The sequence below is a fragment of the Gobio gobio genome (assembly GCF_949357685.1).
Source record: "Gobio gobio genome assembly, chromosome: 19".
Lineage (NCBI taxonomy): Eukaryota > Metazoa > Chordata > Actinopteri > Cypriniformes > Gobionidae > Gobio > Gobio gobio.
The window spans coordinates 23188843-23290206 of NC_137112.1; the positions used below are offsets into that span (position 1 = coordinate 23188843).

The following is a 101364-nucleotide window of genomic DNA, read 5'->3' on the forward strand; positions in this document are numbered from 1 at the left end:
CCGATACTGGCCAAAGGAGACCTATGATGAAGGATCTAGTGCCTTTTAGATAAAATAACTGTTCTTTGGCCTTTTTTTGTTGTTACACCCTTGTGATCAGAATCTTATTTAGTTGGATTGCTGTCAGTTCGATTTAAGCGCCTCAGATATCAAAGGCTCCATGATCTCCTTGATGTCCAAGAGCCTCTGCAGTGAGTCTCTTGCGACCACCAGGCTGAAGAGAGTCTTTACTATCATTTCACTCGGTTCACAGACCAACCAACATTAAAACAAGCAAATACAAACATTTTTGGTTTGATCAAACCATTCAAGGCAATGTAAAAGTCCTACATCTAAGTAAAATGTTTTTTTCTTGGTGATATCATGTAGCATGTCTGATTTAAAACAACAGTTTCAATTTGAAATGGAAAATGGTCTAGGCCTACAAGCTTTAAATGTCCTGTCCAGAAGGACTATGGGACAAGAAGAGCTTTGGCATCAGGTATCATCATTAATAATTACCTGTTTGTCACACTCAGGAAATTACTTTTTCCCCAGCGCCGTAGGAGACGCACCTGCTTAAAGCTAAATAATAGATGGGGGGCCGCAACAGAAACTGAGACTCATTGTCTCCAGGGTAGCCAAATAATTCATCACATGATCTGGCCAGGTAAATAATAGGCCAGAGCAATCAGTTAGGCCTTAACATGACAGTAAGTTTACATTACAGTGGTGTACAAGAAAAGCTTTATAAAGTTATTTATTTTTATAGAAACAGTTGTGTGCTTACAGAAACATTGCACCAAAGGTAAAGGGATAGTTCAACCAAAAATTATTTTGTCAAAATTCTGTCATCATTTACTCAAGTTTTTCCAAACCTGCATGAATTTCTTTCTTGGGTGAGTAAATGATGACATTTTCCTTTTTGGGTGAACTATCCCTTTAAGTGTTACATATTATTTCATGTCAGTGGTGTACAGGAAACACATTATAAAGTTATTTATAGGTTTACAGAAACATTGCATAGCATTTTTTCAGTAAACATTAATACCTTTATACAGCTTTTCCTGTACACCACTGTAAATAACTTTGACACCGTTTCTGTATTGACATTATTTATTTTTACATGTTTACATTAGTGATGTACAGGACATTTTTACAGAAACACTATGAAAATTATTTACATTTATCTACACAGATACATTAGTCATTTGATATATCCCCCAACAGCATTTGTTTTGTCTAGTCTTTAATCCTATGCCCATGCTCGTAACAAAGGACCATTCTGATAGTTTATAAGGAGGCAAGCAACAGTGTATAACTGGTTGATGGTCCCGGTGATGGAGAGAGGGATGACTTTATCAAACAGCTTGTGTTGCTTCACCCTGCAGATGAGGCGTTCAATGTGAACCCTCAGCTGAGCAATGGATTGAGTCTCCCTCACCTCATTAGCTGGCAACTCTTCCTGCTTTAACAGGCAAGCAGGTCTGTAAACTTTGCATGGTACACAGTCATCTACAAAAAGACCTTTGTTGACCATAATGGCCATTCCAGGTTTCAGGAGAGACACAATCCCAGATTTCTTCAGAAGTTCCTTGTCACTGACAGATCCTGCACACAAGGATGACACAAAAGTGACTGCACCATGCGGTGCCATGCCAATTAACCCCTTGAAGGAGCAATGGGAGCCGTCACCTTGATACAGGAGAGAGGGTGGTGTTTGGCAACGCAGCTCTGTGCATTCAATCACTACTTGTGTGTCTGGGTAGTCCTGGAATTCCTTTGGCATTTGAGCCTTGACCGCCTCCTCAGACATCCAGATGCGCACAGATCCAAGAATGGTGTACAGAAAATTGGCCCATGTTGTAATTATTTGACCCACGGTGGACTGATGGATGTTAAATCTGTGGCCCAGATCCCTCTCTGCTAGCCCAACCGAGAGATGGACCATGAAGAGAAAAAACTCATCTATGGGCTGCAGGGACTGACACTGTTAAAATAACAAAATTGGAGAAGTTTTTATAATGTTTATGTAAACAGTATATAGAGAAAGTAACATTACTATCATTCCAACTTCTTTCTACCCCCCCCCCCCCACACACACACATACCCACATAACACATGTATGTAATTTATAGCATAATAAATGATAGATTATAAATTATAATTACATAATTATTTATAAATGCACTGTCTGATTCTCCATCTTCACTCTTTGTTGCAGCTGCCCTTGCTCTGGTCAAACGAACCATGTTGTGGGATGCAGGCTCTATCAGTCTCCAGAACGCCATCAAGTGGTTGTAAGTCGCAAACCTACATTTAGATGTGGGATATGTTTGAGATAATATACACCAACAAATGTAATGCACAACCTAGAGTTGTAGCTTACTTTTTTTTATGAACTATAAATCCAATTAATTACTAGCTAGTGCTCTTTTAATTCTTTCAAATAAATAATATAAAAAATTGCATACATTTTTCTTGAATTGACTAGTACTGAAAGGGAGAAGTTTACATTAAAACATGAATTTTAACATTACACTTTAAATTTTGATGTTAAATTATTCTATAGTCTACAGCAATTACATCAAAAGTAACTGTAAATTACAGAAAAAAAATTAAGATGAATCCCTTACTTAAATTGTTTTTAAGGGATAAGTACATTACAGTGATTAATTAATTCATTACACCCAACCCAAAAAAGCATGTCATGAAAGTGTACTCTTTTAGAAAAGTTAAGTGGCTGTGGCATATTGTAGTATTATTATTATTATTATATTATCTGCAAGTACAGGTTTTTTTTTTAATTCCTTTAAGATGTGAAGTAGCCTACACTGCACATTTACAATTAAACGAACTTCTTTTTCATAAGGGAATAAAAATTTGCATCCCATAAGATCCCAGTCAGAAGAGTAGTTTTAGGTGACCAATGCTACAATGTGTAAATTATATTGTTTGCGTTTTAGATCTTACCTAGTGTAAAACCTTATGTCATCATCAGATGCAGCAAATCGCCCCAAGCAAAATCTTTGAAGGACAGACAACTCTGCCACCTGTCTCCTCAGGCACTCCACCTCCTTTCGGAGATCCTCGGTCTGATCCAAAGCCAGATCAACAACCTGGACTGGCGATGAGCAATAATCATGATCCTGATGCGGGTAGTCCGTAGGCATCCGATCTTCTTTCAAATGAGTGGAAACTTTTCTCTTCTTCCATAACTCGGCGCGCTTTGGCTTTGGTGCTGGAGTGGAAGAGTCGTCCCGCGGGAACACCGTGGGCACAGCGCCCTTCTTCAGCAGTCGGCGGGCTGCAGGAGTTGATGGCTCGATCAAATCATCACTCTTGAAGTGACGACTGCAGACTCTTGTATTAGGACTAACGTTAAAATCCTCACGCCCGACACCGCGAAGCCACTTTTTCCGTGTTTCGTCATCCAAAGGGAAACTATGGAAACTAATCACAGAATTAAACCTTGATGACATTTTACAGAACGGGACACAACAATATCGAGATGATGCACCTTCACGCCGGAGGTATTTAAAGGTTTGTGAACTCATTACTAAAACGTTATATTTTAATATAATATACTAAACGTTTATGTTAATAATATGTCTAATGTAATGGTATATAGCCTACATTTGTTTGTGATCGATAGTTAACTGAAATATGTCAGAAAGAGTTAACTACTACTACCATAGTTTGCTATCAGTGAATACTATACCGGAAGCTCGTGTAGACACTGAAAATTTCGCGGAAATACGTAGTCAGGCTATGTGGCAAGCCGAGTTAGCATTTAATGTCCCTGGCTCTAGTAGTAAGCCAAAATTGCAAAATTAAAGTAACCCATCAGGTTGGGTTCACAGTAACCCAATGTCAGATCATATTGATTAAAAGCTGGGCTAATTTTACCTCATAAATAGTTATTAGCCTATTTCCTTTATTTTTCCTTGTAGCAAATGTTATTTATATATATATATATATATATATATATATATATATATATATATATATATATATATATATATATAGTGTGTAATGTTTTAATATAAGGGTCTAAATAAATATATAAATAGCATTTACTGCAAGAAAATATATATATATATGGCAAGTACATTTATTGCGAGGGAGTTGGGAAGTTTTTGATTAAATAGGCCACATGAATACAAAAAAATGATGTGCACAGAAAAATTATACTATCATCTATACAAAAAAATACTTTTTTATATGCATAATCTTAAATTAGGATTACAGATATCTCTAATTATCATTCTGACTTCTCAAATTATAAATATGACTAATCAAAATACAATTGAGACTATCTAATATATATCCATGAATAAAATCAAACCAAAGTTTTATATTCTAAGTCTGCTTGCCATCGTGCATAGACGATTAGGTGACACCATGTGTTAGCTGTTGGACATTACAAATAAAACACATCTGAAATGTACTAATTCAGTTTATCTAGTTAAAAAAAAAACATCAAATCACACACACACACACACACACACACACACACAGGCAATTTTTTTGAACGGGTGCTACAGAGGTTAAAAGGTTTGTAGCACAGGCCACACAATTGTAGCACAAGTATAAAACATTTGTTACCATCTCTGAAAGCAACCACAAGTATTATTTTATAGTTTTCATATATTTTTAAGGCTATGTCAATTAGCATTGCATTACAAATATACTTTATTCACATGAAAATACCCAATATGTCTAGAAGAACACCGATAAACCATATATTGCTATAATTGTAGTTAGTATTTTTATTTTATTTAAAGCAAGTGGTTAGCAGTACCAATGAAGATTTGTTGTCTGGATCTGAAGAACACGTGAACTCTATATTCATTCCTCAGAGAAACTGAAAAAATGATCCCTACTCTGAACCAAACTGGAGAATGTTTTAAGTGATAAAGTGAACTGCAGAACCACCTGCCCATGCTGTTACAAAAACTATATCCCACTTGGGAACAGCAGGACTGAGCAGCCAACCAAGGAGCAATAAGCTCTTTAAATGAGGTTTACTGAGAATAACACATACAGGAAGCACAGACTATTTATTGTAACAATATACATCTTTAATGCTGTTCTCTAACAATAAAATCATATTTAATTAACAAGATTCATATCCAATAGAAATATATGGAGCTTCTTAAATGGTTAGTTCACCCTAAAATGAAAATGAAGCCATAATTTTCTCATCCTGGTTATGTTCTAATGCCGAATGCCCTTCTTTCTTTTCTGGACCACAAAAGGAGATTTTTTTTTCTTTCAAAAATGTCCCTCTCGTGCTCGTCCATATAATGTAATAGCGACCAGGTGAAGAAGCTATCGCATTCACATCTGTCTTTCTGACTGTCATCTGACAACTGGAGATATTCAACTAGTACAGGGATGCCTTTTTTGGGAATTCTAGGCATTGTAATTCTGTCACGTTTTTATTCATCTTGATTTCTCACAATATTTGTGCTTTTTCTGGGCAAGTCAGAGTAAACTGAGGCGCTAATAGAGTCTCATGATTGTGCACATCACAGAGATTTGCATGGAAGACCAAAGGCTAAGGTCAGGATTTTTGTTAAATAATACACTAAATGTATTTTTTTTTTTTCAAACACTGTCATATACCCCTAGAACATGTGAGATATACAACATGTGTTGCATGGTGATGCGTTTCCATCTTTTATTAAAAGGTTTTTGCTGGTCGCTATTCACTGACAGTAGCTATATGGACGAGCATGAGTGGGACATTTTTTTTAATTTCTCCTTTTGTGGTCCGAAAAGTAAAGACTGCATACTGCATAAGAACAACACCAGAGTAAATGATGACTTCATTTTCATTTTAGGTTGAACTATCCCTTCAAGACACATAGTGATGAGGAAACGTGTGGAAAAATTGTAGTTCAAAGCTTTTGCGTTCGCTTGCAAAACTTTTGTGACATAAGATGAGAGGAAAAACTATATGTCATTGCTTTTGCAAGTGAACACAAAGTTTCATGGGAATGCAATACTTTTAAAAGAGAATGCAAATGTTTTGTGAATGAATGCTAAGTGTCTGAAGGGAACACAACAGTTTTGCGAGAGAACGCAAAGAAAAGCATTGAAATATAATTTTATCATATATTTTCAATCACCATATCTCATTAGAGGCTCAAAATGAATTACAACAGACATTTTTTTTTATTTTCTTAGGCTCCATGTTGTCTGCCACTTAGATAACTGTAAAACAAAATAAGTAGCTGTTATTCCACATGATCTGAGAAGAAACTACCAAAGATCTTTTGCTGTTGGTTTTTTTTTTAACAGCAGATTTACTTACATGATCGGGACGGCACTAATGTAACTAATGGCACAGGAGAGGAGGAAGCATAAGCCACTGAACCAGCTGAGAGTTAGTGGGTAAATGGAGGCGAAAAAGACATTAGACAAGAGGTCAGCCACAGCCAGAACCAGCTGGAGCAGCCCAAAGACTCGCCCTGCAAAGAGACACAGCAGAGGACTCTCCTGAAGTATCAAATAACCTGCATCATGACCTCAAATACATGGCTTGTACTTAAATGAAGCACATTCTAAGCAACTTCCACTCCCACAGCCTGCTATAATAGTTGCTTCTCTGTCTTTAGTTTTTGTTTCTGCGCAATTGTGACTTTACCATATTGCTGAGGAGGCAGATTCTTGGACAGCATAGCTCGCAGAGTTGGCATGGGAACGCAGGCAAACATCATGATTCCTCTAGCTGTTTGAAACAACACATCTCAATGCAGAAACATACTAAAACCATAACAGATTTACAATGATGACTCTAAGTATTTTGTCTTAATGAATGTATCAAAGGAGTATCTTTTGTATTTAAAATTGCACTCAGTTATCTTTTTTAATATTGCACATTCATTTTGGACTTATACTGATACCTAGTAGCGTGGATGCAGCATCACGCACAAGTTGCCAATGTTGTTTTGCACATCAAATGCGCTATTCAATCAGCCATGGTTAATTTATTCACAAGCGAACAGGTTTACAGGAATAAAGTCAGTAGTTTCTTTTCAGAGGATCAAAAAGTGCATGTTCACTCTTGTTTGCGGTTCACAGAGTCTATGGCAGTGGTTGTCACATTAGCAAATTTTCAGCAAAATTTTGTGGGAAAAAAGGGTCCATTGTCTATTGTATAAGTGAAATGATGCGTGTAGCACAGCCCATACAGAAGTAACTATAAAACCAAGCAGCTTTCCAACTTGAACCTGTTGCTAAATTTGTGTGGGTAAATCTTTTTCTTCTTGCAAAATTCGCATAGATTCCTATTGAAATTACTAAATTTCACCTGCGAAAAATTCACCAAGGCTCCAATTTCTACCTGATCAAATATTTTAGAGCTTGGCATAACTAAAAATGTAGGCTATATTCAGTATATGATCATGGGGTTATAAGATTGTATTAATTCACATGACCCTGTCTAGAAATCACACTTCTTCTTTTTTAAGTAAAAAAAAATGGTCACCATGGCTGGTAAAACAGTAATATTCTGAAATATTATTACATTCTAATAAAAAAAACTGTTTAAAACTTGAATATATTTTAAAATGTAATTTATTCCTGTGATGGCAAAGCTGAATTTTCAGCATAAGTCTTCAGTGTCCTATATGATCCTTCAGAAATCATTCTTATATTAGTATCAGTTATTATTGGTGCTCAATTATTATCAATGTTGCTGTTTAATATTTTTGTTGAAACTGATACTTTATTGTTCAATAAAAAGAACAGCATTTATTATTTTTTTAAAGATTACTCACTTAACAAAAACTTTTGAATGGTAGTGTTTACACAAAAGTATTAAGCAGCAAAAACAGTTTTTAGCATTCATAATAATAAGAAATGCTTCCTGAGCACCAAATCAATAGCATATGTTAGATTTCTGAAGGATCAAGTCACACTGAAGACTGGAGTAATGGCTGCTACAAAAATGTAGCTTTGCCATCACAGGAATAAATTACACTTGAAACTATATTAAATATTTTTTGTTAATCCAATAAATGCAGCCTTGGTGAACAATAAGTGCCTTCATTCAAAAACATAAAAATGTTTAAGGTGTGAATTAAAATAAGAAATATCTTTATTTTTAGATGTTTCGCTTTTTTATTTTTGGGCCTGACCGCCTAGTTAAAAACTATGGCTATTACTGCACCTATTTCAATTATATCTGTCAGATTTGGACATTATAGGGATTATAATTCTAAAATAAATGACCCAAAGCACCTTTAAATGACTTTGACAAGGGGTGTGTGCCAAAGTGGAGTCATCGACGGGAGAACAGTTTTGAATATGACCTACACTGTAGATTGAGATGAGCAGTACGAGGCCATGACTAACACCTGTCTCTCATTTCAGTCTTTGGCGTGGAGAAAGCATATATACGCCACTGGCGAAATTGGCTGAGGCCAGGGAAATACCTACCTATAGACTTCCATTGTATGGAGAATTAAAAAAAAAAATGGAAGTCAATAGGGCCCATCAACTGGTAGGTTCCCGACATTCTTCAAAATATCTTCTTTTGTGTTCAGCAAAAGAAAGACACTCATACAGGTTTGGAACAGCTTGAGGGTGAGTAAATGATGACAGATTTTTCATTTTTGGGTGAAATATCCCTTTAAAACTAACTTACCCAGGAAGTAGATCCAGCTTTCTATTGCAAATGTCATGATTGCCATCCCTGTGCAGTTGGACACAATACCCAGAAGAGTGAGGCCTGTGTCCCCCAACACATTGAACAGAATCAGAACCCCTAAGAAGCTACTGAGGTACATGGCACTGGTGGCGGCCCTGCCATATCCGGCCCACACTGAGTTCCAGCTCAGAGGGGGCTTCAGTACATACAGCTGGAGCACATTTTCTGATCCGACCATACCTAATATGAACAGCACCATGGCTGCCATCAGCATGCCTATGGAGACTCGATCCATCGAGCTCGCACTTTCGGAATCAGTCAGCAACGGCTCTCCCTCAGATAGGGAACATTTCAAATCAGTGAGGGCAAACACAGTGTACAGTAGTGCCACGACGCTGACCAGAATTGCTGTCAGGAGGAGAATTGATGGTCCCATCTGGTACAGATATCCAGACAGGAGACCTCCCACGACCCCTGCAAAACCAAAACAGAAGTCCACGATGTTGAGTTTAAGAGTGCGTTTGCCCTGCTCCGAACTCAGAGACGCCAGAGCAGCCACCCCAGCCCAGAACATTGGGCCGCCTCCACTCAAACCATGCAGCAAAGAGCCCAAGTACAGAAACTCCAGAGGAACGTCACAGTACATGAAGATGACAAGCATAAACATGCCCAAAACTGAACCCATTTGAGAGGCCACCAGGAAGACTTTAGGTCCATGACGGTCTGCCATGCGGCTCAGTGGTATAATGGACAACATGGCCGCCACAGAGGATAACACACTCTGAATAAGAAGAAAGTGTGAGGATAATGCCTGTGCTTGATCACTGTCTCCTTGTGTTGCCCTCAGCGACTGGTTGTACACAGTCTGTGTGAGGGCCATCTCGAAGAAGGACGTCCCCAGTTTATTGATGACAACCACTGGCTCCACTAAAGTCAGAATGGCCCCCATTTGATTGGCAGACTGGGAGCTTGAAGCTATGATGTTTAACCTTTAAGACAAAAGATAAGCCATAAACATTTAAGTGATGTCAATCTATTTAAAAATTAACTAATTAATCACAGATGTTAATCATGATTAATCAAGTTTTTTGTCTCAAAATTCTGCAGGTGAAATGAGCATTCATAGCAATTCAACAGTAGAGTATAATTGAAAGTCATAATTTTTGACATTAAATAGGCTTTTAAATATAAAAAAATGTAATATAAGTGAACAAAACAATCTTCACATAAAACGATTATAATAAATGTCAAATTTTAATTATGACATCAACAACATACTACTGAAATTTCTCGATTCCAATTTTTATACCATGACAAAAAATATTGGCCTAACTAAAGACAAGTAAACAGTCAGTAATAAATACATAAACCAATTACAATCACAAACTACTAGAGGAGTAGAGTGAACAAACTTTGATGTTTAAAAAGCTTGGGTGTTCTGAATGATTGCTAGGCAGTTGCTAGGGTGTTCTGGGCTGCCTTCCAATACACTTTTATACACGCAATTGCGAACTTCCCTAAGCACTTCCCCTCGGGGGAATCCCCGCCGCCATTTTGAAGTGCTTTACATTTCGTGAAGTGGACGAGGGAAGTTTATATGGACAGACCCTCGTCCCCTCGATTTTGACCAAGGGAGCGAGTCTACTCCGATACACACTTCAAGCAGCTCTATATCCCACAATTAAACTTGATTATGAAGTCACAGCAGATCAATGATGCACATCCGAGTCCACAAGATGGAGGGAAGTTAGCGAGTTAAGGGCATAGAAATTTGGAGTGGAATACAGCCCTGGATGGTTACTAAGTGAAAAGTAAATAACACGTACCATGTGACTATGATACTAAGTGTGCTTATAGGCTTGTTCGACTTGAAGCAGCGCTGCACAGACCGATCGGTGTATGACATCAAAGTACTGCGAGAGCAATTCAAAAGCTTACGGCGCCCTCTGCCCTCCAATTGTTGTCACGGTACTTTGATGCCATACACTGATCAGTCTGTGCAGCGGTGCTTCAAGTCGAACAAGCCTCATATCTTTGTTATTGATTCAGCGTAGTCAAGTATTCCAGTCGTTGTTTTTCTGAAGTGAAGGAACTAGAAATATGACATCCGTGTAAGCATCTCAATTTGCTTTCACTAACATTGATTGACATTAATGACAGACTGCAGGTATATTAAGCCGCTGTCACTTTAAGACATGTTGCAACATGACGTGGATCTGACACACATTTGATTTGATCCTAAATCATTATGTTCATTTAAGACTTAAAATTAACAAAAAATGTTTTATATAATGTATGCATGTAGGCTATGTATACTAAATATTCTCAAATCAAAAATGTGAGTTTTTAGCTAGTAAAAGCCCCTTTTTATATAATTGTAAAAATGGCCAACTTCAGGTTGTAGTTCACTTGTCTTTTTGCTGTACAATCTTTCCTGATTTTTATTTTTAATATTTTTAAACGTAATTTTACTCTAAACGTACTTTAAACGTTTTAAAGTAAAAGTAATATTTCAAGATGAACACTCTAAGGTGTGTGTCTAGTCTACAGAAACTTCCAAAAATAAAGCCATCTTGAGAAAAATATTCACTAGCCCCTGTCTTTCCATATTATTGACATTAACGTTGCATACAAATAAACACATGGTCTTCACATGGTCCAAAGGTTAAGATTGATCATCGTCTAGATCAAAATTATAAGTGTTGAAAAAAATTGTCATTTCACGGATTATACACACAATAACAAGTTATGCAGTAACACTCATGCATGTAAATGCTACCACAGGATAATATGAAAATTAATTTAAAAAAATCTCACAAAACATACTCACAGGATTTTATCCACTGGAAATGGATTGTTATTGACTTTAAAGTGTGGAAAGCCCCGATTGGCATTGAACTCAGTTTAAAGCTGGATGGAAGCTGTGTGATTGAAGTAAAAGTGATTTTAAAAGGAAACTTGTTGCTGCTTGTAAATGCATCTATCATGAGATTCCCTCTATTTCACCTCTGAGAGCATAAAAGCAAAGTGTGATATCAATACACAGGCTCAGAGGTGGTTTTTATAGAGTCTTGTGGCTTTATTTAATCTGTTCTGCTATTGTGCAGACATATTTATGACACTGACACTGACTTATCAAACAATCAAGCAAATTACATCGCAAGCATTTAAAAAACATCATGTGTTAATAGAGTTTATTCACCAGGGGGCACTGTAGTGCCATAGTCATAAATGTGCTAGCAGTCAAAAAACAACAACAACAGAACACCACATTTAACTTGAATGAATTTAACAGAAATATTGCACAGAGGTATTCATTAGAGGGACTGGAGCCTGAAACCATGTGAAGAATTGATTGTTTTGCAGGTTGTCAGATTTTGAAAGTGCTTAATTAGTGGGATGAGAATATTGGTGGAACTTGCTAACATAGAAGTATAGGTCCTGGTTAGCAAGCAAGTCAAGACGCTCAGTTGTATTGCACTTACTCTTCGCTGCTTATAAAGGTAGGCCTATACGTTGATGGTTTTTTATTCAAACTTTTTTTTTCACAATTACTAGACTAGTGTTTTCCAACCTTTTATTTGTCTTATGTATCCCAACAAATGAATAAGGCTCAAGTACACCTTCATAAAGACCAAACATTCAGCTTAGCACTTATAAAGTCACTCATTATTTATGTAAAAAAAAAAAAATAATAATAATACAAAAATACTGATTTCCTTAAAAGTAAATTGTATAAAATATCATACATTTATTCTCAATTAGTTTAATCTATTGTTCTTTCTTTCGCCCTCTGAAAAGTATCTTTTGCAGAATCACTCTTCAGGCCCTTAAATTCTACAAAATTGTAATAAATATTTTTGTCTAAATGAAACATCTCTTCTAAAATCAAGCATTTTATTCTATTTTTTATATTAGTGTATTATCATCATTTTGTTATGTTTATGTTAACAACACTAGAATACATCTAAGTTGATTTTGATGTACTATTATTGAAACAATGTCTAATCTTAAAGTAGATTGTACATTCTTTTCTCATATCACATTTACAATACTGCAAACATCTCCAGATCAACTTTTTGAGTCTTTAAAATTCAATAAAAAATAATCTTCTATTGTTATTTTACATTTTTCAGTAAAAAGCAACATTCAACATTATACAAATTTTTTTAATAAAATAAAAACCTTTTTGTGTCTGTGTGCTAATGAGTTCATGTCCAGGTCCAGGTCCAGATTTTTTGGGCCCTCCTCTTCGTGTAGGAACGCAACTCTGTCATTCGACTTTTCTTAATTTGTTTTATTCCTCATATAAAAAGCAAGCTGGCTTGTCAATTTAAGCACTGACGAAGGGCATTAAATAATCTGCAGTACAGTTTGATCTTTTATTTTCATTTTTTATGTGTATTTTTATAAGAGTGAAGGATGATAGTTAAATGTTAGTGCTGGGTGGTGAAATAGATATAGAAAGTTTTCATTATTGAGTTTGCTAGAACTTCTCTGCAGAATTGCATGCATACAATTCACCCCAAGCAGGCAAGATGCTCTCCACACCTACACTATTTCCACCACGCCAGTCGATTCTAAACAGCCAGCTAAACTGTGAATGAGATGTCCATGTTTCATGTTCACTGACTTTATATGGAGAGGTACGTGGCGCAAGTAGTGTGTCTGTAAGTGCAATTTGGTATTAAAACTAGTCCATTAAGTCATTCTTGTATGAAGATGATGTCAGGTGTGCATCCTGTTATGTCAGTGATGATTCATTAGCTCTCCTGGTTGGCGTACATGCCTGCCTCCCACTGCAGGGCTCGTTGATTTTTATGCCTTGTTACACGGGTGGCCTCTACGACCTGTGGAGAAACCACTGTTACACAACATGATCAAACTGGATTTGTTTCAGAATCCAACAGAGGGCAATAGAAAACCTTAACTCACCTCATTGTTTATGGCATCAACAGGTTGGATCCCTGCGTACTGAGAGACAATGAGGAAAGAAAAAATTATAAAGAGAACTAAAACTATCTACTGTATATAAATATACTATATTATTCAAATATGTATGCCTTTTTATTCCATGGATTTGGGATTTGGAATGACATTAAAGGGTTAGTTCACCCAAAAATGAAAATTCTGTCATTAATTACTCACCCTCATGTCGTTCGACACCCGTAAGACCTCCGTTCATATTCGGAACACAAATGAAGATATTTTTGTTGAAAGCTGATGGCTGAGAAAGGCTTCAGATAGGCCTCCATTGGCATTCAGTACATTAATACTCCCAAGACCCAGAAAAGGCACTTAAAACGTCGTTACAAAGTCCATCTCACCACAGTGACTCTACAATCATTTTACGATGCGACGACAATAGTTTTTGTGCGCAAAAAAAATCAAAATAACACCTTTATCCAACTTGTTATTGCTTTCCGTGTGTGCCTCCACGACGCATGCGCGAGAATATGACGCAGATCCGGCATTCGGACAGATGACCCAGAAGCGATTTGTTGACAAGCAGAGGAAGACGCGCGTGTCTAAGCTGTTGGATTCTACATTGATCGTGCTTTAGGTCTCGGCGTAGTTCTCAAAATGGGACTAAAGTGTGCATTTCATGGATTCCCGAACCCCGGCGCTACGTCATATTCTCGCGCATGCGTCGTGGAGGCACACACGGAAGGCAATAACAAGTTGGATAAAGGTGTTATTTAGATTTTTTTTTGCGCACAAAAACTATTGTCGTCGCATCGTAAAATGATTGTAGAGTCACTGTGGTGAGATGGACTTTGTAACGACGTTTTAAGTGCCTTTTCTGGGTCTTGGGAGTATTAATGTACTGAATGCCAATGGAGGCCTATCTGAAGCCTTTCTCAGCCATCAGCTTTCAACAAAAATATCTTCATTTGTGTTCCGAATATGAACGGAGGACTTACGGGTGTCGAACGACATGAGGGTGAGTAATTAATGACAGAATTTTCATTTTTGGGTGAACTAACCCTTTAAGGTGATTAAAGGAAGACAATTTAAATTTTTGGGTGAACAATCCCTTTTTAGGGGCTATTGTGATAACAACATTTTTCCTGAAAGAAATATATTAAATGTGAAATTCAGAAGACTGAGTTCACTCACTGCACTTTCTTCCAGCTTCAGTTTGACACGTCTATCCTCAAAGTCTTTTAGCAGTGTCTCAGTCAGACCTTTCTGGGAAAGAGGTGATGGCACATCGGAAAGTGTGCTCAAGGGCTTGATGGGGGTTACCCGGGAAACAGTTGGGGACATGGGTTTTGGGCTTCCCCATGGCTGTGGTGTCATAATTGACATAGAGGGCAGCCTGGAACTGGGTTGTGGTGTGGACATCTGTAGACTTTTATCTGGAGAGATAAATAAAAACAAGAGATTATGATTAGTTCACCAACTTAAACAAGTCATTCGTTTCTCCATTCATTTTCTCTGGATTACACTCTAAAAAAAAGATTCTATATGGTTCTATATTGGTGCCATATAGAACCTTTTTTTTTTTTAGTGTACTGTTAAAATGTTAGAATACTGTTTTATGTTTTCTACTGAGCATTTTTGAAACAAATACGTGTGAACATATATCTGTTGATGTAATTTCATTATGGATACAGATTCTGTACTGATAAGTGTACCGTAACCTCTGCCTGACATGAATCCTTGGTTTATTTGCAGAGGGCCAAGCACCAACACAAATTATATTAGAAAACAATACATAGCATGTATGCATTTGATTGTGTGCAAAACAGTCTTTAACTTGAAATGTGCATTTGCATCCATAAAGTAAATGATTAATCATTTTTCAGTGAAGCAGGATGCCATGTTATGTCCAAAGTTCAGAAACTAAGTTGGCATTCTTTCTCATTCCTTGGTGCTGCTGACATCCATAAACATTTAACACTTTAGTTAATCAGTTAGCAACAAACAAGAAAGTTATGAAATGCATTTGGCCCAAACATTGTACAGAATAATAAGAAAACAGACAAATAGTGCCTATATGCAGCCCCCCTTTGGCCATTTGCTATGTTTATGTTTGCCATGTATTCAGTGCAGTGAGACTGAACAGTTTTACCTGCCATGGATAATCGAGAGACAGAGGAAGTATCCAGACTCCAGGAATAAGGGTAACTATTCTTTTCTGGAAGTACAGAATCCACTTCTGCCATGTCCCCATGTGGAGTGTGTGGTGAGAATACACTTTCCTCACTATCATTTAATGGAGACCTGGGTTCTGAGGAAGTAGGCACTGGAGTCATGGGTGCTGAGGTGGGTACTGAGAAAGACTCTCTCAGCTCTTGGAGCTCTTGTTCTCGCCTGAGGTCCTTTTCAATTTCCTGGCGGATGCTGTCTGAGGCATTCTGCATTTTAGGGCTCCAGTTGGTGTGCTCAAGGTGAGATTTCCTGGTAGGAGTGTACCAACTATTTTCTGCAGGATGCAGTGGCGATGGAATATTTGGAGGGTTTAATCTGTTCTTTCCTAACATGCTGTTGTCATTTTCTGCAATCCAGGATGGCTCTTTTTTTGTTCTGAGGTTATTGGTTTGGCTGTCAACACCATTTTCTTTATAAACTCTTACTTTAGAATGGTTGTTTTCCTCAGTATATGCACTCTTTTGGGCTTGGTTTCCAAAAGTGCTGCTGTCAGTGTTTCTCTGAAGCATAGATTCATCAGGATGTCGATGAGGACAGCATGGGGAAAGAACCTCCTTTGAGTCTGAGAAGTCACCTTCATCTACTAGTACAGGTTGCTCTGTAATCCACATGTCATTTGCAGAGACTGCTCTTTGTTCTACATCATTTGAGGGACTTTCTCTTAAACTTGTCCTCAAAGATGTGATTAGAATTTCATCGGCTTGTGACTCAAATGACTTCTTGTCCTGTACTTGGTTCTCTCGAATATATTGGTGGCTTGAAACACTTTGTGGGTTCTGTCGCTGTTTCTCAAGTTCAAGCTCTCTCTGAATAAGGAAACTCACTCTGTTTGTTTCTTTGGCTTTTGCAGCTTTTACCTGTGGAGTTGACTGGGTCAGAATTGGCTTTGTCCTAATCTCCACCATCTCCGAATTGTCTGCGCGCAAGATACCCCTTGATCGCCGTAGACTCTCTTCACGTTGTTGGGAAATTCTGATTTCCCTTTGAATGGGAGTCTCCTCTGCACTAAGCATTGTCAAGCTACTTCCCATCTCTGAAATGGAAGGTTCATTCGAAATACTCCCATTACTGGCGTAGCCTCCACTTCGGTCACCAAGACCAGAGTCAACATCACCTATGGCTCCACTCGGAACTCCATCTTCTTGATCCTCAGTTACAGTTACAGTCTTTACCTGTGCCTCTTGTTGTGTTGCTAGTGGAATCTGATCCTCCTCTACACTGTTCTCTTTGCTTACTTGTTTTGGAGTGAAGATGTTGGCTGTTGAGGATAGAGATTGTCCTCGCAATTTGGGGGAGTAAGGGAGCTGCTGAAGACTCTGTAGGAAGGGGTTCTGTTTTGATTGTTCCATCATTAGAAACTGCTTTCGCACGGCATTGAAGTCAATTTGCTCATTGTCTATGGTGCCAGGCTCAACCCTGGCCTGTTCAGTCTTTGCACTTCCTGGTTTGTAGCGTAGACTAAACCCATCCAGGAGCCTTTGTGGCGTGTTGCTGAGGTTCAGGTCTTCTAAGGCACTCCACTGCTCTTTAAGAGCAGGGCTTTTCTTGGGTGCCTGATTGCGGATTATTTCAATTCGGCCCGGATTTTCCACCTCTTCATTCGCTGTGTAGGCATCCTTGACACTGTAAAGGTCATCTCCGTTAGTTTCTTCGAATAGCCTTCCAGGTCTCTTTTCCTCTGTGTATGTTTGCAGCTTAAAGGTGCTCTTCTCCTTTAAGGTATTCAGTTTGGCCTGTCTTTTTGGAGAAATCATGTAGACTTCATTCATCTCTGCTTCTGGGCTTGCTGGGTCATCCACGAAGGAATAGAAGCCAACATGTGAGCCTGTGCTGCTAGCGGTTTCAGGGCTGCTGGGGTTGCTTGGGGTACTGGGCCTCCAGTCCTCACTGTCACTTCCATCCTCAGACACAGACACTTGTTGAGCCTGGACTACCATGTCTGGGGTGCTTTTACCACTCCCAGATGACCCCATTACAGTGGGCTGCATGCCTGTCACTGTTATGCTTTCCAAACTGAACCTGAATGACTCGCCGTCTTGATTGCTACTCCACGTGTTCTCTAGAGACTGTGGTTGACCAGTAGGGCTCAATATGGAGCGCAAATCTGACTGCTCTAGCTTAGGGGTGAAGGGCTTTATTACCCAACGCTTTGGGTTGCTGGTCATGGGGACTGGTGGATGGTCTTGGGCAGGCCTGGGAAGTAGAGGTCTCAGAGAAGGATGGGAATGTATCACAGCCTGCTCCTCTACTGAGGAAAATGAATCATATGGGTTGACTGTCACAGTTGATGCCTGTCTCTGGGTAACAACAACAAAAAGAAAAGAAAACAGATTTACTACTGGAGCGTATGGAGAATATCAGATGTTTGACACATATCATGTGTAGTGTGTAAGTAAATGTACTAAGTATCTCCAGATATGTAACATATAAGGTTTAAGATGTCTGAGCTTAAAAAGGTTTAACAAGTTGTGTATAATGAGTGAAAAACATTTACAATGTACATTTAGAACTTTTTATCAAACATTTTACATTCATAAAGTTAAACATTCATTATAATTTAAAAAGTTGGAGCGTATGGAGAATATCAGATGTTTGACACATATCATGTGTAGTGTGTAAGTAAATGTACTAAGTATCTCCAGATATGTAACATATAAGGTTTAAGATGTCTGAGCTTAAAAAGGTTTAACAAGTTGTGTATAATGAGTGAAAAACATTTACAATGTACATTTAGAACTTTTTATCAAACATTTTACATTCAAAAAGTTAAACATTCATTATAATTTAAAAAGTTAAAACTGTTAAAAAATGTCATACGTAGAGGGAAACAGTACTTTCATTCCTGACTTACAAACCTGTCCCTTTTGAAAATGTACCAATTCTTGCAGAGTAACCATGTTTTAACTGTGGTATTTTGTTCAACTTAATTATAATTTATTTATGTCGATGGCTAACTCCAAGCTACCACAGTTTTAGTTGAAACTATGGTAACTATTGTAAACTCTAATCATTTTAGAAACTATACCTACAACTGATATAAGTGTAATACAATGCATTGTCATGATTGTTTAGAATGAACATTTCCTCCATTTACAACCCAAAATTTTCTTAATACAGTAAAATCATGGTAAATTGATATCATTTAATCAATTATACATGAACCCATCTTTTGCTTTGTATTAAGACATCTATCTCTGTAGTACGAATTTACATATTACATTGTAAAATTTGCAGTCAGTGGGTTATTTAAAAGCTATTTGTTTCCAAATAATTTATGATTTTTAATCATTAAATTTTTTAATTTTTCATAAACATAAAGAAGAGAGAAAAAAATACATTTTATAATAATTTCTGATGATTTTGTCTAATTTAGGTTATACATTTTAAGATGACAAAAGTATTTGAAAATATAAATACATCTTCAGATGGTGATATAAGTTTAAAAAGCTGTCACTCACCTCGTGTTATTGGAGATTGTAATACTAAAATAATTGATCATTTTGGGAAAAACATTCTCTGGTCTGAGTTCTGCATCAAAACAATAGATAAGACCGTCTACTCCTTTGAACAAGCTTATGTAGTTGTAAGGGAGTTTTGCTTACTGCTAGTGGGTGCCCATGTGTGACATTGTGAACTGTGAACCGTTGATAAGCTGATTTCTTGGAAACCGCTGTTCTGCCTATGCTGATTGGCTCAGACTGTTTGAGGGGTGTCCCAAAATGTGCAGAAAATGTACTGTAGCTTTACAGAAGTATGTTGACCAAAACAAAGATCATGGAATTCATGGGAGTCTTTACCTAATAAAACCTATATATGTGCTATTCTCAATATATATGCTGCCACTTGGTAATATTATAAGAAAACATGGAATTAATTTCCACTGTTATGCTGATGACACTCAATTATATATTTCATCACGGCCAGATGAAAACGCTAAATTATCTAAACTGACAGCGTGTGTTGAAGATATTAAATACTGGATGACGTGTAATTTTCTGATATTAAATTCAGATAAAACGGAGGTATTACTTATTGGTCCAAAAAACTGCCCACAAAACCTCTCACAATACAACTTTAACTTGGAAGGATGTCCTGTCACTTTATCCACTACAGTAAAAGACCTGGGTGTTATATTAGACCGCAACTTGTCTTTCGAAAATCATATTTCATATGTTACAAGAACGGCATTTTTCCACTTTAGAAACATTGCTAAGCTATGTAACATGCTATCTATTTCTGATGCAGAAAAGTTAGTTCATGCATTCATGACCTCGAGACTAGATTACTGTGATGCTTTATTAGCTGGTTGTCCTGCATCATCAATAAACAAGCTACAGTTAGTCCAAAACGCAGCTGCTAGAGTTCTTACTAGGTCAAGAAAATATGATCATATAACACCAATTTTATCATCTCTACACTGGTTACCTATTAAGTTCCGTATCAATTACAAAGTATTGCTACTGACCTATAAAGCCCTAAATGGTTTAGCTCCAGTGTATTTAACGGATCTTCTATCGCCCTACAATCCATCGCGCTCTTTAAGATCACTAAACTCGAGGCTTCTGGTCATTCCTAGGATATCTAAGTCCACTAAAGGAGGGAGGGCATTTTCACATTTAGCTCCTAAACTCTGGAATAGTCTTCCTGATATTGTTTGAGGTTCAGACTCGCTGTCCCAGTTTAAAACTAGATTAAAGACGCATCTCTTTAGCCAAGCATTCACATTATAATTACCTTTTATACTACAGTTAAATCGGATCAAAAGCATTAATATTCTGAACAGCAGCTATGCTAATTATTTCCCCTCTGCTTTTCTGTTGTTATCTCGGGACACTAGTCCCGAGGTAAATAGTTCGTCAGCTCCAGTTTGTATCCAGCCTCTCATGGAGACTTCAGATGCCCCAACACCTGTGATGAGACGACTCGACGCCTGTGAAGAGATGACTCAACGCCAGCGTTGTTATGGCCTAAATTAATACATGATTGATTAAATTTTTCTAACATTTTTCTTTAACATTCTCCTTCTAACATTTTTCAATGTACATTTATGAAATGCACTTTCTGTAAAGCTGCTTTGAAACAATGTGTATTGTGAAAAGCGCTATACAAATAAATTTGAATTGAATTGAATTGAATTGAATATATATCATGATAGTGACACATATTGGAACAACCACTGATAACAGAACAGCATGTTTTGATAGATGCTCAGTGGAATGTGGAATGGACTCAAAATAAAAAGCACAAGTAGGTGCAAAAGCTGCTCTTTTACTTTCTTTCAGACAGACGCGGTCAAAGTTCTCTATAAAAAAATTTATACATAACTATAGTCAACCTGATCAACCTTTAGCATACAGTGGCAGTAAAATGGCTGAAAGCATTCCTGCTATGAAAAATGCATTTAAGATTTGTATTATGATGTAATACTGAGAGAAAGATTTTTGTCTTTCAGAAAAACTGAATGTTCAGCTACAAAGTTCTACTGTTTTAATTTACTGTTTACATATGCCACTCTATTCTCCTCTGATTTGGCATTTTATATATCCTGTCTCTCTTATAAATGATCGCACACCTTTCAAATGTATAAAAAATATTAGCTATTAATTCTAACGTAACAAGATTTTCACAAAACGCTTTAGCCAAAGAATGACCAACACTCACCCTCTGACATCAGAAGTGGAGTAAGAGCCTATAGTGTCACATGTAGAAGGCACTTCTGTCTTTACTGCACTGACTTGACAAAGTTCAGCTAATATCATATATGCAGGCGTAGACACACCCCACACCCAGACTGAAGGAGTGCAACAGACTGATAGATTGTGGAAGGTGTTTTGAGGAAAAATGGGCACCTGGCAGATTAATATAAAAGCTTATTACTGATACATTGGGTACACAACCATCTGATGGTTAAAATTAGAGATGTTTAATGGGCCTGAATAAATTCATAAACATTCTTGTTAACTACGATTACATGTATCCATATGGACTTTAGTAAGGATAACAACAACAGTGTAATTAAAATTAAAGCTGAAGCTGTCATTTGAGCTGTGCAGTGAGCTGAGGAAAACTCCCTCGTGTCAGAGCAGATGAGTGAAAAGTAAAGAGCATGACAGTCACATTCCAGAGTTTATGGCCAAGTAAAAGTCTTTTACTCATCCCCAGTTATCAACAGTAACTTTTTAACTGATCATGTAAAAAAGTGTCTATGATAGAGTCCTTTCACCTTTGTGTACAAGAGTTTCTGGGGATTGAAATATACAAATCCTGACATCTAGTGGATAAGAACCATAAACTAGGGAATTTTAACTACAGCAGTATGGGAGGCAGAGTCCTGCACGCGGGTAGGCCTACCCGACGGGTGACGGGTAAAAATTAGTGCTGGGAATAATTTTTTTTTTTTAAAAACTAATGAATAGCATTTTCTGTTATTAATCGTGATTAATCGCATGTTTTTAATATTTTAGGTTTTTAATATTTTGATATTGTAATAATTTCAGTTACTCTCCAAATTAATGTATAAACAATTTAAAGACAGTATATTTGAAATGTGTTGTAATGGCATCTTTTTATGAACGAAGGCCAGTATCACTGATACTAATTACATTACCATAGCTGTCAACATTGAACATTGAAAATAAGGGAGATTTCCCAGAATCCATCCACAAAATAAGATTTTTTTTTTACACGATTCTTACCCACAAACCCACAAAAAGAGTTTATAACTACACGATATATTTTGATTTTGGCCATTAGCGTCCTGATCCATCATCGCACATCACACTCATCTACTCTACTCTCCTTGAAGTTCACTTCCCGCTACTTTTTCCCTCTTCCTCCCGCCCGCTGCTGCGACTGTCTTCTTCGATAGTAGCCTAAGCCTAAGGCTGGTTTCCCAACCTTTTTTCAGTCATGGGACCCTTTGAAAATGTTCTCCATTTTGTGGCACCCCCTCGCATACGTTACGCTAGGGGTATAACGGTACAGATTGCTCACGGTTCGGTTTGTGTCATGGTTTTAGGTTCACGGTTTCGGTACGGTTCAGTATTTGCTATGTTCAGGGAAACAATGACTACTGTCAAATAAAAATAAAGAAAACAATAAGAACACCCAAAAATAAAAATTCTGTCATTAATTACTCACCCTCATGTCGCTCCAAACCCGTAAGACCTTCGTTCATCTTCGGAACACAAATTAAGATATTTTTTATGAAATCCGAGAGCTCTCTGACCCCTCCATAGACAGCAATTTAATTAACACTTTCAATGTCCAGAAAGGTAGGAAAGACATTGTTAAAATAGTCCATGTGACTACAGTGGTTCAACCTCAATTTTCGAGAATACTTTTTGTGCAAAAAAACAAACAAAAATAACGACTTTATTCAACAATTTCTTCACATCTGTGTCAGTCTCCTACGCTGTTGACGTAGTGCAGTGCAGCGCTTCCAATTACGTCAGAGCTACGCCAGAACGCTGGCTTTACCATTGGCCGATGCTGTTCACGTGAGCGCCACAAAGCATGCGTGTGATGCTGATGCAGGAGCTGGCCAATGTAAACTGCTTAGGAGACTGACACAGACATGAAGAAATTGTTGAATAAAGCCATTATTTTTGTTAGTTTTTTTGCGTATAAAAAGTATTCTCGTCGCTTCATACCTTTTTGGACCTTGAAAGTGGTAATTAAACTGCTGTCTATGGAGGGGAGCTCTCGGATTTCATCAAAATATCTTAATTTGTGTTCTGAAGATGAGCGAAGGTCTTACGGGTTTGGAACGACATGCGGGTGAGTAATTAATGACAGAATTTTCATTTTTGGGTGAACTAACCCTTTAACCACTCCCCTCCAACCGTCAGTCTGCTATGAGCAAGGTATGGAGAGGACAACCTGGTCTCACAGAATTCCGTGAAATGAACACGGGCCCCTTAACTCAAAATCCTTGGCAGTTTCACGGAATCGCCAAAAATTATGTGATGGGTCCACGGAAGTGATTCCTATGCAAGTCAATGACAGTAAAAAGTAGACATGATTTTATGAATATTTATAGGCTACTTTTATATTTTGGAGCAACTAACTCCACTCCTACCCTAAACCTACCCACTCTCAACAATATAAAACACATAACAGGCAAATACAAGTACAGTCACAGGTATTTATTGCAAAAACTGACCAAAAACAGCATAAAAGTATTAACTCATGTTGCATTCCAAGTCTTCTGAAGTCACACGATGTAAAGAACAGAGTTGATCTTAATGTTTTAATCGCTGAAATGATGATCCCGCCGCTCCGTGAAAACACACTAATTCATATCTCATTCAAATAATACACACGACTCTTTAGCGTGACGCAATCTGTCACGAGACACACGAGAGCCAATGCTGTCAAAGCTGACGTAACGTTTCTTCCGGCGGTGAAATTTGAAATGTGTTTTTGATCTTTGGCAGATGGACTCGACACTGCTGATCGCTTTTGGGGATTTTCTTCACACAAATTAATCGTTTGGCCTCAGAACACTTGGAAAATTTTACTTTTTGAATAAATTGTGCCTGCAGTCGTATCTGCCTGTTATATCCTGTTTTTTATAATACAAAAATGGGTAGGTTTAGGGAAGGGATTGGGTTATGTGTTCTAAACGTGTCTAAATACTGTAAATAAATAAAAAATGAAAAAAATAATTATAAATAAAATTATGCTGGCTGATTAAATCGAGAATAACACTCCATGTCATAATGGCAAAAATCATAGTTTCATGATGATAACCATGCCCAACGCGCCTGTATACTGTCATTGACTTACGTAGGCATCGCTTCAGTGAACCCATCACGGAATTTTCGGCAATTCTGTGAAACTACCACGGATTTTGAGTGAAGGGGCCCGTGTTCATTTCACGGAATTCTGTGAGATCAGGTTGGGAGAGGAGGAAGTAAAACCCTGCCCTCTATTCAATATTCCGTTTCAGTTGGAAATACGTCACAACACTCAAGTAAAGTCGGTTGCAACTCTCGGTTTCACAGGGACTTTAAGCTAATTTAAAAATTAAAGTGTTTATTTATATAAGTTAAAAAATTACAATATTTACTTTTTTGCACATCTAAAGACAATAAGACAAAGTTTAGGTAAATGTTTCTTTGCCTAGCCACATTAAAATGTATTCGATAAAATATTAAAATAGTATTTGTCTTGACTTGTACATCAACAAAGACCACTTTATTAGCTATTTAATAAAAGCATGTAAATACACTTGTGCCACATTTATTTTAATTTATTTACAGATGACTGAAATTCCATATATTTATAAAACTTTATATATTTTGTAAAGCTGGTTAAGTGAGGCTCAATTTATTGTTGTAGAATAAAATATTTTTTAAAGCCCTTCTTGAAACATATAAATACTTCTAATGCAAAAGCCACCTTGGTCAAAAATTAGATAAGGATACTGAGTGAATGCTCTCTGCACGTTCATCAAATACCGTACTTTCACTTCAAACCCGCTAAATCCCAGCCTCAGCCCATTCAGAAGAACCGGTATTGGGTAGAAACCTATACATAGGAACCTGACAAAAATGCTAATTTGAAAGAAAAACATCAGATGGACATAGAGGCTTTTGCATCTGAAGTCTTCATATGTATTTGTACAACCTTACCTTAAAATCACGATCCAGGCTGTTACACAGCACCTGCCAGGGAGGCGTGTACTTGAACATGCTGCTCTGTGTGTGTCTGAGCTGGTGTTTGCTGCAGTGCTACTTGCTTATCAGAGTTTCACAGGAAAACCCTTGCATGCAGTTATCTCAACTCAGTCCTAATGAGTCCAGTCTGTGGAAGAAGTTGGGTTAATGAGAGAGGGGAAGGAGTGGAAGGAAGAGGAAAATCATTTTCAAATAACATAAAATACCAACAGTCAACATATCAAAGTGCAAATACTTTACAAAATATTGCATGATACAATATTTTTTGCAAAATGTGATCAAATTTGTTTGGTTTTACTCTCAAAATAAGATATTCTTCCTTGCGCTGGATGACTCACCTCATCTTTTGCAGGCCCATGGATACAGCAAGACCATCATGTTTATAATACCGCTGAAAGATACAGTCAAAGCAGAGCCTGGCCTACCCCATCAGTAGGTACTTCAGCAGGTTTCAGTCTGGATTAGACCCCATCAGCCACACTTGACACTGTCTCACACACTACCCATAAAACTTGTGTTTTGGCTCAATTGTTCTGGTCAAGCCCCTCCTCCAATATGGCTCTATGTGTTGTTTACCGTTCTCAGCCAAAACGAGAGGTATCATCTTAAGCGAATATGCCCAAAATGTATGTGGGGTGACCTGGCCCATGGTCAAAGATTCAGTGCATGCATGCGTGTGTGTGTGTGTGTGTTTGTGAGTGTGCTGAGGGCAGGGATACCAGTCTGGAATGCTGCTATAATCAGCAACCTTAGAACAAAAGCTGAGAATACCCCTCTACTGTCCAATAATGCACCTCATAGTTGCTCTCTAGCCTGGTCATTTAGTCATTGACAAAGGCAGTGACAATGCCACAGTGGCTCTCAGATTAGTTCTGAAAGGCAGCTGTGGCGTTCCTCAGGTCTCACTACTAGGCCTGCAAATGAGTTTGTATTTAATAAATCAAGAAAATTATTTCCTTGCTTATTTCCCTTACACCTTTACTTTGTTCTAGTTTGTGTAAGATGTTGATTCAGTAACCGCTCTGATGATTCTTCAGACTAATGCAAACTGGCAACTGATAAGAGACATTCGTTCAGGAGTCAAATTACGCTTGTCATACTGTACGTTTTCAATTCATTAAAAAGAACCGGCTCATAAGAGTCAAGTGTTCTCGAATCAGACTACACTGGGCGTGCTGTATGTTTTTGATTCACTAAAAAGAACCAGTTCATAAGAGTCATGTGTTCTTGAATCAGGCTACACTGGGCGTGCTGTATGTTTTTGATTTGCTAAAAAGAATCGGTTCATAAGAGTAATTTGTTTGTGAATCAGACTACACAGGTCATGCTGTATGTTTTTGATTTACTAAAAAGAACCAGTTCATAAGAGTCATTTGTTTGTGAATCAGACTACACAGGTCATGCTGTATGTATGTTTTTGAATCATTAAAAAGAACCGGCTCATAAGAGTCATGTGTTCTTGAATCAGACTACACTGGGGCTCCGTCCGAAACCTGGAAAATGATGCCTTCGGAGGACACATTTCAAGGCAGGAAGGCACCAAGGCACGTCCGAATTTAATATTAGCTTCACAATCCAGTGCTTTCCATTCTGTGACAGTTGAGCTGTAAAAAAAAAGATGGCGTCCGAAAGTTGCGTTTGCTGGTCAGTTTGTGTGTAAATATAAGTTTTTTACCAACATTTTCTACTTCTGATGTAATTTCTAGCGAGAAATTATTAATGTAGTAATTAAATATTTGTTTAGTTCTCACCAAAGCTCTCTCTATTTTGCTGTAGATCATTAAACGGTTACACTGCCTAAGAAGTCTGTCCGAAATTAGTTTCGTGAGGTGCCTTCATGCACAAACGCTGCCTTACAAGCCATTGTCTGATAAGGCAGCGAGGCAACGAGTCAGCTGCCTAGGTTTTCGGATGCAGCCTGGGTGTGCTGTATGGTTTTGATTTACTAAAAAGAATCTGTTCATAAGAGTCCTTTGTTTGTGAATCAGACTACACTGGGCGTGCTGTATGTTTTTGATTTACTAAATCGGTTCAAAAGAGTCATTTGTGAATCAGACTACACTGGGCGTGCTGTATGTTTTTGATTTACTAAAAAGAACCGACTGAGTAATTTGTTTGTGAATCAGACTACACAGGTCATGCTGTATGCTTTTGAATTACTAAAAAGAACCGACTCATGAGAGTCATTTGTTCATCAATCAGACTACACTGGTCATGCTGCATGTTTTTGATTCAATAAGAAGAATCATGTGTTTGTGAATCAGACCACACTGGTCATGCTGTATGTTTTTGAATCACTAAAAAGAACTGACTAATAAGAGTAATTTGTTCATTATTCAGACTACACTGGTCAAAATGAATCTTTTGCTGTGATGTTGAAGATTCACCAAAAAATTTACATTTCTAGATTGCTAAGAAGAACATTGTACATTTGTTGTTACAAGAAAACAAGACAAAGGCAGTGATTTCCGTAAAGCACGTCACATTTTAATGTCTCGTTCCAACTCTTTCTACAGTTCTGTCAGGTTGATTAGAAAGCAGACCTTCACAACACACAGACAACAGTGGCAGTAATAGCACACACACTCATTATCAGGAGAACCAATAAGAGAGGGCTGTTCAGACAGGTAGAGAAATACTCCGTCTGGGCCTCCCATTATCTACTTCAGTACTCATTAGAAACAGGTTATATGTTTCTACATAGTCCTCTGTTCTATCATGCCTTTGAATTCAGCTTGACATCAAGGGTTAGGGGTTCAAGCACAGGGACATTATCTAACGTGGAAATGGATATGCATATGTAGATATGAGAGATTTATGTACCTATAAAAGCATGCAACTATACAAAAGAGATACGCCAGGCCCGTGGCCAGACAACAAGGCATTCAGGGGTGAGGAACACGTCTGAACTGGAATGTTAGTACTGACGGACAGTAAGGTGAGCGGCAAAAGTGTGAGGCAACCGTGAAACTCACAGTGACGCAAAGACTTTAAAGGTGGAGTCCCAGATGAGCAATGGGGGAGGAGCAGACTGGTTCTTGATCAGCTGAACCATGAATTATCAACTCATAGATTCTGCTTTACATCCAAAAACTGTGTACATGGAGAAGTGAAAATGTGCAAGTATGTAAACATGACGTAAGAAGATAAACAGAAAGGTTTTTTTGCATTCACGCTGACCTCATTTGGCTCCTGGGCTTCTAAACACAGACACAAGGATTTCCACATAGCTCATCCCAGCGATTCGGGCAGTTTAACAGATATTAAACTATGTAATTAAAATGGGAGATATATGACACATATTAACTGACGTAAATCATGAATACGACCGCAAAACGCACACACACTTCATCTAGCATACATCTACCAGCTAGCAGGGCCATGTAATTTAATTCCTCTAAAATTAATTCATAATTAAATTAAATCGATGAAGCAAGTAATGTACAAAGTAAGGTACAAAACAGATTTAACATTCATGAACAAACCCTCCAATGTAATGTATAATTAAAGGTGCATTTAGTAGTTTGCCGCTAATTTTTAAACATGAAAAAATAATAAAGAGCCTGAATGGTGTACACTCACATGAGAAGAAGACTGTACTCATAAAAGAGGTTTATAAAAAGCGTTTGAATTATGTATATGATGCTAGTAGCATAGTGTTGTTTGGTGATTCAGAGAGTGCAAACCTGACAATAGACACTCTAATTATCATGCTTTAGTGTTGAGAGAAACTCAATATGGTTCATAGTTCACATATCCCTCTAGCAACAATCCGTCGGATTTAAAAAAAAAAAAGAGCAGTTATTCAGGAGTTGGTTCTTTTTTGGTTGGGCAGGTAAGGAAATATATTATTCTGTAGAAGACTGCTAAAACTCACTAGATTTGTTAAAACTCGAGACGATTGTGCAAGACCACACTAATAGATAATGCCATTGTGATATCAGACCACTGGATGCACCTTTAATGTTACTAGCATTTTTTTATTATGGAAAACATGGAAATAAAACCCCCCCAAAAATGTAAATTAGCACCACATTAAACCATAATGCAGTCGATCTCTTCCACAAAAACACAGGCTTCTGAAGCATTTGGCATCACAGCTACTTTAAGGGCAATTCCAACTATTTTTTTACCAACTTTTACCAGAAATGGTAATTTTTCTCTAAAAGTATCTAAAAAAAAAGAAAAAGAAAGAAAATAAATCTTTAATACTTGGTATGGTAACCTATTAAACGTTTCCTGTCCCCTTTCCACACTTCCCGTCATTTCCTTGGAACAGCTGAGGAAGGGTGGATATTGTCCTTCCTGTCTTTCCCTTCTTGAACTGTTGTGATTATTGTTTAAGTGAGAGAGCTTTGCTTATTCTGACACTAGTTTACACGCATGAGGGCTCTTGCATAGGATTGGCTGCAGCAGTTTGCTGATGTCACTTGTTGGAAATGAGCTGTCAATGACCCTTCCTGAGGGCTAATGGCAGTGCAGACTGAAATACAATCAAAATACCATCCTGGACACAACCGGCTTGATATTTAAACACATCTTAATGTCAGAACAAGGGCGGAGCTTTTTGAATACTCAAAATTAATATGAGCGATGCAGGTGAAATGATGAGAATGAAACAAATGATCCAATGCAAGTTTATATCACGCAGCAGTTTGAAAGTAACCAAGAGAACAACTTACTCCCTACTCTTTATCTCTATTTCCAATAAATAGAGCACTTCAAGTGGGGATAATATATGACAACAAGTGTTTAAGTTAGAACAAAGGAACAATTAAACATGCGTAAGCTCTTTGCTGGACAAGTCTAACTGAGAACGACCACCGAACAAGCCTTACAGCAAAACATCAGAGCTTACCGAGATATCCTCAGCTCACCTGTCCTACATTTCAATATGAAAGAGTGCAATCTACTGGACCCACAGGAGAACAAAGAGACAAAATAACAGGTTATCCTTTAAGGGGAATCTTGGTGCTGTATTTGTGTCCTTGTGAATGTGTGTGAGGAATAGCAAAGAAAAAAGAACAGGGATGCCCTGATAAAAGAAATCACTTTGAAATATTCTTTCGTTTGAAGCAAGTAATTTGTAAAAATGTAGTTTCAGCGCAAAATACAATTACACATGCATTTACAGGAATGTTGGTTCAGTTGAGGTTAAGCTGTGACATGCTTTCATTTACCACAAAATTGTTATAACTCGTCCCCATGTTTGTAAAAAATCATGTTTATTATGCAAGTATAATGGAAGTCTATGGCGAAAGGCATAGGAATAAATAATTAAGTCTAGCTACAAGACTATACACTACTGTTAAAACATTTGGGGTCAGTACTTTTTTTTTTTCTGCATGGGTGCATTAAAGGGTTAGTTCACCCAAAAATGAAAATTCTGTCATTAATTACTAACCCTCATGTTATCAACCCATAAGACGTTCATCTACGGAACACAAATGAAGATATTCTTGATGAAATCCAAGAGCTCTCTGACCCCTCCATAGACAGCAATATAATTAACACTTTCAAGGTCCAGAAAGGTAGTAAAGAGTTAAAATAGTCCATGTGACTACAATGGTTCAACCTTAATTTTAAGAAGCGACGAGAATACTTTTTGTGCGCAAAATACAAACAAAAATAACGACTTTACAGGTATGCAACAATTTCTTCACGTCTGTGTCAGTCTCCTACGCAGTTTACGTTGGTCAGCTTCTGCGTCAGCATCACACTCACGCTTCACGTAAACAGCATCGGCCAATGGTAAGCCGGCATTCTGGCGTAGCTCTGACGTAACTCGGAAGCGCTGCACTGTATTTTCTACGCTAAAGCGTAGAAGACGTGAATAAATTGAAAGTCATTATTTTTGTTTGTTTTTGGCGAGTTGCGTCATAAAATTAAGGTTGAACCACTGAAGTCATATGGACTATTTTAACAATGTCTTTACTACCTTTCTGGGCCTTAAAAGTGTTAACTAAATAGCTGTGAGGGGTCAGAGAGCTCTCGGATTTCGTCAAAAATATCTTAATATGTGTTAATGACAATTAGTAATTAATGACAGAATTTTCATTTTTGGGTGAACTAACCTTTTAAGCTTATCAAAAGTGAATTTTTATAATATAAAAAAAACAAATTCAAATAAATGCTGTTCTTTTGAACTTTACATTCATTAAAGAATAATGTGGAAAAAGTGTATGGCCATTTCCACAAAAATATTAAGCAGCTTTACCATCACAGGAATAAATTACATTTTAAAATACACAAGAGTTATTTAAAATTGTAATATTACTGTCTCTTATGTTCACATTGGTGAACATAAGAGACTTTAAAAAAAAAAATCTTAACGACCCCAAACTTTTGAATGGTAGTGCATGTGCTTCTGTCATGACCATGTAAAGCCAGTAAGGATTTACAGAATGACTTAGACAACAGCTCAAGAAGCACATTTTTGTAGGAAAAATGCAAACTTACCATTTTTGTAACCATATATATATAGGTCTTATTATAAACTGAGGGACGAGTCAAAACTGTTTTCTGTAGTAATCGAGAGCTTAACGTGTAACATTCCTTTAAAGCTCCTGTATAATGGTCAATCCGTTTGTTTACAACAATCCTCTCATTTCTAAGCGTAATGTGCTCTGTCAATCCCCTGTTTTTATTCCTAGTTCGAGAAAACAGAACAAAATAATACAAAATGAAATACTTCCTTCTCACAGCTTCATCAGTAATAAATAGAGCGCAATGTACAATGTTGAAATCTTTGTCTTCAATGTTTTCTTTTGATGCGAAAGTGAAAAAACTTTGCAGTGCACGCAACATATCATGCTTTGCAAAAAGGGAACTCAAAATAAATATTTATTTCAAAAATAAATGATAACTTCATATATGTTATGTGAGATTTTTCATTCCTTCATATGGAAAGGTAGGACTAAATAGGATTTAAGGGGCTTGTTGGATACTGATCGGTTCAGTTCAGTTAAAGGCTCTTTAATCTTCAGACTTTTCTCGTAGGAGCGCATACGACGTGATTAGTTTCAGCCACAATAAAACCAGGAAAAAAAACCTATACGCATAAAATTTAAATGAGGTTAGAGAGTAGGCTATCAAGGGGAAAGGATCAAGCAATATAGAAAATATAAACCAGGTAAAATCAATTAAAGAAACAACAGCTTCTATCAAAAGATAGTGAATGTTTATTCTTTGCCTTGCTATTGTTCTCTCTGTATGTTGTTGCATTTTCATCAGTAAAGTCCGTGTTTGGGAGGGTGTGTTTAGGCTCACATTATGGTGCAGCACTTGCAGGGTTGTTTCTCCTTGCTCTTGACCTCAGCAGCGCCCCCTTCTGGCTGTCCTGACTCTTCTGCCGCCTCTTCAGCCTTCGGTGGCTCTGCTGGGCTGCCATTAGAGGGTGCCTGCTCCTGCATGGTGTCACTGGTGGTGGTGGTCTTGGCATCTCCGTCCTCTATGACGACTACCTCAGCCTTCACAGTCATGCTTTTTTCAAGCCCCAAAACCTTCTTTGTTTCATCCTCGTCCTCCACGCTCTGGTAACCCATGAAAACCATTGTAACTGGGTTCTCCTCACTGGCCCCACCCACTTCTGTCTGAGGTGCTGTGGGTTTTGGTTCTACACCCGTGATCTCCATTATGGGGGTGGAGCCGGCTTCCGCTGGGACTACGTCTTTCTCAACCTTCTCCACTTTCTCTGCCTGCCCTCGCTCCAGTCGCGGTGTAGTCTTGCCGCTCTCACTCATGGTCACCTCATCAGCTTTGTGGAGGAGCTCATCCACCTCTAAAGAGCTGAGCTGGTGAACGCCATTGGTTACTGAGCCATCCACACCGCGCACTTCATGCACCACTACATAGAGAAAAATAAGACACTTTTCAGTGATACCCTGACTGACTGGCCTTCATTTCAAGATTGACATGACACCCCCTAGCAATATTGACCCGAACGTTTGTGGGTCAACAGCAAATTTAAATGTCCAAGATCAAGAAAAAGAAATCCTTTATCTTGTTGGTTTCATACGGTTGCCTAATTTAATTTTAAATAAAAATTATTTAAAATTTCAATGACAAAATTACATTCGCGGTAAACATCAAGTAAAAAGTACTAACACATTTTCCTTAGACCTTAAATGTATGTAATTGTATGCAATCCTATAGATTACAGTTATAGATTACTTTCCAAAAAAAAGATTTTTCGATAAATATATTTTTCAAGATTTTTTTCACAAATATATATATTTTTTTTAAAATGTATGGGAGTACCATATAATAGTAGAAACAGGAACAAAGCATGCACATCACCGGCAAAAATATGCTAGAGACTGGGTGCTCGACTAAAGAAATAATTATATATATATTTTTTTTAGAAGTCAGCACACCAAAGATCCAAAAAATGTAAAAGTGGACTCACACACAGTTAAAAACATGTCAAAATATTATTTGTATTATTTTAAATATATGTTTAAAAAAATTAACAATTTCAAACAACAGGGAGTGTCATGTCACTGACCCTTATACCATCTTTCAGATTATAATAAACAGCACTCATGCCTTACTTGACAATACCTATATGAAGTTTTATAGCAAACTTGTAGCCAACTTTGCAGCACATTTGCCACATATTAACTAAGGTTTGCTGAAGTCAAGTTTTTACAAAGGAAGGATTTATTATACTGTGAATTCAATAAAAAAAATACTGCTAGAAAGCCTAGAAAATAAATACTTATTCTACCCATTGACGAACACATGGAAAGCATACTGTGCCCAGTTAGTGACTACTGTTAGCATTGTCTTTAAAGGGATAGTTCACCCAAAAATGAAAATTACCCCATGATTTACTCACCCTCAAGTCATAGGTGTATATGACATTCTTCTTTCAGACGAATACAATCGGAGTTATATTAAAATATGTCCTGGCTCTTCCAAGCTTTGTAATGGCAGTGAATGGCAGCTCAAAATTTGAAGACCAAAAAGTGCATCCATCCATTAAAAAAAAAGTAATCCACACGGCTCCGGGGGGTTAATAAAGGCCTCCTGAAGCAAATCGATGGGATTTTGTATTGTATTCGTCTGAAAGAAGAATGTCATATACACCAAGGATGGCTTGAGGGTGAGTCAATTACGGGATCATTTACATTTTTGGGTGAACTATCCCTTTAAAGATTGTGTGTCAGGTGCACTTCAATTGATAGAAGTGCTCACTTGACTGAGGGATCAAACACAGGGAAAGTGTGGCAAGCTGTAAACAGAGCAGGAAGCAAGCAGTGTTACTGGTGTTAGCATTAGCAGCTAGCAGCATACAGTACAAACACATACAGTATCAGAGAATGAAGTATTTTAATAATCCGTAAACCCTTGGAGAATATATTTAATATGTGGTTAATTTATAGTTTTATTGTTTGACACCACATTTTAACTGGGAAGCGTATAAAGTCAGGCTGGAGGCTCGTGGCTAAGCTTGGCAGCAACATGCCCAAAACTAGCAGTCAAGTTGCAGGGTGACCAAATTAGAGTTTAATGAATGACATGGTCACTTGTTCTCTGCCAGAAAATATTGATAAGAGTCAACAAAAAACAGGTGTTTGTGGTAACCCTGCATCTAAAGCCATGCTCAGATTAATTTATTCCTTTACAAGAAGTGACCAGCATTTAATGACAAATCCAGTGTGTTACTTTTAAAACCGAATTCATATGTTTACACTAACTCACCCTCATGTTGTTCCAGACCCATTTGACTCACTTTCTTTGGTGGAACCTAAAAGAGATGTTTGGCAGAATGCCCAAGCTACTTGTTTCCATGCAATGAAAGCATACAGGGGCCATCAAGCTCCAAAAAGGACAAAATAGTTAATATGACTCATGGTTATCTTTTAAAACCACAAGCTTTGTGTGAGGAGTAGATTTAAATTTACAACCCAGGCTCATTGAAAAAAACATCCCAACGTTGGTTGTTGTATTGTGGTATTCGGAATTGAAATGTGCGGTGAGTGACTCTAAAAGGTTAATGCTCTGTTGTGTTTGAAAATAAACCCTTCACCTAACCAGTAGTCTTAATGAAAGCAAATGTGAGATTAAAATGCATTTGCTGAAGCAACCACACAATTTAACCTTGCTGCTATAAGTCTTTGAGGTCTTTTCTCATGACCGCAAATGCAGTGCTCTACTATACATCAGAAAAGCCATACATAAGGAACTGGTTATGTGATGCACACATCAAAATATATTAGCTTACAGCACGCACTATGGTTAGTGTTTTGATATCATAACACATTATTGTGCAAGGAACTGTTTTTATTAATTGATAATCTGCCCCTGTAGTCATAATTAGTTTAAAAAGGATTACAAGTCTGTGTTTTACAGCCACTATTGTTGTATATTTTATTCACTTATACTTGTTGCCATCCCAGCTCTTAAATGTCAAACGCCTGAACATAAATAAAAAAATTATACTTGGAGATGCATCATGCCTGGTTTGTCGTCAATCATGCTGAATGGAAATGCTCTAATACATCCCAAATGTGTTCTATCGGGTTGAGGTCAAGACTAGTCAAGTTCCTCCATACCAAACTCTATCATCCATGTGTTTATGGACCTTGCTTCGTGCACTGGCACTGACGCAATCATGTTGGAACAGGAAGTTGCCATCCCCAAACTGTTCCCACAAAATTGGAAGCATGAAATTGTCCAAAATGTCTTGGTATGCTGAAGCATTAAGAGTTCCTTTCACTGGAACAAAGGGGCCAAGCCCAACCCCTGAATATCATAATCCCCCCTCCACCAAACTTTACACTTGGCACAATGCAGTCAGGCAAGTACCATTTTCCTGGCAACCGCCAAACCCAGACTCGTCCATCGGATTGCCAGAGAACACATCTCCACGGCTCCAGAGTCCAGTAGCGCCATGCTTTACACCACTGCATCCGACGCTTTGTATTGCATTTGATGTAAGGCTTGAATGCAGCTGCTCGGCCATGGAAACCTATTCCATGAAGCTCTCTACACACTGTTCTTGAGCTAATCTGAAGGCCACATGAAGTTTGGAGGTCTGTAGCTATTGACTCTGCACAAAGTTGACGACTTCTGCGCACTCTGCGCCTCAGCATGCGCTGACCCCGCTCTGTGATTTTACATGGCTGTGTTGCTGTTGTATTATTTAGTAATACATTTAGTAGTGGGAATATTTAGTAGTGAGGAAATTTCACGAATGGACTTATTGCACAGGTGGCAATCTATCACGGTACCATGCTTGAATTCACTGAGCTCCTGAGAGCGACCCATTCTTTCACAAATGTTTGTAGAAGCAGTCTGCATGCCTAGGTGCTTGATTGTATACACCTGTGGCCATGGAAATGATTGGAACACCTGAATTCAATGATTTGGAGGGGTGTCCCAATACATTTGGCTATATAGTGTATGTGAAAGTGAGAATAAAATATGAGAGCTACAGAAGAAAGAAAGTAATACGGGTTTGGAACAACATGAGGGTGAGTAAATGATGCAATTTTGTATGTAAACTGATTGCGATTAAACAAAAACAACATAAACATCAGGTTTAGTCATATAAGATGAAGTACAGCTGATGTTCTAAATATATTTTCCATAATATGTTTTATTCAAACATGTACACTTCTCGTAAAGTAGGCATTTCTAGCAAAGCTCTATCGCCAGCCACCTTTCTGTTCATCCTCATAGACCTTGACCCCCTGCTGCAAGAGGTCTTTGGGGAGCAGTGTGTTAGTGGACAGGACTTTGGTCTTGCCAGTCACCAGGTCCTTTTCAACTGTGATCTCTACGGAGTACATCGCTGCAGTGCCAACGAAAGAACACATTACCATCCTGCAATGATGTGCTGTCAAACTCACATGAAGACATTTAACACACACACAGATATGCACACTTGCTTTATTCAAACAACCAGACAAACATGATGACTGTCTGTTGAGAACTATGAAAAATGACAGAGTGAGGTGTTGAAAGACAATTTGACTGATAGGCGCCACATGGTGCTGTTTGTGTTTTAATGTAATTTATGATGTTATCTAGAGATATAGATATAGAGATATATATATATATATATATATATATATATATATATATATATATATATATATATATAAATAATATATATATATATATAATCTAGATAACATCATATATATATATATATATATATATATATATATATATATATATATATATATATATATTTATTTATAGAATAATCAGAACTTAGAAATTCCTTTATAACCAATTTTATATATATTTTTAAACAAAATCACAATATTATTGGTGAGTATAGTAGAATTCTTAAAATCTAAAAATCTAAAGAAATTATAACCAGTGCTGCTTGAAAGTTTGTGGACCCAGGCTACATTATCTGTGAAAATAAAATATATATAAAATATATAAATATAAAATATTATCCTCCAGGTCCCGAAAATGTCCAGAAAACTTTTGAACAGGTCCAAAGTTTCCTTGTTTTGTATAAATGTCAATTTTTTTAATTACTGTACTGTACTGTCCTTCGTAAGCAACAGAAGATTCTTGCATGTTTCCTGGGAGACAAATTAAGTACAGTTTACCTTCATCTTCAAAATCAAAAAGTTTTCACCCCCGGCCCTTAATGCATCGTGTTTCCTTTTGGAGCATCAGTGAATCTTTGAACATTTTTAAATAGTTTTAATAGTTTTTAAGAGTCCCTTAATTGTCCTCAGTGTGAAAATATCTCAAAATCATACAGTTACTGCTGGAAAGGGTTCAAATGTGCAGCTGGAAAACTGAAGAATTTTCAGGACCTGGAGGATTTTTCTGACGAACATTTGGCGGTTTAACTGCTAAGGACAAACAAAGGATCTCAAGAACGACCATTACAAAACAAAAAAACAGCCGTGGATCATCCAGGTATCGACAAGAATCGGGGTCATTTTTATAAATTCAGCATTTTTTTCTTTTTTTCGTCTTGTAAAAAAAAAAATGTAAACATCTTTTATTTAAAATATCTTATTCAGGACAGTACTAAATAAAAAAATAACATGCATTTTGTATGATCCCTCTTATTTTGTTAAAATTGTTCACATTTTCTGCAAGGGTTTCACATACTTTCAAGCAGCACTGTATATATATTAATTATTTAATCATTTGTTGTGTTTTTTATTGTTTGTTTTTGAGGTTAATTCTAAATATATTAATGATAATTTACCGTTTTTGTACATCATAATCAGAACTTAAAATTATATATAGAGCACTGATATTATATATCAGAATTTAGAAATTCCTTATTACCTGTTGTATATTTTTATACAAAATACATTATATAAATTATATAAAAATACTTTTAATTTGTTTTACAAAATGGTAACCTTTTTTATATAAAAATATACTTTTCCCAGTATTTTAAATATAAAAAAACAGATACATGTAGTTATTATTATATTATTATATCATTTGTTGTATTTTTTTTGTTTGTTTTGTTTATTTTTGTAACTCTGTCATGCAAAATTATAAAAGACATGGCAACCTAATCCTTTATTAGAGTAACTTCTGCAAATAACTTTCTATTAGATGTTATTCTGCTCACAGACACACACACACACATGCAAACACACATCAACTGAGAGAAGAGAATCAGAAGACAAGATTAGATTAAATCAGCACAAGATTAGTACGTTTTTAAACAATGATATAGGACAATTTTTGTGAGTTTGAAACCCACAAGAGTTCATTAACTTTCTGTTTTGTGGTCTAGTCATATATTTCAGTCCAAACTGTAAATAAATAAAAGCTTGTCATATTTTGGTCTGTATCCATCTCTGAAAATTCGAACAATACTATTGGGGTGTGAATGTGAGTATTTAGGGCTTTTCCACAGTTCAGCAAAGGCACAGTTAAGGGTCTAAAAGCTTTGAGAACCACTGAAAAGGTCTGAAATGACATTAAAAGGCTAATAAGTTTAAAAGTGTACTTTATGAGCCCAGAGAGAACCTTAACTCTCATTGTGTGGCTCTTTCCATCAGTATGTGGTCTTAATCTCAGAATTAGAGCGGTAAAGAGTAAAAACAGCAGGAAGAGTGTGTGATCTCTGCGTGAGCTATGGTTGGACCAACACTCACCTGCTCTCATCATGTCAGAGACACCTCCGGATTTCTCCAGACGAGGGCTGACGTGAACTTTGACCTCTAATTAGGGTCATGAATGAGGACAGAGAAGGACAGAGAATGATAAAAAGGTATAAGCAGCAAGAGTGTGGAACAGGAAGGAGATGGGAAGGAGTACTAAACACAAGACTGACTGTAATGTATTTTACCCCAGTGGATACATGACATGATAACTCCAGAAACTGGTCTTTTGGGAACTGATAAATTGCTGTTTTTGAGATTTCAAAGTGTGTGCAGAAAAAAGGCTATCATTAGAGGTGTTTCTGGTGTCAGAGAGGATGATGATGTTACCTTTTACAGAGTCTGTCACAACCTGCAAAAAGGAGAGAGAAAGAGAGAAAATGAGAAGTTAGATACAAAATATCCAAATACAGTCATCAGTCAAATTACTTTGTTATTGTGAGGATAGTCTTTTCTGTTTACTACAAGAGTACTTTATCATATTAGTGTTAAGTATGTCTAAACCAGAAACATTCAGGTTAGTATCTGTGCTTGACTCTTCTCTTAAAAACAATTTCACAAGTTTCATGACTTATGATTTTCTGTCAAATACAGACAATGGACCCTTTTCACAGACAGTGATGGCACGTTTCCACAGTTATATCAACATCGCAAATCTAGTAAAGTATTTCATATTTAAATGTAAAAAAAAAAAAAAAAGTAATACATATTTGAAGAGTTCAGATGCAAAAGCCTCTAAAAGCCACCTCAGTCAAAAATGTGATAACGATACTGGGTGAATGCTCTCCGCATAGTATACGTTCATAAAATACTTTCACTTCAAACTCACTAAATCCCAGCCTCAGCCCATTCAGAAGTACAGGTACTTAGGTAGAAACATAGAAGCTTGACAAAAAGGCTTTTGCATCTGAAGTCTTCATTTATAACGTTCAACTTTTTCTTATACGCCTTGGTAGTAAATTACATATATATTTTTTCCGTCTTTTGGAAAGTCAATGAATGCTATCATAGATTTTATCTTTTGATATCGGAGTCAATGGGAATCCAAAAATTATATTTGTTGTCGTCTCCCGTTCATCACTATGGAAGTTTACCCAACTATGCTGTCTTCCGCTTCTGAGAACCCCGGAAATGTGAAAAGGGTCCATTTAGATTCCTAAAGAAAAGAGATGCACACATCTTTTCTGAGGTTTACTATCATACTATAATATGAATATTTATTATAGAAATATGTATTTGTTTAAAACTATGGTAATCTAAAAACTGCAAAATAAACAAATCATTTAAATATTTATTGTGTGAAAAATATTTATATACGTATATATATGTATATGAATATCCCATTAATTTGCCGAGGTGTCATTTCCATAAATTCTTTTTTCTAGTTAGTCTATATACCAAGGAGACAACAATGTCAATAAAGTGCAAGCTTGCGGTGAAATATAAGATATGTAATGTGTAAAGAAAAAGTTTGGAAGCTTGTTTCCGCCACAGAATAAAAATGAACGATAATTGCAATTAACTTTTTATCTCACAATTCTGACTTTATAACTCGCAATTCTGACTTTATATCTCACAATTCTGAGTTTATATCTCACAATTCTGAGTTTATATCTCACAATTCTGACTTTATATCTCACAATTCTGACTTTATATCTCACAATTCTGACTTTATAACTTGCAATTCTGACTTTATATCTCACAATTCTGACATTATATCTCACAATTCTGACATTATAACTCGCAATTCTAACTTTATATCTCACAATTCTGAGTTTATATCTCACAATTCTGACATTATAACTCGCAATTCTGACTTTATAACTCGCAATTCTGACTTTATAACTCGCAATTCTGACTTTATATCTCACAATTCTGAGTTTATATCTCACAATTCTGAGTTTATATCTCACAATTCTGACTTTATATCTCACAATTCTGACATTATATCTCACAATTCTGACATTATAACTCGCAATTCTAACTTTATATCTCACAATTCTGAGTTTATATCTCACAATTCTGACATTATAACTCGCAATTCTGACTTTATAACTCGCAATTCTGACTTTATAACTCGCAATTCTGACTTTATAACTCGCAATTCTGACTTTATATCTCACAATTCTGAGTTTATATCTCACAATTCTGAGTTTATATCTCACAATTCTGACTTTATATCTCACAATTCTGACATTATATCTCACAATTCTGACATTATAACTCGCAATTCTAACTTTATATCTCACAATTCTGAGTTTATATCTCACAATTCTGACATTATAACTCGCAATTCTGACTTTATAACTCGCAATTCTGACTTTATAACTCGCAATTCTGAGTTTATATCTCACAATTCTGAGTTTATATCTCACAATTCTGACTTTATATCTCACAATTCTGACTTTATAACTCGCAATTCTGACTTTATATCTCACAATTCTGACTTTATATCTCACAATTCTGACTTTATATCTCACAATTCTGACATTATAACTCGCAATTCTAACTTTATATCTCACAATTCTGAGTTTATATCTCACAATTCTGACATTATAACTCGCAATTCTGACTTTATATCTCACAATTCTGAATTTATATCACGCAATTCTGACTTTATATCACACAATTCTGACTAAATATCACGCAATTCTGACTTTACATCAGACAATTCTGACATTATAACTCGCAATTCCTGACTATATCTCACAATTCTGACATTATGACTCGCAATTCTGACTTTATATCTCACAATTCTGACTTTATATCTCAATTCTGACTATATAACTCGCAATTCTGACTTTATATCACACAATTCTGACATTATAACTCGCAATTCTGACTATATCTCACAATTCTGACATTATAACTCGCAATTCTGACTAGATCTCACAATTCTGACATTATAACTCGCAAATCTGACTTTATATCACACAATTCTGACTTTATATCTCGCAATTCTGACTTTATATCTCACAATTCTGACTTTATATCACAATTCTGACATTATAACTCGCAATTCTGACTTTATATCACACAATTCTGACATTATAACTCGCAATTCCTGACTATATCTCACAATTCTGACTTTATAACACGCAATTCTGACTTTATATTGAACAATTCTGACTTTATAACTCGCAATTCTGACTTTATATCTCACAATTCTGACATTATAACTCGCAATTCTGACTATATAACTCGCAATCTGACTTTATATCTCACAATTCTGACTTTATATCTCGCAATTCTGACTTTATAACTCGCAATTCTAACTTTATATCTCACAATTCTGACATTATAACTCGCAATTCTGACTTTATATCTCACAATTCTAACATTATAACTCGCAAACTTTGGACCCTCTTCAGTTTGCCTATCGTCCCAATAGATCGACTGAAGATGCCATTTCTCACGTCCTTCACTCCTGCCTCACTCACATCGACAGCAAAAGTGGGAACTATGTCAGGCTGCTATTTATTGACTATAGCTCAGCCTTTAACACCATAGTTCCCATTAAGCTAACACACAAACTCCTGGATCTAGGCCTGAATTCTTCTCTCTGCCTCTGGATTGAAGATTTCCTCACTGGCAGACCCCAGGCGGTGAGAGTAGGCCAGTTCACCTCCACCTCCATCACCCTGAGTGTTGGAGCTCCACAGGGCTGTGTGCTGAGTCCCCTGCTCTACTCTCTCTACACCCATGACTGTTTGTCCACACACAGCTCCACCTCTATCATCAAGTTTGCTGATGATACTGTTGTCCTGGGTCTCATCTCCAACAACAATGAGACGGCATACTTGGACGAAGTGGAGCAACTGACATCATGGTGCCAGGACAACTGTCTCTCTCTGAATGTTAACAAGACCAAAGAACTGATTGTGGACTTCAGGAAGAGACAGCATCGGTCATACTCCCCTCTCATGATCAGCGGGACACCGGTAGAGAGAGTGAGCAGCTTCAAATACCTGGGTGTGAACATCTCTGAGGATCTGACCTGGACTACACACATCCAGACACAGGTGAAAAAAGCCAGGCAAAGACTGTACCACCTGCGCCAGCTGAGGAAATTCAGGGTTTCACCAGCCATCCTGAAAACTTTCTATCGAGGGGCGATAGAAAGTGTCCTGACTCAGTGCATCACAGCGTGGTACGGGAACAGCACCAGTCACGACTGCAAAGCCCTGCAAAGAGTGGTGCGCTTATCCGAGCGCATCTCAGGCTCAGCTCTCCCGTCTCTGCAGGACATCTTCACCAAACGCTGCAGAGGTAGAGCTACTAAAATCATCAGAGACATTAATCACCCTGCAAACTCTCACTTCACCCTGCTGCCATCTGGTAAGCGCTTCCGTAGCCTGATGGCAAAGACTGAAAGACTCAGGAGGAGTTTCTTCCCCCAGGCCATCAGACTCCTGAACTCAGTCACGTGACTTCACTTCACCCCCGCACACACATAAACATCCAGTCTTTTAACATTAACATCCACATACTGCAATTGCACTGCACTTTACGTCCCTATTGTTACTGCGTAACAACCTGTAATAAACCTTGCACATTATACTTCTTTATATATACATATTATATATTTTATGTTAACCACTTATTTTTAAGTCTACAGTTTATCTCACTTATCATATCCACATATTTTTTATATTTTTATTTTTATCTTATTTCCTATTTTTATCTTAACTTGATTTATTTATAATTCTACTTATGTTAATACTTTTTATTCTAATTTTATTCTATTTCTATTTAATTTCTTGTAACTGTTATTTGCACTGTCCATGGAGCGGACCTGTTTACATTTCACTGCCAGTTGTATATTGTGTATATAACTGTGTATGTGACAAATAAAACTCTTGAATCTTGAATTCTGACTTTATATCTCACAATTCTGAATTTATATCACGCAATTCTGACTTAATATCACACAATTCTGACTTTACATCAGACAATTCTGACATTATAACTCGCAATTCCTGACTATATCTCACAATTCTGACTTTATATCACGCAATTCTGACTTTATAACTCGCAATTCTGACTTTATATCTCACAATTCTGACATTATAACTCGCAATTCTGACTATATCTCACAATTCTGACATTATAACTCGCAATTCTGACTATATCTCACAATTCTGACTTTACATCTCACAATTCTGACATTATAACTCGCAAATCTGACTTTATATCTCACAATTCTGACATAACTCGCAATTCTGACTTTATATCTCACAATTCTGAATTTATATCCCGCAATTCTGACTTAATATCACGCAATTCTGACTTTACATCAGACAATTCTGACATTATAACTCGCAATTCCTGACTATATCTCACAATTCTGACTTTATATCACGCAATTCTGACTTTATAACTCGCAATTCTGACTTTATATCTCACAATTCTGACATTATAACTCGCAATTCTGACTATATCTCACAATTCTGACATTATAACTCGCAATTCTGACTATATCTCACAATTCTGACTTTACATCTCACAATTCTGACATTATAACTCGCAATTCTGACATTATAACTCGCAATTCTGACTTTATATCTCACAATTCTGACTTTATGTCTCACAATTCTGACATTATAACTCGCAATTCTGACTTTATATCACGCAATTCTGACTATATCTCACAATTCTGACTTTACATCTCACAATTCTGACTTTATGTCTCACAATTCTGACATTATAACTCGCAATTCTGACTTTATATCACGCAATTCTGACTATATCTCACAATTCTGACTTTATATCTCACAATTCTGACTTTATATCACACAATTCTGACTTTATGTCTCACAATTCTGACATTATAACTCGCAATTCTGACTTTATATCTCACAATTCTGACTATATCTCACAATTCTGACTTTATATCTCACAATTCTGACTTTATATCTCACAATTCTGACTTTATATCTCAATTCTGACTATATAACTCGCAATTCTGACTTTATATCACAATTCTGACATTATAACTCGCAATTCTGACTTTATATCTCACAATATCTGACATTATAACTCGCAATTCTGACTTTATATCACACAATTCTGACTTTATATCACACAATTCTGACTTTATATCTCACAATTCTGACTTTATATCTCAATTCTGACTTTATGTCTCACAATTCTGACTTTACGTCTCACAATTCTGACATTATAACTCGCAAATCTGACTTTATATCACACAATTCTGACTTTACATCTCACAATTCTGACTTTATGTCTCACAATTCTGACTTTACGTCTCACAATTCTGACATTATAACTCGCAAATCTGACTATATAACTCGCAATTCTGACTTTATATCTCACAATTCTGACTTTATATCTCGCAATTCTGACTTTATATCACACAATTCTGACTTTATATCTCGCAATTCTGACTTTATATCACACAATTCTGACTTTATGTCTCACAATTCTGACATTATAACTCGCAATTCTGACTTTATATCTCACAATTCTGACTTTATATCTCACAATTCTGACATTATAACTCGCAATTCTGACTATATCTCACAATTCTGAATTTACATCTCACAATTCTGACTTTATGTCTCACAATTCTGACTTTACGTCTCACAATTCTGACATTATAACTCGCAAATCTGACTATATAACTCGCAATTCTGACTTTATATCTCACAATTCTGACTTTATATCACACAATTCTGACTTTATATCACACAATTCTGACTTTATATCACACAATTCTGACTTTATGTCTCACAATTCTGACATTATATCACACAATTCTGACTTTATGTCTCACAATTCTGACATTATAACTCGCAATTCTGACTTTATATCTCACAATTCTGACTTTATATCTCAATTCTGACTATATAACTCGCAATTCTGACATTATAACTCGCAATTCTGACTTTATATCTCACAATTCTGACATTATAACTCGCAATTCTGACTTTATATCACACAATTCTGACTTTATATCACACAATTCTGACTTTATATCTCGCAATTCTGACTTTATATCACACAATTCTGACTTTATGTCTCGCAATTCTGACTTTATATCACACAATTCTGACTTTATGTCTCACAATTCTGACTTTACGTCTCACAATTCTGACATTATAACTCGCAAATCTGACTATATAACTCGCAATTCTGACTTTATATCTCACAATTCTGACATTATAACTCGCAATTCTGACTTTATATCTCACAATTCTGACTTTATATCTCACAATTCTGACATTATAACTCGCAATTCTGACTATATCTCACAATTCTGAATTTACATCTCACAATTCTGACTTTATGTCTCACAATTCTGACTTTACGTCTCACAATTCTGACATTATAACTCGCAAATCTGACTATATAACTCGCAATTCTGACATTATAACTCGCAATTCTGACTTTATATCACACAATTCTGACTTTATATCTCGCAATTCTGACTTTATATCTCAATTCTGACTATATAACTCGCAATTCTGACTTTATATCACACAATTCTGACTTTATATCACACAATTCTGACTTTATATCTCGCAATTCTGACTTTATATCTCACAATTCTGACATTATAACTCGCAATTCTGACTTTATATCTCACAATTCTGACTTTATATCACACAATTCTGACTTTATATCACACAATTCTGACTTTATATCTCGCAATTCTGACTTTATATCACAATTCTGACTTTACATCTCACAATTCTGACATTATAACTCGCAATTCTGACTTTATATCTCACAATTCTGACATTATAACTCGCAATTCTGACTTTATATCTCACAATTCTGACATTATAACTCGCAATTCTGACTATATCTCACAATTCTGAATTTACATCTCACAATTCTGACTTTATGTCTCACAATTCTGACTTTACGTCTCACAATTCTGACATTATAACTCGCAAATCTGACTATATAACTCGCAATTCTGACTATATCTCACAATTCTGACTTTATATCACGCAATTCTGACTATATCTCACAATTCTGACATTATAACTCGCAATTCTGACTAGATCTCACAATTCTGACTTTACATCTCACAATTCTGACATTATAACTCGCAAATCTGACTTTATATCTCACAATTCTGACTTTACATTTCACAATTCTGACATTATAACTCGCAATTCTGACTATATAACTCGCAATTCTGACTTTATATCACACAATTCTGACATTATAACTCGCAATTCTGACTAGATCTCACAATTCTGACATTATAACTCGCAAATCTGACTTTATATCTCGCAATTCTGACTTTACATTTCACAATTCTGACATTATAACTCGCAATTCTGACTAGATCTCACAATTCTGACATTATAACTCGCAAATCTGACTTTATATCTCGCAATTCTGACTTTACATTTCACAATTCTGACATTATAACTCGCAATTCTGACTATATCTCACAATTCTGACATTATAACTCGCAATTCTGACTTTATATCTCACAATTCTGACATTATAACTCGCAATTCTGACTTTATATCACGCAATTCTGACTAAATATCACGCAATTCTGACTTTACATCAGACAATTCTGACATTATAACTCACAATTCCTGACTAGATCTCACAATTCTGACTTTATATCACGCAATTCTGACTTTATGTCTCACAATTCTGACATTATAACTCGCAATTCTGACTTTATATCTCACAATTCTGACTTTATATCTCAATTCTGACTATATAACTCACAATTCCTGACTATATCTCACAATTCTGACTTTATATCTCAATTCTGACTATATAACTCGCAATTCTGACTATATCTCACAATTCTGAATTTACATCTCACAATTCTGACTTTATGTCTCACAATTCTGACTTTACGTCTCACAATTCTGACATTATAACTCGCAAATCTGACTATATAACTCGCAATTCTGACTTTATATCTCACAATTCTGACTTTATATCACACAATTCTGACTTTATATCACACAATTCTGACTTTATATCACACAATTCTGACTTTATGTCTCACAATTCTGACATTATAACTCGCAATTCTGACTTTATATCTCACAATTCTGACTTTATATCTCACAATTCTGACTTTATATCTCAATTCTGACTATATAACTCGCAATTCTGACTTTATATCACAATTCTGACTTTATATCACACAATTCTGACTTTATATCACACAATTCTGACTTTATATCACACAATTCTGACTTTATATCACACAATTCTGACTTTATATCACACAATTCTGACTTTATATCACACAATTCTGACTTTATATCACACAATTCTGACTTTATGTCTCACAATTCTGACATTATAACTCGCAATTCTGACTTTATATCTCACAATTCTGACTTTATATCTCACAATTCTGACTTTATATCTCACAATTCTGACTTTATATCTCACAATTCTGACTTTATATCACACAATTCTGACTTTATATCACACAATTCTGACTTTATATCACACAATTCTGACTTTATATCACACAATTCTGACTTTATATCACACAATTCTGACTTTATATCACACAATTCTGACTTTATGTCTCACAATTCTGACATTATAACTCGCAATTCTGACTTTATATCTCACAATTCTGACTTTATATCTCACAATTCTGACTTTATATCTCAATTCTGACTATATAACTCGCAATTCTGACATTATAACTCGCAATTCTGACTTTATATCTCACAATTCTGACATTATAACTCGCAATTCTGACTTTATATCACACAATTCTGACTTTATATCTCGCAATTCTGACTTTATATCACACAATTCTGACTTTATGTCTCACAATTCTGACTTTACGTCTCACAATTCTGACATTATAACTCGCAAATCTGACTATATAACTCGCAATTCTGACTTTATATCTCACAATTCTGACATTATAACTCGCAATTCTGACTTTATATCTCACAATTCTGACTTTATATCTCACAATTCTGACATTATAACTCGCAATTCTGACTTTATATCTCACAATTCTGACTTTACGTCTCACAATTCTGACATTATAACTCGCAAATCTGACTATATAACTCGCAATTCTGACTTTATATCTCACAATTCTGACTTTATATCACACAATTCTGACTTTATATCACACAATTCTGACATTATAACTCGCAATTCTGACTTTATATCTCAATTCTGACTTTATATCTCAATTCTGACTTTATATCTCACAATTCTGACTTTATATCTCACAATTCTGACTTTATATCTCACAATTCTGACTTTATATCACACAATTCTGACTTTATATCACACAATTCTGACTTTATATCACACAATTCTGACTTTATATCACACAATTCTATCACACAATTCTGACTTTATGTCTCACAATTCTGACATTATAACTCGCAATTCTGACTTTATATCTCACAATTCTGACTTTATATCTCACAATTCTGACTTTATATCTCAATTCTGACTATATAACTCGCAATTCTGACATTATAACTCGCAATTCTGACTTTATATCTCACAATTCCTGACTATATCTCACAATTCTGACTTTATATCTCAATTCTGACTTTATATCTCACAATTCTGACTTTATATCTCAATTCTGACTATATAACTCACAATTCCTGACTATATCTCACAATTCTGACTTTATATCACACAATTCTGACTTTATATCTCACAATTCTGACTTTATATCTCAATTCTGACTATATAACTCGCAATTCTGACTTTATATCACAATTCTGACTTTACATCTCACAATTCTGACATTATAACTCGCAATTCTGACTTTATATCTCACAATTCTGACATTATAACTCGCAATTCTGACTTTATATCACACAATTCTGACTTTATATCACACAATTCTGACTTTACGTCTCACAATTCTGACATTATAACTCGCAATTCTGACTATATAACTCGCAATTCTGACTTTATATCTCACAATTCTGACTTTATATCACGCAATTCTGACTTTATATCACGCAATTCTGACTATATCTCACAATTCTGACTTTACATCTCACAATTCTGACATTATAACTCGCAATTCTGACTTTATATCTCACAATTCTGACTTTACATCTCACAATTCTGACATTATAAGTCGCAATTCTGACTTTATGTCTCACAATTCTGACTTTATATCTCACAATTCTGACTTTATATCTCACAATTCTGACTTTATATCTCACAATTCTGACTTTATATCTCACAATTCTGACTTTATATCTCAATTCTGACTATATAACTCGCAATTCTGACTTTATATCTCACAATTCTGACATTATAACTCGCAATTCTGACTTTATATCTCACAATTCTGACTTTATATCACACAATTCTGACTTTATATCTCACAATTCTGACTTTATATCTCACAATTCTGACTTTATATCTCACAATTCTGACTTTATATCTCAATTCTGACTATATAACTCGCAATTCTGACTTTATGTCTCACAATTCTGACTTTACGTCTCACAATTCTGACATTATAACTCGCAAATCTGACTTTATATCACAATTCTGACTTTACATCTCACAATTCTGACTTTATGTCTCACAATTCTGACTTTACGTCTCACAATTCTGACATTATAACTCGCAAATCTGACTTTATATCTCACAATTCTGACTTTATATCTCACAATTCTGACTTTATATCTCACAATTCTGACTTTATATCACACAATTCTGACTTTATATCACACAATTCTGACTTTATGTCTCACAATTCTGACATTATAACTCGCAATTCTGACTTTATATCTCACAATTCTGACTTTATATCTCACAATTCTGACTTTATATCTCAATTCTGACTATATAACTCGCAATTCTGACTTTATATCACAATTCTGACTTTACATCTCACAATTCTGACATTATAACTCGCAATTCTGACTTTATATCTCACAATTCTGACATTATAACTCGCAATTCTGACTTTATATCACACAATTCTGACTTTATATCTCGCAATTCTGACTTTATATCTCAATTCTGACTATATAACTCGCAATTCTGACTTTATATCACACAATTCTGACTTTACGTCTCACAATTCTGACATTATAACTCGCAAATCTGACTATATAACTCGCAATTCTGACTTTATATCACACAATTCTGACTTTATATCACACAATTCTGACTTTATATCTCACAATTCTGACATTATAACTCGCAATTCTGACTATATCTCACAATTCTGAATTTACATCTCACAATTCTGACTTTATGTCTCACAATTCTGACTTTACGTCTCACAATTCTGACATTATAACTCGCAAATCTGACTATATAACTCGCAATTCTGACTATATCTCACAATTCTGACTTTATATCACGCAATTCTGACTATATCTCACAATTCTGACATTATAACTCGCAATTCTGACTAGATCTCACAATTCTGACTTTACATCTCACAATTCTGACATTATAACTCGCAAATCTGACTTTATATCTCACAATTCTGACTTTACATTTCACAATTCTGACATTATAACTCGCAATTCTGACTATATAACTCGCAATTCTGACTTTATATCACACAATTCTGACATTATAACTCGCAATTCTGACTATCTCACAATTCTGACATTATAACTCGCAATTCTGACTAGATCTCACAATTCTGACATTATAACTCGCAAATCTGACTTTATATCTCGCAATTCTGACTTTACATTTCACAATTCTGACATTATAACTCGCAATTCTGACTAGATCTCACAATTCTGACATTATAACTCGCAATTCTGACTTTATATCTCACAATTCTGACATTATAACTCGCAATTCTGACTTTATATCACGCAATTCTGACTAAATATCACGCAATTCTGACTTTACATCAGACAATTCTGACATTATAACTCACAATTCCTGACTAGATCTCACAATTCTGACTTTATATCACGCAATTCTGACTTTATGTCTCACAATTCTGACATTATAACTCGCAATTCTGACTTTATATCTCACAATTCTGACTTTATATCTCAATTCTGACTATATAACTCACAATTCCTGACTATATCTCACAATTCTGACTTTATGTCTCACAATTCTGACTTTACATCTCACAATTCTAACATTATAACTCGCAAATCTGACTTTATATCACACAATTCTGACTTTATATCTCACAATTCTGACTTTACATTTCACAATTCTGACATTATAACTCGCAATTCTGACTTTATATCTCACAATTCTGACTTTATATCTCACAATTCTGACTTTATATCTCACAATTCTGACAATATAACTCGCAATTCTGACTTTATATCTCACAATTCTGACTTTGTCACACAATTCTGACTTTATATCTCAATTCTGAGTTTATAACTCGCAATTCTGACTTTATATCTGAGAATTGCAAGATGTAAACTCATAATTGTGAGAGAAAAAGTCGCAATTATCTTAAAAAAAAAAAAAAGAAACAAGCTTCCATACAAAAGAGTCAATCATGTAATTCTAAAGAAATTTAAATTTCCAGCACAGAATGCCATTTAACACAATACATAATTTGAGACATGTAAATGAGTCAGCGGTGAGAATTATTGGACATTGTTAGGCAAATAAACTAGTCAAAATTCTCTTCCCATAGTTTATTGTACACTCCAACTAGTAAAAAAACATTAAGTTCAGCCAGAATGTTTTGAAAGCTCTGACTTCTCTCATTCTCTGTCATTTATAACAACCAAAATGGCAGCTGCCTCAACAGTTCAAGGGCCAGATTTACTAACAGCTTGCATTAGCGCAAACCATCTATAGGCGTTAAATAACTACTGTCAGGATTTACTAAAGACATGCAGCGAAAATATTGCGCTGAAAAGGCGTGGACAGTGTTATTTTTGCGGCTGACCTTATTGTATATGAATTTGTAGGAGTTTCCCTTTCAGACGCAAAAATTAAAGGGATAGTTCACCCAAAAATGAAAATTAGCCCATAATTTACTCACCCTCAAGTCATTCTAGGTGTATATGACATTGTCACATGTTGTTTTGGTGTTGGTTCATGTTTCATGTGTTTAGTTCATCACGTTTACTGTCATGTTTCGAAGTTTGTCTTGTCCTTTCAGTTTCCTGGTTTTATCATGTGTTTCATTGTCATGTGATTCCTATGCCCTCATGTGTTGTCATGTCATTGGCTAATTGTCTCATCACTGTTCACAGGTGTCACTTGTCTTGTCATTTAGTCTGTGTATTTAAGCCCTCATGTTTGCCGTGGGTCCTTGTCTGTTATTGATGTTGTTACCTGCTGTATAGGTGAGAGTTATGTTTGCCATGTCAAGTCTTTGTTTTGATTATTGCCAAATCTTTGTTTTATGTTTTGATATTTTTGATTAAACTGCACTTGGGTCCAACAACTCACCTCGTCAGTGGAATTACGTGACAGACATTCTTCTTTCAGATGAATAAAATCTGAGTTATATTACTATCTGCCTATCAAATAACATGCTCCACACGGCTCTGGGGTGTTAATAAAGGCCTTCTGAAACGAATTGATGCGTTTGTGTAAGAAAAATATCCATATTTAAAACTTTATCAAGTAAACTTTCAACCGACCGTCTTCCCTGTTCAATTTATGGAAAAATTGTTGAAAGTTCCCCTGCCGATCGAAAGACTAACGCGACCAGGCTCGCTCGTCATGACGTCACGTACGCATCTTGAGTTTCACTTTCAACATTCAACACTTTTCCATGGAATGCGGTCGATTGAAAGTTTACTTGATAAAGTTATAATTATGAATATTTTTCTAACACAAATGCATCGATTCGCTTCAGAAGGCCTTATTAACACCCCGGGGCCGCGTGGAGCACGTTATTTGATGGAGAGATGCACTTTTTATGGACCTCAAAAACAGAGCAACTATGAATCAAATTCGAATGCTTGGATTAGCCTGGACTTTAGTAATATAACTCCGATTTTATTCGTCTGAAAGAAGAATGTCATATACACCTAGGACGACTTGGGGGTGAGTAAATTATGGGCTAATTTTCATTTTTGGGTGAACTATCCCTTTAAGGGATTATTTAAATCAATTAAGCAAGTGATTTACTAAGGTTTGTGTTAGTCAATTAACTGGTATTTGCAGCATTATTAAACGCCCAAAAAAAGCATGTCTTAAACTAGACGCTAATTTGCGCTGCTCTTGATAGATTGCGATGGTCATTATGGAAATGATCCAGCTCTGTCTGTGTTCTTTAATTTGTGCGTTGTCAGTAGATCATGCACAGAACTTTCCCCTCTCATTGGGCTTTTGTGGAATTGCGCTCTCATGCTAATTTGCCATGTTTAGTACATAATTTGGCCTTGAACAACTCTAAGTTGTCGTTTCTTAATTACAGTAATTCCGGCAAACGTGAAGGCAGCAGTGATCTGTTTTATCTGAACACTTCTTTGGAAATGTATTCAAATGAAAATAATTTGAATAACACACCTGATGACACAACACATAAACTTTAAGCACTAGAGGTCAACATGCACTGGACAGTGACATATGATGTTCTTTAGAGGATATTGACCACTACAGAAAAGTCCAATCAGAGAAAATAATTAGTGTTGTAGCAGCGTTGCTGCTGTTGCTATGGAATTCCCTCTGAATGCAGCAAATTAACATTTCCAGTGAGTGCAAAAGTCAGTCAGTTCTGAATGTTTAGAGAATGCTGCTTGAGTGAGACAGATTATGCACTTTAAGCAGCAATGCCTTTAATCAAGATGGCCTTTGTGTATCCAGACATGAGATGGTCCCCTATTGTGTGTCATGCACTAAAGGCTTCAATAGAAGCCTTGGTATCCCCTGCTGCCAACCCTGGGGGGAAGTTTATGGGTTAGAAAGAGCTGCTGGTCAGAACTCACCATTTTTTCTACTGTCATGGTGTTGACTTCCTGTACTGCGTCTGACAGGTTCTCTTTGGTGGATGTTGCAGACAAACCTGTCTCTAGCTCCTCCAGCTCTCTTTCCAGTCTGTAGTCAATAGAGAGAGACAGAGAAAAATAAAAGATGGTTATTAAGTATATCATTTTTAGATTACACATCCACCTTACCAGGGGCATGTGCTGAACCTGAAAAAAGTGTCTTCCAATTTTGGCTGCCTCAACCAGACCTTTAGTTAACAAGGTGCAGGCTATTTACGTTAGGCTATGACCAGATGGCAAATACTAGCCCTCTCTCTCCAGTCCCACATAAAATATGAGCCTTTATAGACATAGTTTTTCTTGCGTAAAGAAAACGCTGTACTTATTCAAACAACAATATCTTTATTTAGCAATAATTGACCCAGTGTGAGATACACTATATTGCCAAAAGTATTGGGACACCCCTGCAAATCATTGAATTCAGGTTTTCCATTCATTTCCATGGCCCAAGGTGTATAAAATCAAGCACTTAGACATGCAGACTGCTTCTACAAACATTTGTGAAAGAATGGGTCGCTCTCAGGAGCTCAGTGAATTCACGGTACTGTGATAGATTGCCACCTGTCCATTCGTGAAATTTCCTCACTACTAAATATTCCACCATCAACTGTTAGTGGTATTATAACAAATTGGAAGCAATTGGGGACAACAGTAACTCATCCACAAAGTGGTAGGCCACGTAAAATCAGAGCGGGTCAGCGCATGCTGAGGCGAACAGTGCACAGAAGCCAACTTTCTGCAGTGTGGTCTTCAGATTAGCTCAAGAACAGTTTGTAGAGAGCTTCATGGAATGGGTTTCCATGGCTGAGCAGCTGCATCCAAGTCTTACATCACCAAGTGCAATGCAAAGCGTCAGATGCAGTGGTGTGAAGCACGCCGCCACTGGCCTCGAGAGCAGTGGAGACGTGTTCTCTGGAGTGACGAATCACCCTTCTCTGCCTGGCAATCCGATGGAAGAGTCTGGATTTGGCGGTTGCCAGGAGAACGGTACTTGCCAAAATACGGCAATGTATTTTCTCTACGTGAGAACGTGTGTGGTTTGAGAGCGCCATGGCTTGTTGGACATAGCAACAGAAACTAAAGGGGGCGGGTATTGGCGAACGGTCAATTTCATGCTCCCAACTTTGTGGGAACAGTTTGGAGATGGTCCCTTCCTGTTCCAACATGACTGTGCACCAGTGCACAAAGCAAGGTCCATAAAGACATGGATGAGTGAGTTTGGTGTGGAGGAACTTGACCTCAACCCCAAAGAACACCTTTGGGATGAATTAGAGTGGAGTCTGCAAGCCAGGCCTTCTCGTCCAACATCAGTGCCTGACCTCACAAATGTGCTTCTACAAGAATGGTCAGAAATTCCTAGACACACTCCTAAACCTTGTGGAAAGCCTTTTCAGAAGAGTTGAAGCTGTTATAGCTGCAAAGAGTGGACTAACTCCATATTAAACCCTACGGATTAAGAATGGGATGTCATTAAAGTTCATGTGCATGTAAAGGCAGGAGTCCCAACACTTTTGGCAATATAGTGTATTTTGAGCTGATGTGAGCTGGTTATTGCATGTATTGGAGAGCTATTTTGAATTTAAGTTGAAAGAATGTGAAGAATGTGCTTAAATGATATTATTTATTGATCAAATCTAGTAAATAAAATAAAAAACAATATCCCAAAAATTGCAAAAGTCTTGCGCATTCAAAGAAAATAGCTTACTTCTGCGTTGCAAAATACGGTATCGTATGGGTTTGGGTTTATCTTTAGGTGAGGAAAAAACGAAGTTGTTTCTATAATTAATATTATAATCATTAATTAATATAAATTTTATTATATATCTGCAGGAATTAAAATCTGTTCTCTTCATTATTTACACATTTTAGGTTACCAGAAAAAACACTTTTACAAAGTTAAAGGATTTGTAGCAATTCAAATCTGTTCTCACATATCTTGATTTTTCATGCAGCACCTTTATGGGAGAATCTTTCACACCAGGCCTTATGCCAAGTTCACACTGCCCGATTTTAGCCCCGATTTTGATTGGTTTTGCGAAATTGCCGACAAATGCCCGAAATCATAGGCAAATCCGTGCTCATGCACATGAGTGACAATCACACGGTGTGAATGATCAAAAACGGGATCAGAGAGACTCGCCGATGAGTCGCCGACGCCCGTGAGATATTAGGCATGTTAAATATCTGGACCTGTCGGCGATTCAAACTCCTGCTGTGTGAAATGTGTTTTGACTGAACAATACATCGGCGATGACCGACAGCCAATGAGAAAGCAAGATACAGGGCAGGTTCAGGGAGGAGTTATGGACCAGAATATCAGTATTTTAATAGATAGATTTACAATTCTATCAAGCAGAAACAAAGCACAAACATTTGCTTGACCAGCTGCAACTGCAGCACATTGCAAAAATATTTATTTACTCCAACTCTCTTTGCAGAACTCTATCCTTGCTCCCTGTGTCTCCAACCATTTCCTCCGCCAAAATCTTTTTTCTTTTTCTCCTTTTTGCTGCAAATCAGTGAACAGACAATTTGGATTGCAAACTATCTGCTATATTTTTTTAATAACAATTCCAGTCTCGCGCGAGAACTCCGTTCTGACGCACGTGTAATCTTGCGTTGTTTCCTTGTCACTTCTCGCGTGTGTTTGGTTGTGAAACGTAGTTTGCGGATGAGGCAGAGTTGTCGGCGATTGTAAAACCCCCTGTCGCCGATCCATCGTGCAGTGTGAACACAGCAGCAACGGAATGCTGCCATTCCTACAGCAGCAATAGTCATGCAGTGTGAAAAGAGCAGTGATCCGACGAGTTTGAAAATCGTGCAGTCTGAACTCGGCATTACTGGCATTGGCTGTTTACTGGCATGATTCACTGGTTGGCATACCAGTTCTGTGCCAGGAGCCCTTGCAGCCAGAGCAGAGATTTAATCAGGGAATGGAGATCCAGACTGACTGCTCTGCCAGCAGAAATACCTATGCAACTTTTTCACCATCAGAGGTGGATAGTAGTGAAGTATTTTTAATTTCCAAGTAATTTTATTTTTCATGTATATTTACTTTAACAGTGTTCTTCTTTGGAAAACATTTACTTCACAACATTCCAAAACATAATATTGTAATTTTTACTGCACTACGTTTCATATTGAATATCATTTAATTCTTAATTACATAAAAAAATTAGTACTTTCTTACTTTTACTCAAGTAAAAGTAATTCAAAGTTTTACTTGAGTACATGTTAGAGAGTATACAATTTTTTATGTAATTAAGTATTAAAGATAAACTCAAATTTATGAAATGTAGTGCAGTAAAAAGTATGACATAACGCTTTGGAATGTAGTGAAGTAAAAGTTTTCCAAAGAAAAACAGTGATAAAGCACATATACTTGAAATATGTACTTGAGTAGAAACTAAAAATACTTCACCACTGTCTGCCTCTGTTCACCATTAGGAATAAACTGAGACAAATCAGATGGTTTACCTAAGAATGGTCTCCTCAAGACCTCTGGTTTTGGCCTCGTCTTCCCGCAACTGTTTTGTGGTCTCGTCTTCCTCCGGTCCTGCAGAGGGCGCACCGTCCATCAGCCATCTTTCCCTTAGTGCCTTTGACTACAAGAAAATGCACATTTTCTGTAAGCAAGGAAGACTCAAATGACCTCGTGCATTTGTCAAAATGTGCAATATACTGTACAACAGAATATACTCGGAGGAACACTGTATCCTATCCCATAATGCAATTCTTCAACCTTCTGTGAACCAATGTGACAAATGATATAGAAGCAACCACTGGTATTTTTTTTCAATGAATCCAAATGTTTCCACCAAATGTCATTTATACTTACAATTGGTTCAAAAGTGCGGAATTAAAAAAAAATCTGAGCAGTCAGTTATACAATGTAGCTATGGACAATGGCATTTCATTTAAAAATGTTAAATATTTTTGCTGCGTAATATTTTTTGTGGAAACCATGATACAATTGTTCCATAAAGTTCAAAAGAATGTTTGGTAACATTATAAATGTCTACATGTCTTTACAAAATATTACTTAGCCCAAACGTTTGAGTGTATCACAGTGATGACAAAAACGACAACAAAAAAAAATTAAACATTAATAATAATAAGAAATGGAGTAATGGCTACTGAATGGCAAATAGCTTTGCAATCAGAGGAATACATTACATTTAAAAATATATTATATACAAATATAAAACAGTATTTTAAATTGTAATAATATTTAACGTAATACTGTTGTTTAACTGTATATTTGATCAAATTGTTACTGTATATTATATAACAATGCAAACATAGATTTAGGGTAAAGATGGTTTTGCTATAATGGAGTTACAATGTTGCTACAATTGTTTCAACCAACATCCCCCAATACCGGTCTTGACTGGTTTAGAGAAGAAATCAAAAACACACTTGGTAAAAATAAAATGCAAGATTTAGTGACAGATTTAGAAAGTGATGAACATTATCAAACATTCAAAAAAAAGGAAGAAAAAAAATAAAGAAATAAAAAAATTCTACACATATAAAAGGGATTCATGCATCAGTTGAACAATGATGATAGTGACGCATGTCCCAAAAGAGTTTAAATTATGTTATCTATATTATTTGGAGATCTCCTATGAGAGAAGAGATCTTTACTAACCAAATAGTGCAGAGCTCTCACGCTCAGAGCCTGAATTATTCAGATAATTGGCACTAAAATCTAAGTGTTGAGCTGGCACTAAGCTGCCCTGGCACCAAACCATGCAGGCACTGCTCTGATTTACTCTCTGAAACTGATCTTACCCTCTTCTTGACTCTTAAAGCCTGATGGTTTCCTATTGGTAGCATTAAACTATACGGCAATTTGTTTGCCATTCACAAACTGCATAAGATGTGCATGTGTATAGGCTACCCATGTACCCAGCCCATTTCCAGCAGCCATTAAAAGTCTGCAGCTGAGTACAGTTCCTTCAGAACTTTGGGATGGATTAATATATACTGGGTGGGGCAACAATGCTGCTATGCAAACCTTTTACAGTAGCTCATGCAAATCTTTTTTGTTGCTGATTTTAGTATACTGCAGTGCTAGCATACTTTATGTTGATTAGTTCTTTTATTGCAATATATGGATATTTGACAGGCAGTCGAAAAAGAAAAACCATAGAAAAGTTAAAGACTGAGCATTGTGGAAGTGAGTTGTATCATTTGGCAGCAGTCCAGCCCCTTAAGGGCTCTTGGCATTTACAGCAAAATGCACTGCAGGCCGCGGACATTCCTGCCTCAGCTGTTACTGATCAAACCTTTGAAGATGGCTGTCTTCTTCCTTTTTGTCAAGTCACATAACATACTTTATGTGCATACAACATTATATATTTTGATTCATGCATAATAGTTCATGAATACCCGTTCTGTATTCTCTAAGCTACTTTCGGGACTCAATAATGTAGTTCAGATTTGTTCTTGCCCTGGCAGTTTTTTTACTGGATCTATAAAATTGCTGAGTTTTATTTCCAGAATATTTAATTACTTGTTTTTTCCATTAATGCATTGTTTGTTTTTTCAAATGTTTATATTAATAGAATCTTTGTGAATAACTATACCCATTTTTTTTTTACATAGTTTTGTGATTTACAAAGAAAATATAAAATAAATATATATTTTTGAACTTCACTTAAAAAAAAATGAAAAGCTCCTTTTAAAAACAACAATGGAATACAATTAAATAACATATTTCAATATCATTTTCATAAGTTGAAAGTTTCTCAACCTCTGAATATGATCAAGGAATGTTTGGTAGTAAGTTAAAGTAGCACTGGTCTTTTTAAAATAATCAAATCACTAAAAGTAATTTAATCATATTTTCAGTAACAGGTTATTAGTGAGCGTTATCTCTTTTATTCTGTACCTTACATGTTTCGTTTCTTTGTTTTCTTTCATCTCCTTTTTCATTTTTGCTTCAACTGCCACCTCCCACTCCCCAGAGACCTACTGTGGGAGAGCGTACTGACCACACACACACACACACACACACACACACTGTCTTCACTGACACAATGAATTCAAAAATACAAAGGGCACAAGCTCCCATGTGCTTATAGTGGCTGAGCCATTGTTTTCGAAGTAAAATGGATCCAGATTTTTAGGCAACAGATTAAAACAAAGACTTTTGTTGGCCTGTTAGAGTTCACCGCGCTCAATCAGGTGTCATGTGACCTGCGTTAACCCAACCTACTAATCAAATCACACCTAACCAATCCGCATCCTGTACTGATCGCCCCTGGGATGTCATACATCCTTTAATCAGTCTGGAGTAACCGATGAGCCAATCAAAACAGCAAAGCTTTGGAGGCAAAATACAGACAAATAAGCTTTAGCATGACTTGGCCAGAGGCCTAAAACTGCATAGCTTCATACCTCAATTGGTTTGAATTGTTCTGTATTCAGGCAGAAAACTTTGGCCCCTATCTTAGATTGACAAATGCCTGCTCATATATCAGAGAGCATGTGTTTTCAGGACTCTCAGAGGCCCCTCCATACTTTTGCGACCTGCGGCCCACTATTCACTGGCTATTCATCTCTCTCTCTCTTTCTCTCCCTTTGCATTTTGCTGACTCTGAATGGGAGCTCCATAGAAACTGCTAATGAGGAGAGTTTTTGGATCTTATCTCTGGCCAGCACAGCAAAGTCTCTCAGCCACAGCTGCTCTAAAGTTGTGAAGCCAGAAAAAAAACACAGCTAATTTCAACTTCCACAATATTTTCACTATGATTAAGGTGATTAAATATCAATTAAAATCTCAATTAATTATATACATATATACTAGTATCTGCAGCCCTATAAATGAAAATGAAAAAACATGACATTATTGTGGAAGAAGAAAGCATTAAAGGGATAGTTCATCGATCATTTACTCACTCTCAAGTTGTTCCAAACCTGTATGAATCCTATTCTTTCTTCTGTTGAACACAAAAGAAGATATTTTAAAGAATTTTGGAAACCAGACAGTTGACGGTAGCATTTACTTTTTTTCCTACTATGGAAGTCTATAGAGTGGTGCAGGTATGAAATCACTTTGTAGGCCAAAACGTGGAAGTGAGTTAGCATTTTGGCACTTCTGGTTCCCTCGTCCAGAAGTCAATGGGTTTTTTGAATGGGATTTTGGTTAAATGGCTGAAATAAGGTCTGTGTTGAACACAAGCTCAAGACACTTTCACGTTTTATTCTACGACATTAAATACATCAGTATTACCCCACTTGTAAGCTGTTACGTGTCTTGTTGCTAACAAGTGGCTAAATGGCACTACGGCAGTCGAGGAGATTAAAGGTCATCACATCGAATAGGTCCGCTTTTACAGCCTCATTATGCTTATAATTGTGCTCTTATAAACTAGACCAACTCAAACTTTCTGTTTGTTTTGAGATGATGTAGTTTGTTTATAGCCTAACTTTAGCTTTTTACTTCTAGCATGCATTTAGGCCTCAAAATTCATAAAAGTTGTGTTCATCTGTGAAGTTTAAGAATCATAAACTTTTGTTGATCGCAGAGCTTGTTTTTTGCGATAATCCAAAAGCCTATGGGAAAATCCTATTGGGTTTTTATCGAAGGAACCAGTGTGATGCTAACTGCCATTGGCGTCAGTGACGTCATATCTGCCCCACTCTATGGCTACCGTCAACTGTTTGATTATGAACATTCTTTAAAATATCTTTTGTGTTCAACAGCCAACACGCAGGGCTATATGCTAACTATTTTTGAACATAGCACTGGTGCTACAGAATACAAATGTTGAAAGTTTTGTACCACAGGCCACACAGTTATAGCACAAGTCTAAAAAGCCTTACCATTTTTGAAAACAACCATGAATAGTGCAGTTCATCATGCATGCTATGCATGTTTGCGAATTATGTTATCAATCACATAAATAACCTGTTGGGCGATGTATCCTATGTTGTTTTTTGTTGTTGTTTTTGGACCAAAATAAATTAAACAAATAGAAGTCAAATGTGTCTTATGTAAAAAGGCTCACATACATTACATATCACATATATCAATTATCAATATCAATATCTCCCATTCACTTTAAAAGCCAGTTGCACTTGCACCATGGTGGATTCACTATTTACATGGCGGAATTTGCGAGCGGAAAGACTGAACGCTTCTCCAGAGAGGAATCCTTGTATCCTTTTATTTGTAATATTTAATATTTAATATTGTTTGTGTGAGTCCCAGTGTGTGTAATAAGCAGAGTTTATGTTCGTTGTGCACCCGCCTATAGGCGCATTTTACTAACGCGCCCTTTAAATACAAAAACACAAAAAATACTGCAATATTGACTTTAGACCAGGTTTTTGTTGGTCAATGGCGCAGTCATTTTCAGTTGCCTCAAAATAGCAACGCGCCATCAATGCGCCTGAACACACATCGTTTTCAGACCAGCACGCCCATGGGCGAACAAATGGGTGCGAGTGCATTTGCTATGTACAGGGTTCCCACTCTTTCATGAACACCAGATTCAAGGACTTTTCAAGCACCATTTATTTTATTTCAAGCACCTATCAGATTCATAACCCAGCATATGTAGCATCACGAAAGACCTCTTAAAGTAGGCTACTTAAAGGAACACAGCGACTTTTTGGGACTTTATCTTATTCACCGTATCTCCCAGAGTTAGATCAGTCCATACACACCATTCTCATCCCCGTGTCTGGTTGTGTCTCTCAACTCTGTATGACGCACCCCCACAAAGACTGGAGGTAAAGGGCTCCAGCTAGCCTACTGCTCAATAAGTGACTAAATAACGCCAACAATTTCCTATTTACATGTTGTGATGTGGTTAGTTACACCGTGTACTGGTAAGACCGACGGAAAATGAAAAGTTGTGATTTCCTAGGCCGATATGGCTAGGAACTATACTCTCATTCCTGCGTAATAATCAAGGAACTTTGAGTTGTACCATGGGTGTAGCGGCGCAATGATATTACACAGCGCCTGAAAATAGTCCCCAGCACGCTCTCTGAATAGACATTAAAATGTCTATTCTAAACTACAGCGTAAACTGAAATGGGGAAAAATAGACCTCCAACAGTTCACAATCATGTAAACCTGACCTGAGGGCCACAGAGACAATACACCATTGTCAAAAAACACTTGCAATATCTTTAAAATACAAAATACATGAAATACACACATTTTTATCAAACATTCTCAATATAAATATCCATTATATTGGACAGTCCTGACACTAAAGAAGTAGTATTAGTATGATAGCATGCTATTCCAAACATATCCAGAGACATTCAAATGTCTATTCTAAACTACAGCGTAAACTGAAATGGGGAAAGATAGACCTCCAACAGTTCACAATCATGTACACCTGACCTGAGGGCCACAGAGACAATACACCATTCGTCCCCTTGGAATTATAAGGTTCTATCTGACATTTTTGTCAAAATTGAGTTATTCACATATTCTTATTCTGTGACAACTTCTTTACATGATGTTGTTTTTTAAGTTTTTAAGTTTTTTTTACCTTTTTATTTAGAAAATAAAAAGGTTCTTTCTACACAGTCAAATGGAATGCAAAAACTTTAAAGCTCTATCTCCAAACCAGTCAGAATGCAGATAGAACCTTATAATTCCAAGGTGGCGCATTGTCAAAAAACACTTCCAATATCTTTAAAATACAAAATACATGAAATACACACATTTTTATCAAACATTCTCAATATAAATATCCATATATTGGATAGTCCTGACACTAAAGAAGTAGTATTAGTATGATAGCATGCTATTCCAAACATATCCAGAGACATTCAAATGTCTATTCTAAACTACAGCGTAAACTGAAATGGGGAAAAATAGACCTCCAACAGTTCACAATCATGTACACCTGACCTGAGGGCCACAGAGACAATACACCATATATTTAGCAGAGTGAAGCATTTCCCTCTTCACACAAACAGGATGTCTCATCACCCCCCGTGGCAGATTCTCTTTCCTGTGTCTGACAGGGTGTTCTTGGCCCAGACTGCACCAAATCACAGTGGTCCATTCAACACTGATATCATCAAACAATCTTAAAATGCAACACTTATAACCTTATAACCAGGTTCTTAGCCTGAAAAAGGATGAAGAACCCTGTCATAAATAATTATAGATACAAGGGAAATCAAAGACAATGGTAGTACATTTCTCTAGCACAAAAAATTCATCATTGTCAATGTTAAATCATAATTATGACATAAAAAGTCATAATAAAGAGATAAAAATGCGAAATGATGAGATTGACAAAAGACGAAATGGTGTCAAAATCATAATTATGAAATTAATTCAGTTATGAGATAAAAAGTTGAAATTATTATATTACATGATGAGATAAAAATTCAAAATAAGATAAAATCAAATTCTGGGTTTGAATCATAGACTGTATAAAAATATGGACATAGTGTCAGTGACGTCACCCGTAGGTTTCTGAAGACCACTTTTGAAGCCTAAAGTCGGCAGCGCGTCACTGTGCGTCACACCCAGATAACAATCCACCTGTCATTCAAGTGACCACGCCCTTAATTATACAGAACTTTAAGGCTTAATATAATTTAAACGGATGAGTTTTACCCCACTCATGGTTGTCAATAAGGGCAAAATTAGCTGTGGGATACCTTTCGAATGGAACTCAATGCTGTATCATGACATTGACACTATGGGAAGGCTTCTGTCTGACCGGTGTCTGAAGCATGAAAACATGCCAAATCTTGATTGGCTGATGTGAGGTCAGTTGATGTAGCATATCATTCGTCATATTACTTGTCTTTTAGACAGTATGGCCAGTAAAAATGCTAAGTTAGGAGTTGTGCATTGCGTGAAATGGCTTTGCCAAAACTGTCAAAACTCATTCCACCCAGGGTGTAGCATCTTCAAAGGCACTATCCTAGGATGCGTCCTTGCAAGATGTTTGTGTTGCGGCCACTCCACACACATTTATAAGATTTTACACATGAATTCAACTGGACATGAATTCAACTGGATCACAGGTCCTTCTGGGTTGATCCAGTCTTTCTGCTCAACAAGTGTCTGTGTCACTGTTTCATAGCCTTGATGGGCATGCATTTTCCATCAGTGTCAACGGCCATAGTGTCAACGCCATGATTCAGCGTCGAGTTCCATTCGAAAGGAAGCGTCTCATGTTGTCGTATGTGACCCTGTTCCTTGAGAAGGGAACTAGACGCTGCATTGCACTGCCACACTTCGAGTATGCTTGTGCGGCTTCCTTCAGTCTATTAGATTTTGTCCTGGGCTACGTCACCTGTCCTCTAGTCTTGTGTAGCCAGACCTTCAGACTGATGGCAGAAGGTCTGGACTCTATCGCAGCTTTCATTCGCTAAGGTCCTCCCAGAGGCCGTCTGACTGACATGTAACGCAACCAATCAGTTTGTTTTGTTCCGCATCATGTTTAGGGGCGTGAAAATGTCAAATCGATGTCCCTACAACGGCATGCATCTATGAATTATTCATTCAAGAATGTTGTGCAAGTTTACTGCATCAATGGAATTGAAAATCCAGCGTTTAGTTGATCCTGATAAGTGCTCATTGTCACAGTTGTAAACACGACGGCGTTCTTCTTCCACGAGGGAGTTTGGTGTCACAGCATTTGTTTTCAGGCGGACCGTTAAAAACCGCAACACACACACGTTTTGCAGACATCCTGTAGAATTCAGCCAATCAGATGACGACTTCAAAAATCCTCAAGTGTTTCCAGATAAGTGTGCCATATGCATCAGACGGTCAGCCAACGGTCTGTGGACGTGACGTCTGAGGCTGAGACTACCTGTCCTCAGGTCAGCCAATCAAGATGTTCAACCATGTTTTCGCACATGCTTCAGACACAGGTCACACAAAATCTTACCCATAGCGTTACCAGCATGATGCATGTCTCATTCCATTCTCAGGAAACCAATTTACACAACCTGACAATTTTAAATTCCAGCTTTATATAAATATAAACTTCAGTCATGACAAATATTTTGGCCTCAGATATCAGTGTCTTACCTTGAGGTGCTGAAGCTGCCGTCGGTCATCCTCTAGTTGTCTTTTCTTATTCTCAATTTCTGCCTGTTTTTTCCTCCTTTCCTGTGAATAAAGAAATATCTGATATTAGACATAATACTGTGTTAATACACATCCAAAGCACTAACATGTTTTTGCACTGGTGCATTGTTGAACAAAATGCATGCAATACAAAAACAACCAAATTCCTCTAGCATTTTCTGTTCCACTCAGCGATTGCACTGTTCTTCAAACATTTTCAAACATCAGTTCTGTGAAAATAGCTTCCTTTTGGTGTGTAAGGTTGGCTAAAAAAGGTTTTCTGAAGGATACTTTTTTTTTGTTAAAACCTGTCATTGTTCTCAGACCAGAGCATGTTATAATGAGAGCTAACAATCTTCATATGTGAGAGAAAACAATGAGAACAATGTATTCATCAATCAGCGAGATCCCAGCCAGTAGGAAGGGCATGTGTGATTGTGTGTGTGAAGTGTGCAGTAACAGACTGATCTTTTTCTTGGTCAGAAAAGACTACAAAACATTACACATTTAAAAAATAATAAACAATAAATAAAAAAATGCAAGATTTATATTACCATCATAAAATATTTAGGTTGACTGGGTTTCAAAACATGATTCTACTATAAAACTGACAAAAATAAGACACATGCAAAGTCTAAATACGAAGGGAACTGTGTAGTTTATTTCTGGGTTTCATTGTTGCATTTTTGTTCTTTTAGCTTTGTTATACAAGCAGTTAGAATATGCAGTTTTCAGAGACTATCAAATTGCTACCTTTATTTATTTTTATTATTTTTTTTAATGCAAATAGTGCAACGCAATATGAGAATTTCTCTTGCTAGCTAAAACCACATTTGATCTTATTTCTTCATCAACTTTAATAGATTAAATTAGTGCTTAAAATAAGATCAAATGTGCTGGACCAACACTTAGAGGTACAGTATGTAAGTTTTGAAGCTAGAGGTTGCTTTTTCAAAATAATAACAAAGGCGTAGTTTGATGACGCCATGAATGAGTGTGGAATCATGAGAGTTGTCATCTTCACCTCTACAGCTGATGGAAAGCAATCCGACAGGACTCATGTTCATTTTACGTTGCTGTTTTTATTATGCTTTTATGCCGCAGTCGGCCGCTGCTGCACCTTTCACTTTGTTGTTTATGCATATTTTATGATAAAAGTTACTTTTAAAGTTACGTTTAACGTTCACCTCCATCTCCATTTTCCATCCACAGTTACGTTTGTGCTAAAGTGCTAAATTACTACTCATACAGGTCACTTTATCTAACAAATTAAAATTGTGGGGTAACACAGCGCTGTTTTACTTGGTCAAAACAATCATACTAAAAATATGTTTGAGTTTGTTTAAAGATAACGTTACTTTGCGAGTTCGCTCTGTGGCTGCTATGAGACACTTTTTGCACAATGCTGTAAGCCTAAGCTAGATCGATATTATCATATTAATAAAAGCTGGATGACTTGCGTTACTAAATGGCATGGAGGGGAAAATGCTGTATTATTGTTAATACAAATAAAGCTCTTTCTGATTATGCCATGTTAGCCACTTGACAAAATAGTGTTGTCTCTGTTACTCGCGGTAAATCAAGAAAACAAGAGTTTCAAACAATAAAACTAACTGTGTTGATCTATATATAACAATGATTAGTTTTCTGTCAACAACAGAATCCAAACAGCTGCTCACCTGTCTAATAAAACACATAATATGTTCAAGCATCTTTAGTGTTTCCATGGTTTCTACAGAAGTAAAATCGAGGGTATCGTGGATATGAAATTATTGGCGATTACACGTGCCATTTAACTGGTTAAAATAGCTGATTTCTCTGGATTTTCAACATTGTAGGAAACATTTGGGATAGTGTACACAAGTCAACAAAATATAAAACTTTGTTTTAGTGGTTTTTGGATATTTTTATCCAAAAATCTTACATATTGTGCCTTAAATGACATTTTAGACACGGGCAGAAAACATTTTTTCAAGCCACATATGTAAAAATCTCTGACCCAGTTTCAGATTTGTGAAATGGGTTCAGTAGGTGGGTTTATTAGGACAGCTAGGAGAGCATGTTGTGTGAGAATCCGACTTACTGCAATAGCCTGGAGCCGCTCCTGCTGTGAGACTGATTCTGACATCCTGAAAGACAGAGAAAATATATTAGGCTATTAAATACAACAATGATTGCAAACAGAGGACAGATTTGCTTCCGATTCTGGCATCTTGACTCTCTTAGCTATTTTAGAGTGTAAAATTACATAGTTGCTGCCTTCACATAGGTATATTGTATAAGATGATCATACCCACATAACACACAACAAGTACAATGTTGTAATTAACATTAGGGCATTTTCCTAGAGTCCTGACTTAGAAGTGTTAATTAAGAATCATGATGAAGCATATTGTTATTGATTATTAAAATATATATATTTTTTTTTAAATCACATGAACCGCATAATAACGATTTCCAAACGTATACAATCAATCAATCATACGCTCTATATATATATATATATAGATATATCTCTGAAACCTACAGAACAGTAGAAATGAAATCTATTAAAGGTCCAAAAAATAATAATGACTGCCAAGATGCAGGTTAAAATGGCGCTTTCCCACAATGCAAGAACGGAAAAGTTTGAAAAACGATTCTGAAGCTTTCTGAGATTTGATGCATGCTGAGTTTGATTGAGCAAGAGAAGAAAATATTCAGCTTTGGAGTGAAACTGCAAAAAATCCTTGTAAGGTTTGTGCAACTGATTCCAAGAAGAGCATAAAATGGCTGAAGAACCGTGCTAACGTTGACCACATCCTCATGAGGGAGAGATTGCTGTAGACAAATGGAAGTGTGAAGATCTACCTAATGACAAATTAAATCTGTTTTCCGATCAGGAACATCCTCATTCCACTCCCTCATTTATTATCAACACACACACATTTCCTTGTTCATTCACTAAGGGCCCAGCCCAAAAGGTCTTCCAAACAGCAAGATGGACCCCTGCTGTCACCCCCGTCTGCTGAAGGACACAGCTGTGGCGGCGGCTCCTATGCCATCAGGGAAAAGAAGAATGTGAAGGTTGTTCTCCGACCCACCACATTCGCATTCCCATCCTCCCCACCCCCAACATTAGTAAAACACAACACCTGTACAAACAGCCTGCCAGAGAAACTGAACGCATGACAGTAGCAAAGAGCGGAGTTAGTGCATGATGCTGAACCTGCAGTGCACACCATACGCCAACACTAGGTGATTATGCAAACTTCCTTTTGTAAGGCAATATGACTGTTAGGATGATATTTAAAACTGAATCTGCCATATGCTTTTTCTCTGAACTATATTGTCTTTATAATATAGTGAATTTATATCTAAATCTTAGATATCCAAACCATATATGATCGGAAATAATATTTTCATCTCATTAAAACGGGTGGGAAATATAGACGGGAAGACTGATTCTTTTATGTGAATCAGTGCATTTGCAAAATTGCTAAATTCTGGCAAACCATTTTATAAAATATTAAAAAGGGAGTTATCTTCACTTGTGAAATAAGTAGGGCTGGTCCGAATACCATTTTTTTGAGCTTCGAAGCTTCAGTAGAAATCAACATCGAATATTCGAAGCTTCGGAGGGAAGGAGCTGAACATATTCTTCTCTCTAATAAAGGCAGGAATCTGGAGAAGCGGCACGCCTCACGCGGGCAGGGCTTATAAGCGCCAAGAACGGACACTACTTCCCAGTTTTGATATATTATAGTAGTAAAAATTAGGGATGCCACAATTCTCAGTATAATATTGAACCGTTCGCTACGCCATTCACGGTTCAATACGCACTTGTGAATTGCGTTTTTTCCGGTTTTGCATTTAATTAATTATTTTTATTTCTTTCCAAATTGGCTCTGTTTGAGTGTATAGGTTACTAGTGCCTATATGTCTAAAGTGAAAGTAAAATCGCCGTGTGTCTGTATATTAGATGTGTGCAGGTCTTAAATTGACAGCAGCGCAGCCTAGTGAACATGCTAGAAAGCCATAGAAATAAGATAATTTTTTTTTATCATGGCACAAACCTAAAATTGATACAGCATAAGGTCTTTTAATGGGGATATTTGTGTGTGATTTCAGAAGCAAGAGTGTGTATCCCAAATTTGCATATTAGCACTTCTTATTACGCGTGCGTGTCTGTGTGGGCATGTTTTTGAGAAATATCAGGACACAAATGTGTATAATGACATGGGTATGACATAGGTATTACAAAAAGAGGGTGAAATATGAGGACGTTACCCATGTCCTCACTTTTCAAAATGCTTATAAATCATACAGAATGAGTTTTTTTTCACAGAAAGTAAACTGTGCAGTTTCCTGTGATGGGTAGGTTTAGGGGCAGGGGCAGTGTAAGGGGATAGAAAATACGGTTTGTACGGTATAAAAACCATTACGCCTATGGAATGTCCCCACATTTCACAAAAACCCCCCTGTGTGTGCTTGACTTCAGCGCGGATCAGAGATGCTTACTCAGCAGAATTCGTGTCCACATCCAGACAGACTGATACGCAGCACAAAACACTGCAGTTCTCCAGCCGCCTGATAACATTAAGCAAAACAACTAAACAGATCTATATGAACACAAATATTTAATGTTCCTCTTTGATTTTAAAATCTTGAAATAATAGCCTCTCATAAAATCCCTCACCATATATAAGCCATACTCATGAAACTAACAAACACCCATATTCGTAAGCCATGTTGGTAACATTTTAGAATACTGTTCCATCATGACTACAAAGGAACAAATGAGTAATGCATTATTAACATTCTAGTAACGACTATTGTATTGTACAATATGTATTCCTGTTTACAAGTATGGAGCCTGTTATGTGCTATTCACTTTCACACAGTTGCTAAAATATGTTACTTTGCACACTCTTCATATCACAGTTCTGCAAAGAGGACGAATTTACTTGGCAAAACAAGAAAGCAGTTGCGTTTTAGAGCAAACACACTGTATTGCCAAAAGTTTTGGGATGTTGGCCTTTACATGCACATGAAGTCTAATGACATCCCATTCTTAATCCGTAGGGTTTAATATGGAGTTGGCCCACCCTTTGCAGCTATAACATCCTAAAATCTTCTGGGAAGACTTTCCACAAGGTTTAGGGGTGTGTTTATGGGAATTTTTGACCGTTCTTATAGAAGCGCATTTGTGAGGTCAGGCACTGATGTTGGACGAGAAGGCCTGGCTCGCAGTCTCCGCTCTAATTCATCCCAAAGGTGTTCTATCGGGTTGAGGTCAGGACTGTGCAGGTTAGTCAAGTTCCTCCACACCAAACTCGCTCATCCATGTCTTTAAGGACCTTGCTTTGTACATTGGATGCGCAGTCATGTTGGAACAGGAAGGAGCCATCCCCAAACTGTGCGACTCAACATGCGCTGACCCGCTCTGTGATTTTACGTGGCCTACCACTTTGTGGATGAGTTGCTGTTATTCCCAATTGCTTCCACTTTGTTATAATATCACTAAAAGTTGAACGTGGAATATTTAGTAGTGAGGAAATTTCACAAATGCACAGGTGGCAACCTATCATGGTACTGCACTTGAATTCAATGAGCTCCTGAGAGCAACCCATTCTTTGTAGAAGCAATCTGAATGCCTAAGTGCTTCATTGTATTCACCTGTGGCCATGGAAGTGATTGGAACACCTGAATTCAATGATTTGGAGGGGTCCCAATATTTCTGTCAATATAGTCTATAATGGTGTGCAAGTGCGACCTGAACGCATCAGTGAATGGTGAGATATTTTGCTAAATAAAATTATCCTGTCAGAATAATTGCGTGATAACTTGTCTTGTTCCGTATCATCTCAGTGAGCTTTTATGGGGGTACAGTATGTGTAGTAAGGTGAATTTTGAGTTTTCGGACATTTCAGTGTGGGCAAGACCGCTAGTGTGAACGAAAATGCTGTCAAATCTATCCAGATTAATGTGGATGTAGCCTAAGGCGTTTATCACGTCACATATTTGCACCAGACATTTGTCTTGGAGTGAATGTTTTAAAAAATTCAACCAATATTGGTTGAGCCAATATTTTTTCAGGCTGGTGGGATGCTCAAATAAATAAAGGCTGAATTCGTAATAGCAAAACACTGAAAGACAATAATTGCTATGCTAATATGCTACTCTGAATTTAGCTAATGTTTACACATTTGAGTGGAATCAGTCTATAAATTATTTACAAATACAGATATAGTCACCCATATTGGGTAAGAAGCATGATAGTAGCTTACAGAAAAAAATGCTTCATAAAAAGAAACCATTCCTTACAAATTAAGCTCGGTGCAAGTCTGCCGCAGTGCTGGGTTCAGGGTTAGTAGGTCAGTGTTGTCAGGCATAAAATGACATAATAATGTACTTCTCACAGAACAGTAAGGCTCTCTTTTTTTAAAATCTATACAGCTGCAGATTCAGTGCAGCAGAGGCTCAGTCATCTGTAAAATGAGGGTCATGTGTCTGGCTAATTTTCCTCCCATCACATGCTTATCTGCCATAGCTAGCACAAACAACAGCAGGATCTCAGAGCGGGTCCGGTCAGCACGCCCCATTCGCCAGCTGATTAGATTTCCTTTACTAGCTTAACACTTTAATAGCTGTCAAAAGCACGTCCGAGTTGTCTTGTAATGTTATGTAAGAGCCAGTGATGGGAAAACTACTAAAACTGCTACTCAGCTACAGTCAAGTTGCACTTTTCAGTTTTTCACACTACAAGCTACTAACAAAAGCTAATAGAATTGAAAGTACTCATCAATTTTAAATATATAATTTCACTTAATTTGAATTTAATATAATCATGTTTTTTGGAATTCATTCTAATAACTGGTGTGATTTTTAGGGGCTGTCAATTCCCCTTATAAGTGTAGACTACTGTACCATTGGTGTTGAAGGTTTTTTTTATGTTTTTGAAGGAAGTCTCTTTTGCTTACTAAGGTTGCATTTATTTGATAAAAAATACAGTAAAAACAGTAAAGTTCAGTAATAATGTGACATTAAATGTAATATTATTAATATTTCTGTGATGGCAAAGCTGAATTTTTCAAGGCACAAGCCAATTTTTCTGACTCCTTCAGAAATCATTCTAATATGCTGATTTAGTGCTCAATAAAGATTTACTAACTTATTAGTAGCTATGTAAACAAATTGTGGGAACCATGATACATTTTTTCAGGAGTCTTTGATGAATAGAAAGTTATAGAAATAATGAGAGAACGTTATTGAAATAATAAATCGTTTGAAACATTATAAATGTCACTTATGATCAAGTTAATGTATCCTTGCTGAATAAAAAAATTTTATTTCAGGAAGAATAAATCTCAAACTTTTGAACAGTAGTGTAGTTCATCACTATGAACATGTTTCACTAAAGTTTGACAAGAAAGTAAGAAATATAAATAGGTAGCCTACTCCAAATACTACAATTGTTTTATAATTTGATTAAAACAAACTTTTTGTGAAATGTTTTGCTTGAAATGCTTAAACTGTTTTATCTTTCTCTTAAAACATGCCACTTGGTTTGATCATTTGTGAATTAATGCAATGGCATTTATAAGTTTTTAAGTGTGGCTTAAAAAATACTTTTTTGGGGGGCACTGTGTTTCAAAGGCTTTAACTTCATGACCCTGGACAAACGTTCAGCTGTCACCATTTTATGTGTAGATAAATCCAAACATAGAGTGTGACTCAATATGGACGATCAAGAATAACTTCAATACCAGCTCTGTCTTAAATACACAGAGAATACAATCAACAGAACAAGGAACAGGTGCGAGACTAATTAAAAACTATGGGAACAAACAATGAACTAGAATTCAGGCAGAACAGTAGCTGCGTTTACATGAACCCTTATAATCTGATCGTAACCAGCCTAGTAACACAATCGGAAAAAAAAAAGTCACATGTAACCACGTCAATCAGAATTAATTGGCCAGATCTGATTCAAATATCACTCGTATTGGAAGGGGTGGTTTATTCCTTTTGTAATCCGTTCGAGAGGGCATGTAAAAACTGGATCGGATTGAAACCCTAAACTGGAAAGTACTGCGGATGAGCAATAGCGTAGAGTTCCCAAGCCACTAGATGAGAAGCCTGCAACCTTTAGCCAAAAAAGCGTAACGGCTAATGCTAACGCTGTGGCCGCAAATATGCAGGAATGGAGACCAGAGGCTGTTTTTTTTATGGAAGTCAACAGAGAAGAGGTTTCACTACAATGAATAAACCACTTTTGTGAGGAAACAGCTTGTCATTTAATGAATCGACTGCTTATCTGCTAATCTTCAACATGTTTTACGTTAAACAATATGTTTGTTGGGAATGATATATCGATTTTACTATGATAAAAAAGTTATTTTATAAGGACACGCAGAGAAGGGAATGTTGCGACAGGTAGGACTCATTTACGGCATTTCCATAGTTTTTAATAATAATATTGAGTGTATTGTCTAAAGAAAGTAGAAAATACAGATGTTTTCTTTCTTTGGCTATGTTATAAGACTTGAAGGGTATGACTATTATAACTGCATGTATGCAGATGGCGCTGATATTATGCATTTGAATGAATAAAAAGAAAATTAATAATTTAATTATTGGGATATATTGTATATTGTTAATGAAAATAAAAAAATATATATATTCTTAGTATTCTTTCTATTGGTGCCAGGTTAGTCTTGTGTTGTAATGATGTATGACTCTGCTGTGCCTAATGATGATGATATAACACTTTTTTAAGGTGGGGTAAGTGGTATTCTAAAACTGCTTTAGAAAAGTGTCTCAGGCCGAGTACCAAAACAAACTTATAGCCAATCAGCAGTAAGGGGCGTGTCTACTAAAGACAGGGAGAAGAGACTGCTCAGTACACGTAATTTTTCAAAAGACACGACACAGGACTGACATTAGCCGAGCGACGACAGAAAGATCGAGATGGCAGATAAAAAAAACAAATGTGGAAGATGTCTGTGGAACAAAAGAAGGCTTACAATCAGGCAAGAAGTAGGACCCGTGTAAATATCGGATCAGCTTTCCAGCGCTGGAGAGAACTCAAGGAGCAAAGGCCGAGGTTGCTTTATTTCTTCTCGATAGGCAAGTAACATTGATTTTGTTTTGTTTCACAGAACTCATATATGATGGCTTTTGCTTGAACATGCTCATGTGTCATGTTTGCTTGCTTGTCCATTTGTGATCGTATTGTCATTCACTTCAGCGATGATAATTACCCATTAATTTCCGCACCGTATAAGCCTGGAGCGTCTAAACCTCCTCACTCTCTGTTTCAAGCGTCAGCTCCCAAAGTGTGTCCGAAAAGTAAGATAATATACTCCTAATATATGTTTGTTTCCTTTTCGTGATTGATATAATCCTCTAATCTTCTTTAGTTGGACTGTCGTGCTCGTGCTATCGAGTTGTTCATGAGAACTGTGTTTGTGTTTTTGGGATGTAAGCGATTTACTTATAGGCTGAGAGGTGCTGCACGTGATCCAAGTAAGCCGTTACACATTCTCCAATGGTAAGAGATACAGACCCTCTCATCTCCTTAAGACAATCTCTGGCTGTTCTTCCTGTTGAATAAAGTGTCATAAATGATTGTCCTGTCATTCTAAAATTATCTTTCCACTCATCATCTGTGAAGTGGAGCAGGACAACGTCCCACCAGACCTTGTTTTGGACTCTTATCCTCAGACACCTTTTGGGCGCAGGAATGGGCGTTTTTACTGTTTGATCAATATAACCAGCACGGCATAACGATTCATATGCTCGTCTTTGCCTAATTATGACCTGAAATAGAAAACTATTAAGTCTGCATTTTAAAACAAAGAAAATGGCAATGGTTAGTATGCACCAACAGCTGGAAACTCAGTATATCTGTGCACTGTGCACATGTCAAAAGATGAAATACGATCAGAAGCTTGTGAATTATAAATGCGCACATCAACCCGATCACTTTATTTAGCGTTCAAGTAAACACTACGTTCGGAATGAAAATGAATTCATTCAGATTGAAGCAAAAAATCTCCATGTAAACATTATACTGACACAGAAAACACAACTAAACAGGACATGATTGTGACATCAGCTTTGGGCAGAAGTTTCCAATTTGTTTGGATTATCACTGATATAATTTACTCATTACTAAAAGTAAATAAAAACACTAGCTACTAAATTCACAAATTATTTATTTTTTTGTAATGTTCAAAATGATGTACATTCACATGAAACTCCAGGCCTATTAGTAGCCTGAAGCATGGTTGCCTCTCATCTTCAAGATCACAAGACTATAGCCACATACTAGTTTTTATCTGTAACCCCGCTATCCAGGACAGAATAAATTCATCTTGGCTGACGGTCAATAGAGAATTTTTGCTTGCAGTTTTTATTTGCATTGGCAAGTTGGTTGGTTGTGTGTTGCAGTTGCGGCATCTGCATTGCTAAAACAAACAGTGAAATAAACCCAAAACACTAAGTAACAGGTTCTGATTGTCCACATCTGTTTTTTATTCTCTTGGCCATGATAATATGATGATTTTGATAGAACTTATGCCATAAAAGGATATTATTGTTTCCTCAGGTATTTTCTTAGATTAATCACATATTTCACAAATTAAGCTGCTTTTGACATGCACCACTTGTTCAAAAACAGTCAAAAGAGAAGAAGGAATTCAAGGCATCTCTTTTACCCTAAAGAAATCACATCAGACATGCTAGAGAACTAAAACAGATGTTTTTCCACTCAATAAAGCAGCACCTCATCTCAACACGGTCTGAATACATTCTTCTAACAGTTTCAGAGGTCAGATCATTTCATGTCTCTCAGCTGAGTTCAGGGATGTTTTGAGGTTGTGTGGATGAGCAAACGTCATCCTGCAGTAAAAAAAAAAAAGCATGAGACACAAAGAGCAGCTTTGAGACCCCATGACTGCGGGAGTGTCCCGCAAACAGAAACATTAAGAACTATTCATGCCAGATTTTGACCAAAGCTCTAATTTGTGTTCTACTTGGAACATAGATTAATGAGCCTGACTTCCTGTCTGTTCTCACCTCTAAATCTAATGGACACAAACATTAAGGGCCCAATTAAACTTATTATTAATAATATTTTGTAGTATTCTTTACCATTTCATTTCAGAGATTACTGATCAAGAAACTATATTGCTTTATGCGTTATAATGTGCTTTTGTCATTTTCTGACATATTTCTATTTAACTTTCATTAATTTTTATTTTATGTTTTTATTAATTGTATTACTTCGACTTATTTTGTCAGTAAGTTGCATTTCTAATTTTCGTTCAAGTTTTTTTAAGTTTAGGTTTTTCCATCAAATATTTATTTATTTATATTTATCTTGGCTTTATTTTATTCAATGAAAAATTTCCACTGATCTACGCACCCAAAAAAGGTTTTTTTTATTTTGTATTATTTCATTTAATGAAACCTAAGTATGACTCTTGGAATTTTACACATTATGGGCTCTATCATACACCCAGCGCAAGTGTGTTTTGCTAGTTTTAGCCCGATGCAGTTATCATTTTCACATCCAACACCACGTTATTTAAATAGCAAATGCTCTCATGCCCATCTGTGTGCCCATGGGCATGCTGGTCTGAAAATGAGGTGTGTTCAGGCACATTGTTGGCACGTTGCTATTTTGCAACTGAAAACGACTGCAACTTACCAACAAAAACCTGGTCTAATGTCATAGTGCAATATATTTTGTGTTATTTAAAGGGCGCATTAGTAATATGCGCCTATAGGCGGGTGCACAACGCGTGTACACTCGGCTTGTTACACACAGGGACGCGCAGCAGCACACAAACATTTTTACATATTAAAAATAAAAGGATTCCTCTCTGAAGGCTACCAAAATGTATCACCGGCCTGCCCGACGGGCTATCTTAAATAGTGAAATAACATTCCTTTCTTGATGAGCATAGTTCAATCTCTTGACTTTTTATTTGAAGGAAAAATTAAATCGTGGAAGTTTTGAACATGGTGATTGGTCTGCAGTGAAGTTTTGCTGATGCATGTACTTGGCTTGTGTGTGTGTGTGTGTGTGTGTGTGTGTGTGTGTGTGTGTGTGTGTGTGTGTGTGTGTGTGTGTGTGTGTGTGTGTGTGTGTGTGTGTGTGTGTGTGTGTGTGTGTGTGTGTGTGTGTGTGTGTGTGTGTGTGTGTGTGTGTGTGTGTGTGTGTGTGTGTGTGTGTGTGTGTGTGTGTGTGTGTGTGTGTTGCATGATTCGCGGCTATATACATCGATCGGGCGGGCCAAGTAATACAAAATAACATTCCAATTAATGGCGGGTGGATGAGAGGATAATCATTGTGTTTGTTTTAAAGACATTTAGCAAGCCCTGTGGACAAATCATTCCGGTTGCCGTTTTTCCACACGCTTTCAAAACAATTCCCCACGTGTACTGATGGGGGAGTCGAAACTCATTATTATGCAAAACTGTTATCCACTCATAGCAGTGGGCATTTACTTCCAAGTCTTCAATGCGGCACACCCATAAAAACCGAGCGTTCCAGGAGCTAGGCTCAAAACCAGGGTAGAAAATAGCCTATTACTTAATCATTATGATGTTTTTGAATGTGAAAACCACGCAAACATCATATAAGTTGACCTCAGACAACAGTTTAAAAAATTGACCTGACATGACCCCTTTAAATCAAATGAACAACAGTTCATTTATTTAAGTCAGTCTGCATCCCAGTAGCAGAACTGTCTAAATAATCCACCTAATGAGCCATGCTCCTAATGACCCGACAAAACTAATAACCATAACTCAGTAAAACACTTAAATGTCAAGGCTAAGTACTTCAATGCCTAGAAATGATTGGTTTAACCTATACTACTGCTGCTTGTGGAGGAGAGGATATGGCTTTCCAGGCTTTCACAAGTGACATATTATAATTTAATAATATAACTTCTTAGAAGAAAACTCACCCTTATATCATTTCAAACCCATTCATCTTCGGAAACAATTGAAGTTCTTTTAGATGAAATCTTTGCGATTTCTGTCCCTCCGTTGACAGCAACTACCACTTTGACACTTCAAAAAGTAGAGATCATTAGAGTGGTTTAGTCCAAATTTTCTGAAGAGACACGATTGCTATTATGAACAGATTGAATTTAGGGTTTTATTCACATATAAACATGCCTCAATGCACACATCAATTATGGCAAACGAAGCACAAGCATGTTTTGAACCAATGAGGTTAATTCTTGTGCGTTACGCAGCACGTTTGAGCTTCCGCAAGAACCAATGAGGTTTGTTCTTGCGTGTCAAGCAGGTTCAGTTGAGCTTCTGTTTATGTTCACTGATCAATGTTTAAACCTGAATAAAAGCCAAAATTAAATCTGTTCATCATATAAAGCTATTTAATCTCTTCAGAAAATCTGGGCTAAACCTGTCATTTCATATGAATTAGTTTTACGATCTCCTTATGAACTTTCAAAAGCATCAGAGTAGTAGCTGCGTAGCTGTCAATGGAGATTACAGAAAGCTCAAATATTTCATTTGTGTTCCAAAGATGAACGTGAGGGTGAGTAAATGTTAACAGAATTTTCATTTTTGGGTGAAATAACCCTTTAAAGATTCTGATTTTTGGGTTTAATTAAATGTTATAAACTAAACAGCTCATAAACACTTTATCAGTAGAAAAAAAATTGAAATGAACTTTTAAACATGAAAGCATTATGCAATTATTTCTCCTTGTATAGAACCTTTTTGGCATTAAGCATCCTTTAAAATTCGAGGGTTCTATAGTAACCCCACTAAAACTTTTGTTTTCTAAGAGTGTACAAATGGTTTGAGATCATTCAATCCATTTCCGCACTGTCTAAAGATTTCCAAAGAGAATTCAGCCAAGGAAATGCATGCTTAGCCTGAAGCATGGACTCAGACTCTATAGACTGACTCTGATTTATAGTATAAGTTTAACCCATGTGCAGGGCTGTTCATGCCTTTGGGCTCAACACCAGCAGCCTCGCAGACAGAAGCATCACAGCAGAGTAATCATGTCTGGTTATAGGGTCACAGACACAGCTGAGCAGCAGGAGATGAACGACCAGATTCTGCTAGTACTACTCTATGAGGACTCTATGAACAGTGAATGTGTCTGTTTGTTCACCCAAAAATGAAAAGTCTGTCATCATTTACAACCCATCCTCATGTCATTCCGTATGTTTGATATTTAGGGCTGCCCCTGACAAAAAAAGATCAAGTCAATATGGTTAAAAAATACTGGAACCTACTGATTCTGAGAAGAAATTTTCACTGCAAAAAAAATGCTTCTCTTACTTAGTATTTTTGTCTTGTTTTCAGTCCAAATATCAAAAAAATCTTACATTAAGAAGCATTTACTAGACAAGCAAAAGTTTTTGTCTTGTTTTGGGGGAAAATAACTAAAAATTACGGGAGTTTTTGCTTAAAATAAGCAAAGAATTCTGCCAATGGGGTAAGCAAAATAATCTTGTTTTCTGTTTGAATTAAGATTATTTTGTTTACCCCATTGGCAGATTATTTTGCTAATTTTAAGCAAAAACTCACTTAAAGGGTTAGTTCACCCAAAAATGAAAATTCTGTCATTAATTACTCACCCTCATGTGGTTGGACACCCGTAAGACCTCCGTTCATATTCGGAACACAAATGAAGATATTTTAGTTGAAAGCTGATGCTGAGAAAGGCTTCACACAGGCCTCCATTGGCATTCAGTACATTGACACTTCCAAGATCCATGAAAGGCACTTAAAACGTCGTTACAAAGTCTATCTCACCACAGTGGCTCTACAATAATCATACAATGCGACGACAATAGTTTTTGTGCGCAAAAAAAAATCAAAATAACACCTTTATCCAACTTGTTCTCGACTTCCGTGTATGCCTCCACGACGCATGCGCGAGAATATGACGCAGATCCGGCGTTCGGACATATGACCCAGAAGCGATTTGTTTACGAGCAGAGGAAGACGCGCGTATCTCAGCTGTTGGATTCTACATTGATCGTGCTTTAGGTCTCGGCGTAGTGCTCAAAATGGGGTTAGAGTGTGCATTTCATGGAATCCCGAGCCCCGGCGCTACGTCATATTCTCGCGCATGCGTCGTGGAGACACACGCGGAAGGCAATAACAAGCTGGATAAAGGTGTTCTTTTGATTTTTTTTTGCGCACAAAAACTATTGTCGTCGCATTGTATGATTATTGTAGAGCCACTGTGGTGAGATAGACTTTGTAACGACGTTTTAAGTGCCTTTCATGGATCTTGGAAGTGTCAATGTACTGAATGCCAATGGAGGCCTGTGTGAAGCCTTTCTCAGCCATCAGCTTTCAACTAAAATATCTTCATTTGTGTTCCGAATATGAACGGAGGTCTTACGGGTGTCCAACGACATGAGGGTGAGTAATTAATGACAGAATTTTCATTTTTGGGTGAACTAACCCTTTAATTATGAATTATTTTCCCCCAAAACAAGACAAAAACTTTTGCTTGTCTAGTAAATGCTTCTTAATGTAAGATTTTTTAGATATTCGGACTGAAAACAAGACAAAAATACCAAGTAAGAAAAGCATTTTTTGCAGTGTTTAAATCTTATTTTTGTGCTCCACAGAGGTTAGGAACAATATGGGTGAGTAAATTAGGGTGTGATCACGCTTGGCATGTTTGGTTCGATTAAAACGAACCCTGGTGTGATTGCTTTGTTAGTTGCGGTTCATTTTAATTGAAGTGTGAACGCTGCCCTCCGAACCCTGATGCTCACCAAACAAGCGGACCGAGACCACTGAAAAGATGGGCATTGTTCCGCTTACAAAACAAACTCTGGTGAGGTTCGAATTAAATATAAACGTAACACGGACCAAAGACATGTAAACGAACCAAAAGCGAGACATGTCACAAGATGCGACCCTAAAAAGGACAGAATGCTCATGCATAACTGTTTTTTCTCACCATAGTCACAAATTATCGCAGTGTTGCCCATCACAGTTCAGTACAGGCATCAGAGCACATCTCCTCGCAGATCCTCATTTGTGTGTGTGATGGAGGGATTCCTGCCGCTGTTTTGACTCTTTTACACATTTGACTCCATCACAGTTCTTCACAAGTTCTCAGCTGGTCAAAATAGCATCATACGCACATACTGTAGCCTACTGTTCTGTAGTGAAATATACGTAGCTGACCAGTCAGGTTGTGAACATATCCACATGCCTTTAAGGTTCGGTGTTAAAATGCCAATGTGACGGCTAAGCAGACTTTTGTCCTTTTTTGTTCTGGACCAAACAAACCAAAGCATAACAAACTACAAGTGTGACTGTGAACACACCCTTATTTCTCTATCTAAGGCTTAAATGTAATGCTACCTGTAAGATAGCTTACTGCAAAATACACAACACAAAAAAATCCAATATGCTTTGAACCTAGGATATATATAGGAAACAAAATATCATTGAGACCAACCTAGAAACCATCCAGAACACATAAGCAACAATCTATCTATTGCAAATGCATGGCAACGTTCTGGCAGCCAGCCATAATGGGGAGTTACACCATGTCTACACCGGACACGACCATCTACACCGGATGCGACACGACAGCTAGAAGCTGTCTACACTGGACGCAACAAAACGACCGTTTCAAATCCATTTGTCCTTCCTATGAGGAGTATCGCGAGTGCTTGGGGTACATCATAAATAGAAAAAATCTGTTTACTGACGGAGATTTATCATGTTGTGTCGCATCCAGTGTAGACAACATCACTGATTATAATGTGTTATATTGTCTTTTGTCGTGTCGCATCACGCCGCTTGCGTTCGGTGTAAACACGGATGTTACAGTATAATGTAAGTTAAATGGTTTTAAATAATTTTAACCATAATTAAACTAAATTAAAACAAGGGAACAAAAACGTTTTTATCTCACAATTACCCTTTAAATGTTTTTATTCAGTGGCAGAAACAGCCTTCAATAAGGCTTAATTTATATTGTGGACATGAACTATAAAAAAATATTAATTATAAAATTATTATATATTTATTATGTTGTACTAATTTGTTCCTCCTAATTAAATTGTGGACACATTGCACAAATTAGTTTCCTCCTTTTAATTTAGTCAAATCAAAAATAGTAATAAACTACATGTTTATCACAGTTTATCACTGAAAACTGTATCACTATCTATTTAAACAGCATAATGATAAAAATGGAACACTATGGCAACAGCTTTTTTACCAGTATGTGATGGATGGCATATTGCCGGGGGTTGGGCGGAACTGACGGAACGGCAGTTTCTTTCAGTTTTTTCCCTTCTGTTTGGTAAAATGTTGACTAAAAAAATAGTTTTTTCAGATTTTCCATTGCTGTGTTCTCTCCAGATTATTCTTTGCAACTTTAGCCACTGCCTACAATGACCTGGATCCTTCACTGGAAACTCACTTACTCCTGCAAAATGTTTACTTTTTAAATTCTTGCACCTGGGAACAATACAAGTTGACACCATAATGACTAAAGGTTTGCTAAGAAGTATTTCCTACTAAAGCAACGCAATATTTGACTCTGGTCAAACGTATCCATAGCAGACTGGTGGGAGTGGCCTTGGACGGCAACATGCCCAGTGCATTATCGGTGTTGAAGTTTTCTTAACTTTTTGGCAAAAGGGAAGACAACAGCATTTTTTCTTTGTTTTCTCTAGTCAGGTAGCACCAATGTCAAAAATGTTTCTACAGTATAGGCACCCAATTTGTATTGAAAGCCCATTTTGCCAGCAGTGAAGTAACCACTGTTATGCTGCCTTCAACTGCTATCGGAATTATCGTAAATACGAGTTTCCTTTTAACATGAACACCCTCTGATGTCATGTTTACCACTAGGAAGTTCGTTAAATAATTTTGATTCCCAAATTCCCAAGATGGGCGTGCCATACATTTTAAACATGATGGCGGGGAGAACTACTGCTTTGACAGGTATGATTTATTAGTTTGTTCCCCCCAAAACAGCTTGTTTTGTCATTAAAGGGGTACTTCACTATATACTTGGACTACAATTTTAAATCGCCATGTAAGAACATATTACATTAAAATATGCACTTCAATAAGTTAATAGAAAGCAGGTTAATGCGTATTCATGCTGAGCGAAAACGATTTAAGGGACACAAATCTAGCAGTGACGATCGGTTAATGCCTAATGCACTTTGAAGCCTGGCAAACAATCAAGCTAGATGAAGTGTTTCCAGCAGATGGGGCCGTGAGCTCGTGCAGCGCATCAGCGTGTATTAGAAAATGTAATATTCTGCAGTCAATTTTTAGTAATTGTTGAACACAATTTCACGATTTCAGTCATCATACAGTAACCAGCAACAACCCCCTTTCATAATGCGCGTGTGCCTCTCACTCTAGACTGGTCGCTATCATTGATTTGACGGGAGTCACACGTGTGGCATGGAGTCACAGGACTGATTATTCGCCTTGGCCAATCACGTTGACAGGAAATAAATAAACATAATGTAGCGACGGCAGGTCTAGGGAAAAAAGCGCAGTAAAAGTACAGATACAGCACTTTAAATGTACTTAAGTAAAAGTAAAAGTACACTGTTTTTAAACTACTTAATAAAGTACAATTCCTGAGAAAAACTATTCTATTACATTAACGAGAGTATTTGTAATTCATTACTTTACACCACTGCAGACCGAATGGTCCACCTTGTAAACACCTTCCCATAATCAACGGCGGCGACTTTACGTCGACCAGTGCAAGCCTAGGGTTCGGTTCGGTTCGGTTGAAGAAAATTCTAAGGTTCGGCAGAAACCGAACCCCGTCAAAAAGCCCAATATTCGGCCGAATCCGAAGGTGCATCCCTATTGAGAACACTCGCTTTGCTCCGCACCGCTCCGTTATGAATTCCCGAGCGGCCGTGCGCACGATCATTCGAATATACTACCGGGTTTCTACTGATACAAAGCTTAATGCTAATCGCTGAAGTAACCCTTTAATGTAGTGCATATTTACATATACGAGTAATCATTTGAAGCGTATTGAATGTTTTATACACAGCGAAAATAGCCTGCATTTGACCGAAATTACAGAAGTTTTTTCTATCTGGATAGCATCGTAAATGTTTATATGATTGTCAGTGCATGTGACACTACATATAATGTTGGTTTTAATAAGATTTTCCCAATAAATAGGCAAGAATAAACCTGGTGTCCTCCATGATTCCTGTTCATTCTGACAGCAAAGCACTTGAATGCATTCAACAAGCTCGTAATCACAACTTCCGATAGCATGTGAAGGCAGCATAAGTACCACGTGGCCACAATTGAACTAAATACAGGGAACAAATTAGTACAACCTGGCCACAAATTAATAAGTCAAGGGAACCATGTGGCATAGTGCAAATCTGTACCCAAAACAAGACCACAATATCATTATTAATATCAAAACCACAAGTCCACAATATCATTTTTTTCCACGCCTGTACAAAACGTCTTTAGAAAGTGTTCAAAAAGTTTACAAAATAATCCTGGAAAGAAAATTATGCAATGGTTCTGTAGTAACATGAACATGTTCAGCCTGATATCCATATCTAAAGTTGCTGTACTGAAATCCACACTATTCTGTCAAGGGAAACAGGCTCGCCCCTACGGATTTACTCATGAACTGCTCAATGGATTGAATTGAAAGAACTAATTTATATGACCTCGCCCCATATTGTCAGTAAAGGGTGTTGGCCATGACAGATAAATGAAGTAACAACAAGCTTCTCTCACACTGATAGTAAATAAGTGAAGGGCAAAGGATACATTAGTTTTAAATCATGGTGGAAAGAGTTTCCCACTTGCTTTTTAAATTCGCTTTAGTTCTCAGTTTTCATCCTTCTTTCATCCTTCTTTGAGGAACCCTGACCAAGCAGTTTCAGGCCTGTTCATTAGGGCTCAGCTCAGACACGGAGTCTGATGAACCCTTTGAAGCTTCCCAGCATTCCTCAGCACATGTGGCAGAAATCAGCACTTCATAAGAAAGAGGAAAGGATGACAGTGGAGAAATGGTACGCACGCTGAGATTCAAAGCAACATCAACAGGAACTGAAGAGCCCATCAACCTTCTCATTGAAGCCTGAGATTAATAATGCTCCATTTTGACTGAAAGGGAAAACAAGTAGCTTTATCATACTCAAATTTCACCACAACTGCACTGACCATAAAAAGGCAACATGCAGTACCCAACTTCCCCTGCTCAAATGTTTGATTTAGTTAGTGATGAAAGCCAAAATGTTAAATGTAATGACTGTATATTTACTGAGTAACCCACTATTTTGTAGAGGGGGGTCAGAATGAAATTTTTCACATGATATTTGGAGTCAAATTACAGGGGCGTAAACATGACTTGAGACATGAGAAAGATGGAAGCATCATTATTTTATTATTACACAGAGATTGGTATGTCTATTAGTAAAATCTGTTTACTTTAGCAATCTGTGTTGCATTTTATACCAATGGTGACAGTTCAAAAATGGGAAAAAAGCACTTCTTGTGTTTCTCTCGGTTTTTTTCTATCAAAACAATTGCATAGAATATTGTTTTTAAAAAGTATTAGATATCTCAGTATGATTTTAGACTCTGGTTCTTAACAAACTTTTCTTTTGAAATCTTAATTTTTTCAAGGCAACACTTAAATATTTACTTGATAACATGAGCGGAGTGGAATAAAGAACGTGATCAGCGTGATTTATATTCAAAACGGTAAGTAAGCGCTGCTTTGTTTATGGTTTGTATACCTGCAGTCTTATGTTTGTTTTCCCTTTTTTGAATGACGAATATAGACGAATATATCTACTTAAATAGACAGCTATCTCCTTTACACGTAGGCGCAGAACCCACATGCTAGTTGACAGTTGTGCGAGAGGCGACAACACAGGCAGCTTTCATCAGCGCTAGTTTGGTGTGTCCCTAGCTAAATAATAAGCAGAGTGTACGTGCGTACACGCGTTCAGGGATATTTGGAAGAAGGGATTTTGTTCATAAAGCTTCTGAAGCTACCAAAAGTTCAAATACGCAGTATCATAACTATGTTACCACATTGACATCCCATGAACCATATAGGGCCTAAACAATTCCAAAATAAAAGTTTAATAGGAACAAGAATCGAAAATGATATTAAGATATCTTAAACACTTCTTGAGTTACAGGCATGCAAACTTGGGGCAATAAACACATGAATAGCTTTTTCCCATTTTTGAACTGTCACCGTTGGCATATAATGCAACAAAGATTGCTAAAGTAAACAAATGTAACTAATAGACCTACTAATCTCTGTGTAAAAAATTAAATTATGTTGCTGCCATCCTACTAAGTAATTTTTACCCCCTCTAATTTGACACGTGAATTCCTCAGTAAATATACATTCATGAAATGTAATATTTTGGCTTTCTTTTTCATTTATGTATTTCTTTCACCAGAAAAAAAATAGCCGGGGACCTCTGATTGAGTTGATACGGAATGACCCAATAGAATTATACATACAATTACCACCACATTTTTTCAGCTAAAAGCAGCTCATATCATATTTCAGGGAAGATATTTTCATTGTGCCAATAAAACAGCGCCTAATTTCATCCGCTCCTGAACGGAGTGGTCATTTATGGGGTTTCAGACAGACCCATGCGAGTCACTAATGGAGAGGCATGTGTCATCCGATATGGGTAGGGCCTTTCATTCAGATTCCAGGAGCAACTGTCAGCCCACCCCTCATCTCTCTCCCTCTCCCTCTGGTGTAGTACATTAGAGTAATTAAGTCTGCCGGCAGTTGTCTCTGCTCTTCTAGCAAAAGCCCCGGTCATGATGTATATATCCTCTCAGTTTCACAGAGGGAAACAGGATTCTCAGTGCATGGATTATTAGGTTGTTTCACATATCAATACAGCTCACTGCATTCTTAGAGAAATCTGTCAGACAGAAATCGTTTGTGTACTGTTTTGTACCAATAAATCTTATCATTTGACATGCTTGAAGTCAGCATGAAATGGAAATCCCCCCATCTATTTTCTGAATGCATCTCATTGATCTCATTAAGGATAATTTATCCATGCATGTTTAATTTATAAAATATTTTAACTCTGCAATTTTTTTTATCAAAATCAAGTCACATCTTCCAGTGAAACGACAGAATACTTCATTCTCTAGTGAAATATTCCAGACGTTTGCAAGCTTGCATTTAGATCTGCCTCATTCAATCAACAACCGATGGATAAATATTTATTTTTTAATTATCCGTTTTACTCAGATGTACATCGCATTATGGAAGAAATTATCTTTTGCCATTACATCATCACAACTATCATTAGTCTTTCTCAATGTGATGCATCACACAAGCACTAACTTGCAACGTTCAATTTATTATACAATGTACTCAAAGAAAATATAATTGCTCAACAAAAATATAAGTGCAGCAAAATAAGTTAAAGTTCAGAGTAAGCAACAGAGAAATGCAGCAGAGAAAAAAAAGACTCATCACAATTCAGTATGCAAATGAATGCGAAAAAGAAGACCATTCACAATTTAGAATGCAAATTTGCAATAACCTAATCACTTTTTAGTTTTAATTGATCTTTGCAAGCACTGTGAAAAACAGTCACCATTTTGAATGAAAACGGAGTTGTGTGATTATGTTTGAGACTTTTAAAAAGAACCTCTGTATTTTTCTCTTACTACAGTATCAACCTTTTTGTGCCATGCAGAAGAAAGCTATTTTCTGTGAATGTGCAAGACTTCCGATTCATTAGCCGGTATATGTAAATAACTAGAAGAAAAAGTGCAGTAAATGGTAATATTTGTGAAAAAAAATTGTGTTTATGATTATGAGAATAAATAAAAACAACAAATACCAGTTTGTGCAATATCTAGCATCATGTACAAAAAACAACTGGAAACCCTTAAAGTGGGCTTTCTCTCACTAATAAAATATAAAATCTGGAGTAAAGTGATGCATTGAGGAGAGGAGAGATCTCTGTAAATCCATTCCATTCCATTTAAGATGAAATACTAAAAGAAATTAGCCGATTTCTGGATTTTGGTGCATTCAAGTCCTCCAGGGAAGATCGTATTTACCAGGTGGGAAGCTGCGTTTACGACATCAGGTGTGGTCAATGCTGCCTTCACGTGCTATCGGAATTATCATAAATACTAGTTTCCTAGTTGGACATGAATGCCCTCTCAAGTCAAAATTTGAATGCGAGGAGCTCATAATCTTGACTTCATAAGTGGGAAGTAGGAAATTTCAGATAGCACAAGAGGGCAGCATAAGATGCCGCTTTTCTCAATTAACTACACAAAAATACAGCAAGATTTTTCAACTCTACTTCCAGAAAAAAAAGAAAAAAAAATGTGTATCATGTGTTTTGCTTTTTTATGTTTTTAATTAATTTATGAAGACACTGTAAACTGTATTATATTGTATTATATTATATTATTACAATGCTATTATATTTTGTGCAGGGAATTATCTTATTTTGTTGTAGGCCTAAATAAAAAAGCCTAACAATGTCACTGCTAAATACCTAAATATTGTTGTATTCCGCCACATTTCTCACTGACACGCCCACTGCTCGTAACCATTGGGGCTTAAAGGGATAGTTCGCCCAAAAATTAAAAGTCATCTAGGTGTATATTACATTCATCTTTCAAACAAATACAATCAAAAGTTATTTTAAAAATGTCCTGGCTCTTCCAAGCTTTATAATGGCAGTGAATGGCAACCCAAAATTTGAAGTCCAAAAAAGTCCATCCCTCCATTATTAAAGTAATCCACACGGCTCCGGGGGGTTAATAAAGGCCTTCTGAAGTGAAGCGATGGGTTTTTATAAGAAAAATATACATATTTAACACATTATAAAGTAAAATAATAGCTTCCGGTGAACCATCTTCCATATTCAACTTACAAAGAGTGTAATGCCTCTCGCAGTTCAAAACGCTTATGCTACATCCGACATAATAGTCTCGCCAGTTAAGCTTTCTTCATAAATTAAATACATAAGGCGGTCCGCCGGAAGCGAGATATTTTACTTTATAATATGTCAAATATGTATATTTTTCTAACAAAAACCCATCGATTCGCTTCAGAAGATATTATATTAACCCCCCTGAGCTGTGTGGAACTGCCATTATAATGCTTGGAAGAGCCAGGAAATATTTTAATATAACTCCGATTGTATTCATCTGAAAGAAGAATGTCATGTACACATGGCTCGAGGGTGAGTAAATCATGGGGTAATTTTTTATTTAATTTTTGGGTGAACTATCCCTTTAAATAAAATCCCGAGTTTCCCACTTGTACTTACGACTTTGTGGTGGCGTTCATGTGCGTTCAACTCGTAAATACGATCTTTTCTACATGACTTGAACGCAACATAAGTTACTCATATTGCTTACTTGTTAATAGGGCTTATGTTGTCACAATCGTTCAATAGGCTAGTACTGAATATAAGCATGGCAGATATAGCCTCGTGCCTATGACCGAATCACAGTAGTGGTTAAATACAGCAGCATACGCGATACTCCACACAAACACACATGTAAGATGAATAGCATTTTTGGCAACTAACCTCAAAGATTAAAAAAGAAACATGCTGCTTCTAAATTAGCCATGTAAACAACACACTGAGTGTCAAAGCGATGGAGAAACCTATTTCTGTCAGCACGGGGGTTAAAGAGCGCATGTGCTGGATGCTGCTCACCGCTGGATGTCATACCGTTATCCGCTGTACCGTATCTCCATTTTAACCATAGACAGCAAAATATACAATATACAATAGCTCTAAAAATCGGCGTTTTTAACATGAAAAATGCAGCCTTATTCAAAATATACCGTCTAATTGTGCCTTAGGAAGGCAACGCGTGAAAGCAAATCTCTCCAATAGATTGCAACAGAAGAGCAGAGCTTGGGATGTTTTGCAGGTGTGGCTCCGTTCACTCATTATAAGGGCCAGCGGCACACTGGCCTGCCCACTAAATTAACAATAGTTGCTATACTCACTGCATAGTGTCCCAATCCTGTTTCCCTCAAATTTCAGGTTTATTCTCCCGTTTGTTTTTTGTTTTTATCAGAGGCGCAGCACCATCAGTGTCAGCCCTGTGTCTTCTCCCTGTGTGTGAGCAGTGAGACCGGGAGCTGCTGCTGCTGGCGTCCCTCCCCTGAATCTGCCCCTCTCTGCCTTATGATCTGTCCACCGCGATCCGGAAAAAAAATCCTCCACGTCCGTGTCAACGAGCTCTAAAGCTGAGAACTCGCTTTATGAACTCTCTGAGTGTCCGTTTTCTCAGAGATCTGAATTTTGTATATATGATCGTCTATAGATGTTTTATTTTAAAGGATATTTGGCCCATTGTGATAATTAATGGGGAGATTTGTCGCTCCCTCATGGACGTAGAAGGTACTACGAGTCTATGTAAACGTGTGTTGACATGTTGCATATCATTTATTTAGGCCTATTTATTTTAGTGATGAGATTATGTTGTTTTATCAACATTTTTAAACTTGCCATATAAAAATGCATTCACCTTAAACTATATTACATATCTGTTATAAATGTTATTTAAACACACCTTTTATTTATTTTAATTATTTCTAGCTGCTAGATTTTTTTTGTATAGACTAAATATAATTCCTGTTCCTGTAACATCTTTAACCTCTTCATTGTTCATTAAAAAGTTAATTATTGCTAGATTTTTTTTGTATGGACAAAATATAATTCCTGTTCCTGTAACATCTTTAACCTCTTCATTGTTCATTAAAAAGTCAATTACAGTAACATAATCTAATGCACACTTCTGCTACAAAATGATTGGAAATGAAGATAATGATTCCCCATGCATGCCATATTTTCAACCCCTTAATTAAACAAGGGTTGAACATTTGTGTGAGAAATTGTGTGTGCATGAACAGAACTTCTCATAATCATTACTTTATGTATCCTTGCACAATTTGAAATAAATACAGGGAATATATCCAAATATGTATAATGTAATAATATAGGCTATATATAGGCTACCTTTAATGCAGCTCAACAATATGATCTTTTTTATATATTTTATATCTCCTATTTTTAAAATAATACAAAATAAATATATATTTAATGATAATATAAAAATAAATAAATCATCAAATTTGTATGGTTATTTTTTATTTTATCAAATTGCAGTGACTATTTTGAGCAGGCTATTGCATGTTTTCACATTGAGGAGAATTAGACATGATTTGTTATGTTATTTACAGATGATATTATGCCTGTATGACACAATATGACAGTCTGTGGTATACTTTCAGCTGGTTGTATGTTTGGCAGGCAGCCTGTAGATGGAGTACATGACCAGCTCTTGCAGTACATATACTTCCATAGAAATGTTACCATGGCCATTATACTCTATTATAGGAAATCTGAATTCATTTGGAAATGGGTGATAAATCATTGAAGACATCAATGAAATATATAAGTTGAGTGTGATTGTGTCCTCCTCATAAACAGAGACCGCAGTAAAGCTTTCATCTGTCTGACTTCCACAACAAGACAGCTTCAAACCTCCAAAAAAGAGCTAACACTGTCAGAAATATTCACATGTGTTCTAGTCAAATGCATAGGGGCTACACTGACTCTCTTATGTTAAAAGCATTTAAATAATGTAGCAGTGACTTATTGAGCTTGTTTAACACTGTGGACATTTTTCTCATGCAGCCAAAGCTAGCATTTTGAAGAATTCAAGCCCACACAGCTCCACCCTGATGCTCCTGCAGCCAGTCCTCATGCAGACTCTTCGGCAGTCTGCACGCGGAGCCGCCTCACTGGCCTATCAGTTGCCGTGGTAACTTGACATGTCTCCATTTGCTCTGATCAATGGAAATGTTGCCGTCGCAGGGGATTGGAGCACTGCCAGCTCTCTCGGAGTGCAACGTAAATCCCTCTCTCCCTCTCTGAGACAGAGGAAGACACAAAGGAAGAAATGGTGGAAGGGGAAGCGGTGGAGTGGTGGAGGTGGGTGTGAAATGCCATCTGGGTGGTTTCTTGGCCTCTGTGGTCAGGGTTAAATGATCACTCATGAGGCTAATAAGTTTCATTTGAGTGCACTGATTCTGTAATAACAAAACAATCCGTTTGAGTGGCACTCCTGCGAGGTAGAACAAGGGATTTTCCTCGAATGATCAGCCTTCCAGATTTTGCTGAGTCTAAATTTCTGTCAGAAGGGGAGGGGGTAGAAATGGCCATCCGTGTGTGTATGTGTGGAGGAGGATTTGATTTCAGCATGATGCTGTATGTCATGCAAAACCTTGAAGAACCGTGAGCAGTGTGTAGAGAAAACCCTTTTTGAAGTCAGATTTAAGGTATTTGTTTGTTCTCTAACATATCTGTGAAACATGACCATGGCAAAAAAAAATTACGTGACATGCTTAAAGGCACAATATGTAAGATTTTTGGATATAAAATATCCAAAAACAACTAGAACAATTTGATATATGTTGTTGACTTGTGTACTTACATTATCTCAAATGTTAGCAACAATGTTTACATCCAGAGAAATCAGCTATTTTAACCAGTGTAACGCCCGTGTCATTGCATCGCCTGTTAATGGTGTCTTCTGCGTCTAACCTATGTCATAGCTACATTGCAGGCTGTGTGTAGGCCAGAGGTTAAATTGGGCTGGAGCGCACCGGAGCTCAGCTCCGCCTCTTCAGGTCCACAACACACCCTGCCGGAGCTTAGCCCCGCCCACAACATTTGAGGTCGGGAAGTTCGGTCTGGACTTGATCCGTTGTGGAGCAACTATGCTCGAACCAGAGCTGTTCGGACCAATCAAATTGTCAGGCTAGGCTTTATACGATGATGGACAGATGATCAACAGTAACGTAATCATCTACGTCACCAAAGAGCTTGTTCGTATATGCATTCACCTTCACTATTTCTCTAAAAAATGATGATTGTGTTGGTATGTACTCCGTGTATCCTTAAATAATTTTTACAACAACGGCAAGATTGTTTACACTCATCTTGTTCTTCTACTTCTTCGAGCGTGCGTGAGTTCTTTTGACAACTATGCGTCGCTCAACACGTCACTTACTCCGTTGCTATGATTGGTTTTAGGCCTATCCATTTGAGTGCAGAGGCATTTTCTTTGCTTTTCTTTCATTTTCTTTCATTTTCCATGTGTAATTGCACGTGGACGCAGACAACGACACAGAAGTGTAAATGAAAACCGATGCATAGCCAACTGTATACCTCGAAGCTGATAGGGGCTCCCAGAAGTGATCCCAATTCATCGGTTACGTCTGACGTACGTCGAATGTGACCGACTGAAAGGGAAGGTACACACATTTCAATGTTTTCAGTGGCATAGTTAGTACAGCGTAAGGCTTATGAAACTAGGTTTTGACGCATTGACCCGGGTTCGAATCTGCCTTTTGCCGAACTCGCTCTTCTCTCTTTTCCCATCACAAATCACATCGGAAAGCCATTTACTTTAAATAAAAATGAAGAACATTTTATAAAAGTGGAAATAAAGTGCATAATGAAATGTTTAATAATAATAATTTATTGGGTAGGGTTAGGTAGGTGTAGGGAGGGCTTTTATTCTCCCATTAAGTTATACTTTCCGTGTGCACGAGTGCACTAGGGTCTGCTAGGGTCCGTGTGACGTAAAAATTGTCATCAGAGGGTGTACGCACAGGCTCTTTGCGGACATCCGCATGCTTCCCATTTTTTCTGACTAGTATGCACAGTCACTAGGCTACAAAAGCACCAACTGCGTATGCGCAGGAAAAACAACATGGACTTCAAATTTTAAGAGAGGCTGTGTGAAGAAGTCTGTCACTACCCAGACCTCTACAATCCGTCATTAAAAATAAAGGCAGCTAGGTGTGCAATAATTTGAAGAGCTGAGCAGAGCTGAGGTAAGCGCGGCATTCCTTCACGATGCGTGTCCAGTCTGGCGCGTTTTCATATCATGCCTATGGAAGCTTAACTTTCATAGGAATTAATTGAAAAGTTGAAGCACTCACTTTGCTCCGCACCGCTCCGTTATGAATGCCCGAGCCGAGCGGCCATGCGCATTTACATTCTGTGAGTAAGGTCCCTCCCCTGTGGGCAGGTTGATAACATGTGGAACTAGCTCCTGTAGTCTCTAGCCTCTGGCCAAAAAATCCTCTGATGACTCAAAATGATGATATTTGCGTCATCGGAGGATTTTTTTCAGAAATAAAATGCATAATTCTCTCGTCTCAGGGGAAAAGTACCATAATTTGAATATACTACCGGGTTTCTACTGATACAAAGCTTAATGTTAATCGCTGAAGTAACCCTTTAATAGTTTTGTAGAAATTGTGATACTTTTTTTTCCAAATTTTTTTGAAAGTTCAGAAGAATTTATTTGAAATTCAATAGCATTTATTAAGTCTTTATTGTCACTTTTGATCATTTTAATGCAACCTAGCTGAATAAAATTGTTAATCTCTTACTGTCGCCAAATTTTTGGTGTGACCTATTTTGAGGGCTCACCAGTCGAGAACCTCTACAGTTCATAATGACCCGTTTTTGCCAAGTAAAGTCCACTATACCTTTTTGAGTCATTAGCATTGAGTAATGGGCCACTCCTCAAAGCTCTCTAAAAAGTGTGATATTTGGCCACATAAGTTGGTGCAATAGCCCAGTAAAAGTGCTTTGCAAAATAAAACCGTTATCACCATGAGCAGCCGAAGCACCTGGAGATCAAAGGGCCGCTGTCTTCATTAAAGCTCTTGAAAATTTAATCAGCGTGAATTTAATCAGGGTGAGTAAACTAAATACCAGGAGGGGACGAGGGAAAGTCATCACCCACTATTTCCTTGGGTTTACAACAGACGATTCATTGCATTCTTCCTCTATTTATATTGTACACATAAATACACCGATCAGGCATAACATTATGACCTAATATTGTGTCCTAATATTGTGTTGGTCCCCCTTTTGCTGCCAGTGACCCGTCTAGGCATGGACTCCACTAGACCCCTGAAGGTGTGCTGTGGTATCTGGCACCAAGATGCTAGCAGCAGATCCTTTAAGTCCTGTAAGTTGCGTGGTGGGGCCTCCAGAGATCAGACTTTTTTGTTCAGCACATCCCACAGATGCTCAATTGGATTTAGATTAGGGGAATTTGGAGGCCAAGTCAACACCTCAAACTCATGCTCCTCAAACCATTCTTGAATCATTTTTGCTTTGTAACAGGGCGCATTATCCTGCTGAAAGAGGCCACAGCCACCAGGGTGTACATGGTCTACAACAATGCTTAGGTAGGTGGTACGTACCTCAACTGTGAGGACAAAATGTTCACTTGCTGCCTAATATATCCCACCCACTAACAGGTGCCGTGATGAAGAGATAATCAGTGTTATTCACTTCACCTGTCATAATGCTGATCGGTGTATGATACATTATGAGGAAAAAACTATTAAGAAATTGTATGTTGATGTGTATTTGGGGGGTTGAATTTATGGGTACTATTTCTATTTATTTTCCTTTATTGTTGGACTCAAGTCAAGTCAAGTTAACTCCTGCCAACAGATGAAGAACAGGCTGATGAAATGAGAACTATTTGTGGACTAAATATCCAAAACTCAGTAAATCATTTGATAAGATTTTAGTAGAATAAAAAAATTCCAACCCATCTCTCATACATCAAATTAAGAATTGAAAATGAATAAAGCAAAGTGAACCCTTTCAATTGAATGATTCCAGAGAGTCTTCTGTCTCGTTTTTCTTTAGTCTTTTGAAAAATGATTACATCAGATATCATATAATAAACCCAGCCATTCACCTCACAGCTGAAAATAAAGGAAACTTTGTCAGTGCTCAAAATCCATTTCAACCTCTCATCTTTCAAAACCATTCAATGTAATCAAATGAATTGAATGTCTTTGTGATTGTTAGCCCAGACCCTCCCCTTGAAACAAACATAGTTCTTATTAAAATGATAAATTGCTCTGCACTGGAGGCCCCCACTGCTCAATCCAGTCACCATAGCAACAGCCAGAGCTCTGTTAGTGCTTTTGCAGACTTCACGATAGTTGCAGTGGATAGCGTGGGCACTGCTCGTGTTTCTAGAGTGTATATGTAGGCGTCGGAGTTGACTAGGTGGAAGAAGCATTCTTACTGATGCCATGTGAAGCTTCAGCTTTTTGAGAGCTTGCAACATGACACAAAAAGACTTGAAACATTACATAAGCCAGTGTGTCTGTGCCTAATGATCATTTTGGAATCAACTAAGAAATTATTTTTTAGGGCATCCACTTTGGTACTTACAATTCGATTATTAATATTTATAATTAACATTAATTCATTTAGCAGACCACATCTGCAGTGCTTCCTCTATTTATTTTGTACACATAAATACACCGATCATACACCTAATATTGTGTTGGTCCCCCTTTTATTGCCAGAACTACCCTGACCCGTCAAGGCATGGACTCCACTAGACCCCTGAAGGTGTGCTGTGGTATCTGGCACCAAGATGTTAGTAGCAGATCCTTTAAGTCCTGTAAGTTGCGAGGTGCCTCCATGAATTGGACTTGTTTGTTCAGCACATCCCAAAGACGCCCGATAAGATTGAGATCTGGGGAATTTGCAGGCCAAGTCAACACCTCAAACTTGTTGTTGTGCTCAGCTTTTTGAGAGGTTGCAACGTGACACAAAAAGACTTGAAACATTATTACATAAGCCAGTGTGTCTGTGCCTAATGATCATTTTGGAATCAACTAAGAAATTATATTCTTGGGCTAGTTACTAACAATTTGATTATTAATTGTTATAATTACCAAAGGGCATTGCTATGGCCTGCCTGTGGCCCAGATCTGGCAGACCACATCTGCAGTCTTTTTTAAATGTAGAAGTGAAATACTGACAGATCTTTAAAAGTTAGTGCCTTAAAATGTTTTAAGTGTCTTGACGTTCATTTGGACAGAAAGAAATCTAATTGTTGATGCATCTGTAGGAGAAAAGAACATCCTTTCTCTGCAGTACTCACTCAGAGCATTGCATGGCAACAGTATAATTAAACCCCAGGTGTGGGATGCTGTCTAGGCATCATAAATGTCTTATATGTTTCATCATTTTTGTTTCTTGGTAAAATCACTATAATCAGTACTCATAAACCCCTATTATTTTAATCTATAGTCAAAAAAAAAAAATCTGTTAAAAATAATGCACTTTTTTGGACTAGTAAAAAAATATTTTGATTTATTTAGTAATTTCAGTCATTAGTCCTTTTTATGACTGGTGACTTGTGACATCCTGCATTTGAAAGTTTCATATTCAAACTCATTTTATATTTAGGAATGCTTGCACTGCCAGTGCTTTGGTTTAATCTGCATTTAATAAGTACTTTAAAGTATGACCTCAGCAAGTCTTGCAAATGCTATAAATTCCCCAGGGCTACAGATGATTTCTGGTGGAGAGATTAAAAAATCCAGTTTTAATTAGAAATCAAGCTGTTTAAAAATCAGGTCCCAAATGCAAGCATGTCATATTTGAATCAAACTTAAAAGTTAAAATGTTGCAGATCTGCAGAGTATTTTATTGTTTCTCTTCTTTGCTTCAGTGATTCTGTTTGTTAACAGGCTTATTAAGGCTGAGGTGACTCCATATTCAATATACACAGATTTTGTGGCTCAGATAAGTGTTTTTTTTTTTTGCTCTTGGCTGACATGTGGCATTGCCATGGCCTGCTTATGGCCCAGATCTGGCAAACAGGAGTGGTCCACCCATGTGCCATCATTCCACGCCACATGTGGGCCAGATCATCAATACACATGTGCCAGATGTGGGCCCGATCTGGGCGGACACAATGTTGCTATTACTTCAAATCACAGAAAGGCAGTTTACTGGGCTAACCCTGCCAAGTAAGACAATGAATATGTCTTGCTTTCTGTCTTTCAATGACCTCAAATTAACATCTCATTCAAAGAATGGTGCCTTTTAATAGTGTACAGTAGCATCATCATCGCTATACTGGTGCATTAGCACACACACACACACACACACACACACAAAGAGACGTCAGGGTGAGCACCCCCTGGTCTCACTTCTTGCAGCAATTTTTTTTTTATAAGTCTCCCGTCCAGGCACTGGCCAAGCCCAGTCCTGCTTAGCTTTAGTAGTAAACCAGGTTAGAGGGACAGGGTGTCAGGTGCTCCAATGCAAACAAAAAATGTACTCGGTTGATGCAAGGAGGCACTTCTTAAGTTCGGCCCTGACAGACCCCAATATGTCCCATACAAGTCAATTCACCTTTCTTTATATAGCGCATTATACAATACAGATTGTTTCAAGGAAGCTTTACAGTTCAGTGTTGGTTCAGTTCCGTTGTAAAGATAATCAATTATTAAAATACACAAACATAATACAGCAAACATGCATTTCATATTTCTGTCAGCAGAATACAGCGGAATAAAATAAAACAAACAGATATTATAGTTTAAATGAATCTAAAGGCATGGCCTCGTTCTGCAAAATTTCATAGGTTAAGTAGGTCCATTGTCAATAATGTAGCGACGCATGAAGCACTGCTTACTCAAATTTGTAGCAAATTTGAATGTGAAAACTCGTCAACTCGTCATCAGCAATTACCATTTCAATCCTATCAGCATGAGAGGAAGGCTATATATAGTATATATACAGTATACACACACACACACAGTCGACTCACCTACATTCCTCGACAGTTTTCAGCATCCCTCCACCACCCCGAC

General features: G+C 37.0%; 4 protein-coding genes across 7 annotated transcripts; all 4 read right to left on the bottom strand.

Moving 5' to 3' along the window:
* Positions 1-1080: 1080 nt before the first annotated feature.
* On the bottom strand, positions 1081-3714 carry LOC307142896 (uncharacterized protein). Its single transcript, XM_079844070.1, has 4 exons — positions 3673-3714; positions 2953-3432; positions 2151-2292; positions 1081-1969 (listed from the first exon to the last, which is right to left on the bottom strand). The coding sequence occupies exons 2-4, from the start codon at positions 3150-3152 to the stop codon at positions 1235-1237; spliced, it is 1077 nt and encodes a 358-aa protein (XP_079700196.1). The 5' UTR covers positions 3153-3432; positions 3673-3714; the 3' UTR covers positions 1081-1234.
* Positions 3715-6170: 2456 nt separating this feature from the next.
* On the bottom strand, positions 6171-9590 carry LOC307143611 (solute carrier family 46 member 2; the record flags this gene model as incomplete). Its single annotated transcript, XM_079845338.1, has 4 exons — positions 6171-6201; positions 6302-6458; positions 6635-6718; positions 8639-9590. 4 exons carry the CDS (start codon positions 9588-9590, stop codon positions 6171-6173), a joined length of 1224 nt encoding a protein of 407 aa, XP_079701464.1.
* A 2114-nt stretch (positions 9591-11704) lies between these two features.
* Positions 11705-21531, bottom strand: misp (mitotic spindle positioning). Of its 2 annotated transcripts, none has more exons than XM_079845317.1 (5): positions 21461-21531; positions 15720-18096; positions 14762-15003; positions 13577-13615; positions 11705-13491 (listed from the first exon to the last, which is right to left on the bottom strand). In XM_079845317.1, the coding sequence occupies exons 2-5, from the start codon at positions 17962-17964 to the stop codon at positions 13405-13407; spliced, it is 2613 nt and encodes an 870-aa protein (XP_079701443.1). In that variant the 5' UTR covers positions 17965-18096; positions 21461-21531; the 3' UTR covers positions 11705-13404. The 2 variants fall into 2 exon arrangements, with proteins under 2 accessions (XP_079701443.1, XP_079701444.1); XM_079845318.1 differs by lacking the exon at positions 21461-21531 and adding an exon at positions 19258-19420.
* A 9298-nt stretch (positions 21532-30829) lies between these two features.
* palm1a (paralemmin 1a) lies at positions 30830-92800 on the bottom strand. Of its 3 annotated transcripts, XM_079844734.1 has the most exons (9): positions 92635-92800; positions 69679-69724; positions 67557-67637; positions 58997-59124; positions 55460-55568; positions 39924-39945; positions 39588-39653; positions 37151-37282; positions 30830-33328 (listed from the first exon to the last, which is right to left on the bottom strand). In XM_079844734.1, exons 1-9 carry the CDS (start codon positions 92637-92639, stop codon positions 32748-32750), a joined length of 1170 nt encoding a protein of 389 aa, XP_079700860.1. In that variant the 5' UTR covers positions 92640-92800; the 3' UTR covers positions 30830-32747. The 3 variants fall into 3 exon arrangements, with proteins under 3 accessions (XP_079700860.1, XP_079700861.1, XP_079700862.1); XM_079844735.1 differs by lacking the exon at positions 37151-37282 and having other exon boundaries at positions 92635-92755; XM_079844736.1 differs by lacking the exons at positions 37151-37282; positions 39588-39653 and having other exon boundaries at positions 92635-92794.
* Positions 92801-101364: the final 8564 nt, after the last annotated feature.

Excerpts from the sequence above, each read along its gene's own strand:
- LOC307142896 (XM_079844070.1), bottom strand. The coding sequence starts at position 3,152 with ATGCCTACGGACTACCCGCATCAGGATCATGATTATTGCTCATCGCCA. Across the intron at positions 2,293-2,952 it reads GACATAAGGTTTTACACTAG|GTTTGCGACTTACAACCACT; the intron begins GTAAGATCTAAA and ends ATCTAAATGTAG. Across the intron at positions 1,970-2,150 it reads GTGCATTTATAAATAATTAT|TGTCAGTCCCTGCAGCCCAT; the intron begins GTAATTATAATT and ends TTATTTTAACAG.
- misp (XM_079845317.1), bottom strand. The coding sequence starts at position 17,964 with ATGACCAGCAACCCAAAGCGTTGGGTAATAAAGCCCTTCACCCCTAAG. Across the intron at positions 13,616-14,761 it reads TGAAGCTGGAAGAAAGTGCA|TACGCAGGGATCCAACCTGT; the intron begins GTGAGTGAACTC and ends ATTGTCTCTCAG. Across the intron at positions 13,492-13,576 it reads TTGATGCCATAAACAATGAG|GTCGTAGAGGCCACCCGTGT; the intron begins GTGAGTTAAGGT and ends GTTTCTCCACAG.
- palm1a (XM_079844734.1), bottom strand. Across the intron at positions 59,125-67,556 it reads GGCAGCTTCAGCACCTCAAG|TCAAAGGCACTAAGGGAAAG; the intron begins GTAAGACACTGA and ends ATTTTCTTGTAG. Across the intron at positions 33,329-37,150 it reads CTATGAGGATGAACAGAAAG|TGGTGCATGAAGTGCGCGGT; the intron begins GTGGCTGGCGAT and ends TTCTCTATGTAG.